Source organism: Pteropus medius, unplaced genomic scaffold (genome assembly GCF_902729225.1).
Source record: "Pteropus medius unplaced genomic scaffold, Ma_sr-lr_union100, whole genome shotgun sequence".
Classification (NCBI taxonomy): domain Eukaryota; kingdom Metazoa; phylum Chordata; class Mammalia; order Chiroptera; family Pteropodidae; genus Pteropus; species Pteropus medius.
Genome location: NW_024349798.1, coordinates 1,090,855 through 1,226,376, shown reverse-complemented (window position 1 = coordinate 1,226,376; position 135,522 = coordinate 1,090,855). Strand labels below are relative to the sequence as shown.

Genomic DNA, 135,522 nt, shown 5'->3' with positions numbered 1-135,522 from the left:
ATTTTCAAAACAAATTCTGTAACCATTAAGCAATAACTCCTCATTCTTTATGAATTTGCCTATTCTAGATATTACACATAAGTGGGAAAATACAATATTTGTCCTTTTGTGACTGGCTTATTTCACTTACTGTAATGTCTTCAAGGTTCATCCATGTTGTCGCATGTGTCAGAATTCCTTCCCTTTTAAAGGCTGAGTAATATTCTGTTGTACATTCTTACCACATTTTGTTTATTAATTCATCTGTCAATGGACACTTAGACTGTTTCCACATTTTGGCTATTGTGAATAATTCTAATACGAACAAGAGTGTACAAGTATCTATTTGAGTCCTTGTTTTCAAATCTTTATGTGCCTAGGAGTGGAATTGCTTAGTCACATGGTAATCATTTAACTCTTTGAGAAACTGTCAAACTGCCTTCCACAGTGGCTGTACCATTTTACATTCCCACCAATAATGTACAAGGGTTCCAACTTCTCTACATTCTCACCAACACTTGTCTATCTTTTTTAATAATAGTGAACCCAATGCTTTGGAAGTGGTATCTCATTGTAGTTTTTATTTGCATTTCTCTACCAATTAATGGTGTTGAGCATTTTTATGTCCTTATTTGTCATTTGTATATCTTCTTTAGAAAAATATCAAGTCCTCTGCCCATTTTTTAATTAGGTTGTTTGTGGTTTTGTTGTTTAATTTGTAGGGGTTCTTTATATACCCTGAAAATAATTTCTTATCAGATATGTGTATTGCAAATATTTTCTCCCATTCTGTGGATTGTCTGTTTATTATCTTTTATTATTGTCCTTTGATGCACAAAAGTTTTTAATTTGGATGAAGTCCAGTTTTTCTATTTTTTTCTTTGTTGCTTGTGCTTTATTTAAGCAAGGGTATAATACTTAAGAAATCATTCCAAGGTCATGAAGATTTGTCCCTATATTTTCTTCTAAGAGTTTTATAGTTTTAGTTTCCACATTTAGGTCTATTATCCATTTCAATTAATTTTTGTATATGGTATAAGTTAAGGGTCCAACTTAATTCTTTTGCATATGGATATCCAGTTTTCCCAACACCATTTATTGAAGAGACTATTTTTTCCTCATTGAATAGTGTTGATACCATTGTCAAAAATTAATTGACCATACAGAAGTGTGGCTAGTGGTCAATGTTTCAAGACTTGCAAAATATAGATCTAATCATTTTGGACAAACTTTTTGGTTTTTACTCCAAGAAAGTTCTTCCTCATCTATCTTGTTTCCCACTGGCTTCATTTAATTTACATAGAAATATTTATCTCTATTCATTAGCAATGTAAAAACAAGCAGCACTGAATTCCTCCTTGAAAGCAACTTGTCAAAAACACCCAAATCTTTTTGATTATACAATTCTATCAGGAAGAACTTTTGAGCTTATTCATTTGATACATACATATTCATTTACTTGTAAAGTTTCTATAATACTGCTCTACTCATGCATTATTTATTGTATAAATCATACAAAAAATTGAAAAGTGTGAAAAAAATCAATTGATCATAGATGCAAGGGTTTATTTCTGAGTTCTTAGTTCTATTATTTTGGCCTATATGTCCATCCTTATGCAAAATCACACTGTCTTGATTATTGTGGTTTTGTAGGAAGTTTTAAAATCAGGAAATATGAGACATCTAGATGGCCTTTGGACTCAAGACTGCAACATTGACTCTTGTTGACATTATAAACTTACCAGTTTCCATAATCATATGGGCCAATTTCATAAAATAAATGTTTCTCTCTGTAAAAAATAAATAAAATAAAATAAAATAAAATAAAATAAAATAAAATAAAATAAAATAAAATAAAATAAAATAAAATAAAATAAAACAAAACAAAACAAAATAAAATAAAATAAAATCAGGGAGTATGAATCCTCCAACTTTGTTCTTTTTCAAGATTGTTTTGGCCATTTGGGGTCCTTTACAACTCTATATGAATCTGAGGATTGGGATTTGATAGACATTGCAGGAATATGGAGATCTCTTTGATTAGTTTTGTCATGTTAACAATGTTAGGTCTTCTGATCCATGCACACAAGGAGTCTTTCTATTTATTTAGGTTTTCTTTAATTTCTTTCACCAATGTTTTGCAGTTTTCAGTGTAAATGTTGTACACTTCATTGGTTAAAGTTACTCCTAAGCATTTTATTCTTTTTGATGTTATTGTAAATGGCATTGTTTTCCTAATTTCCTTTCTGGATTGTTCATTCTGAGTAGTCAACTTTTAATGAAAGCTCACCATGTACCAAACATGGTGCTATGTGCTTTATAGGGATTATTTTGTTTAAATCTTGAATAAAATCTTCACTAGAAATGTACCATTTATTATGACTGCTCCACTTTATAGATGAAGAAAGTGAGAGTAGTTTGAAAAAGTTACACAGCTAATTAGTGGTGGAGCAAGTATTTAAACTAAAGTAGTCTAAATCTAAAGTCTGTGCTTTTAACTTCTATAGTATATTGTGTTCAGGATAATATCTTGAGTATTTTAAAGACTATATATATTTTTACTGATATAGAAAGATTTCCACTATATATATGTTCATATATAATATATATATATATATACATACACACATATAAAGCTATCTGCAAATATATATATGTATGTTTGCATATATAATTTTTATTGGATACATGTGTAATAAAAATAGATAGTAAATGGTCTGAAGGACACACAGGACTAGTCATTAACTTGAGGGAGGCAGGTGGCGGTAGTAATTTTGCTTAGTCTTAAAAAGGATTTTATTTATTACTCATGTAATTTGAAAACAAGTTCTTTTTCATCAATGGCTTCATTTATCATCTATACACTGATGATTCAAAAATCCTTATATCTAGGCCATACACTGAAGTCAAGTTTAAGATTCATATTTTCAAATGTCTACTAAAGAGTTCCATTCATTCAACAAATATTTGTTGGGTACCTCCTGTGTGCCATGGGATCCAACATAATAGATAGGTCTCTGGCCTCAAAGAGTTCATAACTTTGCCTACACTTCATGTCCAACAGGCATCTTACTTAGTATGTTCCAAACTGAGCTCGTGGAGTGACATCAGTGAAAAGGGCAGAGTGGAGACTTTTAGCAGCCCATGTGTCCCCAGAACTACCAAAAAACCTGGTAAAAACTGTCAAAATAAACATGTCAGAACTCTAGAAGATAGTTAAAAGTTTACAGCAACCCAGAGAAAGGTCACAGAAACAGGACGGGAGAGTTTTGTAGTGATTTAATGTTAGCCTTGAGCCATCCCCCTCCTGGTACAGTGGCAGTCTTGAAGACAGCAGTTTGTGTTCTTGGTGTGGGTACATGGTCCCAGAAGGAACAGAGTAGCCTTTGTTCCAAGAAAATATTAAAAGCTTAATGAACAAGCAAGTGCCACGTGGGTCAAAAGATAATAGGTGAGGCAAACAATAGACATACCAAAAGCCAGGGAGAAAAAATGGGAAAAGAGAATTTTTGGAAAATAGGGCTTTGAAAAGCTCCCATATCCAAGCAGGATGCATACTCAGAAAATACCTGAGAAGGCTATAGTTTTTACCTCTGGCTGGTCTTTAGGTTCAGCACAAGCAGGAAATGGATGCTAAGGCAGAATTATAAATGGCATGGCTAAGTATTGTGCCCCAACACAGAGATACTCTGCGAAGACCTGGAAAGTATTTTTTCTTTTCCTCTCCTCTCTTCTCCCTCCCCTTTGTTCTTCTCCCTCCCCTTTGTTCTTCTTCTCTCTTTCCTCTCTCCACACCATAGTCTCAAAATATTCAATTTTTGGCAAAAAATTACAAAGCATGGAAAAAAAGTAAAATACGGCCAATTCACTGGAAAAGGAAACTAAAAGAAACTGAAGAAGCACAGATTTTGGACTGACTAGACAAAGACTTTAAATCACATCTCAAATAATATGCTCAACAAGCTAAAGAAAACTGTGGATGAAGAACTAAAGGAAACCAGGAGCACATTTTTTTTCAACAAATAGAGACTATCAAAAAAAAAAAATAGAGAGAGAAAGAAATTATTAAAAAGGACAAAATAGAAATTTAGAAACTGAAAAATACAATATTTTTAAAAGTATAATAATGTTTTAATATGTACACAAGATTTGTTTTAATCAAGTATGATAAGACACAGACACAGAAATTAACATCATGAAGGAAGGCATTTTATACTCAGATACCTAGAAGCAGGAGGTGCAGCACAGCACACAGAGCAAATGCGGAAGCACCAGGGTCAGTCAAGAGGTAGAGGGAGTGGGAGGAAAGTGTGGGCAACAGCCTTTATTGTGGTTTTCATGGAAAGGAATGGGTAAGACAGGGTAAACACGCTTGGGATTGTCTAGTTTGAATAATTTCAGTGGGCTCTTGGTTGTTGGAGCTGTTCTTAATTGTTTGATATCTCATCCTGGGGTGATTAAGGCAGGGAGATTGTTGCCTAGAGTGTAAGAGGTTCATAAAGGAGGTAGGTAGTTGGGCATATGGGCTTTGGATTGGTTGATTTGTATATGAAAGGCACACTTCAAGATGAGTCTTTTGCTCTCTCTAGGAATTGGCTCGCCTTGGGAGAAGCAGTCTCTCCCAGGTCAGCAAGGCTTCAAATGTCAAATCATCCAGGAAAAAAAATTTAAATAACGTGATTAATACAATTAAAATAAAATAAAAAAAAATCAGTAGAGGAGTTTAATAATAGATTTGAGAAGACAGAAGAAAGAATCAATGAACTTGGAGATAGGTCAAATGAAATTATCCAATCTGAGGAGCAGAAAGAAAAAAGAATGAAGGAAAATAAACAAAGCCTGAAAAACTTGTACCAGCATAGAAATAATGGGAGTCATAGAAGAAAAGGAGAGAAAGGGCAGAAAGAATATTTGAAGAAATAACAGTTGAAAACATTCCCCAATTTTTTTCCTTTTGTCAGTGTTTTATTAGCATTTTGTTTTATTTTATTAGTTTCAAGTACACAGTACATTGGTTATATATTTATATAGATTATGAAACAATCCCTCTGATTATTACTCCTCTGGCTCTACACATAGCCATTACATTACTGCGACATTCCCTATTCTGTGTTCCCCATCTCCATGATCATCTATCAACTATGAATTTGTACTTCTTTAACACTTCACCCCTTTCTCCCAAGCCCCAACCCCCTTCCCCTCTGGCTGTCACCAGATTGTCCTCTATATTTGCAAGTCTATTTTTTATTAGTTTGCTCTTTTTGTTCCTTAGATTCTGCATATAAGTGAAATCATATGGCATTTATCTTTCTCTGTCTGACTTATTTCACTCAGCATAATAACCTCTAGGTCTAACCATGTTTTTGCAAATGGTAGGATTTTATTTTTTATGGCTAGTATTCCATTATACATATAAACCACATCTTTATCCAATTGTCTGTTGATGGGCATTTAGGTTGCTTCCATATCTTGGCTGTTGTGAATAATGCTGCCATGAACATAGGGATGCATAGGTCTTTACGAATTATTGTTTTGGTTTTCTATGGATAAATATCCAGAAATGCAATTACTGGGTCAAAAAGTATATCGGTTTTTAATTTTTTGAGGAACCTCCAGGTGTTTTGCATAGTGGCTGTACCAATTTGCAATCCTATCAACAGTGTATGAGGGTTCCCTTTTCTCCAGATCCTTACCAACATTTGTTTTTTGATTTATTGATAATAGCCATTCTGACAGGTGTGAGGTGATATCTCATTATGGTTTTAATTTGCATTTCTCTGATGATTAGTGACCTTGAGCATCTTTTCAAATTAGATTTTTTAAAAAAGATATGAATCTACATATCCAATAAGCTCAACAAACTCCAAATAGTATGAACTCAAAGTAAGATAAAGTGAAAGATATCCAAACTGACACATTATAAACAAACTCAAATAACAAAGCTAAAGAGAAAATCTGGAAAGCGGCAAAAAAAGAAGCAACTTGTAATGTACAAGGGAATCTTCAGTAAGATTAACAGCCAATTTCTCATCAGAAAACATGATGCTTAGACGTTAGTGGGAATACATACTTAAAGTGCAGAAAGAAAAATCTGTCAACTAAGAATTTTATATTTCACAAAACTGTCCATGGATGAGGGAGCAATTGAGACTCCTTCCTTTTCAAAATGAAGCTGAGAGAGTTCATTACTCAAATGATTACCCTACAAGAAATGCTAAAGTGAGTCCTTCTGGTTGAAGTGAAAGAGTACTAAACAATAACTTGAAGCTATATGAAGAAATAAAGAATATTGGTAAAGGTAACTACATAGGTAAATATGAAAGTCAGTTTTATTGTATTTTAGATTTTGTAACTCCTCTTTTTTCCTATATGACTTAAAAGACAAACATATAAAACAATAATTATAAATCAATGATAATCAACAAACAATACATAAAGATATAATCTGTAACAATAACAATATAAAAGGGAGGGACAGAGCTGTATAGGAGCAGAGTTTTGTATATTTGAAGCCAAGTTAGTATTAATTCAAACTAGTTTGTTATTAGTTTAAGATGTTAATTGTAATTCTGAAGGTAACCCCTCAGAAAAGAATTTAAAAGTATACAGAGAAATGAGAAGGGAATCAAAATGGTACATTACTAAAAAGATCAAATGAGCATAAAAGACGCTTGTAATGGAAGAATTGAGGAACAAAAAGATATGACATGCAAAAGACAAATAACAAAATGGCAGAAGTTCTTTATCAGTAATTACTTAATATGTAAATGAATTAAACTCTAGTTAAAAGGTAGAAATTGGCAGAATGGATTTAAAATAGAAAATATCTATATGCTGTTTATAAGAGATCCACTTTAGATCCAAAGACACAGAGAGGATAAAAGTAAAGGGATAGAAAAAGATATTCTATGCAAATAGTAATCAAAAGAGAGCAGGAGTGGGTATGCTAATATCAGACAAAAAACTTTAAATCAAAAATTGTTTCGAGAGACAAAGAAGGACATTATGTATTGATGAAAGGGTCAAGTCATCAGGTATAAGATAGAACACTTATAAATATACGCAACTAACAACAGAGCCCCAAAATATATGAAGCAAAAATTGACAATTGAAAGGAGGAAAAAAAACCACATTTTTTTGGTCTTATTGAAATATAATAGACAATTAGTTGCTTGTATTTACATTGTTCAATTCAATGAGTTTTTTCAATTATAGCCGGCATACAATAATATACTAGTTTCAGCTATATAGCATGGTGATCAGAGATCCACATAACTCACAAAGTGATCACCCCACTAAATCTAGTAATCCTCTTCCCCTTTACATATTTATTACAACATTATTAACTATCTTCACCATGGTACACTCTACATTTCCATATCTATTCTGCAACTATCCATTTGTGCCTCTTAATCCTTTTGTCTTTTCTTGTCTCCCCAACCCCCCTCCCATCTAGTATCCTCTAAATATTCTCTGTATATTTCCGCTTTTGTTGCTGTTGTTGATTTTGTTCTTTAGATCCCACATGTGTGTGAAATCACGCGATATTTGTCTTTCTCTATCCGACACACTTCATTCAGCACAATATCCTCTAGGTCCATCAAGGCAATATCTTTTTCCATCCCCTTCCTTTTAGTCTGCGTGTGTCTTTTAATCTGAAGTGAGTCTCTTGTAGGCAGCATATGTAGAGGTCTTGTTTTCTTATACTTTCAGCCACTCTATCTTTTGGTTGGAGCACTTAATTCTTTTCCATTTGAGGTACTCATTGATAGGAATGTAGTTATTACCATTCTTTATTCCTGTTTTTGATACATGTTGTTTCTTCTTAAAGAAGTCCCTCCAACATTTCCTGTAATACTGGTTTGGTAATGATAAATTCTTTTAGCTTATTTTTGTCTGGGAAGCTCTTTATCTGTCCTTTAACTCTAAAAGATAGCTTTGCTGGATAAAGTATTCTTGGTTGTAGATCCTGTGTCTTCATCATGTTGAATATTTTGTGCCAAGCCTTTTTGTCCTATAGTTTCTTTTGAGAAATCTGCTGCCAGTCTTACGGGTCTTGGCTTATAGTCTTGGCTTCTTTTTTCTTGCCATTCTGATGAGTGTCCTTGGCTTTTCCATCCTCTATATAGGTAATTTTTTCCTCCTCTTTATTCACTTTGTTTATTCCATTTAATATACTTTTCATCTCAGATAATGTGTTCCTCATTTCTGACTGATTCCCTTTTATAACTGCTGCCAGTCTTATGGGTGCTCCCTTGTAGATAACTAACTGCTTTACTCTTGCTGCCTTTAAGATTCTCTCTCTGTACTTAACCTTTGGCATTTTAATTATGATGTGTCCTGGTGTGGGCCTCTTTGGGTTTTTGGTTTTTGGGATTCTCTGAGCTTCCTGGGGTTTTATATTTATTTCTTTCACCAGGTAAGGGAAGTTTTCCATTATTATTTCTTCAAATATATATTCGACTTATTGTTCTCCCTCTTCAGGCACCCCTATGACACAGATATTTTTACCTTTAATATTGTCCCATAGGCTCCTTAAATTATTATTATAGTCTTCACTTTGTTTTCCTTGCCATTCTGATTGAGTGTCCTTGGCTTTCCCATCCACTATATATGTCATTTGATCCTCTTGTTTATTCATTTTGTTTATTCCATTTAATATACTTCTCATCTCAGATAATGTGTTCTTCATTTCTGACTGGTTCCCTTTTATAATTTTCACTTTCATTTTTGTTTTTTATCTCTTTGTTAAAGTTCTCACTGAATTCATCTACCCTTCCCATAAGTTCATTGAGCATCTTTATAACCAGCATTTTGAACTCTGTATCTGTTAGATTGCTTGATTCCATTATTTTTGGATCTCTGTTCTGTTCTCTCATATGGTTTCTGCTTCTTTGTCTTCCCACTTTGGCTGCCTTTCTGTGTCTGTTTCTATGTACTAAGCAAAGTTCCTAAGTCTCCCAATCTTGTTAGTGCGGCTTTGTGTAGTAGGTGTCCAGTGGCACAGGCCTGAGAGGGGTTCAGCTGTAGGCCAAGTTTAGTCCTAGCTTGTGTCCCTCTGGGGCCACCTATTAAAATTTAGCAAGCAATCCACAGATGCTGTGCTTATAGTTGCCTCAAAAGGCCACACCAGAAACTGAGGCCAGCTGCCACCAGTGTGAGTCTAGGCGCTGCTCAGCAAGGAGCACCTGACTAAGCAAAAACACACTTGGATGTGGCTTGCGTAGGACCACGAATTGGGGAAGGTGGAGTTTCAGGGAATCTTCTGAGTGGAGCGACCTCTGTTATCCGGTTTGATGACATCTCCATTATGGCGGTGCTGAGTCCTGTGCACTGGGAGGGGGAAGGGCTCAACAGAGGAACAATGGATACCACTGGCACTTCTGTATAGAGCAAGTCTCACCTCAGCCCTTGCTCCAACAACTCAGTGCCCCCCTATAAGTCCCTGGTGGCCCCTGTGCAGCCGAACCAGTACTGATGCTCAGAGAGGGCAGGTCCATCACCGCAAAAGTCTGCTAGCGGTCACAGCCCCTTTAAGAGGCATCTGCCGCTGCTGCAGCCTCCATCTCACTCAGCCACTGGATACCAGGCAGCTCCATGTCCTTGCCCCAACCAACCTTCTGCCGTTGCAGGGTGATTTCCTGGACTCCTCCCTAGTTGTATAACTTGTTCATCTAGATCCCAGGTGATTTTTCCTTGCTGCTTGCTCCTTATTACTGTCACAACTTTGATTTGGTCGCCAGAGGGATGAACAGAACCTCTATCATCTACGCCATTTTTTTTCTGCCCCCCCCAAACATTTCTTTAGTAATAGTTGGAAATTAGGTATGTAAATGTTTAATCACTATGTTGTAGACCTGAAACTAATATAATATTGTATGTCAACTGTAATTGAAAAATAAAATTTAAAACTCAGGTGGAAATTTATATATCGCACTTTCAATAATGGATAGAACAAATAGGAGATCAATGAGGAAACAGAATTTGGATAATCCTACAGTTCAGGTAAACCTCAGACATATAGAAAACACTCCATCCAACAACAGCAGAATATCTATATTTCTGAAGTGCACATGGGAGGTTTTTCAGGATAGACCATATATTAGGTCACAAAACAAATCTCAGTAACTTTAAAAGATTAGAATTATACAAAGTATCTTCTCCAACCATAGTGGAATAAAACTAGAAATCAATAACACGAGGAAACTGGAAAATTCATGAATGTTTGGAAATTAAACAACACACCCATAAACAAACAATGAAATGATTCAAAGAAGAAATCACAAGGGAAGTTAGAAAATACTTTGAGTGAGTGAAAATTAAAAAAATATGTACCAAAACATAAGTTTTGCATCCCCCATGAGGGATGCAGAGAAAGCAGTGTTCAGAGGGAGATTTATAGCTATAAACACCTACATTTTAAAAAAAGATCTCAAATCAATATAAATAACCTATTTTAATACCTGAGGAAATTAGAAAAGAAGAGCAAACTGAAAACAAACCTAAAAGAAGGAAGGAATTAATAAATTTCAGGATGGAGATAAAATAGAGAATAGAAAAACAATAGAGAAAACCAATGAAACAATAAGTTGGTTCTTTGAAAAGGTTAACAAAATTGACAAATCTTTTAGCTATATCGACTAAGAAGAAAAGAGAAGATTCAAGTTGCTAAAATAAAAAATAAAAATGGAGACATTACTGCCGACCTTAGAGAAAGAAAAAGGATTATAAGAGAAACATGAAGGATTGTAGAGTAAAAAATTAGAAAACCTAGATGAAATAGACAAATTATTGGAAACACACAAATTACCAAAATCGATTTAAAAAGAAATAGAAAATCTCGAATAGAAAAAGAGATCGAATCAGTAATTAAAAGACAAAAAACAAACAAACAAAAAAACCTCCCCACAAAGAAAAGCCTAGTACCAGATGGCTTTACTGGTCAATTCTACCAAACATTTAAAAAAGAATTAACAATGATTCTTCCTAAATCCTTCAGAAAAACAGAAGAGAGAACACTTCCTAACTCATTCTATGAAGGCAGCATAACTCTGACACCAAAGCCAGGCAAAGACGTTACAAGAAAAGAAAATTGCAGACTAATATCCCTTATGAATACAGATGCAAATATTCTCAACAAAACACTAGCAAATAAAATTCAGTAGCATATTAAAAAGATAATATACACTATTAGCAACCGGGATGCATCCCAGGAATGCAAGGACAGTTCAACATACAAAAATTGATTAGTGTAATACACCACATTAATAGACAAAGGGAAAAAAACTACAGTTATCCAAATTTATCCAGAAAAAAACATTTCATAAAATCAATATGCTTTCATCATGAAAACACTCAATAAACTAGGAGTAGAAAGGAACTTCCTCAGAATGATAAAGGCCATAGAGGAATAACCCATTGCTGACAATATACTCAATTGGTAAAAGATCTTCCTTAAGACTGAGAACAATACAAGAACGCTTACTTTGGTCATTTTATTCAACATATAGTGGAAGTTTCAGCCAGAGCAATTAGGCGAGAAGAAGAAATGAAAGACTCCAAATTGGAAAGAAAGACGCAAATTTATCTCTTTTCACAGATGACATTAACACACAAAAACCAGTTGTTATTTCTATACATTTACAACAAACAATCTGAAAATGAGTTTATTAAGTGGCAGAATGGGAAGTCGATGGAGATTTATAAGGAGAATAATGACATGCTGATGTATGTATTTTAAAGCATTTGCTCTGACTACTAGTTGGAGAAGAGACTGAAAGGGGACAAAAATGGGACAGGGGAAATTATTTAGAAACAATTCTCAAAGTTCAGGGTAGATAAGATGGGCTGGGACCAGAGTCATCATATGGGGTTGGAGAAAAGTGGATGAATTGAAGATACCAGAGCCAACAGGACATGGTGATGGAAGGAAAGGGAGAAATCAAGAACTCTTCTCTACTGGTTCCCTTCTCTCATCCAAAACACACTTATACCCATGGTTTTAACTATCCTCTGATGACTAATGCTAATAGATTCAAAATCTCAGGAGCAAACCTTTTGGCTAATGTATCCAACATCCAACTGCCTGTTGGACAGCTCCACAGTCACCTCCAACTCAGCATATCCAAACAGGACTCATAATGACCTCATGTTCTATCTGCAACTGCTCCTCCTCCACTTCTCTGTCTTGGTTGATACCACCATCTATATTCTCACCCAAGCCCAAACCTCATAACCATCTTTACCTCTTCATGATTCCCGATCCCTCATATCCAACCAGTCAGTGAAATTTTACTGCCTTATAGATATTTCACAAATCCACTCTTTCCTCTCCTCATCCACTGCCATCGCCTTTGTGCAGACCCTCGACATCTCTCTGGCCTGAACTGTCAAAACCATCTCAAAACTGTTCCCTAGAATTCCTTTTCTCAGATGCAAAATGATCATTCAAAATTTCAGTTTGGTCATTCAGCTCCCACTGTTTTCGGTGTAAAGTTTAAAGTTTCTTAGTTTGGCCTGTAAGGCCCTTGGCAGTCATATTCCTGTTGATCTCTACAGGGTCATCCACCGCTGCCTCTCACCCTCTTTGACTTTAAACTCTAATGAAAGCTGAACATTTATAGTTCCCCGAACATAAATTGTTCTTCCAAATAGTTGTGCCTGTTTTCAAGCTGTCTCTTTCACCTGGATTTCTCCCCACCCTTCATCTGCCTAACAAACTCCTATTCATCCTTTAAATGCTGAATTCATGTTTCTAGTCTTGAAACCTCTCTCTCAAGCTCCAGATGCATATATTTCACTGCCTACTTGACATCTCCACTTGGATGTTTAATAGGTCTCAGAAACTTGACATATCCCAAACTGAACTCTTGACCTTTACCCCTGAAACTTCCTTTATGTTTAGGTTTCTTATCTCGACTCCATTTTTTTTCAGTAGCTCAGGCCAAAAACCTTGAGGTCATTTTAACTCCCTTCTTCCCCTTTCATGCCACTTCCAATTCTATGGCTCTACTTTAAAAACATATCCAGAATCCAACCACTTCTTAACCACCTCCACTACTACCATATTGGTTCAAGTCGCCATCATTCCGCACCTGACTTACTGGTCTCTCTGCTTCCACCCTTACCCCCATTATAGTCTGTTCTAAATATAGCAGCCAGAGTGACTTTTATGAGAAAAATAAGATCATGTTACACTTCTGCTTACAACTGTACAATAACTCCTCATTTTACCTAGAGTAAAAGCCAACGCTGTCTTTTTTTTTTTTAGTATTTCTAACTTTTTTAAAAAATAAACTTTATTTATTTATTTGTTTATTTATTTTTACACCTATAGCACCCCGTTCTTCCTAAGTGGTTTCCCATCCAAGTACTAACCAGGCCCAATCCTGCTTTGCTTCCAAGATCAGATGAGATCAAGCATGTTCAGGGTGGCATGGCTGTAGACAAAGCCAAAGCTGTCTTAATGACCTGTAAGACCCTCTAAGCTCTGGCTGCCTAATTATATATAGTATAAACATAATATAACAGGCCTATATATATATATATATATATATATATATATAATTATATATAGTATAAACATAATATAGTATAAACATAATAAAACAGAATACTATGTGGCTGCTAAATAGGATGAGACATATTTACATGTACAAACATGCAAGAAGCTGCAAGATATATCAAATGGAAACACTATAATATAGGAAAACATATATAGTATGCTACTGTTTTACAAAAGAGTAAAGATTAGATGATCAATCTGACCCCATCTCCTACCACCCTCAGTCTCTCTGCTGCTCTTCAAATATGTTGGGCTCTCTCTCACCCTAGAGCCTTTGTGTTGACTGGTCTCACTACCTGGAAAGCTTTTTCTTAGATATCTGCTTGACTAACTTGCTTGCTTTCTTCAAGTCTTTGCTCAAAAGTCACCTTCTCGATGAGGCCGACCTGACTACCCTACTTAAAATTACTATTCACATCCCCCTCCTGATTCCCCTTGCCCTACTCTGCTTTTTATTTTTCCATAGTGCCCATCACCCTGTAATATACTAAATAATTTACTTATTTATATATCTACTGTTTATTGGCTGCCCCCTCACTAGACTATTAGCTTCACGAAGCCAGGAATCTTTCTTTTGTCACAATGTATCCTAAGACATATCTACATGTACAAACATGCAATAAACTGTAAGATATATCAAGTGGAAACACTATAATATAGGAAAACACATATAGTATGCTACTATTTTACAAAAGGGTGGAGATTAACTACAAACATGCTAATATATGCACAGAATATTTTGGAAAGATAAACAAGAAACTGAACAAGAAACCATCTCTAGAGAGAAGTGGAATTCTAGAAGCCAAGGTGGGGAAAAACTTATTTTACACTATATACTCTGTTACTTTTGAATTTTTAAATCATGTATATTAACTTTTCAATAATTTAATTTTTTAAATAATAAAAGAAGCCCCCAAAGTGCATATTGGACAGGAAGGGGAAGAGATTTATCCCTCCTTTATAACTTAGATGATTGATTGATAGAAAAATGTCAACTTTTTTAGGAACCTCTGTCCTTAATCTCTCTCTCTGTCTCTGTTTCTCCCTCTGTGTGCCTCTCTTTGTCTCTGTCTTTGTCTCTGTTTCCATCTCTGTCTCTGTTTCCATCTCTCTCTGTGCCTCTCTCTCTCTGTCTGTCCCTCTCACCTATCTTTTTTGGCCACCTCTTTCAAAATGAGTAGCCTGGCCAGAGAGGCATCTTGAGCTCTCAGGAGTATGGTCTGGTGAAAAGGGGGACAAGACTGGGACTGGAGACCTGGAATGGGAACCTGATCTTGCCATAGAGCAAGGTAGCTGTCATAGAATTGGGGCTGTTTCTCCTATGATTTCAGATCTAGAAGGGTCCTGAAGGATATTCTAGCCAATGCCCTAGGTGATGCTAGAATCCTTTTGTACTCTAGGCTCAATTTACATACTCTCAGAACTGGTAAACCTCTCATTAACCATGGGAACTGGTATGGAAGGCCCTTCTACTTTCTCCTCAGGAGAAGCAGGCCTGAAGAATTTTCCCCATAGCCTTTTTCTGCTTCATCCAAGTTCTGGGTCCAAGTAAGAAGCCCATACCTGAGGTAGATCCACTTTCTCCTTCTCCAGAGCCAGCTTAACATCAGGAGGCAGCACAATGCTGAGAAGCTGAGAAAGCCCCCCAGATTCCTGTGTAGTCAGGCCAGCTTCATTAAAATGAACTTTGTTCCCTGAGGATTTGTTCATGAAGGTGTTATTGTATATTTGATCACAGTTCCTATGACTACAGGCTCACTGTGAGAAGGAAACAGGTATATATATCAGCATCTTCCTGTAAAATAAGAATTTGACCTCATTTATAGACAAATATGCAGCAGGCTAACTTGCAAATGGCACAGCATGTTTAGAGAGTTCTGAATGACTTACGTAGCAAAGAACATTAAATAAAACAGTACAGGTGAGAGTATATGTTCTAATCCCTGGTTCAGTTTAGGTACTTAATAGCTGTTAACCATTCGTAACAGTATTAACCTTTATATCTAATAGAGAAATCATCCAACCAAAAGGTTGCAAACTGGTCACCCTTAGGCCAAATCAAACTCATAGACCTGTTTTATATTATTTCAGAGTTTTTAAACTTGTTTTGAGTCAACTTTTAAAAAATCAGTATCTTTCAGTGGAAAAAAAAAGACCAATTTCCAGTGTCAATGTCCTCCCATCAAAATCTATTAAGAACAAAGTTGTAATTGAACAAAGTTGGGCTTACTGACTCACTACAATGAAGGTGACCACACGATATGGGAAAGTGTGGAGCATCTCAGTAAGAGGATGTCGTAAATGACTTCTTATAGGACTTGAGCTTATATTAGGTTTCTGGGGAGGATTCAAGGGGAAAAACTTATTTTACACTATATACTCTGTTACTGTTTGAATTTTTAAATCATGTATATTAACTTTTCAATAATTTAATTTTTTAAGGGCTTTACTCTGGTGTTGATGCCGTGAGGAAGTAGGGATAATTCTATGCTTTAGTAACTTAAAAATATTTATCTAAAAGTGGGAAGAAAGGAGCAAGACTAAAGCTATAATTGATAAAGAAGCAGAAGACATTATATTAGCCAGGATGGGGATAGTTGATCATTTCTGTTGTTTGGATAATGTTCTTGTTTTTGTCTGTGTTCAGACGCGATGAGAGTGGTTTTATTTTTGTTTTGATCCATCACAGTCACAGAGTAGCCTTGTCTCTGTGATGTTGGTGTTTATTAAAATGTTTGTGTTTGAGAGAAAACAACAGTCTAGCTGCAAGTATCATACCAGTTCCTGTCAACGCCCAGGCCTCAATTGTAGCACCAGGCCAGCTTCAGGCTGTCAGAGGCTGCTTTCTCTTTCTCAGTCACCCTTCTTGACTAAGGACAGATGGGGTCTCACCTCAGGACTTTAGTGTACTACCTAGCTCTTCGCCATTGCCAAGATTTTGCTCATCGGGAGCTAGTCAAAAGAATGTCTATAGTTAGACTAAGGTTAGTCTCTCCTCCTTTTGTTGCAGGATGAATTATCAAATCCTCTGACATGACGATGGTTGTACAGTCGTATTTAAGACTCCGAACAGAGCGCATCAGCCAGTTGCATCACAGGAAATTACCTGAAACAAAATGGTTATTAATCTTTGTAATAGGCCCTGAAAACCAAGGGCCTATTGGGCCTAGATTACCAAACCCAGGCAATGAAACCAAACTCCAGCTCGTCTTTTTTTAGAGGTCCAAGTGACATTTTCATTTAGCATAGTCACAGACTGTTCTACATGATCTACAGAATTTATATAAGTGCAAGAAGTTTTTGCTAAAGAATAAATTTAATAAATTATTTATTAAAATAAATTAATTTGTTGTTGGGCTTCTGAGTAGAAGTTGTGTCACTTATGACATTTGCTGGGCAATATCAAGAAACATTCTTGCTAAACTCCATTTTGACTATGGCTACTTCTATATTGCTGAATAGCCTAATAGAAGATGATGAGGCAACTCACAAATGAACAATAGCAGAAAACTGTTATCGGTCCTAGGACTGGAAGAAAAAAGGGTTAGTGTTACCAGATACAGGGAGAAAGGTCACCTGTAGAAGATGGAATTGTGCCTGGCTCCTCCCGTGTGAGCTGGACCCATGTGAGAGCTACAGCCATCACAGGGGATGCTACCTAAACTAAGGTAGGGATGGGAATGGGAATAGAGAAGGGTGCTGGTCGAGAAATACCCTGGCTTCTTCCTTCTTCCCTCTTTCCATTCTCCCACCATTGCCTTCCACTGGCTGAATCCAACTGGAAGCCAGCTGACATAACTTTCTGAGATGGGTAGCCTGCAGCAGTCACCCTGCCACAAAACTGAGTACATCAGGGGACAATAAGGAGTGGATCTGAGGGCAAACAGGTGCAGGACCTACACAGAAGCATATGTGAGTGTTCAATTTTATGAGATAACAACACACTGTTTTACTAAGTGGCAATTGTTTCCAATGCATTTCAAACTCATGGACTAACCTAAAACCATAAACCTACAATTGGTATAAATATTTATTATCTTTTGTGAGCTTGCAGGTCTGGATGAAGGTAATTAATTTACCTTCTGAGTTGATTTAATTTCTAGGACAAGCTTATAAGGATAAATCCAAGATTGTGATAAAATTGTCCGCTTGGAAATTTTTTATTTTTCTTTTTAAATTTTTAAATTGTGGTAAAATGGGCATAAGATAAAACTTACCATCTCAGCCATTTTTAAGTGTACAGTTCAGTAGTGTTAAGTACATTTACCTTGTTGTGCAACCCATCTCCAGAGCCCTTTTCATCTTGCAAAACTGAAGCTCTATACTCATTAAACAATTCCCCATTCCCCCTCCTCCAAGCCCCTAACAACCACCATTCTAGGTTTTGTCCCTATGAATTTCACTACTCCAGGTACCTTATATAAGTGAAATCACACAGTATTTGTTTTTGTGACTGACTTACTTCACTTAGCACAATGTTCTCAAGGTTCATCCATGTTGTAGGATGTGTCAGGATGTCTCTCTTTTTTAAAGATGAATAATATTCCACTATATGTGTATACCATCCATTCATCTTGACACTTGGGTCGCTTCTATCTTTTGGCTCTTGTGAATACGCTGCTGTGAACATAGGTGTACAAATATCTCTTCGAGACTCTGCTTCAATTATTTTGGGTATGTATCCAGACGTGAAATTAATGGATCATATAGTAATTCGATTTTTAACTTTTTGGGGAACCACCATACTGTTTTCCATGGTGGCTACATCATTTTACATTCCCATTAACAGTGTACAAGTGTTCCAATTTCTCTTCATTTCAACCAGTGCTTGTCATCCCTCCCCCAACCCTTTCTATAGAACTCATCCTAATGGGTGTGAAGTGATACTCGTTGTGATTTTAATTTGCATTTTCTTAGTGATTTGTTGCACATCTTTTCATGTTGTTGGTCATTTGTATATCTTCTTTGAAGAAATGTCTAAGTCTTTTGCCCACTTAAAAAATCAGGTTGTTTGTTGTTGAGTTGTAGGAGTTCTTTATATATTATAGATATTAACCTTTTATCAGATATATGATTTGCAAATATTTCCTCTCATTTCATAAGTCACTGTTTCACTCTGTTGTGTCCTTTGATACACAGAATTTAAAATTGTTTATTCAAAGGCAGTTTTATAACTTTGACAATCAGCAGTTCTCATCCACATTAACTGTTTGCAAATTTTTGAAAGTGGTGACAGCATGCAGGTTACCAACGTATAGAGCTTTTTTGGTGAATCTTCCCCCTCATTATGTTTTCTGGACAACCGCACCTGGATATGGTATGGGACATTCCTTATTCCTTTGGCCCAGACACCTTTGTTGAGTCTAGTGTCAATGCACATATCTGGAGTTCCCATCTCCTTCATGGCAAATTTCCAGATCTCTTTGAGAGCTCAAGGGGCACACTTCTTGAAACCCATGCCATTGATGCAATTGTAAATGTTGGTGTATTTTCCGGTCACTACCTTGTTCATGGTGGAATGGCCCTTCTTCTTCTTGCCAGTCTTCTTTGCGGGCAACATTCTGCCAGGCCCAAGTTGGAAAGCCAGAAGTTTTAAATTTCGATGCAGTCCAACATATACATTTTTTTCTTTTGTTGCCCGTGTCTTTGGTATCATATCCAAATCACTGCCAAATCCAAGTTCATGAAGTTTCCCTTATGTTTTCCTTTAAGAAACAGTTTCAGCTCTTACATTTAGGTCTTTGATCCATTCTGAGTTAATTTTGTATATGATAAGGTAGGGGTTCAACTACATTCTTCTGCACGTGGATATCCAGTTTTCACAATGCTATTTGTTGAAAAGACTGTCCTTTCTCCATTGAATGGTTTTAGTGCCCTTCTTGAAAATCATTTGCCCTTATGTGTGAGGGTTTATTTCTGAACTCTGTCCTATTCTCTTGTTTTATATGTCCATCCTTATGCCGGTACCATACTGGTTTGATTACTATAACTTAGTTCTAAGTTTTGAAATCAGAAAGTGTGAAATCTCCAACTTTTTCTTTTTCAAAATAGTTTTGGCCATTCAGGGTCTATCGAGATTCCATACGAATTTAAGATGAATTTTTCTATTTCTGTAAAAACACTGTTGGGCTTTGATAAGGATCTATAGATGAATTTATATATATCTATAGATGAATTCGTGTGGTATTGACATCTTAATATTAGTCTTCAAATTAATGAACATGAGATAGCTTTCCATTACTTCAGGTCTTCTTTAATTTCTTTCGGCAATGTTTTATAGTTTTCAGTGTGCAAGTATTTCATCTCCTAAGTATTTTATTGTTTTTTTGCTATCGTAAATGGAATTGTTTTCTTAATATCATTTTCACATTGTTCATCACTATTGTATAGAAATGCAATTGATTTTTGTGTGTTGATTTTATATTCTACAACTTTGCTTTATTTATTATTTATTATGAGGCCTTTTTTATATGTGAAACTAGGATTTTCTACATATAAGATCATGTCACCTGTGAATGAAGATAATTTTACCTCTTCCTTTCCAATATGTAGGCCTTTTAATCCTTTTTCTTGCCTAACTGCTCTAGTTAGGACTTCTAGTACCATGTTAAATGGTTAAATGGAAGTGGCAAAAATGGGCATTCTTGTCTTGTTCCTGATCTTAAAGGAAAAGCTTTCACTCTTTCACCACTGAGTATAATGTTAGCTATTTTTCTTTTCTTTTTCAAGTAAGAATCATCAACAAACACAATTAAATCAGGGATGTACAAGGATATATCTAAAAGGCCCATGCAGGATTCGATAGTTCCCTAACAGAGGACCATGGGCTTCTCCTTCTTCATATAAGAAAAGGAGAATGGCTGAATTTACAAGACTGCAGTGATGGACAGTGATGTGTAAAAGGAAAACAATAATATTTCATAGGCCACCAGTCGAGGAGTATTTTAGAATAGAAAAATAGAATAGAATAGTCTTTAGAATGGGGAACCATTACATTAGTAGAGACCCACAAAGTTATTGTTGCTACAGCTCTTTGATGAGATAGATATACGTTGGGGAAGGGGGCTTGTGAATCTAAAATTCTGGAAACAGACCTTTTTGTAGATAGTTATCATACCAGTTTTTGGCTTAAATATAAATTTTTTAACTTGAAAAATATCTAATAATTGACAGATATTTATATTAACATACTTTACTCATATGTAAATAACTTGGGAAGATAAACTCTCCTTTTATTTGTTTTTTTTTAAATATGAGTGTAGTAGACAAATGAACTCTCATAATGATTTTGAATTAATTAATATTTAGAGAATTCCAGATAAGTATAATTATTCCTTTTGTTTTTTTCTGCTATAAAGTAAAGGAGTAGGTCTTTGTGTTACCCAATGGTCATTTTAAGAAACTCAAAGATAATTTAGGCATTAAAAAATACCTTAATGGTTTTATTAGTCTGAATTTAGGAAAAGTAAAATCAAGAATAGTTGTAGAAGAGGAAACAATATATAAGTAATTATTATCTAAGAAAATAAATATTTGTAGGCAATGTTGTAACAATACATAACAATGAACAACAGTCATTAAGAACTTAACTTTTTTCAAAAATATCCTTATTTTTTCAAAATGATTTAAGAGTATGCCAAAGAGCATCAGCATTAACAGGATATTTTGGTGACAAAAATGAACCTATACTAACCTGGACATAAAATAACTTAATCACTTTACAGGAAAAAAAGATGCCCAGACTCCCATTTTCCTCCTTTTATATATTATTCATGTAACAATCTTCAGTAAATTATTTATTAATATGCCTTTATATATATGTACTTAGGCATACACAGATACATAAATATACAAATAGGTAATATATTGAAAGCTTTAAAACATAATTAACTTATCAGTATATTAAACAATGTACATGTCATATTAAATTTACTATCTTGATAAATTATAACTCTTTTAATAAACAAATAGAAATTATAATGATTATTTTGTATACATATTCTTATTTTGTATCAGATCTCTATGATTATTATACTTAGTATAGTCAAACATTTATATTAATTATCATCTTTAAACAAAGTAATTGACTTTCTTTTTCCAGAAACAAGGGAAAACTAGGGGACAGAAAACCAAGAATTGTTTAGCTATTTTTCCTATGAGCATTCATTTAATACCACTCTAACAAATTTATGGTGGCAAAATAAACATATTTATAATATAATTAATCCAAAGGCATTTGTATATTGTTTTAATCTATTGCCATTCTAAGAAATAAGGGTAAAAGTTATGTGTTCATGACCAATGTTTTGCATTTGTTTCTTATGTAGAAACTGACCAGCATTTAAAGATTATTTATTAATTAACTTAATTAACTGTTACTTAATCATACATTAATTAACTTAATTAACTTAATACCAGTCCTTTTTAATCTCTTCCAAAAAATAAAAGAGGAGGGAACACTTTCAAACTCATTTTACAAAGTCAGCATTACTCTAATACCAAAACTGGACAAGTGCACTACAAGAAAAGAAAATATAGGCCAATATCCCAGGTAAATATAGATGCAAAATCCTCAACAAAATATTAGCAAACCAAATTCAATAATACATTGAAAGCATGAGATACCATGATCAAGTGGGATTTATTCCAGGAATGCAAAAACAGTTCAACGTTCATAAATCAATCAATATGTCTGACATACCACATTAACAAAATGAAGGCTAAAAATTTCAATAGATGCAGATAAGCATTTGACAAAATTCAACATTCATTCATGATAAAAAGTCTCAACAAACTGGGTATAGAGGGAATGTACCTCAATGTAATAAAAGCTATACAAGGCAAGCCCACAGCTAACATCATACTCAATGGCAAAAAGTTGAAAGCTTTTCCTCTAAGATCAGGAACAAGACAAGGATGCCCATTGTTGCCATTTTTATTCAACAGATTACTGGAAGTCCTAACCAGAGCTTTTAGGCAACAAAAAGAAATAAAAGTCATCCAAATTAGAAAGGAAGAAAGTAAAACTGTCTCTATATGCAGGTGACATGATATTATACATAGAAAACCCTAAAGACTCCACCAAAAAAAAACTGTTAGAAGTAATCAATGAAATTCAGTAAAGTCGCAGGATACAAACTCGAAATACAAAAATTAGTTGCATTTCTAGATACTAACAATGACATCTTTAGAATGATAAATCAAGAAAACAATCTCATTTATAATTGCATCCAAAAGAATAAAATGGGCCTCACTACCTGGCTTGTTAGGGCCTGCAGCCATGCTGAAGTGAGGGATGAGCAGCAGTCAGGTTAAAGATGCATGGGCCTTTCTTCCCTCCCCGTGGAGAAAGGGGAAAGCCTAAGTATTTGGGAAAGCAATCCAAGCTCTATCATGAGTTAGTGAGGAGCTATGGCTAGACCCATCCTAAAAAGCTCTTGCTTTAAGATCTGTGAATTCTTGTGGGTCAGTATATGGATATGTCCTCTTCTCTCCAGTGTTTTTCCAGCATTATCAATCATCAGCCTCAGTGAAAATGAATGATAATGACAGTATCAAATTTAAATTGTAAATTGGGAATGAAGATGTTAAAAGGACTCACAATATATGTTTCCAAGAAAGTCAGCTTTTGCAAGTTATTTTTAAAAAGAATATGTGCACTTATACACTAATGATCCAACCAAGAATACTTGCTGAGGCAGTTGTTCTTTTTACATCAAGAGGAAGTTATTCTTGCTGTGACTCCACTGAATGTTTGCATTAAGAGTTCTAATGAGGAATCAATGGATTTGACCAATTCTGCATATAGTGAGATGTTTGTGGGCCCAGATGAGTTTGACATCTTTCAAATTGGAGTTGACAGTGAAATAACATTTTGCTTCAAAGAATTAAAGGAAATGCTGACATTTTTGGAAGGTACACATTCTCCTATATCCATTCATTTTGATATTCCTGGGAAACATATGTCATTAAGTATCGATGATATGTTATTGGAAGCTAACTTTTTTTTGGCTACATTAGCTGATGAGCCAAGTAGAGGATCTTCTCCACAATCACTGTGCCTTTCACAAAACCAAAAAAGGTCAGATCTGGTATGTTCAAATTCAAAGGCTGGTAAAAAAAAGAGAGCAAGGCCACACAGTATATCTCAATAAAAGCAACATCCAAAAGACTTGATCCTAATGAGACTCTCACAAACATCTCTGCATTGGAAAACTGTGGCAGCCCTATAGGGAAAAGAGTGAATGGAAATATTACTGAAGTTCCAGAAGCAGTGTCAGCAACACAGAGGAAGTGCCAGGGACTCCATGTCTCAGGAAGTTTTCTTGCATGTTCTTTGGAGCAATTTCTTCTGACCAGCGAGAACATTTCAACAACCCTTTTGACAGTCTGGCAATAGCAAGTGACAGTGAAGAGATCATGAATAATGGTAGTTTTTCCACATTCTAACACTTAATGATGGCTGAGTTGCACCCTTGCCTTGTCATGGACTTCCTTGAAATGGAGGATGGGCTTCTACTTTTCTAATCATCATCTTATGTAACAACCATATCTAGAAATAGCTGCTGGTCAAATGTATGTAATTTGCTTTAAATCTGTTATGCTACTTGGAAGGCAGAAGAGTTTTTTATGCAGGTCAAAGTCTCATTAGAATTCTTCAATTCAGTGCACATTTATACTAGAGATTTTACCATTCTCTTTGTCAGTTTTATAAAGCTATTTAAACTGTCTTCAGCAGCCATTGGAATGCATCAGTATTGCTTGTAGTTTTGTGACTAGTAGTCAGGTATCTTTTGTATTCAATTGCAAACATTAGAATTTTGATGCTTGCAAACATAGTAAAAAGTTATGCAATCTTTTCTCATGTAATGCCATAACTACTTTGACCATTGCTTTTGATATTTTCTTAAGATTTTAAGTAAAATTAACCCCTGGAATAAAAATGTCAAGAATAAAATACATGGCTACCTCTCTCTCAAAAATAAATAAATAAATAAATAAATAGATAAATAAATAAATAAATAAATAAAGTACATAGGAATAAATTAAACTAAGGAGGTGAAAGACCTGTACCCCCCAAAATATAAGACATTGATTAAAGAAATGGAAGAAGACACAAATAAATGGAAAGATACTCTTTGCTCATAGATTAGAAGAGCCAGTATTGTTAAAACGTCCATATTACCCAAAGCAATCTCCAGATCCAATGGAATCCCTACCAAAATTCCAATTACATTTTTCATAGAAATAGAAAAAACAATCCTAAAACTAGTATGGAAACACAAAAGACCCCGAACAGCCAAAGCAATCTTGAGAAAACAAGAAAGCTGGAGGTATCATGTTTTCTGACTTCAAACTATACTTTAAAGCTATGGTGAACTGGATAGCCACAAGCAAAAGGATCAGAATGGACCCCTATCTTACACCATACACAAAAATCAACTCAAAAATGGATTAACATCTTGAATGTAAGACCTCAAACCATAAAACTCTTAGAAGGAACCATAGGGAGTAAGCTCCTTAACATCAGTCTTGGCAATGATTTTTTTTTTTGGATTTGATATCAAAAGCAAAGGCAACAAAAGCAAAAATAAACAAGCAGGACTACATCAAACTAAAAAGTTTCTGCACAGCAAAGGAAACCATCAACAATGAAAAAGAACCATCAAAAATGAAAAGGCGACCTATGGAAAGGGAGAAAATATTTGCAAATCATGTATCTGATAAGGGGTTAATATCCAAAATATATAAAGAACTCATACAGCTTAATAGCAGAAAAACAAGCAATCCAATTAAAAAGTGGGCAGAGAAATAAATAGATATATTTTTAAGAGCATACATACAAATGGCCAACAGATACATTAAAAGATGCTCAACATCACTAATCATCAGGTATATACAAATCAAAATCACAAGATATCACCCCACACCAGTTAGAATGGCTGTTATAAAAAAGACAGGAGATAACAAGTGCTGGCAAGGAAGTGGTGAAAGGGAAACGCCTGTGCACTGTTGGTGGGAATGTAAATTGGTGCAGCCACCTTGGAAAACAGTATGGAGGTTCCTCAAAAAATTAAAGATAAAATTAAAGATATGATCTAGCAATTCCACTTCTGGGTATATATCTGAAAGAAATGAAATCACTGTCTCAAAGAAATATCTACACCCCCATGTTCAGCATTATTTACAATAGCCAAACATGGAGATAAACTAAGAGTTATCATTAGATGAATGAATATAAAAATGTAATATATATATATATATAAAATATATATATATATATTTTTCAATATATATATGCCATTAAAAAGGAAGAAATTCTGCCATTTGTGACAACATGGATGGACTTTGAGGGCATTATACTGAGTGAAGTAAGTCAAAACAGAGAAAGACAGATACTATATGCTAACACTTATATGTGTAATCTAAAAAAACTGAACTCAGAAACAAAGAACATATTGGTGGTTGCCAGAGGTAGGGGGTGGGGGTGGACTGTGGGGGAAATATGTGAAGGTGGTCAAAGGTACAAACCTCCAGTTATATATAAACTTATATATATGTAAACTTCCAATTGTAAATAAGTTCTGGAGATGTATGCCCATCATTGTAACTATAGAAAAAATAAAATTTTAAAAAATTATATATGATATCTATGATAACTTATAAAATCAACATAAAAATTAAAAAGGTTTACATTATTTGAAAATTCACTTTGATCTTTTACAAACCAAAATATTGTGCTGGCATTATTTTTCATGGCAAATTTAAAGACATAGATCATGCCAAAAACTCTTTTATCATGAATCTAAACTTTTTTCTTATCTTGTAACTATAATAACAAAGTCTATTACATAAATACACTTTTCAGTGTCCACAAAGGAAACATATATAGTTTAACAATTCTTTAAGACATTTTTAACTGTTTAAGTGGACTGGTTACTCCTGGAGTGCAAACATACAATGGAATAGTTTTTGGTAATTTTTAAAGTTTTCCAAGAGAGGAAAATGGACAGCAAAAAAAGGTGTGAGGGAGCTACTTCAGAGAAATATGAAATTACCACTCTGAGAGGCTAATCAATGTTTCCTCTGCAATGAGAGGAAAGACAGTTTAAACGTAGAAAAACAGATCTTGACATAAATGTACACACACAAAAAGAATGACATTCCAGCTTATTTTAAAATAACTCAGGGATTTGACAATTTAATAGAGCTATAGAATTAAAAAGTCAGCATGTATTAATCAACAAAGTACAGAAGTGAAATATTGCCTATGTTAAAAAAATAATTTTTTGCACTTATTTAATCTTTATTGAAACATAATGGACAATTAGTTGTTTGTATTTACAGTGTACAATTCAAGAGGTTTTTTTTTTTCAATTATAGTTGGCATACAATAATATACCAGTTTCAGTTGTATAGGATAGTGATCAGATCCACATAACTTGCAAAGTGATCACCCCACTAAATCTACTACCTCTCTTCCCTCTTACATATTTATTACATTATTAACCCTCTCGCTCAGGCTACACTCTACAACTCCATATCTATTCTGCAACTATCCATTTGTGCCTCTTAATCCCTTTGCCTTTTGTTGTTGTTGTTGTTCCCCCAACACCCCTTGCACCAAGTATCCCTCTAAATAGTCTCTGTATCTATAAGTTTATTTCTGCTGTTGTTGTTGTTGTTGATTTTGTTCTTTAGATTCCACATGTACGTGAAATCATGCGATATTTGTCTTTCTCTATCCGACCCATTTCATTCAGTGCAATAATCTCTAGGTCCATCAAGGCAATATCTTTTTCCATCCCCTTCCTTTTAGTTTGCGTGTGTCTTTTAATCTGAAGTGAGTCTCTTGTAGGCAGCATATGTAGAGGTCTTGTTTTCTTATACTTTCAGCCACTCTATCTTTTGGTTGGAGCACTTAATTCTTTTCCATTTGAGGTACTCGTTGATAGGAATGTAGTTATTACCATTCTTTATTCCTGTTTTTGATACATGTTGTTTCTTCTTAAAGAAGTCCCTCCAACATTTCCTGTAATACTGGCTTGGTGATGATAAATTCTTTTAGCTTATTTTTGTCTGGGAAGCTCTTTATCTATCCTTTAACTCTAAAAGATAGCTTTGCTGGATAAAGTATTCTTGGTTGTAGATCCTGTGTCTTCATCATGTTGAATATTTTGTGCCAAGCCTTTTTGTCCTATAGTTTCTTTTGAGAAATCTGCTGCCAGTCTTATGGGTCTTGGCTTATAGTCTTGGCTTCTTTTTTCTTGCCATTCTGATGAGTGTCCTTGGCTTTTCCATCCTCTATATAGGTCATTTGATCCTCCTCTTTATTCACTTTGTTTATTCCATTTAATATACTTCTCATCTCAGATAATGTGTTCTTCATTTCTGACTGGTTCCCTTTTATAACTTCCATTTCCATTTTTATGTTTTTTTTATCTCTTTGTTGAAATTCTCACTGAATTCATCCACACTTCCCGTAAGTTCATTGAGCATCTTTATAACCAGTGTTTTGAACTCTGTATCTGTTAGATTGCTTAACTCCATTATTTCCAGATCTCTGTTCTATTCTCTCATATGGTTTCTGCTTCTTTGTCTTCCCATTTTGGCTGCCTTTCTGTGTCTGTTTCTATGTACTAAGCAAAGCTCCTAAGTCTCCCAATCTTGTTAGTGTGGCTTTGTGTAGTAGGTGTCCAGTGGCACAGTCCTGAGAGGGGTTCAGCTGCAGGTCAAATTTAGTCTCAGCCTGCGCCCCTCTGGGGCCACCTATTAAGATTCATCCAGCAATCTACAGATGCTGTGCTTATAGTTGCCTCAAAAGGCCATACCAGAAACTGAGACCAGCTGCCACCAAGTATGAGTCTAGGGGCTGCTCATCCAGAAGCGCCTGACTAAGATAGGACACACCTGAATGTGGCTTGGGTGGGGCCATGAGTTGAGGGAGGTGGAGTTTCAGAGAATCCTCTGCACAGAATGACCTCTGTTATCCACTTTGATGGCATCTCCGCTATGGTGGCACTGAGTCGGCACACTGGGAGTGGGGAGGGCTCAACAGAGGAACAATGGATACCACTGGCACTTCTGTACAGAGCGAGTCTTGCTTAAACCTTCACTCCGACAATATCTTCCTGTAAGTCTCTGGCGCCCCCTGCATGCAGCCGAATTGGCACTGGTGCTCAAAGTGAGCAGGTCCATTACCGCGAAAGTCCGCTCATGGGCGTGGCCCCTTTAAGAGGCGTCTGCCACTGTCGCTGCCTCAATGCCACTCAGCTGCTTGGGACAAGGCAGCCTTGCGTCCTTGCCCCATCTTACCTTCTGCCATTGCAGGGTGATTTTTAGATTTCTCTGTAGTTTTATGGCTTGTTCATCTAGATGCCAGGCGATTTTTTCCTTGCCGTTTGCTCCTTGTTTCTGTCACAGCTTTGCTTTGTTCGCCAGAGGGATAAACAGAGCCTCTATCATCTACACCATTTTTTTTCCATCCACCAAATAACCTTTTTGACAAACAACAATCTCCTTGTGAGGGTTTCTTCTCCTTTTGTTCTGAGGTACCTCTCAAATAAACAATCTTGTTCCTGTCAAAACTTCCCCAAAACGACCACTGCAATTCTAAATTGCCCTTAATGAAATTGTGTCAGTTAGGAAAATAAGAGTACGAGTTAGAGGAACATGATAAAAAATGAAGGAAGCAGGTATTTGGTTCAGTTTTAGTTGGCACGAGTATCCATATGGACGGTGCCATGCAACCTTGTATTTCCAGAAGTTGGTCAAAGGCCAATTGTCATTGATCAGAGGCCGAAAAAATGTCCTCATTCTGGGCAGAAGAAATGAAATAAACTAGTTCTCAAGGATATAGACAAAACTCAGGAAGAAGTCCTTATAAAGGTTTGAAATGGTTACCCAAGGCAACGTTTATCCAAAGGACAAATTTTGGATAAAGTCTGAGATATCTTCTGAATTCCACAGTCTTTGGGGATGGTTGTAGGACAGATTTATTGGAACTTGGTTGATGCAGCAATTTGCCTGGTTAATTCTGATAACAAAAAGTCTCCAACATGCTAACTAGTTACATTACTGCCAAGCACTTGGTATCCTCAACTTTAAATTTAGAGAGACAAATTGTGTTCAGCCAGCAGAGATTGAGCAGTAACAGGTTTGTGATGCCCTTATACATCCAAGGCTGCACACCCATCCTTTCCCTATACTTTTCCTCTTGCAGACAAACAATATTTAAAACACAAGACAAGAGAACAGACCATAAGAGCAGGTATGAAGGCCAGAAAACAATTTAAACAAGGAAAATTAAAAATCTCATTGAGAAAACTCCAGGAGAATCTTATTCCAAAGAAAACAAAGTAATCCCAATGCTTAAGGTTCTCGGCAAAACATCACGACTCTTTAATGAGAACTTTTCTCCCAACTATGGGCAGGATGGCACCTCGGTTAGAGATAAGGGGTCTCAGAGGTGCACATTATTACTAGAGTTGAGAGTCCCAGTCCACGGTAGTGAGGGCTTCGGTTGATCTCCATGGATCCTCCATTTCTGACAATGCCCTTCAGACAAAGACCGCCAAGAACACAACTGTAGTTGAACACGGTAGACCACACTCCATGGGGAACCCATCTTGGGCATCTCAGCAAGCACATGTTAGAAAGGACTTACTGCAGAATTTGGGCTTGTTAGGTGATTTTCTAGGAGGGTTTGAGAAAAGGGAGATTTTCTCTAGGTTGTATGTTGTCAGGAAGTAGAGATAATTCTTTTTAGTCATCTTAATAATTCTTATCTAGAAGTTCAGAGGAATGGATCAAGGCTAAAGCTGTACTTTGTAGACACAGCAGTCATTCATATTGTGGGGAGGGGCTTGTGTTTGGTCATTTTTGTGGTTTAGACAATGTGTTCAGACATGGTTATGAAATGGTCTTTCTATCAATCCATTAGAGTGTCTTTGTGTGATGTTGATGTTCTGTGAAACTGTTTATGCTCAACAGGACAACACTGCAGCCTAGATGATAACACCAGGTGGGCCCCTAGCAACACCAAGGTTTCTGGAGGGAGAGGGCAAAACAACTCCCAGTTGCCATTAGCTGCTTTTCTCTTTTTTACCAACTACACTCGAAAAATCAAAATTGGCAACCCCTTTGATAGAATATGAACTCTCCACAAGTCACCACAGGCCCCGTTATTTCCAATACCTTATAACTGGTCCACCCCATTCATTTACAGTCCTACCTGCCCCCTGCAGGCATTTAAATTTGCACCCCTCACTAAGCAGTAAAAAAGAACCGTGCAAGCCCAGAGAGAAGTAACTTGCCCAGGATCACCCAGTGAACTGGTAGCACTGTTGCCCTGTTGAGCATCTAGTTTCACAGAACACCAACATCACACAAAGTGACTTTCTAAAGAGAAAGCCTATTCCATAATCATATCTGAATACATTGTCCAAACTGCAAAATGAGCAAACACCACCTCTTCCCCACAGTTCTACAATTCTCTGTGTTTAGTTTTCCCTAAAGCAAATCCCCCTGCCAGACATTAAGATCAGCTGTTATATCACACTTTTCACCACACTCTCTTGTCAACAATGTTTCTATCTTATTTATTCTATCTTTCTGGATTGGGCGTCTCACGACATTAGCTGGGATTCTAAGACCTTTACTCAGCTACTCCAGCCACCTCTGACATCCTTTCTGCTCTTTAAATACACGCCTGTTCATATCTTCTTGTCTTTGTATTTGCTCTTCCCTCTGCCTGTAACTCTGCCCTCACACCTCCACGTGGCTGCTGCTTCTCAGATTCAGCTCAGTATTATCTCCTCAGAGAGACCCTCTATAACTATCTTACTTACCCTGCATGCCCTAGCATTATGGCCACTTCCCCTGGGAGGCCACTCCCCTTTGGCGTTGTTAAAAAGAAACAACAGGCCCAAAATGGAGTCACTTGTGCTAAGCCCCACATCAACAAACCAAGACTTAATAACTAACCTGATTGCAGTCTCAACCTCTTGCAGGGGCGTAACCTTTAACCTGTCAACATGGAACGACCTGGTCAGCTCTAGTGAGATAATCTGCCCCACAGATCCCTTTGGGTTCCCTTAGGTGGGTGACCTTGCCTGAGATAACACATTCTTTGCTAATAATGCCCCTTTTTTCCCGTCCCCTTTCTGCCTTTAAAATACCTTTCCTTTTCTCCAGCTTGAGGAGCGCCTATTTGCTAGATAGGAAGCTGCCTGATTCACAAATGGCTGAATAAAGCCAATTCGATGTTTAAATCTACTCAGCTGCATTTTTGTTCAATAGCCTTCTTTAAGAGCTTGCCTTCGTGCTGTTTGCAGCGCTGAGGGTAGGCAGGCGGTAAGCCTTGCCCTATCCCTCCTGCTTCTCCGGGCCTCAGCTTTCCGGGAAGCGCTCTGAGAACGGAAACTCAACCACTGCGCGGGGACGTCGCTTTCCAAATCTCCGGTACTAACGACAGGAGCGCTCCTCGCGCAGCGTCATCACCGCCGCAGTCCGCGCGCGACCTGTCACCCAGCCGAGGCCACTGCGCATGCTCCGCACTCCGGGCCTCGAGAAGTCGGAGGCGGTTCTTCGGCGCGCCTGCGCTCTGCTGGGCCCGGCTTCCGGGAGGTGCCGGCGCGATGGCGCTGTTGGTCGGTGTCGCTGTGTAGCAGCGACGTGTGGGCGAGTGGGTCCCGGGGTCTTTGGGAGCGTCTGGAGGGCGCGGAGAGAACTTAAGGTCGCGGCCGCCGCCTTAACCACCTGGCATGTCGGCAGAGGCCTCGGGCCCGGCGGCGGCCGAGGCCCTGTCCCTGGAAGTCCCTAAGCCTTCGGGACTCGAGCCTGGCTCCGCCGCCTACGGTCTCAGACCACTGACCCCCAACAGCAAGTACGTGAAACTTAACGTAGGTGGCTCGCTGCACTACACTACGCTGCGCACCCTTACGGGACAGGACACCATGCTCAAGGCCATGTTCAGCGGCCGCGCAGAGGTGCTCACGGACGCCGGAGGTACGCGCGCTGCCCTTACTTGGGCTGTCCTCCATCCTTCGGATTGCCGTCTCCCTTATCCCTAGTATCCTCCATCACCCAGAGTCTTCATACCCCTTCTCTCGTTTCACTATCATCCAGTCAGCTCATTCTCACCTTCTCCAGCCCCTACATCCCATCTAATCTCCCCTTTCTCATTCATAATCTCCCTCCTCTCCCAGTCTTTACTCCGAGCAATTAACAAACACTTATGGAACAGCCCCCCTCTCCAACTCTGCCAGGAGCTGTAGCGATTCGCCATTGTCACCTCAGAAGTTTCATTACCGCTTCCATCCAGTTCTCCCACCCTTCACTCCTCACCTCAAAAAACTTAGGAACCAGCCTTGCTGCCAGCAGCACCCTTCCAGGCAGCCTTCCTCAGTTTCTTCCAACTTTCCAGCCCTTTGTTCCTCTCCACCTCAGCGCTGCTAACAACCAGCCTGGAGGGTTGGAGGGTCTTGCCTGTCTCTGTGTTTCCCCTAACACACTCTAGGAATCCATCTGTAAATGCAGATTGTAGAAGGTGAAAGCTGCTTCGGGTTAGCTAGGGACACCAGAGTGGAGAATGGACAATTCTCTTTGGCTGGAGAACCTTACCTTCTTGGAGTGTTCCATTCAGGTTAGGGCCCCACATTCCCAAGTGGAACCTTAAAGTTTGGGGGAGGGGGTTCAGAGTGGGTTAACAAGGGTTATGGGAGGTAGAGCACAGTCTTCAAATATCTAAAGGTGAAGAATTTTTTCAATAAGTATTTGTAAATTACCAGATACTTTAGCACTGGAGATAGTTTGGTAAATCAAAATGATAAGATTAGCCTTATGGAGTTTACTTTTTCGCGAGGCTGGGGAGAATAATAAGCAAGTAAACCTACCAAAAAAAAAAAAGACATGTAATTTCAGATAGTAATAAGTTCTATGAAGAATGTAAAGATAAAATGGTAGTGAACTGGAAGATGAGGTAGACATTTTAATTAAATAGTATGGTTAGAATTAACAAGAGCTTAGAGGTTTATTGATTATCTAATCTGTAGGAACTTCCTCATGGTGGGAACCTTCTCAGTATAGAACAGACTTAGGGAATTGATTCTCATTGGCTGGGTACATTAAAAAGGGGCCTATGGGAATATCCACTGGACATGTTTTAATGGGATTTTCTTGGATAAGGCAAAGGTTTGTGAAAGGTCAGTTCTCAGACTTGTAGCTTTGTAATCCTTTCTTCATAAAAATTTTGTAGCTCCAGGGCCCCCAGCAAAGCTATTCTTTCTCCTTCTTCTCTTCACCCCACCAGGTTGGGTGCTGATTGACCGGAGTGGCCGCCACTTTGGCACAATCCTCAACTACCTGCGGGACGGGTCTGTGCCACTGCCTGAGAGTACCAGAGAACTGGGGGAGCTACTAGGCGAAGCACGCTACTACCTTGTACAGGGCCTGATTGAGGATTGCCAGCTGGCACTGCAGGTGAGGGTCCCTCCCTCACCTCCTGAGTCCTGCCCCTATGCCCATGTCCCTGTGAGAGCTGCCTGAGTAGTTAAATATTAGGATATTAAAAAAAAAAAAAAAAAGGAAATATAGGGTTCTGCTTGGGGAGGCTGCCTCTGGCCTGGCTTTGACTAGCCATTGACTCCAGAGAATTTGGGAGTACTGTCCTCTACATTCCTGCTGCCTCAGGCCGAGCCCTCCTGGCACCTCACGCCAAGACTTTTGTATGGTTAAATGATTGTTCTTTCTGCATCTTGTTGTTACTACCCATCCAATCCAGCTGTTACACTACCACCTCAGTAATTATCCTTAAATACAACCCCAGTCTATTCTCTCCCTTGCTCAGAAATCACAACTCCTTTGATCCACTAGGAAAAAAAAAAACAATTTAAATTTGCATCTATTGTGGAATATAATGACCTCTGTGATCTGGTTCTATCCTGGGAGGCAGCACCCACCTCCTTCTCAACCTTAAAAAATTTTTTTTTGCAATGAAATCTGTTAGAAGCAGAGCTGCTCCAGATGAAACAGGGTTGGGGGTTCCAGAGCCCCACCTGCGGGACTTCTCTTCTGTGCATCTCTTAGGATTCTGAGGAGGAGAGCTTGGAAAGCATAGCCGGGATATGTGGGTAAAGTGTCACTGCCACCATAGCTGACTGAGTGACCTTGAGTGAGTCAATTCCTCCCTCTGGCATTCAGTCCTCATGTTCCAAAAGATAAGGAAATGAGAAAAATACAATGCAGTGAGTTTTACATAAAGCCTTTTATTTTGTCTTATTTTTACAATGTTAAAAATGTCCTTTCTTTTATGATATAATATTAATAGATTATAAGAGTTTCTTTTTTGATGTCCTGTATACATTAAAAAGTGTCAACTATGATCTTGGAAGTGCATGTCTGCTCTATAGTTTTACATTTATCTAATGTTATCTCACACCCACTCCTGAATCTAATGTTTATCTAATGTTATCCACACCCACAGAATCATTGTGTGTGTCAAGTCCGATTCTATCTTCTTGTATGTACATCTTGTACCCCTGTGTGACATTAAAAAAAAAAAATACCATGAGGGAATTTAAGAATTTATCCAAGGTCAGAAAGCAGCAGAGCTCACATTTATTCCCAGGTTATCTGACTCCCAGCTTTCTTCTATGCTCCAGCTGTCTCCTTTTCAGGTTTTCCTGAGACCATTGCCATCCCCACCCCTCATGGCTAGGTTTTACTTGTTTGTTTGGAGGTTTTTGTTTCTTTAAGATTTAGGTACAGAATACTGAGTTCATCATATTCCTCAGCGTGTGGCACTTAATCTTCATTGGTCTATGGAAATCTTTTCTTTTTGTTTTTTTTCTTCATTCCCAATCCCTTGCCTACTTCCAGTTCCCCCACAGATAACCCTCCAAGTATGTATGTATGTTTTCATACATATGCTTGGATTATATTTGTACCCTTGAAAAGCTAAAGCATTGTTTTATATGCGTTTTAAATTTCCATAAATGGCATTGAGCTATGGATTGTGTGTTCTGTTTCTTAATTCAGCACTTTTTTCAAGATCTATTCATGCTGCTCTATGTACATTTAGTTCTTTGCTTCTAACTGCTGCACAGGAATCTATGGTATGCATTCACCATATTTTATTTATGCATTCCCCTGAGATTGGAAACCTAGATTGCCTCCCACTTTCTGCTCCCACAGATGGTGCCACTGTGAGCATCCTCATACATGTGCCCTTGTGGGTCTTGGGCCAGGATTTATCATGATTGTAACTGGAAGTGGAATTGCTAGGTCACAGGACACATACAAATGAATTTCAGCAATCTCATTAGATTACTCTCCTGGATGGCTGTAGTGGCGCTTTATATTCTTGATTATCAGGGATCCCATTTCTGCATATCCTTGACAATACATAGCATCATCCAGTGTTCTAATTTTGCCAGTTGGATTGGTATAGAGTGATCTCATTTTAATTTGCATGCCTCTGATTACTAATGAGATTGAGCATCTTTTCATATAATAGCTTTTTTTGGTTTCCCCTTCTGTGAATTTCCTACTCATATTCTTTACCAAATTTTCTACTGATTTTTTTTTTTTAATCTCTTTCTTGTTGCTTTACAGATCCTTGCATATTTTAGTTTAATTCCTAGGGAGAATTAAGCCCTATTACCCTAAGGCATGTATTGTACATAATAAATTTACTTTTCTCCTATGTATCTGGAACAGTACTATTTACCGATCATACTCAGGAGAGTTGAGAAAATAGTTATTCAAGTTATTTGCTGGGTTTTTGAGATTCAGGAGAACCCCAGTTGAGGAAGCCTGTTCAGATAATAATTTGCAGTCAGTTTTAGATGTTGCCAGTATTTTCTCTTAGAATGCCACCTGTCTGTAGCATCTATTGTAGAATAGAAATCCTTATTTTTTTATTGTAAATAACCATTTATTATATTTAAAGCAGTATATATGTGTAATACATATTATTTTATATATATGTTATTTTTACACATATATAATGTGTGATACATATTATTTTTTATATATATATAAAATAGAAATTTAGAAAACAGATAATTAAAAACATGAAAGCACCAAATGTCCTTCTAGATTTTTTTGTGTGTGTGTTTGTGCGCGCACGCCAAAATATAGTCATGCTGTATATGCTGTTTGTAATCTGCTTTGTTTGTTTGTTAATAATTGCCATCTTTCCATGTCAATAAAATTTTATCTAATGTCCAAGGCATACGCAAATTTCTCCATTTGTTCCAGAAATGTCTTTTGTAGATGGTTCATCTAACCAAGGACTTAATCTAGATCCTTGCATATTATGTTCTTTAAGCCTCTTCCAACACCTTTTATTCTCGTGATGTTGACTTGTTAAATAGACCACCAGTTTTTCTGCACAGTGACCCACTTCCCAAGTTTTCCTAGTTGTTTACTTGTGTCATTTGATTTGTTACCCTACCCTACCCTGAGTTTCCTATAAACTAGATGGTAGATTTAAAGGATTAATATTAAACATTTTGGTTAGAATACATTTTAGGTAATTTTATGTATTTTTCTATTATGTTATATTGTAGAATAATCACAATTCTGTCATTCCCTCAACATTATTACGTAGGCATTTTGTAAGGTCTTACTTCCTATTGTCAACTGGAGAAATTCTTGATTTTCATGCAGTCGAATTCTTCTTTCTTTTTTTTTTCTTTTTTTGCCTAATGGTATATCTTTTTAGGATTTTGTTTAAGAAGCTTCTTTTTCCTAGTTATATTTTCTATTAGCTTTATAGTTTTATCTTTCATATATAGGTCTTTTGATCTAAATGGAATTCACTATTGTAAATGTGAGTTATGAAGGGACTTAACTCTTTTTTTTTGTCCTACATAGAGTGAACTAGTTTTCCCAATGGCATCTATTAATCTATGGTAGCTAGTGTCCAAGATGGCCACCAGCAATTCAGCTTATTCTGGCTCTTGTTTAGTCCTGTCCTATACTGTATAGGGCTGACTTATGTAACCAGTAGGATATTGCAGAAATGATAGTGTGTAACTTAAAGCTAGGTCATAAAAGACATTGCTGTTTCTGCCTCTCTCTTGGATTACTCACTCTGGGGGAAGCCAGCTGCCATATGAGGATACTCAAGCAGCCCTAGGGAGAGGTCCATTTGGTAAGGAACTGAAGCTTCCTGCCAATAGCCACCACAACTCCCAGCCACATGGGTGAACTATTTCAGTAGCAGATCCTTGAGGCCCAATCAGGTCTTCAGATAACTACAGCCCTGGCCAGCATCTGGACTGCAACTTCATGAGAGACCCTGGGCCAGGACCATCTAGCTAAGCCAATCTCAAGTTCCTGACCCCCAGATACTGGGAGATAATAAATGTTTATTGTTTTAAGGTGCTAAATTTGCAGTAATTTGTTACCTAGCAATAGATAACAGAGTTTGGTATCTGGAATGGGGTTCTACCACAACAAAAACTTCAAATGTGGGAGTGGCTTTAGAACTAGGAAGTGGGCAGAAGCTGGAAGGACTGAGGAGAGTGTTCATAAAGGCCTAAAGGGCCTTAAAGAGTCTGTACATAGGAGTCTAATGACCTTCGAGGAGGCTGCAGTGAGGAATATACTGGAAACAGGTGCAGAGGGGATCCTTGTTATGCAGTTGCAGACGTTTAGCAACACTGTCTCTTATAGTAATGTAGAAAGTGGAAAACATACCTAATGAACTGGGTGGCTTAGCTAAAGAGATTTCCAGACAAAATATTGAAGGTGATACCAGGTTTCTTGGTGCTTATAGTAAAATAAAAGAGGAGATGGGAAGCTAAAGGAAAAACAGTGGCACAAAAAGGAGCCAGGAATTATTGGGTTTGAAAATTCCCAGCCTTTCCAGATAACAAATGAGGTTAAAATGAACAAACAGCTTCTAGGCAAAGCTCAAATACAGGGCATTGTTAGTAAAACATGGTCTACAATGAAGCTGTGGGTATGATTATAAAATCCTTCAGACCTCAAAAATATCCAAGAAGATGTCTCAGAGAACCATTCAATCAAATAATAGTGCATCTAAGAATCTTAAGGGTGTTGTCCCTCAGCAGTCTCAGCACAAGCCCAAAGCAAGAGAAAAGCTTTTTGGATGTGGCTTTTGTCTAATGAACTGAACCCCAAGACTCACAAGACACCCATTAAGTTTTTAGGAATTCCATTAGCAGAAACACTGCCAGCTTGGACTGAAAGGGACAGATACAATGCAAGAGGAGAAGAGGCCTTTGGATCCCCAAAGTTCTACAGGGAGGAAGCAGGCTAAGGAAACCATGGAACTGCAAGCATGGACTGTCTTTCATGGAAAAGAAAGGATGACTCAGGGCACCCTGAGCCAAGAGCCATAGAGAGTCATTTTGGGGCAAGAGTAGGCATCTGAGAGCTTCCAACCTTTGTCTAACTGGACTACAGAATTTCTATGAAGCAGTGACTTCTATGTGCCTTCTGTCCCCTACCCCGCCCTTTTGAAAAAGAGTGCCCTAGTGATTATCCTAATGCCTGTTCCACCATTGTATATTGGGTGTATGGAAGAGATAACTTGTCTCTTTAGTTCACAGGTCTTCAGATCAAGAGCAAATGTACTTATGACGCTATAGTTAAGGAACTACTCCCAAGGAGCCTCATCCCCACCTGGACCTGCTGTAGATGACAAGATTCTGTACTTCAAGCTGATGCTGTCATGGGATGAGACTTTGGGAGATCTGGCAGGGGATGAATATATTTTGCGTATGAGAGGAATTTGAATCAATGGGAGCCAGCCTTCAAGGCAGTCCCCAGTAATTGTTATTCCCTAATACTCATTCGCTTGCGTAGTTCCTCCCACACTGAATAGGGCTGACAAAACTAGCTCCATCTTGCTCCCTCTTGAATTATTTGCTTTGGAGAAGCCAGCCGCCATGTTATGAGGACACTCAAGCAACCTATGGAGAGGTCCCAGTAACAGGGATCATGTTTCCTGCCAACAGCCAGCATCAGCTTACCAGCCATATGAATAAGCTTTCTCAGAAGCACATCCTCCAGACTCATTCATGCCTTCAGATTACTGCAGCTCCAGCTGACTTGACCACAAGCTCACGAGAGACCCCGTGCCCGAACCGCCCAGCTAAGCCACTCCTGAATTCCTGACCCACAGAAACAGATATAATAAATATTTATTGTTGATTTAAGCTAAGTTTTGGGATAATTTGTTACACAGCAATAACCAATACATGCTCCATACTTTTCCCACTGATTTGTGATGTCCTTTTTATAAACATCAGTTCTCATGTGTACATTAGTCTGTTTCCAAGTTCTATTATATTCCACTGTTTTTGTTTCTGTACCAAAACCACACTGTTTTCATTATGGCTTTTTGGTTATTTTAATATCTGGCGTGGTCAGTCTTTTTTGGCTTTTTTAAAAAATTGACCTAAGTAATAATAGACTTTTATTCTTCCATATTAATTTTACAAAAGTCCTATTCATTTCTCAAAAAAAAAATCTGGAGTCTGTATTAGAATTGCACATCTAGTTTTTAGACTGGGAGAGGTGAGAGGGGTTCTGACATGACGTTTCTAAAAGAAGAAAAAAGCCCGTGTCTGGTTCTGATTCTGCCTCCAGCTCTCCAGCCAGCCAGGCTGTTCAGTCAGTAGAACTAGTCAACAGCAACTACTGTATACTAGGCACTTAGTTCCCAGGTGGGAAGAGACAGACCATGAGCAAATATACCAAATATAAGAAAATGTGAGGAACTAAGTGCCTCAAAGAAAGTGAACTGATACTGTGAATAGGAAGTAGAGGAGGCTGCTTTAGCCAGGGAGCTGAGGGAGGAGAACCAGCACCCTCTGAGGAGCACTATTTTTGAGATCTGAAGGGGATGAAAGAGCCAGCCATGCAAACAATTGAGTGCAGACTGTTTCCAGCAGTGGAAACAGCAAAGGGCTAGGTGGATATATGCTGGATGTGCCAAGCAACAGGCCATCGGTAGGGTTGAAGCCCAGCAGGCAGGGGAGAGTGGTAGAGATGAGATCAGAGATGTCGAATTCTGCAGAGCCTTATGGACCACTAAGTCTGGATTTTGTCCCAAAGGCAGCAAGCAGCTTTTGAAAACTTTTAAGTGAGGGAGTGAGTGATCTTTGCTTGTACTGTTAACCACCTTCCGCTTCTTCTCCAGCAAAAAAGGGAGAACCTGTCCCCGCTGTGCCTCATCCCCACGGTGACATCTCCCCGGGAGGAGCAGCAGCTCCTGGCCAGCACCTCCAAGGTGAGGCCCCTGAGCCCTGTAGGGTGGAGGTTGGGGGCCTCTCCATGCAGCCTGACCCCCACCATTCTCCATCCTCTCTCCCCCAACAGCCCGTGGTGAAGCTTCTCCACAACCGCAGTAACAACAAGTACTCCTATACCAGGTGACCACCAGGGGAGCAGGGAGGTGCACTGGGTGGAATCCTGGGCTAAAGGTAGCCCTACTCCCGGCCCTGGGAAGGAGGAGGGGTGGGGGGTGGGGCAATGGCCACACAGAGGAACTAAAAGTGTGCCTGACTGAATGCGAACTCCAGTTCCACCGCTTACCCACTGGGTACTTTGGACAGGTCATTTTTCACTTCTGAGGTTCAGTTTTATCAATAAATAATGGGTTAGGCGAGGAATAGATAATGACTAGTGTTTACTAAGTGCTTATTTTACAACAGGTATTGTCTAAGTGCTTTACATTTATTGACTCACATAATCCTCACAATCGTTTGAAGGAGGTACTATTGTGATCTCCATTTTACTGATGAGGAAATTGAAGCATCAAGAGGTGAAGTAACTTGCATAGGTCACCCAGTTAAAAAGTGGTGGAGCTAGGATGCCAGGTGAAGCCAGAGACTGCACAAGTAGCTACTCTGCTGTACTGGGATTTGCTCAGCAAATGCTACTTCCTTTCTGAGGCCTCCTTAGCCTAGCCCCAGGGATTGAGGAAGCTCCCTGCTGGGCGCCAAACCCCTGGGTTGGACCTATGCAGGTGGGGGGAGGAGGGATGGGGGCTGGAACAGAAGGAGGGAAGCCAGTTGTGCTGAGGCCACCTGGCCCCCTGGTCCTCAGCACTTCGGATGACAACCTACTTAAGAACATCGAGCTGTTTGACAAACTGGCGCTGCGCTTCCACGGGCGGCTGCTCTTCCTCAAGGATGTACTGGGGGACGAGATCTGCTGCTGGTCTTTCTACGGGCAGGGCCGCAAAATCGCTGAGGTGTGCTGCACCTCCATTGTCTATGCCACGGAGAAGAAGCAGACCAAGGTCAGAAGGGGTTCAGGGCCTGGTCAGGAAGGGCTGTGGTGGTGGGCAGGACCAGGACCCTCCCTGGACAAAGGCAGCTCAGCAGATCAGGCAGGGGAAAGTCCATCACTGAGAGTCAGGAACCAGAGTTCCAAGTTTTGGGGTCTTAGCTGTGTAAGTCATGATATGTCATCTGGTTCCTGACGATGTTATCAGCCTGGTCTCTTCTGACCTTGATATGAGGAATGTGCCTCAGATACACCAGAGATCTTGCAAGTCTCAAGTACCCAATGCTATTTCACACTTCCCTACCTTTGCACACATTCTTCCTTTTTCTTGGGATTATTTTTCCTCATCCCTGTCTGCCCAGTGAACTTATGCTTAATCTTTAAGACCCAAGTCAGGCATCACTTCTTTTGGGATTTTTGCTTATGAACTTTAAACTGAACAACCCCAGACAAAGATGTCAAACTTCCTTCTTAGCTAAACATGGTATTTATTGTAGTCTGGGGATGGAGATTGGGGAGCGGGGTTACTTCTGCAGCAAGGTGTTAGTTCCTTGGGGGTAGGCTGTATTTTTTCTCCCTCTCTAGCACTCGTGGAGGATAGTAGAAGAGTTTATCACGTAGTGGAAGCTAGGAAACATTTATTGAATGCATGAATGAATGAATGACCCAGCTTCTAAGAAGCTTCCTCTCTAGTTGGGAAGATAGGAAAATAAACCAATAATTACAATGCAGCTTGTTAAGAGTTATGTTAGTTATATTCCTCCAAGCCACACAAGGAAAACGCCCAATCAACTCTTCACTTTATCCTTTCTACTCATCATTCTGTCTCATTGAACTGGCCTCCTTGCTGCTGCTGTCAAATAATATATCACGCGCACACCTGCCCCAAAGCTTTTACACTTGCTATTGCCTCCTCCCAGACTGCTCCTTCTCTAGTTATCCGCCTGGCTCCCTCCCTCCCCTCCTTTGGCTGTTTGTCAAATATCCTCTGCAGTGAAGCCTTCTCTGAACTCCCCCTTTAAAGTTATAACATTCCTGGCCATAGCCATCTCTACCCCTTTTCCTGCTATATTTTTTTTCATAACATTTGTCACCATCTGACAGTTTATATTTAATTAAATGTATGTCTGTGTCCTCCCCCTAGAATGTAAACTTCCTGTAGATAGGAACTTTGTCTGTTTTGTTCACTGCTATATTCCCAATGCCTAGAACAACACTTGGTACAGTGCAGCCACTCAGTAAATATTTGTCTAATGAAAGAACACACTGAGACTTGATAGCAAAGAAGAGAAAACATATAGCTGCCTGACTTCAGAGCTGGACCTCAATGTATTAGTGTGACTTTGCTGAGTAAAGAAGTTGCAAAGAGGACAGTCCAGGCTAAAGAACCTGTGTTTGCAAAGGCTAGGAGGTATGCCAGTGCAGAGCAGCTGGGGGAAGGGGTAGCTCTGTGACTGGACCAGAAGGTGGGAACTGGGGATTGCTGGCCTTTTGCAGGTGGAATTCCCAGAGGCCCGGATCTTTGAGGAAACCCTGAACATCCTGATCTACGAGACTCCCCGGGTCCCAGACCCAGCCCTCCTGGAGGCCACAGGGGGTGCAGCTGGAAGTGGCAGGGCAAGCCGAGGGGAGGATGAGGAAAACCGAGAGCACCGTGTCCGCAGGATTCATGTCCGGCGCCACATCACCCATGACGAGCGTCCTCATGGCCAACAGATTGTCTTCAAGGACTGATCCTTGATCTTGCTCCCTGTTTTCCTCCTGCCACTAGGACTCAGTCCCTCTCTCTTTTCCTCCCCTTCCCAGATCTTTGCCTCGGCTTTGCTGGCTAAGTCGTGGGTCTCCCTTCTGTCCCTTCATTGCATGGTACAGTTCACTTTGGCCCTTTTCCATTCATTCCCAATTCATTGCTAACAACACGGTACATTCCAGCCCTTTCCCTAAGAGCCCGTCAGAAGGCCTACTTTTGTTCCCTCATCTCCATCCTTGCCCTGCTATCTTCCCTCATCAGCTGATTTAAAATTATTTAGAATTCCCTTTCTCTTTTTTTAGTACATTGTACATGCCAAAGTGTTAAGCCAGCCCTTATAACACCCATCACGTTCTGAGCTGCCTCCCAATCATTGTGCATGGTAGTTTGCTTCCCTCTTCCTTCTCCCACCATTCTCCCTACCTCCTTAACTTTGTATTACGTTGGCCTGGGCCTGTACCAGCTCAGCTACTGTTTCGTATTATTTATTATTTTAATTTTCTATTAAATTATTGGAATAAAGTTGAGTTGAGAATCTGGTGCTGACTCCCAGAGAGAGGGCCAGGGAGATGGCTGTGTTAAGGAGATACTTAGGTGGCTGGATGAGAAGACATGCAGCCCTGCCCCAAGCCTTTTTCTGGGGCTGGTAGCCGGGATGAAAGTAGTCAGGAATTAGGAGAAGATTTAAGATCTGTATTTCAATATTCATTAGCCAGTTCCCACCCTCAGCCTTGCCCCACTCTGCAATGGAGAAGAGGTCCTAGCTACCACTCAAGCCATCCTTGAGTGTAGCATCTTTCCAGCCCAGATGTCTTGAAGGGAACATCTTTTAAGATTCTGGTGTGAAGACAAAGTCAAGGGCTTGGCGCTCGGCTCCAGCCACATTGGGATGCCAAAGGTCCACGATGAAGACTACTCGAGGCCCATCTTCAGGGGAGCCTAGGGTACATGAGATGGAGACAGGAGAGTAGCTGACATTAAGTACTTATATGCCAGAGTACTTACCAAATACTCATAAGAGTAAACATTTTGTATATACGTGCCAGGCACTGTTCTAACCACTTATATACATTAACTCTTAATCATCAAAACAAACTATGAGAGGTAGCACCATAATTATTCCTATTTTATACAAAGTAACTGAGGCACAAGGAGGTTAAATAAGTTGCCCAAGGTCACATAGTAAATGCCAGATGTAGGAGAGGAACCCAAGTGGTCTTGGCCCAGGGTCTTTTGCTGTTAACCACGTCGCTATGTACCTACATTAATTTAATCCTTCAGTCATCTGATCAAGAAGGCAGTTGCCCCATTTCACAGGTGATAGGAAAAATTATATGAGTTGTTCAAAGTCATGCAGCCGGAAAATGGTGGGGTAATTGGGCCTGATTCTGTTCCCCTCACTCTTAGTCCCTCATCCATCCTAGAAGAATGGGAACCTCATTACCATTATGAGCCTCTGTATGCAGGAAGGAGTCATCCACCAGTAGACAGTGTCCCTCAGCCCAGCACTGGGGCTCACCCCCAACCACCAGCTCACAGCCAGGGGGGATCTTCAGGCCTGTGGAAAGAAACCCAGGCATCCAACACTAATGCCTCCATCAAAGGGTAAACCGAGCATCTTAAACACCAGGTTCAATGGTGGTCCCTCCTTGCTCTCTGGAAGGTGACCTGAATATAATAATACAGTACTGAATGAAAGAAGTGATAGGAGATAGGGGAAATGCAGTGCAATCTGTTCTGTTTCAGAGAAAAGGGAAAGCTCCCTAGAGGAAGTGGCATCTCTTCCTGGGCTTTGTCCAATTTAACTCAAGAACTTATTATGTGCTGGGCTCTCCCTCCCTACGAGGTATAGAACTAATGACTCCTGGCCCAAGGACCACACAGTCAACTACTGTGAGAAAACTGAGCAGCCACTTCAAATAACAGGAGAATAAGAAAACATCCCACTTCAAACTATGAGTCCTGAAGGCTAAGTAGTTTTCCAGGAGGTGATAATATGATAAAAGGGAAAGACATTTTTTGGTTAAGAGTATAGTGTGAATGTGGTGTCTGCCAGGATTAGCCAGAAGTCCTTCATGATTTAGAGCACCGTGGGAGGGAAGGGTGGAAGGGAAGAGATGGGAGATGAGGAGAGAAAGGATCTGGACTTGATCCTGAGGCCAGTGTGCTTTAAAGTGGAGGACACATACATCTGATAGCATAGGAGATGAATTTAGGCAAAACAAGGTCATGGCATTAAATAACGGAAAAATTTCTTTTCCATTTTCTTGCAATCTTTAAAACATCAAAAAGAAAATCTCAGTTTGGTGCCATCATGACATTAATACTCCCTCTAACATTGCTCCCTTCTAAACAAAAGCGTAGGCTTCAGTCTTAGAGAGACTACTTAGCTAGAATTTTTTAAGCTTTTTTTTTTTAAGTTTAAATTTGTTTTTATGAGTACTTTCTATTTAGGGCAAGTAATATTGATTATCATTCTATAAAGATTCCTTTTAAATAAGTGAAACAAAATGTGGAGGTGTCCATATGAAAAAACAGTACAGGTGGTAAATGACTATGGCAAAGCTTATGAAGCTTATGAAGACGGTTTGCAGATAATAGGAGCTCAGGAAGTTCTGCTGTGGGCAACAGGTTGTGAAAGATTTCTGACGAGAGGCATGATCAGAACCACAGTTTAGAATGCTCTGATGGCAAAGAAGAAGAGAGGCAAGGAGGTTGTCATCTACTTACCCAGATGGCATCTGACCCGAGCATTGGTGGGCCCACAGCAGCCCTCAAGCCGGGCCCCAGGCAGGAGGACAGAAAAGCCAGCATTGCCGAAGGTGTTGGCACTCATGAAGCTCCTAAGCCCCCTCAGTGCCCGATATGCCCCAGGGCACCGGCGGCAGTTGTTGGGTTGGCACCGGCCAGCTTGGTACAGCAGGAGCTGGTAGCACCCAGGGGCCAGTGGTGGGGACCAGCCCTGAGGCAGAGGGGTAGTCCCTGAGAAGTCCCAGCTCACAGCCCCAAAGTCCCGCAGAATAGCAGGGAAGCTGCTCTCCAAGAGCTCCACGTCGTGTCGCTGGGCATCCCGTGGCACAAAAGGGGCTGAGGGCAGGTCTGGCAGGAAAAGCAGGCCTGGGCGCTGAATGCCCAGGACCCCTGGCCCTCCCCCAGAGCCTGGGCCACCCTGAGCTGCCCGCCTCACCCTGCCCATCCCTGCCCAGGAGTAGCGTCTGGCATAGGCCCGGAGGCGACGGCTCACTAGGCCTTCTGTTCTGGGTCTCTTCCCAGGTTCCCCAGAACTCCCTGGGCTTGGCCTGCCAGCCTCATAACAAACCCCAGGCCCACCACTGACACTCCCAGCCTGACTCCCAGCCAGAGCTTGCATATCTTGGGAGCCCAAGCGATAGCAGTACCAGAGGAAAAGGGAAGTGAAGGCTCCGAGGAGCAGAGTTAAGGCTGAGGAGACCAGGGGCAATGGCCATGCTGGCATGATGGGCAGGGAGGCCATTGCCAAGAGGCCTGAGGCATCTTCCAGACCCCAGTTCCTCTGTCCCATCAGTTCTCCACTAGTTTCCTCCATGGCTGCTCCCTGGTTACCCCCTGGGCTGTTTCCCTTCCACATGCTCGCTCCTGGTTCTCTCTCCTTCTGAGGACTTCTTTCCGCCTTGTATCTCCCTCTTTCTCTCTTCCTTCATAAACCTTTAACCCTCATTTCCCTTTCTTTCCTTCTACCTCTCTCTCCTCTCTCCTATCTCTTCTTTCTCCTTCCAACTCTCTCCTCTTCCTCTTTCACCTCTCCCCTTCTTTCTTCTTTCTCCTTCCGGCAGTTTCCTCTCTCACCCTCTGCCTCTTCTTTCTCCACCCTTGTCTCCCCCTTTCTTTCTTCTCTCCTCTCCCCCGCTTTCCTTCTAGCTTCTCCGGACAACAGATCCTACCCCACTTGGACCCGCAGCCCCAAGAACCCGCAATCAGTCGTCCTCCGCAGCAGCTTCTCTTTCTCCTTTCTTCCTCTCTCTCTCCTCCCTGCCCTCGCTTCTCATTCGACTCAACCAGCGGGTTCAATCTCCCTTTCTCTCCCCACCCCCCTCTCTCGCTCTTTCTCGCTCTTTCTCGCTCTTTCTCGCTCTCTCTCCCCCTACTCGCTACTTCCTTGGCTCCCACACACCCTGACGTCACCCCTCCCCATAGCAGTCCTCTCAGCTTAGCTACCCCCGCCCCCGCCCAGTGGCAGCGGCAACTCAGGGTGGGTTGAGGTGGGGGTGGTCTCTGGATTTCCTTCTCCCGGGACCCCAAGGGGCGCCACGTGAAGCGCAAGGGGCAAGGTGCCAACCTCCAGCCTGTCTCCCTGCAATGCGAAAAGAAGGGGCAGGACCTGGGGCGGGGCGAACCAAGGGGCGGGGCGGACGCGCGGACTGCGGACAGGGACGCCGCGGCCTGTCCGTGGGTCTGCAGATCCACGGACCGGCCTGTGACTCCTCCTTCCCCTTCGTTTTCACAGGAGCCGGCCCCAGGCGGGAGCCTGATTGATGGTGAAAGCAGCTTTAGCCAATAGCCCCCGGCGCAGGGGGCGGAGCCCACTCGGGCTGGGCCGTGAAGAGCTGTCCGCGCGCTGGTGGTGCTGAAAAGGGTGCCTCAGAGGCGTTGTGAAAGAGGCCAGGATTAAAAAACAACAACGACAACAACGACAACAAAAAAAAAACAAAAAACAAAAATACGCCAAAGTTGAAATCCCCTGGCAACTGGACGGGCTCATTCTGTATGTCAGAAGAGTGGTCTCCTCTCTATATATCCCAACCCGTCACCACCGTGGCTTCTCATAAACGTAGAAACTTGCCATTATCCTAGAGGAGGTGAAAGCTCATTACACACGAGCTTTTGTAAAAAGGAAGGGGAAGTCCCATGGGACGTATGGATGTGGGCAGGGGCATTTTGGGGGGCCGAGCAGGTGAGAACCCAATTGCGCTTCCTCTCCGCATCTTGGGAAGAGGAGATTCAGATTCCAGATGTTGCTGGAATGGCGAGGAGAGGTGCGCGTAATTATAGCTGGGACCAGAGAGTTTCCTTTGCCTCCCCTAGGGGCCGCGGGAGTGAGGATTACGGTCCTGGCTCACATTGTTCCTCCTTCCTCCATCTGTACTTCCTCCTCCTCCTGCCCGCCACCCCACCTCCCCCGGCCCCCAAATAATTCGCAGGCCCCTCCCTTCGCCCGTCCCCAGGATCTGACGTGGGCTCGACACCTTTCTCAGCTTCTCCCTCTCGCAGCTCCAGTGCCCGAGCTTCGGCTCTCTAGGTTCCGCAACTCCTTCCCCTCCCCTCCAAGCCCCGCTAGGGCCGAGTAGGGATCTTCCCGATCCTCGACCCCACCCAAGGAAGCTGTCTTGCCTTTCCCTAGCTGGATTCCAGCTTGGGTTCCAGCCAGCCTGGTGGACCCAGGCGCCGGAGCAAGAGGGTAACCCAGGCGACCCGGCCCCTTCGGCCCTCTTGGCTCCACCCCCTGTAGCCAGAGCCGCGCCCCCTCTCCCACAGACCCCGGAGCAGAGAACAGAGGAGACTGGGCAAAGAGGGGTGGGCTCCAGGCGAACCCCAGCCCAGTTCTGCTCCTCCATCCCAAGGGGTGGAGAAATTGTCTTTCTTGCTAACTGCTAGCAGGAAAAAATAAATAAATAAAGGTAAAGATAGAAGGAGACCGAGGAAAGGTGACAGCTAGATTATTTAAGAGAGACACAGAGAAGAGAAATCGGTGTGAGTCGCCATGGGGACTCCCAAGGCCCAGCACCCGCCGCCTCCCCAGCTGCTGTTCCTAATTCTGCTGAGCTGCCCCTGGATTCAGGGTAAGGACATGGGAGCGTGGGGGTGGGCCCTGCAAAGGCCCCCAGCGGGGTCATTTACCCTCTTTTCTCTGAATATCCTGTGCCTTCCGAACTCCTTCGGGAGCAGAGGGGCATGGCTGATGGAGAAGAGGCAAGCCAGGGCTTTCTAGCTTGTACCTGGAGCCCCTGACCAATATAGTGGAAGCGGGGAAATTAGTGAGGGGAGTTTTTAGCAGGGTCTTGGGGGTTAAATCCAGGAAGGAGGGCTGGGGAAGTTGGGGGGATGTCTGTGGAGGCGGCAGAAACATGCAGAGTACCTGGGTAAGAGATGGAGTGCTGGGAGAGACGCCAGGCACTGTACACACAAATGTTCTTAGAGGTATGGACAAAGACAGATGAACAGAGACACTGCTCAGAGACCAGATATTCAGTCCTCCACTCTGACCCCCAGCCAGACTCCAGAGAGAGACTGGAGAGAGAGAGAGAGAGAGAGAAGAGAGAGAGAGAGAGAGAGAGAGAGGAGGGAGGGAGAGTGTGGAGAGAGAGAGAGGACACCACACTGCAGAGACAAATCCAGAGAGAAAGCTGAGCACTGCGGAAGCAAGAGCTAGGATTGCTGTCAGACCCTCCGCAGAGTTGTGGGGAAAGCATCACCGAGGCTAAAAATGAAGGCAGCACCATTGCCCCCTTTTCCACCCTGCTGGTGCTGTCCAAGGTTCATTAGAGCCAAAGGGCTCACTGAAGGCCCACACAGCCTGGGGGAAAAGGGAGAGAGAAAGGTGGGGGATCATGAGGGGCAGCCGGGAGTCCCTTTTCTGATTTTGGCTCTCTGGCTTTGGCTCTCTGGGACTCTCTGAGCTTCTGCAGGCCCAGCTGACTGAGGAGGGAGAAAGGGCTCTGGCAAAGATCTTTCTGGAGAAGCTAGGAGTATGGGGCAGTGGGAGGGCTCATACGACTTCATCTCTTAGGTCTACCCCTGAAGGAGGAGGAGGCACTGGCAGAACCTGGAAGTGAGACCCCCAGGGTAACCTCGGAGGCCTTGGCTGAGCTGCTCCATGGGGCCCTGCTGAGGAGGGGCCCAGAGATGGGCTACCTGCCGGGTGAGGCTCCCAGAGTGGCAGGAGTGACACAGAGGCATATGGAGAGACATTAACTCAGGAAGATGCAGAGCCAGTGAAATTCAGAGGGAGACAGAGAGAGATGATTAGAGTCAAAACTGAGCATAGACAGAAAAATAGAGACAGGATTACCAAGAGACAGAGTCAAACAGAAAAACACAATCAAAGAGAAAGACCGTTGGAAACTCAGAGAACCAGAATCAGAAAAATAGTGGGAGAGAGAAACAAAAAGAGAGAGAAAGAGAGAGAAATACAGAGACTAGTAGATCTAGAATCATAAAATCAGAGAGTGATAAGAATACTAATCAGAGAAATAAAGAGTTCCAGAGAGAGCAAAAGAGAGCAAGACGGAGGAGAAGGAAAGGAAACCAGGAGAGGAGCCATAACTGAATGGAGAGGCAGAGAGAGAGGCTCAAGGAGATTGTCAGAGTGGAAAGGGCCTGGCCCAGCGGTGGAGAAGGGAAGAGAAGTAGGGGGAAGGTGTCAGGTTGTGGAAGCCTTGGGAGGAGATCGGGAGTTTGGGTGGGGAAGGTTAAGGTGGGGGGCCTGCATCTTGTGGGGGAGGCCTTTGGGTTCAGTGGGGAACCCCCAGTTTCCCTCAGTCCTGCTCCCTACCCAAGGCCCACCAATTTGCTCCTTCTGTGCCCTGACTTCCCTTGCACTGTCCCAGGATCTGATCCAGACCCCACACTAGCCACCCCTCCAGCCGGCCAGACTCTTGCAGCGCCCTCCCTGCCACGGGCCACTGAGCCAGGGACAGGTCCTTTGACAACAGCGGTAACCGCTAAGGCGGGTAGCGGGGCAGGCCCCACCGCGCCAGAGCTGCTGACCCCGCCCCCAGGAACTACGGCCCCGCCCCTTCCCGGCCCTGCCTCCCCAGGCCTGCCCCTAGGGCCTGAGGGAGAAGAGGAGACCACGACCACCATCATCACCACGACAACTGTCACCACCACGGTGACCAACCCAGGTAAGGCGATTGAAAGGGGATAGTGTTGTGTCCAAGAGCACGGATGTGGGAGAGGAGGAGGTTATGGGTGGGGGAGAGGCTTCAGGGAAGGTGTGAAAGATGGGGTCTGGGTACAGATGCAAGAGGGGCTTCTGCTAATAGTAAAGGCTAGCATTTATATACCCTTACTATGTACCTTTCTATGTGTTTTATCCATGTTACAGTTCTGGGCACGCATGGGAGAGGGAGATTGGATACAGATGGTGAGGGGTGCTGAGGAGAAGATAGATAAGGAACCCCCCCTCCCCCGCCAGGGATGCTTGGCTGGGAGGGCAAGAGCACAGGGATTCACTCAAGCCCAGCTACTTCTATCTCTTTAGTTCTATGTAATAACAACATCTCCGAGGGTGAAGGGCATGTGGAGTCTCCAGATTTAGGGAGCAGCGCTAGCCGTACCTTGGGACTCCTGGACTGCACATATAGCATCCATGTCTACCCTGGCTATGGCATTGAAATCCAGGTGAGTGGACTTAAGCATATTATTGTGAAACCTTCAACCCTTTTCTCTGGGTCCTGGGGCATGCATAGGTTTGACCTGGGAGCCAGAGAACCTGTTTCCTAACTCGAATGGGACTGTTTTCTGATGATCACAAAGACTGGAGTTCTATAACTTGGCCAATGTCACCATGGTGTTTGGACTGCCACATACAGGGGAAAGGAAGGCAAGGGGTGGGGGACTTAGGGGATCACCCACCCTAGTTGACTTGCCCTGGTGGGTCTGGGTCTGATTTCTTTAGGTGCAGACACTGAACCTGTCTCGGGAGGAAGAACTCCTGGTGCTGGCTGGTGGGGGATCCCCAGGCCTGGCCCCACAACTACTGGCCAACTCTTCCATGCTGGGAGAAGGACAGGTCCTTCGGAGTCCAACCAATCGGCTGCTTCTGCACTTCCAGAGCCCACGATTCCCAAGGGGCAGTGGCTTCAGGATCCACTATCAGGGTGAGGAGTCCGGTGTGCTGGTGGAAGGGCAGGGGACATTTCCAGGAACCTTCCAAGCACAGGGCAATGGCAGAGGCTTTTCCTCCTCATTAGTGCCCTGGGGGAAGAACCTCGGGGGAGAACTGTACACACTTATCTCAGACCTGTGCACATATCCAAGTGGCAATTCATTCATTCACTCAACAAATGTTTATCAAATGCTCATTTCATACTGGCCTTGTGTTAGCCTTGGGGAAAGGAATGAACAAGCCACATGTAAATCTGACTTCAAGGAACTCAGAATCTAGGTAGGGGGTTGGACAAGTAATTATGGTGATTATAATTCAATGAGATAAGGACCCATATCCCTATGATGGAGGAAATACAGGCAGAAGGAGCAAACGTCAAAGGGACCTAAATTTCTCCTAAGGAATATAGGGACAACTTCTTGGAGGAGGTGATGACTAAGCTGAGATCTAGAAGATGAGTTAGCTAGGGGAAAGGTGGGAGGGAGAGAAAGAGGAAGAGAGATGTCTAGATGGATGAAAAAGCACATTCCAAGACCAAGAGAGGAGAAAAAATGTGACCCCCTTAAGGAGCTGAAGTAACTCAGCATGGAAGGTAGAATTGTCCTAGCTATGTATCCTGGGACAAGTTACTTAACCTGTCTGTGCCTCACTGCCTCATCTGAAAAATGAGAATTGTAATACTTACCTCATAGTATTATTAGGATGATCAAATGACTTAATACATGTCAAGTGCTTAAAATAGCATCTGGTACATAGTGAGAGCTCAAAAATATCAGTCATTGCTATTACAGTAAAAGCCCAGAAAGGAAGGTGGGAGAAGTAGGCTAAGAGACCACATCAGAAGGTAGGTTGGATTTGGATCATGAAAGGCCTTTTCAGCTTCCATGAAGCGTTCAGATTCCCTTTTCCTGCAAGAAAGGTGGAAGGACATTTTGAAATTTTTTAAGCAGGGTAGTGATAGCCTCAGATTTGTGACCTAGAAAGATCCTGTTGACTTCTCAGGGCAGGAAAGGGTGGTGTATCTGTGTATGGCTGCATTCAGGAGCATCCACCCACAAACAACCTACACACATGTGTATATTCACTCTCCTGTGCATACAGGGAACCTTCCCACAGTGCACATATATGTTCTAGCACACATGTGTGCATAAGGCAAGGGGCCCAACACTGTGTCCCGTTCCAGACACTGCTGCCTCTCCAAAGTGCCTCCCTATGCTCCTCAGAAACAAAGAGGGAACTGTGTTGAGCCAATGTCCTCTTCACATCACCTAATGGCCCCGCCTGCTTCCTTATAACTGTGCTGACCCCAGATCCCTTACCCAGGACACATACAACTTAAATCCCTTCCTTATACCCTCTCCAGCCTTTCCTGAAGCTTCTGCTCAGGAACCACTCCAGGGATTCATATATACAAGGTGGAGGTACCTAGTACTAGGACTATTTGTAGAAAGACCAGGACTTGGTTGTTGGGGAGCAAGGGCATGCCTTGAGGGCTCAGGGCAGAGGGCTGGACTTCAGATATTACAGAATGGCTCCTTCTTCCTTCTTTAAACAGCCATTTCCCTAGGGCATTGAAAATAGGACTCTCCAGGCTAAGTAGAACATTGGGGAAGTGGGGCTATTGCATAAATTGGCCTTTATTACCTGCCTCAGTCTTTCCTGCTTTGTGGCTTCTCCAGGCACCTTTGGGACTGAAGCACTGTTTTAGCCCTTCCCAATCTACCCTACTGGGGCCTCTAGTCCAGAGTGGCCTCATTAGCTTCTCTGAAAGGCCAAAGGTTCCACCACACCTCACTCCAAGTCCAGCAACTATTGTTTCATTTGCTTCTCATAGCAACTCTGGGTGTCCACTGTCAAATCCATCTCTGAGAGGAAGAAAAAGACTCAAAGATTATGTGGATTGCTGAGCTAACTTCATTGTAGTCAGAAGTCAGATCCCGGAGTCCCTGAATCCCATTCATTTATTAATTGAGGCTGGGGGCGGTGATTAATATTTTCCGAGCACTCTCTGTATGCTAGGTGCTTTGTGTGTTTGTTTGTTTAACTTTAAGGCCAATCCTCGATGATAGGGATTATTATTGCCATTTACAGGGGAGAGGCCCTAGAGGTGAAGTCACCTGCTCAAGGTCATACAGCTAATAAGTCACAGAGTTAGAGCTGTAACTCAGATCTGCCTGTTTCCAAACCCAGTGCTCTTTGCACTGTTCCACACTGCCTCTTGGCTGCATTGTTTGATCAGTTAAGCCAGGCTTTTAGGAGACAAAATAAATAAGGCCTAGTTCAGTCTCATATGGCAATAGACAGTGGTTAATATGATGATAAAATTATGTGTGCAGGATTGTGTATAGGCAAGAGAGCAGCTAACTCTGTTAGAGAGGGGAACGGTTAGGAAGACTTCCTGGAAGAGATGGCACTTTATTTACTCCTTGAAATAAGAGAAAGAGCAGGAGAGGGCCTTGCAGGTAACAGTAATGTGAAAAAACATGGACGTGAGATCATAAAGAGTCACAAAACTATATTACGTAGGATATATGGGTCATAGGTGCCGAGAACTGGAGCTGGATGTGCTGGGCAGGACCCAGCTTGAATGTCAATCTAAAACATTCAGACTTGATTCTATTGGTCATGGAGAGCCATCACAGAGGCTAACATTTATTCATATCACTATGTTCTAGAAGGTTGTTTTTATGTCCATCTATCTCAGTAGACTGTGGACCCAAAGAGCCTGGGTCTTTTCATCTCTGTGTCCCCAGGATCCTGCCAAGGAATTGCTTGTTGAATTTTGAATATAGACAGAGACCAGTCTCTTACAGACTCACTTAAAGTTAGATAGTCAGAAAAAGCAAAAGCCCAGGCAAGCAGGTATCTCCCAAGCCCTCTGCTAACTGTAGCCTGCCCCTCCTACAACACCCAGCTTTGGTGTACTTCCTGCAGGAAGCCCTTCTTGACGAATCCTGCCCAGTCTGAAATAGACATACAGAGCTCTGTCAGGATCAAGTTCAGAGTCCATCATTTACTACCAAGTCACTTTTTATTTATTTGTTTTATCCCATAGGATTCCACAAGAAATTCAGGTGTTTTCAAAAAAGAATTCGAACAATAAAATTAAATAGAATAAGTAATAAAAAAAAACGGGTACCAAGTAATGCTTATTAAAGTTGAAAAAATAGAATGTGAATGCGCAAGCCTCTATTACTAGAGATAAGCCTCAGTCTGGTTCTGAGCTTCCTAGTAGCCAGTGCAGAAACAGAGATTACACAGTTCTCACAGCATGAAAGAAGACAAAACAGTTTCTAAAGGAAAGCAAAGCTTTACTGAGCTCTTGACTTTCATTTGGGGAGCACTGAATACTAGGTCTTTAATGCCAAAATAGTCGAAGTTCCTAAAGGAGTTTCATTTGGTTCCTCCGGATGAAAACCGAGGGTGTAGTGCCACAGCGCATCTCAGTGAAGGATAGTCCACTGTGTGTGTAGGGGGAGAAAATGCTCTGAGGCACTTAATAACTCGGAGCCTCATTTTTTGCGTATGAAAAATAGGTCACAGTCTTTCTCTGACTACCTCAAAAGCACTGTGTGTACTCACTTTGGAAGCCGAACAACCTCTGCAAATACTATTTGTTATTATTAGAGCTGGATGGGGTTCAAAGTGGTCAATTGATTTGCCGGAGGTCATACAGCAAATGAGTGCTAGGGTCCAGAAGTTCTTTTAGTCTCAGGTATCTATAAAATGAGGACCCAAGTGGGTAGATTACAAAGATTAAGGGAGATAAGAGATGCTGAAATTACTTCTTCATGAGACAATAGGCCCATGTAAGGACTCCAGTATAGAGCCAGTTTGCACCCCTAGAGGGTCCTGGAAAGAGGAGAGAAAGTGCTGGGGGGACTGGTGAGAGAGGGTGGCATGGGAAAATGAGTCTTCCTTCTCCCCGCTTTTCCTGCTCCAGCCTACCTCCTGAGCTGTGGCTTCCCACCCCGGCCAGCCCATGGGGATGTGAGTGTGACGGACTTGCACCCTGGGGGCACTGCTACCTTCCACTGTGATTCAGGCTATCAGCTGCAGGGTGAAGAGACCGTCGTCTGCCTCAATGGCACCCGGCCAGCCTGGAGCGGTGAACCCCCCAGCTGCATCGGTGAGTACCCTGCCATAATAGGTGGGAGCTTCTGTCCTGGGATATCCCATTTTGAGGGTGTCCACCTTTGCGGAACACCCATGTGGAAAGGGTTTCTACCCTGAAGAGTTGCTATCCTGGGGTCTCCATCTGGAGCTCCTTACACCAAGGGTCTCTATCCTTGGAGTCTCCATCATTGGGGGTGTCTCCATCTGGAGACGTCCCACCTAGGTTTCCACTTGGGGAGTCACCATTCTGGAAGTTTCTTCTTTTGGAGACTCCTCGTCTTAGAGGAAACCATTCTTGGGGTCCATATCTGGAGGGTCTCTATCCTGGAGAGTCTTCATCCTGGGGATCCCAACTTGAAGATTTTCCACCTGAGGGCTTCAATTTGGGAGATCCCCCATAAAGCCCCATCCCAGCATGTCCACATCTGGGGAGTCTTTATTTTGGCAGAAAGTGCACCCTGGGGTTTTTCTATTCCAGGGCAGAGTTCCTACCTGTGTGGTGGCCTATAAAAGGTCCTGTCCTCTTAGGTGAGCCTGTAGGGCAGAGGCCATCCTGAGACCAGGTCTCAGTCAAAGATATAAATACAACAGCTCTGAAAATGGGAGGACAAATTACCCTAACCTGCTCTTCCTCTGCACACAGCATCCTGTGGTGGCACCATCCACAATGCTACTCTGGGCCGCATTGTGTCCCCTGAGCCTGGGGGAGCTGCAGGGCCCAACCTCACGTGCCGCTGGGTCATTGAAGCAGCTGAAGGACGCCGGCTGCACCTGCACTTCGAAAGGGTCTCGCTGGATGAGGACAATGACCGGTGAGAGTCCAAGCCTTGGGTCAGAGGTCCCCTCCTCAGGGAAATTGGGAGGCTGCGGTGAGGAATCAGACAGACCTGGGGTGGATCCCAGTTGGGATCTGTGTCAAACACAGGTTAGTCCTTCTCCTTTTTAAGGGAGTATAGCTGTGTAAACTTGAACAAATCACTTAACTTCTCTGCACTTCAGTTTCCTCATCTGCAGAATGGAGATAATAGTACCTCCCTTTCAAGGTTTCTGTGAGGATAAATGCATTAGGATATGTAAAGTGCTTAGAATGGTGCCTAGCACACAGTAAGCAATATAAATGTGTTTGCAAGGGTCATCTTCATTATTATCATTCTTTACCTAACAAACTGGTATCTCAGCTCTGCCAGTAGCTGCTATGTGATTTTAGGCAGGTTACTTAATCTTTCTGTGCCTCAATTTCTTCTTCTATAAAATGAGAGATAATAATAGTATCTGACTCAAGGGTTCTTGTGAGAATTAAACAAGATAAAATGTGTAAAGGCTAGAAAACTACATGACATATAGTTAATGTTTGAAAATAATACCTATGAAAATAAGTCAGAAGAGCAGGCAAAAGGTGAGGCAGCTTCTGAGGGGGAAACTGAGCTCATGGCCACCCTTCTGTCCATCCCAGGCTGATGGTGCGCTCAGGGGGCAGTCCCCTGTCCCCAGTGATCTATGACTCTGACATGGATGATGTCCCAGAGCGGGGTCTCATCAGTGATGCCCAGTCCCTCTATGTGGAACTGCTTTCAGAGACACCTGCCAACCCGCTACTGCTAAGCCTCCGATTTGAAGGTAACTGCCTACCCCCTCCCCCTGGACCCCAACTCCTGCACCTTCCCCTCTTCCTGATGCCCAGACATGGTCAAAAGCACATACTCTATCCCTGCTCATCTCCATATTTGGATCCCTGAAATCTGACTTGCCTCCACCCCAAATCTACAGGGACCCCTTCATAAGGAACCCTTCTAATTCACTGAGGTGGCCTTTTCTATTTAAGCTTCATATATGTCTGGATCCAGGTACAAAGCCAAGAGACCAGTTACCTTAATCTCTCAGTTCTTTCCTCTGTGTTGGCTTAATTCACAGGCACTCTCTGTGCTGGACTTAGCAGTTCCAGACTGACATGCCATCAATTTAGTGACTCCATCAGAAAGAGAGAAAGCATACCGCTTTCCTAAGAGCTTCAGCAAAAATGCCAGGAAATGCTCTCATTGCCCTAGCTTAGGTCATGTGTCTTTTCCTGAGCCAATCACTATAGCTAAGGGAAGTTGGCCCCACCTGAACCTCATGGAGTAAAGTGGGGGGCGGAGGTGTGTGTGCCAAAATTAAAATAGGGATGCTTTTACCTACCAGAAGAAGGGGGATTGGACGCAGGACAGGTAGAAACAAGGTGGTCAGTGATCATGGGAGAGCAAGATTTGAGCTGGGCCTTACAGGATGGAGAGAGTTTTAGAAGAGGGAGATTGGGAATTCGCATTTCAGGTGAAAGGAACAGTGTGAGCAATGGTGAAGAGGTGGAGAAAGGCCTGGTATATTTGGGAAACAATTTCAGTGTGGCTGGAGCAGAGGATTTGTGCAAACAGTAGCAGGAGAGAGACAAAGAAAGTGAAACGCTCACAGATGGGAGGGGTTAATTCCTAATATAAATCAAGAGAGAAACGGAATTGGCACTGGGCCCTGATAGAATTTGAACATGACACCTTATCAGCTTAAGTAACAATAAAATAGACAGTGAATCTAAAAAATAAATTGCATATTAGATTCTGAGAGTGCGAAGAGAATTCTGATGTTTGAGGCCTGCGGCTTCGTGAGCTTCAGATTCCTCTACTGTACCATAGACACCTAAGTCTTATCTTACAGATAGTTTTACAGCTAAGGTATGATCAGATGGGCAAAAACAAAAATGTTTTACAAATGTTCATTTTTGCTGACTTAGTCCAAAGTAAAAACTCAGTAGCTTTTGCAGCACTTTTGGATTCTAGCCTCAGTATGGATAATCAGGGATTATCAGAATCCAACTGGTTTTTTTTTTTTCAACTGCCGTTTTTGAGGAGAGAACACACCTACATGGACCACTTCTCCAAAGGCAGCCTTTCCTTCCTAGTCTTTTGCAGTTTCCAGTGCCATGAGTTTCCACCTGGGAATCAAGCAGGCTGGTTCTGCCACTGCCCTACTGTGTGACATTGGGCAAGTGGCTTTTTGTCTGTGGACCTCAATTTTCTCATCTGTAGAAAGGTGGGTAGCCTAGAGGTTTCCTTCCAGAAGCTGGGGAGGTAACAGAGATGTATGAATGAAGAGTGTTAGGGTTTTGAAAGAATTGGAAAACAAAAGCTAATCCAAGGGCATTCAATTTTAAACAGTCCACTGAGTAGCCAAACATTTGAATTCAGCCCAAGTCCCCCAGTTTGAGACCCCTTGAGGCCTGTCCTAATGCTTAATTTCTGTGACTGACTCCTTTCTAGCCTTTGAGGAAGATCGCTGCTTCGCCCCCTTCCTGGCACATGGCAATGTTACCACCACGGACCCTGAGTACCGCCCAGGGGCGCTGGCTACCTTCTCGTGCCTGCCAGGATATGCCTTGGAGCCCCCTGGCCCTCCCAATGCCATTGAATGTGTGGATCCCACAGAACCCCACTGGAATGACACCGAGCCAGCCTGCAAGGGTGAGCCTTCCATATCCCCAGCAAGTCTTCCAGTCTCCGGACTACCCCCTGAGCTGGGGATCCTAGGAAGGCCATTCAAGAAGGAGATCCACATATCTAAACCTAATAAATCCAGGCCTTGGGTAAATCCCTGTCCCTTTCAGAGACTCAGTTTTCTTAGCTAAACAAATTTTTATTACAGAATCCAGAGGTCACAACCCAAATGTCTCCAAGAGCTAGAAGTAGAGTTGGGCTAAGTCATGGGTTGGGTGGAGCATGAGAGGGGTTAATTACGGGCAGTGTTGAGGATTGGGCACGGCAGGACTTGCACAGCAAGACACTGGTGGGTAATAGATAATAGGAAACCTGTGAGGCTGTCTGGTGTAGACGGTTGGGAGTGGTGAAGACTGTGCTGAAATGGAGACTGCTTATCCACCTGGGTCCTGAATCTGACACCCCCTCTACCCTAGCCATGTGTGGAGGGGAACTGTCAGAGCCAGCTGGTGTGGTCCTCTCTCCGGACTGGCCCCAGAGCTATAGCCCCGGCCAGGACTGCGTGTGGGGCCTACATGTCCAGGAAGAGAAGCGCATCTTGCTCCAAGTTGAGATGTACGTTTGGGAGCCACAGAGGGTGCAATGGGTATGGGTTCAGCAAAGAGTGGTATAACACACCAGCCTGCATTTCGAGCCCGGCTGGCTCCCACATTTACACAAGTTTCCATAAATATATGGTCTGATGAAAGAAGTGGCTCCCCCACGCCCAAGGTTCAGGATGGGGGTGTGGGTTGTTGGGGAGAGCTAGGTACAAATCACTTATTAGCCAGGCGGCCTTGCCCAAGTAAATGGGGTAATGCAGCCTTCCTCGGGGGCTATTGTGAAAAAGCGGCTCTAGCCTGGTGTCTCTCCCTCTTGGGCTGTTTCTGAGGCCGTCTCTGGAACCATTTCCAAACAGCCAGACCCAGACTGTTGCATCATCACCAGCACTTAAAATGGGTATGGGTGTGGATGTGGGGAAAATCCAGTGAGCTGATTTGTTATGAGATGGTCATGTAACTGGACAGAACGAGGGGCGGGCGTGGCCCAAAAGCAGGTCCATAGGCGGGGCGTAGAGTTGGGCAGGGTGGAGAGACCCGCATCGAGGAGAAGCCCATAATTGGTCAAAACTGAGGCGGGGCCAGAACTTGGGGTAAGGGACTGTGCGGTGGGACTGGAGAATAGGCAGTGTTACTAATAAACTGAGCTAGGGATTGAGCAGAACCGGATCATAGCCCAGCCCCCATGTCTGGTCCTACTCCTTGCAGCTTGAACGTGCGCGAAGGAGACATGCTGACACTATTTGACGGGGACGGTCCCAGCACCCGAGTCCTGGCCCAGCTGCGGGGACCTCAACCGCGCCGCCGCCTCCTCTCCTCTGGGCCCGACCTCACGCTGCAGTTCCAGGCTCCGCCGGGACCCCCAAACCCAGGCCTTGGCCAGGGCTTCGTTTTGCATTTCAAAGGTACCGAGGTATAGGGTCCCGAGATGGGCAGGGGTCCGGCAGGCCAGAGTTCCCAGGAGCGAGACCCCCGAGGCTGGAAGGGCGCCGTGAGTCGCAGGACATCCTCCAAACTCCTGTCTCTCCCCTGCAGAGGTCCCGAGGAACGACACGTGCCCCGAACTGCCACCTCCTGAGTGGGGCTGGAGGACAGCTTCCCACGGCGACCTGATCCGGGGCACGGTGCTTACTTACCAGTGCGAGCCTGGCTACGAGCTGCTCGGCTCCGACATTCTCACCTGCCAGTGGGACCTGTCCTGGAGCGCTGCGCCGCCCGCCTGCCAAAAGAGTGAGCCTGGGCCCAACTCTAATCCTTTCGTGGTTCCGCCCCTGCCCTCAGGGTGTCGCCGCTTCGCTTAGCCCCCGCCCATTCCCCTCTGCGCCCCGCCTCCGTCCCTTTTTGTCCTGTCGGGGTTCCATCCCTTCGCTCTGGGTCAGCCCAGATCTTCCTCAGGCCCCGCCCCTATCCCCTTGGGGTTCCACTCCTTTGCTCCTTTGTGCCCCCAAACTGTCCTCTCTGGGCCTCACTCTCATTTCCTCCGGGCCGCATCCCTCTCTCTTGCACTGTTCTGGGCTCTTCCTCAGCATTTCGTGGCCCCACCTCTGCCCAGTCTGAGCTCCATCTCTCCTCTACCCGGCCCCATCAAGTCTGGGCTGCGCTTTCTGTTCTAGGTCCGCGCCAGGCCCTTGGTTGCTAAACCGTGACATTACAGGGAGTCATTTTGCTAGGGCCTAGGCAGTCACTGAAGCCCCCCCATCCTGGATTGGGGTTGGGGTTATGTGGAGGGAATGGGGCCTCTCCCTATCCTGATGGAGGGAAGGGGACAGATAGTTAAACAACTCGGTATATTAGAGCGGTGACCACAAGGTACGTAATGTCTCTGAGCCTTGGCTTCCTCATCGGTGAAGTAGGAATAGGGGGTTGTGAAGAGCAAATGAAAAGTTTTCCACACAGTACCTGGTGCGCTTTAACAGCGAGTAAGTAGTAGCTGCTATAAGTATGAAGGACTGTGGGAAGAGGGGCGAGCAGGAGATTTCACAGAGGAGGTAGCATTTAAAGGAGCTGGGAGTTTTTATCTCTTAGAACAGCAGAAAGAGGTGGCAGCTTGTCACTTTCTCCCAATTTGGGGAAGCATGCTACAAGGATATGAGATTGTAGGTCTTGCACCTGGCCCCTGGAGGCAGTGGTGGGGCCAGTGAGCCTGAGTTTCAGGAAGCAAAATTTGGGTTGAACACAGGAAAACTTTCAGGTTGACACAACTCCCTATCTCTGAGAGGATTCATAGGCTGTTCAGTCTGGAGCCCAGAGAGGACAGGGACAGACACAGGAAGGGATGGAGGCAGGGCCCAGAAAGGCTAGGGTCTGGCCCAGCTGCCCCAGACTCAGGAAGGAACCTGCCCAAAGCAGCACAGTCAGCCTGAAACTGAGTTGAGACCCAAACCTCTGAATCTCAGCCCAGTACTCTGCAGCTGAGACCCTGAGTGGTTCTAGCTCTGCCACTCCCTGTCTGAGTGACTGTGGGCCAGTCATTTACTGCCCTGAGCTCTGGGCCCCGAAGCAGATGACAGAGACATCGACACCTCTTGGGACCATCAGGGTATATGATATTGTGTTTGTAAAACGTGTAGCAAGAGGCCTTGCACAGGTCTATATATGGCTATGATTGTGACTCATCCACAACAAAGCCGTAAACTCAAACGCCCGCAGGGGCTGGGCAGGCACTATTGGTGAACCAAATGGGCTGAGAATGATGGGAATGAGCGGGGCAACTGCTATTCTGCTAGCAATCTGCCATGCAGCTCTCACACTGCTGGGATGTGGCTACCATGCTCTGGTACAGTGGTTAAATATTTAAAATTTCGCCCTGGTGGGGGCCTGGGTTGCCCCAATCACTCTGTTTTCCTGAAGAAGCCTGAAATGTAAAACGGATTGAATTTTAAGTTTTTCTAACTTCTGCTCTGTTCATTCTGAGGAAATAGTGGGAAGTAATGGGTTCAGGCCTCTCCCAGCCCTAAGCTTCTGGGAGATCTTTTACAGCCCTAGCTCCCCCTGACCTTACCTGCCTGCCAACAGTCATGACTTGTGCTGACCCTGGTGAGATCACCAATGGGCATCGTACCACCTCAGACGCTGGCTTCCCTGTTGGCTCCCATGTCCAGTACCGCTGTCTGCCAGGGTACAGCCTGGAGGGGGCGTCTGTACTCACCTGCTACAGCCGGGACACAGGCACGCCCAAGTGGAGTGACCGGGTCCCCAAGTGCGCCTGTGAGTCTGGGGACACCTGGGAAGGGTAGCTGGGTGGCCTGCTAGCAGTGCAGCTGGCACATGACTGACATGTTCCCCGCAGTGAAGTACGAGCCGTGCCTGAACCCCGGGGTGCCAGAGAATGGCTATCAGACGTTGTATAAGCATCACTACCAGGCGGGCGAGTCTCTGCGCTTCTTCTGCTATGAAGGCTTTGAGCTCATTGGCGAGGTCACCATCACCTGTGTGCCTGGTCACCCCTCACAGTGGACCAGCCAACCCCCACTCTGCAAAGGTGCCTGGGCAGACAGGGCAGGAGGGGGTGCACAGCAGTGTCTGTGGAGTGACAGGGCCAAGAAATTCAGGTAGCATATTTGAGACCAATGGTAACCTTGCCAAGCTCCCCAATCACCTCCCATGGGTTCTCATCCTCATGGGTATATCCAGAAGTCCTGGAGAAGTTCAAGGTCATGGAATTATCCTAAGGGATGTAGTAGAAGGGGCTTTGGTTTGAAAGTCCCTTGCCCTCTGGATAAGTCTGTTTCTCTATTTTTGACAAATTCTACAGACCTAATTGATTTAGACTGCCTAGAGTTAGGAATCCTGAACTTTTAGGGATCTGCAGAAGGAGAAAGAAGGCCCTGCCCTGACTCTTCCTCCCCTGACCTCACCAAGGGAAGGATAAAGTTTAGGTTATGCAGAGGGCAGAGAGAACCAGGCTATCCAGCCCAGCCCCACTGGGCTCCCAGCCCTCTACCCAGCCTCCTTCCCTCCCTGGCTCAGACCCCGTCCCCTCCCCCTCCTCTCCCTGCAGTGGCCTATGAGGAGCTCCAGGACAACCGAAAACTGGAAGGTCAGTGAGGGCACAGGTGGAGACCCAGGCATGGCCGAATCGGGAGGGCAAGGCAGAGGCTGGGGGCAGGAGGCCTGGCCCTAGAGGGGTGAGGCCCAGGGTTCAGGGCCCAGCCCCAGCTCACTGGCCTCTCCTCCTCCCCCCAGTGACCCAGACCACAGACCCATCACGGCAGCTGGAGGGTGGGAACCTCGCCTTGGCTATTCTGCTGCCCCTAGGCTTGGTAATTGTCCTCGGCAGTGGTGTTTACATATACTACACCAAGTAAGTACCATACTCAGGGAGCTGCTGGCCAGGGCAGACATCCTGCCTGCCTGGTACAGCCTGGGTGAGGCGGGGTTGGGAGCTCACTTCTTGATAAGCCTCTCTATCTCCTCCCTTTCCAGGCTGCAGGGAAAATCTCTCTTTGGCTTCTCAGGCTCTCATTCCTACAGTCCCATCACTGTGGAATCAGACTTCAGCAATCCACTCTATGAAGCTGGGGTGAGTCTTTCCCCTACCCCTGGAGCGCCACATCTCTAAGCTTCCCCAGGACTCCATAACCTTCTCTCAAGGTCTCTGTAATATCTGTCTTGAGAATTTCAGAGGCCACATCAATGAACAAAGCAAGTCAGGTGTAAATAACAGGGAGTGGTGAGGACTATGGCTAATTGAATTTTTGCCCCATCCAGTTTATAGTAGAAATAGGCCCAAGCGACATTGTTCAAGACAATCCAGAAATTCAGATTTTTATCTGATTTTAAGATACTGTAGAATGAACCAAACATATCCGTTGGCCAGATTCAGCCCCATTCTCACTTCCTGGCTCCGAAACCACTAGTGATATCACTTTAAAAACCTAGTCTTTCTCCTTCCTTGTGGACTCTCCCATGTGGCTGCCTCCTCCATCCCCACCCCACTCCAGCAACTGATTCCATCTCTCTGTCTCCAGGATACACGGGAGTATGAAGTCTCCATCTGAACCCCAAGACTAAGGCTGCAGGACCCAAGACGCCCCTCCCCTCCTCATTCTGGGCAGGGGGGAGTACAGGACCTAGTCCCTGGCTCCTTTCCTCCCTACTGTGTAAATAGTCTCCTGGTCCCATGAGGGGGCTTTGATGGCCCTGGGGACCCTAGAGTAAATAAACCAGCATCCTGCCGCCCAAAGCCTCTTCTTCTCAGTTGCCAAACAAAGGGCCTACCCCCCCACCCCCTTACTGGCTTTTGGACCCTGGCAGAACTCAGCTTCCCTTCAACTCCTGGACCCCTCCAGCCCAGGGTACCCCACAAGGACTGCCCCTGAGAGGTCTGCTGTTCCCTTGGCCATGAAGGCTCTGGCCCCAGGCCTTAACCCCTGGGCCTTGGAGGGTCAGAAGAAGACGGATGAAATGGAGAGCGGAGACAAAGCCCTTACCCCCTTCCTGCCGTCTCCTCAACCCACAATCTCTCCACTTTTGCTTCTGGATTTTTGTTTTTGAGCAATAAACAGAAAATCACCATTTGCAACTGGGCTGGTGGGGGATGGGAAGGTAGGTCACCAAGTGTTGGAGATGTGGTGGCGGCCTCTCTGGAGGGCTTGGGAAAGGGAAACAATTTGGAAAAATGATGGCAATATCAAGGGATCAAAAAGCCTCTGTGGAGGACTGCCTGGGACAAGATCCCTCTGAGCCTCAGCTGTCTCTCCAGCATGACATTTCTAGCCACCTCTCCTCTGGCCTCGTTATTTGGCAGGAAGCAAATAGCTCTCAATTTGTTTCATGACCAGATTACCTAAAATTCAACCCCCTTTAGAGAATTTTTGTATCTATCCAGGTGTACCATCTTTTTATCCCCCCAACCTTTTTGGCATTAAAGTATATCTGCCGTTGCAGGTCTACCAAGTATTGGTCACATTTGCAGTGTTTCAAAAACAATGAGCTTGTTTTATATCCTATAAGTGTCCTTTTCTACTTTATATACTTTTGAACATTACAAAGAATTTATAGCCTGTTTGTCTAAAGAGTTTTTTCTCCGAATTGAACTTTACTTAGTTAAAAATTTATATTTAAATACAATTAAACATTCAGGATACTCAAAAGGATACTGAAATACTCAAAAGGGGGTTAGATTTTAGGAGAACATGAGGCAAATTGGTCTTGATAAGTCTGTTTAGAGGCATTCTGTGCCAGGCATTGTGCTAAGCACTTTGTATGCATTATGTTTTTAACTCTCACAAGGATCCTGTGAGGCAGAGACAATATTCCCATTTTCGGATAAGGAAACAGGCTCAGAAATGTGAACTGACTTCCTTAGGAAGCTACAAATAAGTAGCCAGACTGGGATGTAAATGCAAACTCCACAAAACCTACCTATGGCACTGCCTTCTGGCTAGTAATGGACATGATATAGTTCCATAGGCATGAGACCCCAAAGCAGAGGGGAGACCTCGGCACTGATGTTGGTGGCAGAAATGGCACCTCAGAAGCAAGGGTGGACACTCTCAGATACCAAAGGCCTAGACCCAGGAGGCTGGGTTGGGGTCCATGAGGTCACCTCTGCCAGCAGGTTGATTCATAACTGCGGGGGGAAGGACACTTCTCCTGCCTTTCCATGCCAGAGAAATCACACCAGAGCACTGCTTGAGTTGGGAGGAGGGAAGGATCTGTCTCTTTATTAAAGCCTTGGATTTCTGGTGGTATCTTTGCCAGCTGAGGGTAAAAAGGTGTGTGATGGTTTCAGAACACTTTGGAGGCTTCAGAGGTGATGCTGCTCATGACCAGGAGTCCTCGCCCAAACTGAAGTGATTAGTAAATTGTCAAAGAGGAGCTCTGAAGCATGTTCTAAAGATATAGGATTGGGGAGTGCATGAGAGGGCAAGAGCAGCACCAAAGAGGGTTGGGATCATCCTCCAGATGTCAAGCTGCTAGGCAGAGCTCCCTAGAAGAGAAAAAGAGCCTTTGACTCTTTAGACCCAAGGCTTATATCCTTTTATCCTTCCACCCTTCATCTATCCAACCAACCCCTATCCCCAACCCATCTATTTATCAATTTACCGTTTTCCATCTATCCATCTATCTATCCATCCACACATCTACCCACCATTCCCCGTCCATCTATTCCTCATTCATCCACCACTCACTCATCTACCATCTAATCATTCACACACACCACTCTCCCCATTTAAACTTCTTGAAGGCAGGGACTCTATTTTGTTCACTTCTATACTCCAGCCACTAGAGCAGTGCTGGTATATAGTAAGTGCTTATTAAATATTTATCTATCTATTCATTTGCCCATTTATCTACCCCCCCCCAATCCAGTCACACATTCCCCATCCAATATTTTTGACCGCCTACAATGCCCTACAATTCAAGGGGCAATTCAAAGAGCTGTAAGTTTCCATGTTCTTTCTTGAGAAGAGGAAGGAAAAGTTTCTGGGGTCTAGAGGGGCTGGCAGGTGGATGAGGGGTTGTTTAGTTAGCTCAGAATGAAGTCCTCAGTCAAGTATCATTTGGAAAGGAGAGAGAAACCAGTATGGGCAGGTAGGGCCCTCACAGAGTGTTTGCTCAAGGCTCCCATTTGACATATGGGGAAAGGGAAGCATCTTACACAAGACTATCAAGTGAATTAGCTATTCAGGCCTGGGGCTTTTGTGCTACTTCAAGCTGCTTCCAACACCAAAGCCCAATTGGGAGAGATCAAATGTCCCAAAGCTACTAGAAGGGTCAGTTCCATGAGGACAAGAACAGTGGCTTGTCATCTGTATTTGCCTCTGGTCTTGGTTACCAATATTTGAAGTAGCAGTCTCTTGACTATCCCCATGGCCTGCTGGACCTGACACATAATAGACACTCAACAAACGTTTTGACTATCAGTTCCTTCTCTACCTTCTTCATGAACCCCATTCTCCTCCTCTGCAAACCCCTTACAAGGAGAGGTTCTCCAGGGCTCCAACTTCAGAGCACTCTTCTTTCTTACTCTGCACCAATCCCCCCCAACCACACACCCTTCAACTGCTAACTCTCTCCTAGATCAGATCTCTATCACCAGCCCAGACCACTCCAGTGAGTTTGAAGCTGTATTTCCAACTGTCTACAGAGTATTTCCACCTGGAGTTCAAATGGGTGCCTCAACCCCAATCTGTCTAAAGGTGGGTGGATATCTGCCATGCTCCAGAAAGAATTAGAAAGCTGGCATGACTGAGAGCGGGGGAAACCAGGAGTGGGGTGGGGGAGGAGAGAGATCAAGTAAGGCCTTGTAATTGTTGAAGGACTTTGACTTTTACTCTGAAATGTGTAACTATTATAGAGTTTTGAGCAGAAACATGGCATCATCAGACTCAGGTTACACAAGTTGGAAAGCCAGGAGTCATCTGATTCTTGCTTTTATTCCCCCCTACCATTTCTAATCAATTACCAAACTCAATCTTCCTGGTCTTTATTTCTTATATCTACCCCTGCTGTCATCTCTACCATTACGGTGACAATTCAGGACCTAATCATCTCTAGCTTAATCTCTTGGAATAATTCCTAACTGGCCTCCCTGCCTCTCCCCTTTCCAGTTCATTCTCCCCATTGACCACCAGAGTGACTGATCTAAAATTCCAACCTCCCTTGCTCAAAACTCTTCAATGACTCCTCAGCTAGGATCTCAATAAGGCACACATGAGGTTTTTTGATTAGTCCCTGGCTATCGCCCCTACATAGTCCACCAGTTAAACTGCTTCTGGTCCCACCTCTCTCTCCTGCCCTAAGAACACACACACATATACTCACACTCACTCTACTGAGACTAACCTCTCTGAGCCTTTGCTCAAACAAGACCTGCCACTTGGAATACCCCTACCAACCTGTTTTTTTCCCGGAAAATTCTCTCTGTAGGTACTCCATGGTTCCTTTCCTTTCTGTCCCAACTGAGGCTGGGATAAGTGCTCTTCCCGCTGTTTCCATTTCTGTTAGGGGCACTCATCCATTTTATATTGTAATTGGCCATTAACTTGACTGGTGCCATACTAAATTGTGAACTCTTCAAGGACAGAGACTGTATCATTTCTTTCTGTGTCCTAAGTTCCTAAATCGAGGACTGGCATATCATGCAAACTCTTAATGTTTGGTTAATACTGAATGGTCTTGTCATCCAGGGACTCAGTACATACCTTGTCACGAGGGGATGGCAGGAGGTGTGCTTTGGTGTGGGTACGGTTTCTGTCAGAGCTAGAGATGGCGGAAGGGATAGGGGAGGGCTGAGAACTCTGAATTTGAGGGTCAGAACAGAATACAATAGGACTAACATGGTTTAAAAATCTCCCCGCCCTGCTGGCTCCTCATCTTTTTCCCAGGACAAAGGGCATCTCCCTTGAAGCCTCACTTACCGGGTGTCGGTGCCTCGAGTCTTGGTGAAGAATACTGAAAGTAGAGGCCCCAAGAAATTACTATCCCCATAGCCAGAAAGAGATGTGGCTATGGAGGAAGGGACTGATTCCTGGCCAGCAGTGAGGAGTGGGCACTGGGTTAGTGGGTGGGGGGCACTCACAGTCCAGTTGTGAGATGGGGGAGATGGGCACAGACAGCTGGAAAGGTCAGCCGTGGTTGGGAGGGAGTCAGGGACTGGAACTAGAGAGATGGAAGGGTCTCTGAACACGGCAGCCCTGGAGTGGCGGGTTACCATGTTTGGATATCTGAGTCCCTCGGTCTTGTGTCTGTTTTTCCTTAGTGGGCACAGGGTTCATGTGGTAGCCAGCGATAAACAAGGCCTCATTAGTGAGTTCTGTGCTGATCCGGGTCAAGAATTCCTCAGAACGGGATAATGAAGCCTTCTGGGAAAGGAAAAGTCAGAGGAGTTCAGCCCGGGAGTACCTACATGGGAGTCCTGGGTCTGGGGGCTCCCAGGCCAGGGGCTCTGGATCTAAGGAGTCTGGTATTGATGGGCTGGACCTTGAGATTTGGCCTAGAAGGCCCTGTAAGGGGAGGGGAGGCTCAGGGTTGAGTCTAGAATCTCAACGCAGGAGGTCTCAGAGTCCTCGGCCTAGGAGCTCTCACACCCCCAGAACCTCTCTGCAGTTCTGCAGTCTCAGAACCCCTCCGATGCTCACCGAACCTCCACCGAAGGATGTTGCGGCTTGGGACAGCCGGCTGCTCTTTTTCTCATCATTCCTTGTAGTAGGGCATTCCATCTCCCTAGGGACAGTTGAAGCCTTCGTTAGGTTGAAAACCAGCCTATTTCCCTCAAACCCATCCCAACACCATTCTGGGGACCCAGATTTAAACGGGGCCTTTAGATAAACCATCCTGCTGTCTCACAAAAATCATTGCCTTAAGTCTTCCTGGGGGAAGCAGTGGGGTGGGACGTCCCACAACAGTCCCTACCCCCGCTTCGCTCAGGGGGCCTCTCTTTTCTTCTTCCCACCCAAGGCCCTTCCCAAGACAAGGCAGCCAATTAGCCGCCCCCGACCTGGCAGATGGGTTGAAATCTTGGGCTACTCGGCAGGAGAGGAAACGGGGAGGTCTAAGGAGTCCCTATTATAGGTCGCAGGACACGGGGAGTTGGAGTTGGGGAGGAAGGGAGGAAAGAGGGGGACCAGGGGCTGCGCCGCTACCCGTTGCTATAAACCTTTGGTGACAGTAGAGGTTCCACAGCCCCGTTTCCAGGACATTAGGGATTCTAGAACCAAAGGCTTGAAGTGGGGGAGGGAAGCATTTTCTCAACAAGTCTCACTCGTTCCTCCGTCCTCGTCCTCCACTCACCTCCAGGTCCCTGGTTGGGGGCGGTGACTCCAAAGACGGAGGCTGCAGAAACTTGGGAGGACCCCGTAGGGTGGAGCCTGGGATCTAATTCTCCTACCACTAGGGGCACGCAAGGAGCAACTACACCCTAGGCCGCCCTTCAGCCTCTCTAGCCGTCAGTTCGTAGCCTGGAGCCTGCGAGAGCCAATTAGGCCCGAGAGAGAGGGGGCGGGGAAGGAAAAATGTGGACTGTACTAAATAACCTTGCCTCGCCGGGAGGGAGGAATCTTTTCTTATCTTTGTTTCCAGGAAGTCACACCTTCCGCAAAAAGGAAAGTAGAGATATTCATCTAGGCTTCCTTCTCCTTTGACCTCTCCTCTTCTGCTCCTTCCTTTGCTTGGCGTTGATTCTTCTTTGCCTCTTTTCTCCCTCTGTGCTTTGGTACGGGCCAATGGAAGGGGGCGGAGGGAGGAAAAGGAAAAGGAAGCGGGCAGGTTTTAAAGGGGCCGCAGCCATTTTTTTTAAGCCTCTTTTTCCTTCCTCAAATTTCGCAAGCGCGAGCGCAGAAGAGTAGGTTCCCGGAAGCCCAGCACAGCTGCAGCAGCAGGGGCCGCAGCTGGAGGCTGCAGTGCCTGAGGGGCGGGCAAAGGCGAGGATCTGCCCATAGGAAGGACGGGGCGTCTTCGCCCCCCGCGCCCCGCGCACATCTGGGGCGGCCCATGCTCCGGCCTTCAGCGAGCTTTAACATCTGGGGCCAGAAAGGAGCAGCCGGGTCCTGCGCGCAGTTGGCGCGGCAGATGCGCCGGGCCGGAAGGTGAGGCCGTGCGGCGGGGCTGGGACAGAGCTGGCACCTCCGGATCGGGCCCTGGGTGGCAAGGGGGCCGCCGCGATGCCAAGCGAAAATATCTTCCTGTTTGTGCCTAACCTCATCGGTGAGTGCTGCCTGCGGCTCCGGGCCAAACGGGAGGGCAAGGGGCCTTGGGCAGGCTCCCTGATCCCGCCTTGTGTCCCCCGTCTCATCCCAAGGTTATGCCCGGATTGTCTTCGCCATCATTTCTTTCTACTTCATGCCCTGCTGCCCCCTCACGGCCTCCTCCTTCTACCTGCTCAGCGGACTTCTGGACGCTTTCGATGGACACGCCGCTAGAGTGCTTAATCAAGGTGACAGACATCTTCCTACCAGTCTTGAGACACAAAACCCGCTGCCCCCTTTTCCTGCCTCCTCAGGACTTCAGGGCAGGTGTACTCGGGAATTACAGGGCTCCGTCATTACCATCTCTACAAAGTAGAAAGAGTGGCCTGGTTTTGTAATAGAAGGGAATTAAGCTAGCTGTTAAGAAGAACCCCACTGATAGGAGTGTGTAATAGCAAGACTGGACATGGCAGTGCTGGAGGTCTCTCTGAATTAATATCCATTCATCTCGTGTTTACTGGATGTCTACTGTGTGCCAAGCACAGCAATCTTGATTCTAGAAGGCATGTGTAGTGGAGGTTGGAGAGAGAAAAGAGTTGGCTTCTGGAGGTTTGAATCTGTATTCTAGACACACTCCAAGACTTCCTGTAAGATTTCAGGTCTCCTTGTTTTGAGACCTAGACCCTTGGTTCTGGGGTTGATGAGTTGTAAACTAGCTTTCTGACCCGTCTTCCACTATCTCTCCAGTCTTGCTATTACACACTCCTATCAGTGGGGTTCTTCTTAACAGCTAGCTTAATTCCCTTCTATTACAAAACCAGGCCACTCTTTCTACTTTGTAGAGATGGTAATGACGGAGCCCTGTAACTCCCATGCCTTCTCATTTCATGACACAGTGACCTTTGCCCATTGACCTCACACTCCATGCAGAGCAGCCTGTTTTCTGTCCCAGGCAGCAGATGGTGGACATTTTCCATCTTGTAGACTCTGCATCAGAGTGGTACACCAAATATGGCCCCTGTCCTAGGTCCGCTGCCCCCTAACAGCCCCTTCCCAACTAATAGTCCCCATTTTTCAGGGACCCGATTTGGGGCCATGCTGGACATGCTGACAGACCGCTGCTCCACCATGTGTCTGCTGGTCAACCTGGCCCTGCTGTACCCTCGCGCCACCCTTCTATTCCAACTCAGCATGAGCTTGGATGTGGCCAGCCACTGGCTGCACCTCCACAGGTCTGTGATTCTGGGGGTGTTAATCAGCTGAAGAAGACACTACAGTGGGGTGGGGCGAGACTATATGGAAGGGTACCTGGGATAGCTCCGGCTTTTTGGGAGGTCTCCTTTTTGGCTCTGCTTTGTTGAAGGACCCTAGGCAAATCCTCTTTGAATCAGCCTCAGTCCTGTTTACAGTTGGATTAAGCAATACGTAAAACTCTTGTGACTGGATCTTCGGGGATTCCAAATAAATAACAGCTCTCAGGAAGGGGCATGGGGGCTTTTGAATGTGGCATTTGAGTCCTGACTAGGTAATTGTGTGGCTTTGGGCAAGAGTGTAGTTCTCAGCCGGACCCCTGTTTTTCATCTGTGCAATAGAGGCAACCCCAGTACCTACCTAGTGGGGGTTGCTATAAGGATTAGATAGTGTCAGTGGTAAAGAACATTCATGGAGTCCCCTGCTTTCTCCCCAAGTTCTGTGGTCCGAGGCAGTGAAAGTCACAAGATGATTGACCTGTCTGGAAATCCAGTGCTTCGCATCTACTACACCTCCAGGGTGAGCATTTCCTGCCCCTCCCTTATTTACTCAGCTTGTGCCAAGTCCTGGGCTGTGCCCTTTTCTGGGGTTGGGAGAGGGCGCAAGCACAATGGAAGGGCAGCCATCTTGGGAGGAGAGGCCTATGAGCTGAGATATGAAGGAGGGTTGGATTAGTTGGGAGGGCCCGTGTGAATTGCTCTAGGCAGCAAAGTGGGCAGGAGCCCAGGTATACTTAGGGAGGAGGGGAGAGAAGCCAGGTATACCCATGAGGAATATGGACTTTATTCTGAGAGGAGAGGCAGCCTCTGAAAGGATTTTTAAAGAGACAACTAATATGCTGAGATCGCTCTTTCCCACCACCACGTCGCCCTTATTTCCCCAGCATCTTTCCTCCCAGCTACTCATCCTGTCCCTTAGTGGTAGGGGGGAATCACACTTCCCCTCCCCCTTGTTTAAGCAGCCTTATTGTTGTTTGTGCAGGCTGCCTTGTTTACCCTGTGTGCTGGAAACGAGCTCTTCTACTGCCTCCTCTACCTATTCAGTTTCTCCGAGGGACCTTTAGGTAGGAGATGAGGGGCGGGGCTGGAGGATGGGAGGGGGTACTGGCCTGCCCAGGGAGATGAAGGCTGTGGACGCATGGGCCCCCTCCCCCACTTGCACCCCATTTTCTCAGTATCACCCTTGCTCTCTTCCTACAGTTGGCTCTGTGGGTCTTTTCCGAATGGGCCTCTGGATCACAGCTCCTATCTCCTTGCTCAAGTCCCTCATCAGTGTCATCCACCTGATCACAGCTGCCCGAAATATGGCTGCCCTGGATGCAGCAGACCGTGCCAAGAAGAAGTGACTCTAGAACCTCCAGCCCCTGGCTACCCACCTGCCCTGGGAGTCTCACTGTGCTATGTGGCTCCCCTCTCCCTCCTAGGAGGTCCAGGCTCACATCTGGGTCACTGGGAAGGGGGTCAGTCTCTGATGATGTCGTATTCTTCATAATCCTGAAGGCCAGTCCCTCCCCTGTGATCCCCAAGGACCTGGACTCCCAAGTCAGGAAGGCTGCTCAGGAGGCCCCACCCACATGGGCGGTGCTTCCGGGGCACCAAGAGGCCTGTCTGAAGACTGGCCATTGTCATACCTGCTGGCCCGGCCCTGGGGTCTGGCTTGGCCTGAGACTTTACGGACACTTGAGTGAGGGGGATGGGGTAGGGGCCAGGTTTCCCAAAAAGCAGGGTCAGACTTCTGCCCCCAGCCAGAGGAAGGCTGCAGGTACTGTGGCCAGGAGAGAAGGAGCCATCTAGATCTCTCCCTGTTGTGGTGTCCTCTATCTGATCTATCCTAGCTCTGAAAGCCTCAATAATAAAGATGGGGGCTTCACTGTCCTGGACTTCATTTTCTTCGAAATACTCTTGGACTGGGGCCTGGGTTGAGGGGAACTTGGGGAAGAACGAAGATCCATCTGGCTGTTTTTTCTTTAGTGTTTACTGGCTGACTCCTTCCTGTCATTCCACAGTGACCTCAGAGGCCCTCGCTGCCATCCAAGCTCATACCATGTCTCTTGTCCACCTGCTTTCTTTTACGACAGTCACTAGCTGTCTACATTTATTTGTATACCTAGTATTATCTATCCCCACTAGAATATAAACTCCACAAGGGCACTGACTTCTTGTTCCTTCTCTATCCCTTCCTACAATGAAGATTATCCTTAACCTGGCATATCATAGCTGCTTAATATTCACAAATAGATCAGTTGGTTTCTCAGGGTGCAGTCCTTAGACCACCCGTGGGATATTTCTTAAAAATTCAGTTTCTTGGATCCTGCCCCAGACTTTCATAGTTGGAATCTGTAGGAGTGGGGCTAGAAGTCTGCAATTTTAATAAACTCCAGGTGATATAGTCTTCCTGAGAATGTCGAGAATCAGTTTCTTAAATATTTGGGGGGTGCCTACCATATAGTAGACATTGTCTTGGGCATCTGTCCCTAACAGCTACCCCTACCATCTGAGCTTTCTTTGCTGGCTGGCACTGGCTTTTTAAGAACTATATTGAACCTACCATATGCCAGATCCTGTGCTGGGGCTTCTTTGCAGATGTGACTAGTTTTATCCTTATAATAGCTTAGCCAAGAGGCCCTCATGACCATGAGAGCTGAAATTCAGCAGATGTGTGTTAAGCCTCAACTCCCTAGCTAGGTCTAGGATTGGTGGGAACAGGCCAGCTAGGGAGAAATAATGCAGTTAGGGAGGTGCTTGTTGGGGGATGGGAGTAAGAAGTGCTGTAGTACTTAGGTGCTGGTGAAGCGGGTGGGCATCTAACAGGAAGTTGATAGGGGTTGGGTGGGAAGGATTAATGCAGAGGCGAGGGCTGATTTTCAGCTGAGGGAAGGGAGGCAAGAGAGCACCCTGGACAGTTGGGGAAATGGAAACATGAGATTCATGGGGCTGAAACAAGCGCTAGGGTTTGGGGGTGGCGAGCTGGTGAGAGATTGGGGGAAGCCATCGGGCAGCCTGAGGAGCCCAGTAGGACATTTGGACTTTATCTTGAGGGCCACATGGAGCCATTGAAGGAAACTTTTGAAATAATAGGTAAAATATTCGCATGATAAAAAATTAAACTGTACACATTACAAAAGACTGATGAAGTCTCCTGCCACCTCAGGCTCTCACTTCTTCCCAGAGGTGACCACTGCTACTCATTCCTTACATAAATTGTCTAAATTCTTCACGTCTACATGTATATACGTATATCTTCTCATGTTTTAAAATTCATATATATGTGCTGTTCTGCTATCATGCTACCACTGTTCCGAGCTCTTTTTGTGTATGTTACCTCATTTTGCCGGACACGCTATACTGTGTACGAAATGCAACAAGCCTGTGACTGCCCATTTTCCAGAAAGGAAACAGGTCCTGAGGGGAAGGAGGCCAATCTGGCTGGCTTGGCTCCAGAGCCCGCACCCTTAACATTTACCATACGAGGCGGTCCACATAAGTTGTCTTCTTAATGGTGACATAGAATTCCATTATTTATTTGTTTAACCAGGTCCTGCCATCATGAACAATGCTGCAGTAAATCACCTGGACTCTCCTGGGGGACACTTGTAGGATGAACACTGAAGAGCAGGATGGTGACAGGAACAGATTTGTACTTGCGGAAGATAGTCACAAGCTGAGCTGTCGCTCCAGCTCTGCAGGTGTCCCCTTACCTGGCCTGCCCCCAGTCAAGGTGGGAGAGGACCTTCACCTTTCCAGAGTCAGCTCTCCCCTCCAGCCAGAGGAGACCTCTGAGCACTTGCTCAAGCCCTAGAACCTGAATGGCTCCAGGCTCTAACCATTTACAGTGACATCAAGAGTTTCTAACTTATGTAAATCAAGCTATCTGATCTGAAAAAGAGGAGGGAGAATTGGGCCTGAGGTGGAGCTTCTTCCATTAAAGTAGAATATGCACCTGAGGCCTGAGGAAGCCAGCAATGAAGACCGAGTCCCCTTCTCTGGTGGGGCCTGGGGGTTAGCCTGGTGCCTTTTGGTCCCATGTCTAGTGGCTGGACAGAGCCTAGGAGGAACTTGTAGAGCACAAGCCTGTGTTGACAGCCTAGGATCAGGTGCCTTGTGACCTCCTGGAGGAGCGGGTAAGGAAAGTCTAGGCTGAAATGGAATCACTATATTTGATCTGGGGAAACACAGCAGTCACATTATATGTGGCTATGGTCTGAATGTGTGCCTGCAAAATTCATATGTTGAAACCTAATGCCTGATGTGATGGTATTTGGAGGTGAGACTTTAGGAGGTGATTAGGTCATGAGCCCTCATGAATGGGATCAGTGCCCCTTATAAAAGAGGCCTGAGAGCTCTCTCACCCCTTTCACACTGTGAGGACATGGTGAGAAGGTACTGGCTACAAACAAGAAGTGAGACTTTCCCAGAACTCAACCATACTGATGCCTTGACCTTAGACTTCCAGCCTCCAGAACTGGGAGAAATACATTTCTGTTGTTTATTACCCACCCAGTCTGTGGTATTTTATTATAGCAGCTCAAACAGACTAAAATATGTGCAGTAATAACTTCTGGAATTTAACTATATGCTTTTGGGCTGAATGAATAACCACCATGCAAAACATTCCGATGGCTCACTCCACTCAGAGGGCGGGGATGGGCACCGGGAATCTGCTAGTCCCTCAGGTGGTCTCTTACTGTGATTAGTTAAAAGTACCCTAACTGTTGTAACAAACCACAAGATGTATAGTGACTCAAACATGATAGGTTATTTCTAACTTAAGTCCTAATCCAGTGCCTCTGACTGTGAAGTAGCTCTCTTGATGCAGAGATTTGGAGACTTGGGGCCTCCCATCTTACGGTTCCACTATTTCCAACGTATGCCTTCCAAGAGCACTCTGTAGGTAGGGGAAGTGCACCTAGAAAATTGCACAAGGCTCATTTGTTTGAGAAGGCAAGGAATGGGCAAATACCACTTCTACTCACATTCCATGAGCTACAACTCAGTGAATATGCCCACATCTATGTGAGCGTAGTAGAGGGGAGAAATAGAGGTGGGTTGTAGGCCTAGGAGAAGACAAAATAGATTCGGTAAACAACATCTTACTATGCTAAATGTGACTTTGCTGTTTAAAGACACAGATTTTTCTTTTACAAAGGGTCTAAATCAATCACTCTATCTGGTATTCAACCAAGAAGTCATTTGCTCCAATGCTGGAGAAAAACAGCCTGTGTTGAACTTCATCAGAGATCACACTGTTCTGTATTTTACGAGCAATTTAAGGGAACATCAAGGATAAATTTGGTACTTAGAAACTGGCTCCGGTGCAGCTGTATTTCCATCAAGGCCTGTTTTCCTATCACTGTGGTGGATTTTTATCTCCCTCATCATACGATAGGTGCTGAGCCTATCTTCATGCATACAAATTAAAGAGCAGCTTCCTCTATTACCTTATAGAATCACACAACTTTGTGAGGTACAGGTAGCAGTCAGGGTAGGCCAAATCATGCTGTGGCAACACCGACCCCAAATCTTTTAATACAGCAAATATTTCTTGCTCCTGCTGTATATCTATTGTAGGTGAGCTGTGTCTTGTCTTCATGCCATTTTCTCCCTGGGACCCAGGCTGATAGAGCAGCCTCTATATGGAATATTGCTGGTCACCTTGGAAAAGGGAGGTGATGTCACTCTGCCTTGTATTTCATTGGCAGAGTAAGTCACATGGCCAAGCCTGATGGCCATTAGCGATCCATGTGGAGACATCAAGTAATCAATAGAAATGAGCCCACAGCTCAAGTGAGATCAGAAATGGAGAGATTTTGAAGTCAGTAGCATAGAGAGGTTCTAAAGCCATGAGACTGGTGAAGAATGTAGCTGAATAAGGGAACAGGGTCCAGTATGACTCATAATTTAGACTGAGCAGAGGAAACAGAGCTGGCCAAGGAAACTGAGGAATGGCTAGTGAGGTGGAAAGAAGTGAGTAGGCCATGTCACAGGAGCCCAGTGTGAAATGGGGGTGGACACTGTGCCACATGATGAGAGAGGCCGAACCAGAACCTAACTACTAGGTCTAGTGACAGGGACATCATTGGTGATGCCAATTTGGGCAGTTTCCGTGAAGCAAGGGATGGAGACAGAAGCTAATTGGAGTGGCTTAAGGAGATAATGAGAGATGAGGAATGGAAACTGAGAAATTTGGCTGTGAAGGAAAAAGAAGAGAGGTGGCAGCTGGAAGGAATGTGGGGCCAAGGGCAAGTTTATATGTTGGTTCTATGTAGGAGAAAGTAGAATATGTTTGTATGTCGGTGACAGTGGGAGGAATTGGTGGTGCAGGAGAGAAAGGTGATTGATGCAGAAGGGGACTCAAGGACTTGGGAGCCCAGGAGAGGAGCTGGGCTTCATGGGTACAGGAAGGAGGACAGAGTCCAAATGCCATAGTTAGGAGAAGGGAAGGGGCGGGTCCTCCTGCCTGATTTACTTTTATTTTCTCAAAGAGGTGAGATAAAGTGGGCAGAGCTGTGGAGGTTGACAGGAGAGGTGTGAAGAGTTGTTCCTAAGGAGATCTAGCGCAAGATAGTGTAGTCAGAGGTCATTAGGCCTTGAAATTTGTTTACATGAGTTGAAAATGCGTTGACATGTAAGGTGATCCTTCTCCGGCAACACAGAGCTGGGTAGGGTGGTATGGGGCCTTTCCCGCTAAGCATCATGGGGCAGAGGGAGAAGTGATGGAGTTAAGGGAGGTCTCAAGGGAGTAAATTACTTGGACAGGCTTGTCACTGAAGCCTGGAGTTGGAGGGATGGTTGTTGGTAAAGCAGCTGGAATCACAGGATGGCCATGGGAGGGATAATCTCTACCATGGATGACCTTGCCTGCTGTCGCTCACCCCAAGAGGCCCTTGGCAATAAACATTGCTAACTTTACAGGTGCCAGGTACGTGAAGAGCTTTATATTAACTACTTCTCAAGGGAAGATGGCAGAGCGTTTGGAAGAAACAGAGGTGGAGGGGGTGACTCACCTGCCTGTTCCAGAACACTGAGCCAGCACCACCAAATGCTGTGGGCTAAACAGATAGCCCCTACCTCAACAAGCTCAAACTTGAGTAGAACCACCAGCCACACAAATGCAGCCCAACTTGGAAAGGGACAAGGCTCAGGGACAAATGGGGAGAAAACAAAGAAGACTAAAAATAGCTTCAACCTTGCTCAATAGGAAAACTGCCGTCCTGTTTCACAGGAAGAGATCAGAGATGCTGAGTTGCCCCCTCCAGCCACACAGCAAGTAAACCCAAGCTTCTTTCTCCACCCCTGGGGGATTTTGCCTCCTCAGCAGAGATGGGCAGGCCTGGCAGCCACAGCTCTACTTGGGCCAAAGGGCTGGTTAACCTTGCAGCCTCCATTTGTGTTCCCAGACGGATGGCACTCAGATCCTTCCCCCAGGAAAGGGCTCCTCACTACTCTTGGCAGAGGGTGGGGAGGGGCCACCCCGCCCTTGATGCTCTTGAACCCATACCAGAAGCCTAAGGCAGCAATCCAGTTCCTACTGCCCTTGGGCAGGATCCTCCCAGTCATCTGACGTCCCCATCTGAGAGGGACAAGTGCACAGATGCCTTGTACAGGCCTGCCAAGTGTGCAGTGTGACCAGCCAGTGGCAGCAAAGGAAGCCCCGCAAGTGCGGGGGGCGGGTAGGGAGGCAGGATGGACGCACCTGCAGCCAGAGCGTTAGACTCCAGAACTCCCTGGCCAAGCTGGGCCCCTGGAGGAACTGGCAGTAAGATGTTCCTAGTGCAGGAGCCCTCCCCGAGGGGCTGGCCCCACCCTCTAGACCGTGGCATCATCTCCCCCACCTGGAGTCTAGGAAAGTTGACTAAAAGGACAGTCTGGCTGATGAGTAAGACTTTAGGGCCACATTCCTATCAGCGTGACTTCGGGTTAGTCTTCTCCTTGCCCCAGTTTCCTCTCCCTTTTACAAATGTGAGTCTCTAGTAACTATCTCAAGCTTTCAGGGGTGTTCTCTTCCCATCGCCTACATTAAACCCTCCAGTGACATGCACTTGAGGCAACAGAAGAGGGTTTAAATGCCCAGGAGTGTTACGGTTTATTTGTCGATGCAACATGAAGCTAAGGCACAGTACGGCTGCTTCCAAAAACTTGAGGAACAGTGGAGGACTGGAGAAGCAAGCCTTTTTCAGGGCCATGGCCCCCGGTCGCATTTTTGGCTGTGGACTGGGCCTCAGACCCTAGCCCCAGTAGACCCAAGGCTGTGTGGAAGAGGTTGACAGGAGTGGAGCCGTCAGTGATGAGGGTTGATTTCAGACCCAGGCTCTGGAGCAGTTTTACCTGGAGGGAGAAAGAAGTTTGACCATGGTCCCTTCCCTCATCTCCTTGGCCACTTCTCTAGGGCAGGGGCCATCCGTTTTGGTCTGACACTGTAGCTGCCACCCAAATCATCCTCGTAGGATTAGTCAGAGAGCATAAGGGGAGCCTGAGGGTTTCATTCTCGAGGCCTAGAAGGCCTGAAAGATCTGGCCCCACCTGCAGCTGCCTCTAGCAGCTCACTATTCGACCCTTCGCTTGCCAGTTCTTTATGTTCCTTAAATGCACCAAGGTTCATTCGCTTTGCGTCTTTGCACTTGGACCCTCTCCTGGAAAGCTCCTGTCAACTCTACATAGAGCTCAAGTAAACCCTCTTCAGAGTGACCCTCTTTAGACCAACTAATTTGAAATGTCACTTCCTCTCACCGTATCACCCCACTTGTCTTTCTTCAAAGCACTTCTCACACTGATGTCCCATCTGTTTGTTTTGTCCTCAGAAGCTCTAGCTCACCGTCGAGTCTAGTACAGTGCCCTATGTGACACCATGCTCAAATGATACAGGTCAGGACACAGGATACAGGATAGTTCTGTCACCCCTCTGTCTCCAGCGTCTCTAGATGTATTTGCCTCCCCAGCTCTGCCTTCTTGGTTCCAAGTATGGTCCCAACACACACACACATACCCCTGTACGCTCACCTGCATCTCTGGCCCTGCCACGGCAAGGTCCCTGATGGTGCTGGGGCCCAGCGCCTCCGTCATCAGCTTGAACTTCTTCACCTCCACCTCAGCCAGCTGCTGGGCCTTACTCACCTCCAGCTCCAGCTGGGCCCGAGCATAGACCAGTTCTAGCTCTCGCACTTTCTGGACCCGCTGAAGCTCAGCCTCCTGTAAGCGGAAACCCAGCATTCTGTCAATAGTGTTGCCCCTGGGGACTATCCAGCAAACTTCCTAGCCAGCAAGCTGGAGAGAACTGAGGTGGAAGGGCTGGAATTTAAACTTATAGTCAGTTAGGTGAGAATCTTGGCTGTGCCACCTTTCAAATAGCAACCCATGGGAGCCCCTTAAACCAAACCTCAATTCCCTCATCTGTAAAATGGAATGATATCTACCTTAATGGGGTTTCAAGCATTAAATAAGATCATGCATGTAAAACAAGCAATACCTGGCACAAAGCTGGCCAGTGTTTGAGCATGTATTACATGTAAGATGTGTGTAATAATCATCTTTACCTTTCAGGCAGGTATTAGGTGAATTGATAGAGGGAAATGACCTTATAAACCACAAAATATTTGAATAGGGTTGTTTGTTAGGGTACTTGGCATCCTACTCAGCTTCAGGGACTGCAGGGATTGAGCCTCTTGCAGACCCCAAGGCCACATCCTTCCATGGGCACCTCCCCTACTCACCGTCTCAATGGCCAAGGCCTCTGCCTTCAACTTAGCCTGCAACACAGAGCCTTGTCCCTCAATGCGTGCTGCCTCTGCGCGGGACTCGGCCTCCGCCTTGGCGGTCCCGGTGCTCTCCACGGCAGTGCTGCAGGGATTGGCAGGGTCAGGAGAAACCCAGGAGAGAGCCCCGCCCTGCCTTTCTCTGGCCTTAACTTATGCTGTAGCAGCTTTCACACGCACACGCCCCTGTCTCCAGTCAGCTGTTTTGCCAAGACCCTCAGCAGGTGACGGGCCAACTTTTCCTCTAGTTCTTGACCCACCTCAGAGCCTCCAGCTCCAAGAGTTCTCTGCGAGCTTTCTCAGCTTCTGATTGGTCCAAGATCTTCTGCCTCTCAAGGCGGCCACGGGCTTCTTGTTCTAGTCTCTGAGCCTCATGCCTGGATGGGAAAGGGGACAGGGAAGATGCTGGTGTGGCGCCAGAGCTGGGGTGCCCAGGACAGAGGTGCCCCGGCCCATGGGAGGCACTTATTATGCAAACAGAACAATGGTGTGTGTGCTGCAAGCCTGGAACGATTCTAGGCTCAGGGGAACCTGGTCATGACTGAGGCCCCTGCTTTCACAAAACGTACTTTCCAGTGGGGAAAAACAAGTCAATGAAGATGATTTCAAACCATATCAAGTTCCCTGAAAAGGGGAGACCCGATAATGACTTGGCAAAGAGGGTGCTGCTTCAGTTGGGGTAGAAAGAAAAGGGATCTCCAAGGAGGTGACCTTTGGGCTGAGGCCAGAGAAGCCTGCCCTAAAGCATCCAGGGGCACAATACCCTGGGTAGAGGGAGCAGACAGTGCAGAAAGGTTTAAGGTGGGAACCCAACTGTGAATTTGAGAAGCAGAAAGCAGCTGGTGGACCTGGAGCATGTGAGCCTGAGGAGGAGGCTGGAAGGTGAGATGTAGGAGGCAGGGCTGGACCCCAGAGTGCCTAGAAGACCACGGTAATGAGTTAGGTTCTAGCAAGAGCAAGGTGAGAAGCCACAGGAGCAGGATGGCATCTAGTCACATAGTCCCACTTCGAGTAGGCTATCTGCTGGGTAAGAATAACAGCAGACTGACCGTCAGGGGATGCCACGTTACCCAGGGCCCAGCAGTGGGCTGGAGATGGGGAACCTGGAGATGTCTAGCCCTCAGTGAGCACTGTGGGCAGCTGCCCTCACTCACCTGGCAGCTGCCTCTTGGGAGTTGGTGGTGATCTCAATGGCCAGCTGGACGCTGCGCTGCAGGGCGTCCCGGGTCCTCTGGTCCACAGGCTCTACTGACTGCACATCTACGCTGCTAACCACCAGTCCGTTTTGGGGGAAGATGGCCCGGTCCCGGGCCTGGGGCAGGGCCTCACCACTGGGCCCCTTGGCTTCCAGGGTCTCAAAGCCAAAGACGGCAGTGCGAATGATGCGGGCTGAGTTCTTATGGAAGTCATCGAAGGTGACGGAGGCCACGGCCCCCCGTACCCGGGATGCAATGGCCTTGCAGGCATCACCCACGAAGTCGGGCACCGAAAAGAGCTTAGCCGCCTCTTGGGGGTCCTTCCGGTCGCGCAGCTCAAAATGCCTGTGAGCAAAGAGGCCCAGAACAGGGAAGCGTTTTCCTCCAGGAAACGACTCATCTTCAAACAGGACTCCCACAGCCACACTCCGTGGCGCAGCAGGGTCTCTCATGATAGAAAATACGGATTAGTGTCCCCATGTGCCAGGCGAGGTCCTAAGAAACTTACACGTGCTCTCATCTCATTCTCTCAGCCACCCTACGAGGTAGGGAGCAGCACTGTCCCTGTTTTACAGATGAGGAAACAGATGTCCAGAGAGGTTAAGTGAGTCATACAGTAAGTGGCAAGCCAGAAAATTGAGACCAGGAACTACGGCAACAGGGTCTATGCTCTTAGTTGTCATGCTGTAGTGCCCCAAAGATGTCAGTGCCCCATCTGCCTCTGTCATGGTCCTAGCCACTCAGCCAAGAGGTGAGGAAGTTGGAAATTGTCGAGTACTGCTTGTGGATGTGACTTATCTTCCCTAATTCTAGTTGCTGGCGTTCGAGCTCTAGCTATGTACAGGGCCTTGTTCTGATTTTCACTGCATTCTTTAGATGGCCTATAAAATTGATGGCCATGGTCATCATCATTTACAGATGGGGAAAGTGCCAAGTCACCTGCCACAGGTAGCAAACAGCAGGGCTGGGTGCAGACTCAGGGAGGTGGCCCCAGAGCTTGTGCTCTTGCCCACTTCCAGCCCTCGCACCAGGTGTGTCTCATCAAGCTTTTTATAACCTTGCAGTTATATGTTTGGCTGAACACACGCTGGGTGTTTAGCTGGGGAGTATCTTATTGTGTCCCCCAAATCCTGCTCCCAGGAGATGAGCCTACATCTTCCCTGGGGCATCAGACTGGATTTGCAGGAACCCCTGGGTGTCCTTCTTGACCACGGCACAGAGTCAGGCATCCCACCCGCATTCTGAGCCCAGCACTCCAAGGAGGCCTCTTGCATTCTCAGGGTCCTCCAGGGGTTGCCCCAGCAGCAGCCTCACCACCTCCTCCCCACCCCTTACCAATTGTAGGCAAGCTGTAGCTGCAGCCTGGCATGATCTGCGGTTTCGATGGTGATGACGTCTGTGAAGAAGTCAGGACCGAGCAGCAGGCAGAGTGCCCGGCGGGCATGGGGACGCTTGGGCCGCCCGGCCGAGAGGGACAACACCGTGAACTGTTCTTCAGGACCCAGCGACACCAGCTCGGGCCCAAACACCACGCTGCAGAGGGAGCCAGGAGTCAGACACCTGGAGAGCCTCTCTCGCTGCCAGCCCCTCCTCCGGGGGAAGCTCCTCACCGAGCTCTCTTCTCTCTGTAGTCATACACCTGCACGGCAGCGTTGTGAGGGACGCGGTAGCTGACTACACGGGTCTTGTTCCGGGGAAGAGAGGGCTGAAGGGTCTTGCTCACCGCCTTCTCACCCCTGTCCGCCAGAGGGTCTTGCCCCTTGTTCAGTAGCTCCTCTACCCCAGGAGGCAGCTCTTTCTCCCACAGGACCTCATCCTGCGTCAGCATGTAGGTGTTTCCAATCACAGCACGCACCTGAAGAGAGACGAGTAAGGAGAAATGTTACCAGGATGGTAAAACTCACCCAGCAGTCCTGAAGCAGAACTGGTCGGGGGTAGCGGAGCATCCTGGTTAAACAAGGTCTCTAGAATGAGGATGCATTAAAGTTCTCCATCTGCTGGCTCTGTCATCTTGGGCAAGCCACTTTGTCTCTGTGCTTCAGTTCCTCATCTGCAAAATGGACCCAGTACAGGATACCTCATAGGGTTGAGGAATGAATGACATCTCACACGTCTAGTGCTGAGAATTTGGCATATAGTAAGTGCTTGATATTTCTTCTGGAATTTTCCTTCATGGGACACCTCAGAGGGTGTCCAAGGGACAGATGCAACCCTAGGAAATAGGCAGTATACACTAACACTGCCTGGATTCTGAGCTATACTTCTAGGTTGTATTCTTAGAGAAAGAGGTCAGAGATGTGGTCATAAGTCAAACCAAGGTCAAGGTTTCAGGTGAGGGGGCAAAGAGGAAGGATTCCACCAGGATAAGGGCATGGGGGAGGAGGTCAGTCCTTACTGTTCCTATGCCATACCCCAGTCAGACCTTTATGCCAGGGGCCAGATCTGCAGTGGAAATGGAGTCCCCATCCTAAAACCTGGCTCACCGTCTCCCTTGGGGGGTTTTCTAGAATTTGAAGTTAGATATTAAGACAAAGGGAAGGCAAATACTCCACAGAATGCCTTCATACCTACCAGCCGGCTGCCTTGGCTGCTACTGTCAATGCTGAAGTCCCCTCCCTGCCTCCACCACGTTCCTTTCTCCATCTCACCCAGAGCAAGCCACTACCATGGCCACATGGCAGTGACGGTGCCTATCCCTCAGCTGTTACCTTTCCGGTCTTGACATCCTGCACGTAGATGCCCTCATTCTCGTTCAGGGGGATGGCCTGACGCTCTTCTACCACCTCCACCTTGGCAGACGGCACATACTCCAGGGGTCCACGGATGAGCCAGTGATCACCGGCCTGGTGTGAGACTCTCTCCTCGTCTTCCCCCTCCTCCAAGGGCTGCAGGGCCCTTAGCAAAAGCCCTTGCTGCTCTGACAGCACATATACGTCCTGGATGCCTCGTTCCAGCCTCTCTCCTGGCTGCAGGAAAAAAGACTTCTCTCCCTAGTGGGGAGACATGTGGTTAGGAGCAGTTCCCACTCAGGGTTGCAGTGCCTCTGACCGCACCTCCCCTAGCTCCATGTGGCCATGGGCTTGTATCGAGGACAGGAACCCAAAAAGCACCCTTCCTATCCCCACATTGTAATACAGTGAAGTGCTGTCTGGACCATGGGGCTCTCTACAAATGCCTACAGATCTCATCTGGTCAAACCTACTCTTAAAAGATCCTGTGAACTGTTAGCACCTGGATCCTCACAAGCTCAATAGTTAAGAACTAACCTATTGTTACTCTTAATTTCTCCCATGTTTTGTTTTCTTGTGATAGTTTAGTCTGGGCATCGGCAAATCCTGGTCTTTGGGCCAAATCTGGCTTGCTGCCTTTTAAAAAATGTGTGTGTGTGTGTGTATTATACATATAACATATATATTTGAGATATAATCCGCATGCCATAAAACTTATCCATTTAAAGTATATAATTCAGTTGTTTTAGTATACCCATAGAGTTATCCCACCGTGACCACTATTGAATCCCAGAACATTTTCATCACTCTGAAAAGAAACCCTGTACTGTCCACCCCTACCCCCCACAAACCACTAATCTATTTTCTGTTTCTATGGATTTATCTATTCAGGACATATCACATAAACAGAATCATACAACATGGGGCATTTCATGTCTGGCTTCTTTTGCTTGGCATGATTAAATTTATCCATGTTGTAGCATGTATTGGTACATGCCAATTGTCAGTACATGAACTTTGGTTCACGTTCAATTTTTTAAAGCTGAATGATATTCCATTGTATGGATTCACCACAATTTTTATTCATTCATCAACTGATTGATATTTGGGTGTTCCGGTTTTTCATGCCTGTTTCTACAAATAAAACATTACAGGAACACAGTGGCACTCGTTCGGTCACCAGCTGCCTAAGCTGCTCTCACAGCGTGACAGCATACGCTCACAAAGCCCAAAACATTGACGGTCTGGCCCTTTATAGTAAAAGTTTGCAGACCCCTCCTAGTCCCATGGATAGTTCAGAGAGGGGATGAGGTAGGGATGGGGAGAAGGGTAAATCAAGAGATTTACTTTATGCATAATGAAAAATAAGCAGAAATATGAGAGTGTCTCCAGGCCTGCAACACAGGGCAGGGCCAGAGAGGAGGAGCTCCCAGAAGAGGCCTCAAGCGAGTGACCTGAGGTCAGGGGCTGCCCGGGAGATTGATGGGTCAGCGTCTCAGAGCCAGCACCTAGTGTGCGAAGGCGCAGGGGAAGCTGTGCCAAGGTCGGCATTTCCAGAACACATACCTGGGGTGGCAGGAGAGAAGGGAGAGAGGTCCGAGGGCCTCATGCCATTCAAGGGCACTCACCCTCCAGGGGAGGTGGAGGCACTTACCTTGACCACACGCTTTTGTCCCAGTTGGTTCTTGCCATCCGGTCCAACTGGGTCGAGGATAACACAGTAGTTACGGGGGCCCAAGGTGGTGATGGGCACGACCCCCAGCACCTCCTCATAGACATCTGGCACATGGGCCTCCGTGTCCTGCACCGTCACCAGCCACTCCTCCCCAGTACGGTGCACCACTCCCCTCAGGTCTTGGAAGTTCTGCCGAGCCCGGAGGTGCAGGGCTGTCTGCAGAGCAAGACATTGGCGTGTTTGAGTAAACCCACCTCCAACATCCTCAGGGGACCTGGGAACCCCACTGGCCACCAAATGCTCAGCTCTCAGTGACAGTTTCCATTAACCCAGGACGACTTTTTAACCCTGATGACTCAGGATACTCTTCAGGTTATCTGACCTCCAACTTTTTCTTTTAGTGGCCCTAGAAATAGTGCTTCTCTTTTACGCTCATGTATCTGCCACCACCTCCGCCACTCTTAGCATTCTTTTCCCCATGGTCTCTTAACCCACATCCTCCACAACACAAACCTTTTCTGTAAGGATCACAGCATCCACCAAATCCAGAACCTCTTCAAACACCGCCGGGAGATATGCACCCACAGAGCGGACCAGCCATTCTTCTCCTGGGCCAAGGGCAGAGAGGTAGGAGTCAAAGGTCACCCAAGCCTGCTCCCCAGCTGCTCCTTCCCGAAGCCTAGACAAGAGGACACCTGCAGGACTTTTGTAGGTGAGGAGGTGTCACTACCCCAAGCTCAAGGGCCTGACAGGAGTCCTTGTAGTTATTCCTATCTTTGAGGCTAGATCAAAACTAACCCCGCTGAGGAGAATACAAAAACTCTTCTAAGTGTTCAAGTTGTTGCTATGCCAATACCTGCTATGACTTCTCTATGCTCCGAAGACCAACTTTTTTCCTTCTCATAAAATGCAGACTGCCATTATTAGAGTCATAGATGTCTTTTAGATTATTAGAGAAGCAAGAATGCTTGGGTACTAGTTCCAGCCTTGCCCTTTCTGGCCGTAAACTCAGACAAATAACCTAATTTCTGTGCTTCAGCTTTGTTACACTGAAAATGGGAATAGTAGTGACTCTGGCTTGTTTGAGGACTAAATAAGTTATTCGTAAAGCATTCTGAACCACACTTGGCACACAGTAAACACTTCACAGTAAACACTGTTTAATACGTCACATTTGTTAAATATAATTGCCAACTGCATGTGAACACCTGCTTTGCTGATTTAGAAACAGACATGGTCTCTGCCCCCAGCTCACGGTAAAGGGTAGGAAGAGGGAAAAGACATGTCAACATGATCATGATCACAGGATTAGGCCCAGAAAAGCACCACGTGAAGGTGGGTGGGGGAGTAGCTTATGAGATTCTCGGGAAGCACTTCCTCCCAGGCTGCAGCCACTTGTAAGGGCTTTCCCTGACCTTCCCCCCAACAACTCCTCCCCTACTCTCCCCAACTCCCCGGGGAAGCATGGCCTTCCCACTGCCCTCAGGGCCCCTCTGAAACCCCACCTGTCACCCTCTCCTTGTTGTCCCGGTCCTGGCACTCCTTACGAGCCCTCAGGCGCAGAGCCTGGTTCTGCCTGATGATCGTGGCCTGAATGATCTCTACAACTTCCACCTCCTTCTGGGGGATATACGTGCCTTGGAAGGGAAAATAATGTGAACGTCAGAAAATATCAGGGCTATGATGGGAAGGCAGGAAACCTCTGACCCTGATGCCGGCCCAGTGGAAAGAACTTACCTGGTCCTTCAAATAGCCACTCATCTCCTGCGACTACCTTGTCTCCACTGTCATTCTCAAAATCCAGCAATGCCTTAAGATGAAGAGCAGTGTTGGGCAGAACGACTTGAAGTGGGGTGATGTCCTAATAGGGAAGAAGGGACATTGAGTGCTCTCTCTCCAAGAGTCAAACTTGATGCCTTGGAGGTCAGAGCCCACGGCATCAATTTTTACATATGTCCCAAAATAAGACCCAGAGTGGAATGTATAGGTTAGGGGTAGTCCCAAAGCCATCTTGTCTGAAGACAGGGCTGACAGAGCAAGAGGATGAGCCGAGAGGACACACATTCCTCTGCATGAAGTGCTCAGAAGTTTACGCAGAAAACTGGGTAGAGGGCTTGATGACAGATGTGGGAGAAATATTTGGGAAGCTGAATGAATATCTCAAGTCCTAGTGTACACTGGGGCCCTCTAGGAAGCAAAAAGAGGTGGGAAGGCGCAAACTGCTAGAACAGGCACATTTTAAGAAGATGACTTTTTTTCAAGGTTTCCTCGTGGTCACAATACAGCCATTATATTCCAGTCATCTCATCTCCTGCCATCAGGAAGGGGGACCTGGCAACAGGTAGCCAAACCTTTTAGAAGTCTGTAGAGGTGTTTCTATAAATAGGACTTCACTTGATCTTTGATGTGAGGGAGGCAGGAAAGCAAGGAAAGAGAGGCTCATAGAGGCTGAGGGACACAACCAAGGTCATACAACTAGTAAGGAACAGAATCAGGCTTGAGCTTTAGTCTTTAGTGTAGCCTACCTATTGCTCCTTACTCCAAGGCCCTGAGGCAGAGAAGGTCAAATAACTGTTCTACTCACTGATCACACACTGGATTGGAGAGAGGCAGGGCTGGAGGTTTACTGCCCACGCAAGCCCTTCTCTGTACACACTACATGTGCATGGCACTCGGCTGGTTGTGAAGTGCCATGGAGTTTAAGTTCTAGCAGGTTTATGATAAAACAGACTATTCTCTCCAAGCAGACTGTGGACAGTGTCAGGGGAGGGAGGATGCAGAAGTTCAGATGAAGGAAAAGTTAGGGAAGGCCCTCAGAAAGTGGTGTTTGAATTGGGAATCAAAGAGTGAGCTGCCTTTTGATATAAGGGTGTGAGAGGAGGAGGAGAAGGTAAGCATTATGGAAAGAGCATGTAATCCAGTGTGTTTTTTCACCTCCCACATCTACTCTATCACTACTTCCTACCTGTTCCATCACAATTCCAATCTACCTTTACCTATCCCTGCCATTGCCCTCACCTAAGCCGCCAACATCTCTCGTCTAGATGACGGCAATATCTTCCCAACTGGTCTCCTGGCCACCACCTTTGTTTTGTTCCAGTTTACCCATCAAGTCTTTTCAGGCAGACTTCCAGCTTGGGTGTCTGGGTCCCCAGTAGTGTCATCAAGTAAGATTGGAAATATGGGAGAATAGATCTGGGGGTCAGAGGAAGTGTTAGTTTGGATGTCCAGTATGAGGTGGCTGTAGGACATCCAGGAGAAGGCTTCCTAAAGGCAGTTAGGGGCCTCCCAGCTAAGGTACAGGGGTGGGTGTCTTCGTCAAAGTAGTCAAAGTAGTCAAGGCCACAAGAGCATGAGAGGGCACAGAGGTGGTTCGGGACAGAAACTGAAGGGTGAGAGGGCAGGGAGGAGGGGAGACAACTAAGAAAATGGAAAAATGATATCAACAGTCGAAAACATAAAGACATGTTTTAATAAGAGAGATCAACAATGGATGAGGTTGAGAGGAACTGCGAGACACAGAACAATGTCCAGTGGGCCTGCAGTTTGTATGTCTTGGGTCTTTGTCAAAGTGAGGTGGGGTCAGGGGCCAGATGAAGGGGTTTGTGAGGGTATAGAGCAGAGAACATCAAGCGTAAGTTGTCATCAAAGAATAAGCAGGAAATATAAAGCTGTAAATAGCTAGGAATTAGATTCAAGGGGCATAAAAGCACAAATTTAGCATGCATATCCTGGGACCTAGCTAGCAATTCTTATGTTTCTACTGTTAAAAAAAAAAAAAAAAAAGCTAGCATGCATAAGGTCACACGGATAAGGATATTTATTGCAGCACTGTTTTTCTTTATAAATTGAAAACATCCTAAATGATACCCAGTAGGGAAATGGCTAAACTTCTATCCATCATATAGAATTACATACAATTAAACAAGATATGACTTATGTACCAAGATGCAGATGTTCACTCAAAAGACACTGGCAAATGACAATGTGATAGCTCTTATGCAAATAGGTTATAATCAGTACTTTTTTTTTTGATACAAACTAATGTGAATGCATAGACATATCTGGACGTGTATACCTTGAATGGACGGTAGTAGATAACTCTGGGGAACAGAGAGCAGATATTGGTGGTGGAAGTCAGGGAGGACTTTACAGCCTCACGAATTCATTCTTTAGAATGAAAAGCTTACACAAGTAAGCCTTTAAGGCCAGAATAGGATGGAAGAGGCAGAGCATGTTGATTGGCCAAGAGAAAGATATTAGCAGTGGAGAAATAAAAGACATGAGAAGCTCTAGGTGAGGAACAAGATCTCAAGAGACAGAAGATGAGTCTTTCTGGGTCCATCTGATGGAGGGGAACCTCCTGGAGGCTCCAACAGGTAGAAAGGAGATCAGAGTAGGCACAAAGGGAAGGGGACACAGATCCGGATTCTGCCAGATGGCCTCAACTTCTAAGTAGGTGACCGAGTTGTTTAAAAGAGGGTGGAAAATAGGAAGAGAGTGGAGAATGATAAATATTTAAAAGCATACAGAGAGAAAGCTGTTTGGGAAGGAGAGAATTGATGAGCAGGGCCTGGATTGGAATGAACCACTTGACTTATTACCTATTTACAATACTGTTGTGGTGGTGGAGCTGTACACTGAACTAGGAAACGCCTCCTGGGTATGAACACAGAAAGGGCAGGTGCACGTAATGCCAACCCAGGATTATGCCATACGTCCAGCACAAGAAATGTTAAATGAGGTTCAGCTGGGACAGGAAAGTGAGGCCAGGAAAAGAATCTGGGGTCAAAGGCCTGAGGGGACATGGCTAGGAGGAGGAAGGCTAGGAAAGGGAGACTGGAGTAATTTTAGAGGTGGAATAGTTGGGAGAATGACCATGGCCAGACTGGACATGGCGCTGAGCAGGTCTGAAGTGGAACAGAGGGGCAATATCAGAGTGGAGGTCACGAAGGCCAAGCTGTTACAGGGTCATTGCAAGGATATTAAATGAGGCTCCTAGGAGGACAGGAAGGTGGGGGAAGGGAGGTCCAAGCCAGGTGCCACCCTCTTTATAGACAGGAAAGGAAGTGGTACAGACAGAGGCAAATGCTGACTCTCTGGTGAGAAAGTGGCATTGGGATCTGAGGATGGAGAAGCCAGCCCTCCTGGCTTGGAGCACGTGGGGTTTGAGTGAATGAGCTGCTGTGGGCTGGCAAGCAGAGGTTACAGAGGCAGGAATGAGGAAAACTTTCTCTTCACCCTAGGAAGTTTTTAAATACTAGTACCCAACAACCCCCCACCGCTCCCCACCTAGAGGGGGATTTAGTTGGTCTGAGGTAGGCCCTGGATATGGGTGACTTTTAACTTTTGACAGTTCCAGACTTAAATAAAAGTTATTCTAATGCAAAGAACACCCCTACACAGTTCACTCAGATTCCTCAAGGGGTAACATTCTAATCATTCTTCATCACTTTCTATCTCTACACACACACTTCTGCAAAGTGGCTGCATCTACTGGACAGGAATTCTCAAGGTTCCTGGGTCACGCTGTTATGCCTCCAGGATCAAGCACTGCTTAGCAGAGAACCCAGAGTGACACAGTATAGAAGTGCAAGGAGGTGAAGACAAAAGAACAGTTACGGAAACAAAGCTGGAATGCTCACTTGCACAGGCCTAGGACCTGAGTGTGACAAGAACAAGGACATGGCTGCAAGTGCAGGTCTCCAGTGCCTTCCCATGGAAAAATCACAGGCATCTGAGCCCAGGTCTCATCTTGCCCACCATTGCTGTCACTGCCCAGCAGAATCTGGCACTGTTTGAGTTAATAAAATGCTTACTCTTGGCACAAGTCATTCAGTGCCAGACTGGCCAGGAGCTTCCAACAGGTTGTAGAGCCTGGCTGATTACATGGTGAGATGGGCAGACAGCTTGCAAAGGAGGGGCCAGTCTGTTATGAGCATGTGAGGAGGAAGAGGGAATTTGGGGAATGTGAGTGGAGGGGCAATGAGTCAATTCTGTCTCTGGCAAAAACCAGGAAATGTTGCCCCACCCCCTCCCATGGCCCCATTTTTTTCCCCCCAGAAGGTAGTGTGGAGCCCTAGGACAAGGTGGCACAACAGGTAGAGTGTGGTATAGGGGAGGCAAGACAGATACCTTTTCCAGTACCTCCCCTGGGTACAGGGGGAAGGGGTCCTGGGCCAGCCGGATCTCTAGGTCAGCGTGGCGGAGCCGTACTTGCCCTGTGACATCGAGCAGCACTGAGCCCTGGGCATCCCGAGACACTGGGTTGGCCACAGTGCAGTAGTGGCGTGGGGGGACAGTCACCATGTGCACAGGGGCAAACAGGACCCTGTTGGAGGGTGAGAAATGGTGTGAGAACCCACGGGATCCCCACTTCCACTCTCAAAGGAGACAGTGAAAGGGAGAGAAAGGTCCCTGTCACCCAAGTGAGGGCCAATCCAAGGGAGAAATAGACAATTGTGCCAGCCAGATTAACAGGCCCTCCCGAGCCCCAGGTCCCCCATAGCCCAGCCCCGACACCAACCTCTCATTGTCCTGCCGGATGTAGGTATTTGGCCCAACCTCCACACGGGACACATTGCTGTTCTGGTCTAGCACATGGATGTAGTGGTATGGAGGGATTCGGATGATGGACTCTTCGGTTGCCATAGTAACTTCTGAGCCCAGGGCAGCATATAGTGACAGGTGGGGAGAAGGTAAAGATGAACACAGGGGGTCTGGGATCAGGCAGGCATGAGCCAGAAAAGTGGCTGGGAATGGTGGAATGAATCCTTCCCCCTCCAATTCAGATTGTTTCACCTTTCACCATTCTCACGCCCACCTCTTCCTTTCTTCTTCCCATCCAGGCAGCACAGCCCATCCAGGCCTATCTCCGCCAAGAACTGCCCGACAGTTAACCATAGAAGCCCAGGTCTCTGGGCTGTTCCTTTCTCTCATTTCCATCAGTTTTTACCTCCTGGAGCTGCCTGCAGCACTGGAAGGAGCTTTAGATCAACACTTTCCCAATCTCCAACCCCCATGGTGTAGAAGCTGAGAGGACAGATCAATCTGGAGGTGCTATGGCCTTCTCCAGTACAGTGGGGAGCAATGGCTCCTCCTGGAGCAGGCAGCCTGAAGTATTCAAACATTAGCTCATAGCCCAAGAATATCTGCATGATCTTTGTCTGTGGCCCCCCGACCCCTGTGCTTTAAGTAGTCCTGGGATGAACTGTTCAGACGTGAGCACCTCTCAAGGAAGGGATCCCTGACAGAACTGTTGCTCCTGTAGAATCAGCTGAATTAGAAACAGCACAAATTATTCTATTTCTTTCCTCTCCTCTGTTGCCACTCTTGGCTCCATGCTGTCAAGGGTGGGGGTGGATAAAAGGGGGTAAATGAGCCCTGTATTGCACCCACCCCATCCTATCTGCTTTTGAATCTAGGACTTGGCCTGTTCAGGAATGTTACACCTACCTAAACCCCATCTGTGTCTCCCGTGTGCCTTGGACTTTGGAAAGCATGTGCCTGAGCCACACAAAGGGCATCAAGTTTACTAAGCCACTCGAAGCCTTGTCCTCAGACCTTGGTGAAACATTTCTGAAGTTACCAGAAAGGGGTGGCACCTCACCTACTCCATCATTCATCCAACTTCCAACCTGAGTTAAAAATGGGAAGGAGGAAGGAGAATTGGCACTGGAAAAACAGGCAGGAGACGTGACATTACAGAATCAAGGAGAGGCCCAACAGTTTTACTTGATCTACATAAACTATAAAACTTCAATTTGGGGGTTTAGAAACAGGAAATTTTCACCAACTCCAAGTTCCTGCTTTTCTTAAAGATTCAGGAAGTGGGCCCTACATTCTCACATAGCAAAACTGGCTAGAACCAAGCAGGAGCTGTGCCCTCCAGATGGGACCCGAGCCTTCCTGCTCACCAGTCTCCACCGCTCCCTGTTGTCTAACACTGGGCTGCTGTTTAGGACCCGCTACCTCAGTAGCACTCAATAGGACTTTCTATGATGATGGAAATGTTCCAAGTCTGTGCTGTCTTTGGACAGGCCACATGTGGCTAGTGAATACTTGAAAATATGGCTTAGTGTAACTGAGGAACTTAATTTAAAATTTTAATAGCCAAGTGTGGCTGGTTGATCCCATATTAAAAAGTGTAGCTCTAAGCAGCCGAGTCTCAGAAAGGGATGAGTCATTCAAAGCCACACAGCAAGTTAGGAGAGTCCCGATAGGATGCTTAGTCCAGTCCCTCCGGTGGCAGCGCCCTGCAGTGGTTAGGGGCACAGATTCGGACACTATCTGGGCTTCCTTACAATTCAGATCTGCTGCTTTTTTGCTCTTAATGTCTTGTTTCCTTAATGTCTTACCTCATTTTGGAAGAGGTTACAATTTTGATGTTTTCGTGGTACACTTTCCACAGCAGAAGGATGTTATTCTGCTCATTCTTTTATATTGCAACTTTGTATGGAATTTGACCTCGATACTTTTCTGTTGTTCCTTATATGAATTTCCCTTAACTTGTAGGAGTGGCTTTTGTAAAACCAGGGCTCCCTCCTCTGTTGATTTTAGGTAGTACTTGAAAATGACTGGCTTTCTGCTTCTGTTCCTCTTCTCACTCTTATCTGGACTGTCTCTTTTCTTCCTCTTTACTGCCATATCCTGACCAGCTGTGCTTGTACTCCCCAAAGCTGCTCCCTGACGTAGGACTGCCTGGATCCTGGTTCCAACCCTTACTGGATGGGTGATCTTAGCAAGTCCCTTGCCCTCCCTATACCTGTTTCCTAACCAATAAACAGGATAGAGCATCTACCCAAGTTATGAGGACTAAGTTAATCATAAGGAACTTAGAACAGAGCCTGGTTCCTCAGAAGCACTGTGTCTTACTGCCAGGGCAAGGAATGGCCCGAGACTCAGCTCCCCTGTCCATTTAGGGCATGTGACCTAGCACCAGAGGCTCCATATCCCACCTGGAATCTCAGCCTCAACCTTCATTTGTTTACTGGTCAGGAAGGTGGCAAGCCTTGTGTCTCCCCAGCTGTGGGGCTAGAAGCATAGCAGAGAAGGGGTATATGGTAGCCAGATGAAGTCTTTTTCAGCTGTTCCTTTGCCAGATTCTCTGCAGGGTGGAAGCCTGGCCAGAAAGCCAGATGGGAGAAGAGGAAGAGCTAGGGTTGTAGGCGGAGGTGTGAACAGGGCTCTGTGAGGCCCCACAGGGAAGATTTGATCTCTAGAAGGCCACACAAGGCTGGGAAGCAGGCTCTAAGAGCCTCCAATGGCTCCTTGTTGGATGATCCCCACCCCTTATGGCCGAGGCCTCTCCACCATCTGTCATCCCAGCTGGGCCCAGGCTGAGAGCCTCGCCCAGCTCAGTGACTCAGCTGAGAGTCACACTTATAGCTGATCAAGCTGGGCTCCTGCCTTGTTCTAAGGCCAAGCCCTTGCCAACTACCCTTGTTTCAGGACTAGGATCCTGTCTTATAAACCTGACCTCCCATCCACCATGCTCTAAAGCTGTATTTTCCACCTGGACCACCTGCCAAAAACAGGCTTTACATTTTCACTCTCACCAACTAGAAAAGTGAGTTTCAATATAGGGCCTCTCAGGAGATCTGGGGAAACCATCTAAGGCAGTATGTTTGTGGCAAGTTTCAGATTTAGATTTTTGTAGTTTACCAGATGACATGTACAGTTAGAGCATTTTATTTCCAATGTATCAAGGCCCTCAAAAGTCAATGGTTCAGGATTGTGCTGACCTTGAGAAGGTCTTGCTCAGACTTGGGTTTGGCCCCAGCTCCCCAGATCCACCAGACCTCTTTTCAGTGCCTGCTTCTGAGATCTGCTCCATAGTCTGCTCTTGGGGCACATACCCAGACATGCCTGATCACATGTCCCTCAAGTGTCATGAGGCTCCTGTAAGAACCAGTCCATTTTCACCCCAAGTCTCAGAGACCAGCAGCTCCCTGGTACACAGCACTCTCCCCCCACCAACACAAAATGGAGGGGATAATAGGTACATGAGCAGAGAACAAAATATCCTGTAAGAAGCTGGGTTCATTATCTAGTTACAAGGCAGCTCTTCACCTGTATGTTGGCTCGAAAGTAAACTTATGCTACAGCAAAATTTAATGAGTCACAAGTCACTACGTGTATCTTCAGAGTTAAGTGACTAACACAGTGAATTTTAAACAGCATGTGCCCAAGTGACCAGCCACACTGTATTGGTCTGCAGTGAGCAGGAGTATAGGCCTCACTGGGAAGCTGTGCATAACACAGAATCTTGGGCCCCACTCGAGCTGCTGAAATCAGTTGGTATCTTAACTAAACCCCAGTGATTTGGGTACACATTAAAGTATGAAGAGCTCTGGTCTAAAGCAGCCAGTCTCAACCATTACTGTACATTAGAATCACCTGCAAATCTTTCAAAACTACCCATCTCTGGGGATTCTAATTTAAATGGCCTGGGATGGGATCTAAGCATTGCTATATTTAAAAGCTCTCCCGCTGACTCAAATATATAGCGAGATGAGTTCTGTCACTGCTGGCATGATTTTAGGCCACTTGCTAGTCTCTGAGCTATACTCTCCCAGATTGTGTAGTGAGAATGAAAGTGACTATTTCCTGGGTTTAGAGACTAGACATTAGAGAATTTTAGAGGGTTTAGAGAACGGAGTATGTCTAGGAGGAGGAACAAAGATGAGCTCAGATTACAAACTGCTGCTCAAGGGCAAGGAATTTTATTCTCCCTCAGCCTGTTCACTACCAGGGCCAAGTCGTCCCCTAGCCAACACAAGCCCCCTTGTCTCAAGTCCTGGGCTATTGGTCCAGGCAGGCCTGAAGCTGGAGTTGAGGTCAGTGACTCAGCCTTGCCACAATCAGCTCTATCAAACTTAGGTTAAGAAACTGGATGTCGAGTTCAGCATAAACAGGCAACAGGCACTCATCTGCATAGTTTTCTTTCACTGATTTCAAACATTCTAGTCTTTGGAGAACACAAGGGTCACATTACTCAGGCATTGTAGAGAGGCTGTTTTCTCTAGACAGCTTCCCTGTTTAGGAAAATTATTTCCTGCTTTAGGGGACTACAGTAGAAATTCCTGAGGATTTGTCTAACGTAAATCACTTTTTAGCAGCAAAATTTTAGGAACTTTTCTTCCTAAGAAAATCTCATCTGAGCTCCAGCCCAAATGAGATACTTCGTAGGAGGAGGAGCAGCTCTGCCAGCTCAGGATGCTTCTTATCCTACCTCCATCTGACCTCCCGGATGCTGCCAATTAATGTCAATCATTGAAGATGAGGGCTGCCTAGATTAGAAGTGACCCAGGAACTGGGCTTTAGAACCCCTGATCCAGATCAATGTTTTCTAAACTCATCTAGTTATAGGATTCAGCTGGGAGTGCTCCGAGGCCTCACCCCAGACCCACTGGGCCCAGGTTTCCAGGAGACTCTGGAACTCGTATCTTCCGCAAGTGCCCCAATAACAGCTCCCACTTATGCAGAACTTAATCTGTGCCAGGCATTGTGTTAAGTACCATTAATTAACTCATTTAAGCCTCCTAAGAACCTAGAAATTAACGAACTTGTTCAGGATCACATGATCAAAGGCCGAAGCCAGAATTCCGCCCCAGGTACCTAGACTGAAGAGCTCCCAAACCAGGAGGCAGCTGGCTTCTCAGGCACAAATGTCCGTGAGATTCTAAACCTAGGATTTGGGTGGGGCTGGTTACTTTCCAGGAGATAGAACCAATGGTAGTTCAAAGGTGAGCATTTTCTGCAACTTGAGAGAATAGCAGTCAACAAGAAGGCATGAGTTACCAGGAAGCCCTTAGGCTGTCCTTGAGCCACCCAATCAAGGTGGGTGCCCCACCTGCTCAGGGCTTTGGAGAGCTGCTCTGCCCAGAAAGCACTACCTGAAGGCAGGCTGGGTAACCTGTGTGTCAAGGGCAGAGACAGGCAGGAGTTTCCAGGGAGTCAACTGGCATCCCTGACAGCCGGCCTTTCCCCCATAACCCAGGGGTTCACCCAGGCAGGGATTAGGAGAACCCCAGGGACATCTGCTTCAACTACCATCCCCCACCCCTCCATGCTTCACCCCCAAGATCAGAGATCCAGAATTTCAGACTAGTGGACCCACATGAACTTCCTGTTTTCCACTTCCCCCTTAAAGAGAGAGAAAAAACCCTTGCTCATCAAACTCCACACCTTCTGGAAATCAAGCCTGCCTTAAGATCACTGTGCATGACTTCTCAAATGATCTGCAAGGCCCACAGTTGGCACAGCACTGAGTGGGGCAGTATAAAACTCTCAATGTTTGACAGAGTTGTTAAATCTCAGTGGGGTCAAATCATATTCTAAGAGCTCAAGGGGGACAGGCCAGAGCTCAAGGCCTCAAGGAAGGGGATGAGTACAGTAGGACCCAACCTAAGTCTAGGAAGGAGTCTGAATGGATCCCTTAAGTTTCCTGTTCTTACATCTGATGTGGGAGGTTGAAGTTGGAGAGGCCTGAGGGGTATTGGCAAGGTGACAGATTGAGTTACCCTTCAAAAGACAGAGAAACTCCAACAAGGAAAGCAAAACCTCCCAAGGCCAAGCCTCCATCCACCTTCTCCCCTCTTTGCTTCAGAGAGGTCTTGCCTGCCTCAGAAGGCCCTAGAAGGCAGGACAGGGTTAGAAAGAACCTTGAGGAAAACAAAGTCCCACCACTTACTCGGGGCTTTGGGGCCAGTAAGAAGTACTCACATCCAGAAGTGTGGCTGACTGCAAGACTCCTCAGATGGGGGAAACTCCCGCACCCAGCCCAAGGCATCACTTCCCGGCAGGGAGGGCAGGCTTGGGGGGTGGAGCTTGAGCATTTAAAGGGCCCCGTGCAGCTGGATCTCGTTTTCTCCTCTGGGCGGCTTTCACTGCAGCTGAAGGAACTGCAGCTCATTTAGCGCTCAAGAATTCCTGCCTCAGACAGAGCCAGTTGGCCTCACTGGAAAAAGACTGGGAAAGGTCAGAGGGCCTAAGGCAGGTGCTGATTGAGTTCACCTCTGCTCTATGAGGCTTTAATTTCCCAGTCTGGGTGAAGACAATTCTTCCTTTCCACAACTGTTTGGGCTCCAGCTGCACTGCAGCCCCTTCATTAAGAGAAGATAACTTCGTATATTTTATTTTAGATTCAGAAAATTCAGCCCAGGTCTCCAAATAGATGTTCAACAGAAAACACACACACACACATATGCCCGCTTTCTGGCAAGGTGCTGTGTTGGGAGCTTGGAGTTTCTCTACTCTTCCCAAGTTTCTCAGTGCCCTGGGTTAAGGAAGGAGGGCCAAGGCCCAGGCAGGTACACATCCTGCACCCTAAGGCAGCAGCAGTCAGTATTTCCGCTGCCGGGGGAAGAGACTATTCCCTGAGGACCGGAGTGGGGGGCTGGTGGGGCTAGGGTCCTCTGAGTCCAGGCTGAAGAGGTCCCTGCCAGTACGAAGGATCTGCTCCTCCAGCTTCTTGTGTCGCTTCATGTCCGAGAGGACCTTGTCCAGGCGGGCCTCCCGTTTCTGGCTCCGGGCTGAGCTTCCTGGAGAAGAGGAAAGTGAGCAATGTGGAATGGAATGAGGTAGTGTACACTTGCCTGGATGTTACCAATTACTTGGGGAGCTTACTAAACATTCAGATTTCAAGGCCTCTCTCATGGAGGTTCTGAGGTTGGACTTCAGATGGGGTGGGAAGTAAAGGTCTGAATTATGAGAAGGCACCAGTGATGTGAAGACCAGGAAAGAACATCTCAGGCAGTGGAAAAGCAATTGCAAAGGCCCCAGAGTAGGAATAGGGAGGTCTGTTTAAAGAGGAGTGTAGAGAGCTGGGAAGATGTGAAAGCCAAAGCCAAAGAAATAACATGCAGGCCATGACAAACGGTTTGGATTTCTTATTTTAAATAGAAATACTTTTGGAAATCTGGGTAGGGGGTTGGAGTCTCTGTCAACATGCTCTCTTCCCTCACCCCAGCAATGGAATGCTTTGGAGGATTTTAAACAGAAGTAAAATGACAGGATTTATGTTTTAAAAGGATCATTCCAGTTGCTAAGACTTGGAAGCAGGAAGACCAGTTAGGAGCTACTGTAACTATCCAGGCAAGAGAGTTGGTGGCTTGGATGAGGGAATGGTGTTGAAGGTGGAGAGTAGCAGATGAACTTGGAAATGTTGTAGAGGCAGAATGAACAGGACTTGCTGCTACTCGATTGAAGGTTGGAGTGAGAGAAAATGAAATCAAGAATGGCTCCAAGGGTAAATTATAGGAAGGCATATGGGGTGCAAAGTGGGTCAGATTAGGAGATGTACATAGTAGTAGAGGAATGTAGTCTAGATAATGAATGACCAGGAAAACTTGGACTTCTGGGGAGATGGAGATAAAAGGAATGGGAAGCATGTTAAAATTATGTGATATTCTTTTAAAGACAGGGTATCAGTTCAAGCTGAAAGGATGGCATCACTGTGTGATTACTCTTTCCTGCATCTACAAATTGTGTAGCAACCAAGGTACCAAGCAAAGGCCTCTTTTAGGGAGTCACTTTTTGGGTAAGTGGGAGCAGAGGCTCTTTTACCTCCCCCCCAACTTTTCCCTGTTGTCTGTACCTGGGGTGCGTCTCCGGTCAATCAGGGAGTCCTTTGGTGTCATTGGCTCATCATCAAAGTCAAATTCTGTGGGCATGCGGGGTCTGGAACAGGTGGACAGAAATTGAAGGGTGAGGGTGGTCTCCCCAAACACCCAAACAAGTGCTTCTCCTCAGCTGCCAGCTTTTTCTCTCCTGCTCTCTTCCCTCCCTCCACTTTCCATGCTCCTGGGTCCCACCTTCCCTCCCTATTTCCTCTTGGCATCTGCGTAGCAGCCCCAGGGACAAGGTGTAAAGGTGTGCCCTCACTTTTCCTCTTCCTCCTCTTTGGTCTCTGGCTCCTCATCGGATCTCTCCTCTTCACTCTGGGCCTCAGGCGTGGGTGGCCGGCGGGGCAGGATCTCGGCCTGAAGTTCCAAGGTACCGTGGGCAGCCAGCAGCTCATAGAGCCGCTGGATTTCGGAGGGGGGCGGCATCCAGGCCTGCCCATCCACGGGCAGCTCCACCTCCTCATCGCTGCAGGGCACGTACCAGTCCTCGGATTCTCCCTTGGCATGTTCTTCCCCCTCAGTGCTGGGGGCTTCTCCTTGTACCTCCTCAGCCCCAGACCCCTCAAGCTCGGCCTCCTCCCGGCCTCCTTCCCCCTCTTCCTCGGCTTTATTGACCGAAGCCGAGGGGCCTCCGGTATCCCCTACGGCCAGAGCTTGGAGGCCGGAGGTCACTTCCCCTTCTTCAGACAGAGGCGCCGTCGTGGTGGCCGCAATGTCTCCATGACCCCGGACAAGGGACATAAGCCACTAGGGAAGGAGCCTTGCGATTATGGGAGAGGTAGGAGTACTATATTGGGGATTCCTTGGGCCCCCAAGGGATTGGGCTTCCCAGGGGTTTAGGGATGTTGCTCCAACCAATCAGGCTCCAGCACTGGTACCTGCGACCAAACCGCCCGTTCCTCGGAGCGGGCGCTCGGTCCCCTCCAAGGACCCCGCCCCACAGATCGAGATCCAGTACTCCAATGTTCCCAGCGACCGGCAGAAACCACTTTCCGAGCCGGATCGTCTTTTCTCGCCTTCACACCGCCCCTCTCCACACCCCGCGATTCCGCCACCTCGGCCGCCGTACGCACCTGGAGCCAAGACCCGCCTCCCAGACGGCACAGGGTCACGGTACGCAGGCGCATAGCGATTGCGCGGAAGGCTCCGCTCTAGTAACAGAGACTTGGAAGAGGAAAGCAAGGGATGACTCGCACATGCGCAAATAGACGCTCAGGTATTACAGGCTGAGACCCACAGTAAAGATGGCCGCCAGAACGGCGCAGGCGCGTATACCCAGTAGGTTCTGCCCCGAAGAGGCGGTACCACGGGACCCGCAGCGAACTGACGTGAGAACCAACTGAGGCGGGACGCCAGGCTCATGCAGTCTCCGTTTATTGGTGTTTCAGACTCATGCAGCATCCGGCATACAAAAAGGGAGAATCTGTTTGATGTTTTTTTTTTTTTTTTTTTAGGACTTTAGTTTAAACTCCCCCACGCGATTTTTTTTTTTTTTTTTTTTTTTAGAAACAAAAAACCCGCCAACTCTGAACTGCGTCGTAGCTCGGTCCCCGCCTCCCTAGCGGACTGTCGCGTGCAACAAACCTTCCGTCTCCTCTTAGAAAACAATTATGTAGTTCCCGCCCCTCTTTCGCTCCCTGCGGCTGGGAGCTTTGGTCCTATTTTGGGAGTTCTTTCGTTATAAAACACGTGAATTACCCCAGCCCCGAGGCCTTTAAGAAACTCGCCGATCGAGTTAAAAAGCCCAGGAGAGGCAGGTCAACTTAGGCTGACCAGAGAGGGTCAATAGCTGCGCCCCTTCCTTCCAGGTGCGTGTTCGGAACAGTGCTTGTCACCCACGCACCAGTCCGCAAACAGCAGAGACTGGGCTTGCTAGGTCTGCGACCCCGAGGCGCCCGGTGGGCGTCTGGACCTGGGTGGACTCAGCAGAGAACAGTCGGAGCCCGGGCTAGAGAGTACTCTCCTGACATCGCGCCCTCCCCCAGCCTATTACGTGCGGGAGTTTTTGCAGAATAAACGGTGGCAGGAGGGTGGAGAGGATGCTGAGGGGAGATGAGGCAGGAAGAGAAGGGGGTGCAGGGTGTGGAGAGGGGAGGAGAGATGATAAAGTAGAGAAGGAAGAAAGGAATGGGGGAAGATACTAAGACAAAGTTAAGGCTGGGGGAGACCAGGGTTGAGGTGCAAGGAATTCAGGAAGTTGGATTGGAAGAAGTGCAGGAAGGATGGGAGAGATGCAGGGAGGCTGCTGAGAGCAAAGAGAGTTGGGGAAATGTTCAGGGAGGTTTCCAGAAGTGCAGGGAAAGGGAGGCCAAGAGGCAGGACAGGCTGCAGGCAGAAGTCCAGAGAGGTTAAAACAGTGCAGGGAGAAGGGAGGCCTATGGTTGGCAGAGGAGCCTGGCAGGATGCAGGAGCAGGAGAGAAGCTGTAAACAAGGCTGCTCAGGCTCCCTTGGTCCCTATGGGTGCAGGCCTGGGCCATCGATTGGGCTCCCTGCAGGGGAGGATGGGCCCAAGGAAGCTCCCAACAGGAAGAAAAGTCTTGGAATGCAGGGCAGAGCCCCTCACTTATACACTGTGGGAGAGGAGAGGGGAGGGACAGAGACGGAGACAGAGGTGGGGGACAAGGAAAGACAAACAAGAAGTAGGGAGGACAGACAGGAGAGAGCAGGGGCAGGGATTAGTAAAGCTGCCCTTGCCAACCCTTCCATTCCTCCCAACCTGTCCCAGACCCCTACTCACCGCCTAAGTTGATGACGCAGGAAGCGATGATGATGAGGACCCCCCCCACCAGCGCCACGATGCTTAAGAGCTTGGCCACGCGACCCAGACGCTGGGCCCCATCCACGTCCCCCTGCTGCAGACTGTTCCGGGACTGGGGTTAGGGTGAGTGGTGGGGGCACCATGGCCCAGGTCAGGAGAAGCCAGCCCAGCAGAGTTCAGGTGAAAGGGTTGTCCAGAGGAGATGGGCCAGGCCGTGGACAGTGGTTAAGGGAGGGAGGAGAGTTTGAGAGGCAGGGGGAGGAAAGCATAGGTCAGCAAAGCTGTGTGAAACATGTCTGGACATCCCTCCCACCTGAAGGGGTGGGGCAGTGGTGGCTCAGGGTGAAGTCCTAGGGAAAGGCAAGCAAAGGCCCTGTGATTTGGAAGTGAGAGCCATGCGGAGAGGGAAGGCAAGGCCACTCCTGGGACTTGGTTCCATTGCAGGAAGCTGGGAGCCATAGCAGACTTGGGCCAGGGTCCCGTGGGGCTCACCATGACGGCATAAGCGAAGGCCACGATGTTGACAGGCCACATGGGGCAGAAGCAGGACAGGATGGCAAGGATGATGTAGTCTCGAGGTTTCTGGGTGCTTTCACCTCCCTCTACCCCAGACCCTGCTAGCTGGGAGCTGGGGTGACGGCTCAGGCTACCCCGGGGAGATCCTGGATGCCCACTGTGAGCCCTTATTAGTCGGTCCTCCTCAACCAGCTGCTGCAGCACACGGGGGGGAGCCCCATTGGCTGGGGGAGGTGTTGTTGAGAGTGGTGAATGAGGCTGTGGGGCTGGGCCCTCTATCCCATCACCAGCCTGCAGGGGAACCACTGCTCCATTCTCCTGCTTTTCCTCCATGCTCTCAGTCAAGACCTCAGGGGTGGGGTCTTCCTGGGTAGGGAGCTCTGGCTGAAAGGCTGGTTTGGAGCTGGGCTGGGAACCTGGCTGGGGGTCTAGCTGAAGGTCTGATTGGGGGTCCACCTGGGGAACAGGCTCTGAAGCTGGCTCAAACAGGCCTGCAGACTCCAGGTCGGACCCCTGGTCTGCAATGGCCTTTTTGCTCACTTCTGGCTTGGATGCTGGCTCTTGGCATGATTCTTTGGGGCTGGAGTTGGCCTTTGGTTCCCCTCCTGGGCTTGAGCTGAGGTCTCTGGCTGTTTCTGGGGCCCCTGTTGGGGTCTCTGTGGTTTCTAGAGTTCCAGTGATGTCTGGGCCTGGTTCCAAGGCCTCTGGCTCATCTGGGAACCTAGCTGGGACCTGGAGAGGGCCAGTTCCAGCTTCAGAATGGCCAGGCCCTTCTCCCTGGGTCTGGGGACTCTCCTCTATCCCCTTCATCTCAGAGACCTGAGAGCTGCTGGCTGCCATCTTGAGATGGGAGAGGGCTGAGGGCCTCTGTGGGGAGGATGGAGCAGTAAAGACAGCAGCAAATCCTGGAAGAGGAAGAGACAGGCTTGGTGAGAGAAGGAAAGAGGCGGCTCTCAGCACTGCAGCCCAAAAGGTATACGCTTCCGTCTCAGAGCCAGCCTTGGGTTGCCTCTAGGGAGAGAAAGAAAAGTTGGGGTTTCCTTTGCCTTGGGGTGGGACATCTCTGGGGAGTAGTGCTCTGCTTAAAGTCTTCTGCTTGGAATGCCCTAGGAAGATTAACCCTTTTGTAAACAGGCCCCTCACCATGATCTCTTCCTGCCCCAATTGGATCCAGTCTCGCAGATCCTAACAGATGCCCCAGCACTTCAAAATCAAGCTGTGCAGACACCTGCATACTCTGGCAGACTGAGCAGAGGCCCTATACTCATATTCCACTCCTTCTGCATCCACCCTTCCTCCCCAGGCGCCAGCGGGTGCGGTTTTCTTGCTGCGCGTTTGGAGTGCAGACACCCCTGCCCCTCCCTGGGTGTCCTGGGCATCTCCTTGGAGCCCCTTCTCAGCCCCTCTCCCAGGGATTCCCTCACCCCCGGGGTGCCCCTGGTGCTTCCTCTTCTCATTGGCGTGGGGCGCCCAGCACCACCAGCCAGTCAGCCAGGTGCCCACATTCCCGTGCAGCCCTCCGGCGTCTGCCGTCTGTCCATCCACTCCTACCCGCAGCCTCAGTCCATCCCCGACTTACCTCGACGTCGGCCTCCAGACTGCTCCCGCTGCTGCTGCTGCCACCACCGCCGCCGTTGCAGCAGCCGCAGCCCTGGAGGGAGCGAGTCGGCGCGCGAGGGAGGGAGGGAGGCGGCGGGTCTCCCCTCCGCTCTGCTCGTCCCCTCCTCTCCCTCTTCTCAGGTCCCCTCCCCTACGCTCTGCAGCCGCGCACACTGCCCCCGCCCCGCGCACGCCTCCAGCCCCTCCCGGCCAGCCCAAGGGAGCCACGCGTGCCAGGCCCCGCGTTACCCAGGCAACCGGCGGGGGGACCACTCGCGCCAGCTCCCTACCCCTACCCACGCGCATCTCCTGGGGGTGCCCCCTTCCCAAGCCCTGGGCCCCTCCCACCAACGGTCACCGGGGGTCCTGGCAGAGGCAGGGGGTTGGGTGAAACGGAGAGGGGTCTGCGAGGAGAGACAGGACCAGGGAGAGGAGACAGGACCGGGTGTAGGAACCCCTACAAGCAGAAAGAGGAAGGGAGATGAAGCAAAACTTCTGGCGGCTGCAGGGTGGGGTTTCAAGAGAAAGGAGCCTGCAGAACTAACTCCTACCAAGGAGCAGCAGAAATGGGTACTGGAAGGCTCAAGGAAAGGGTGCCTGGAAAGAACAAGGACTGGGGAAGGAATTCCAAAGGGCAGAGCAGGGGCTGCAGGGGCAGTCTGGAACAGCTGGAGGGGGCTAGGGCAGAGGAACCTGAGGAGGCAGGGTGCGCCATGCGAAGAATGAGACAAATGCAGTTTTTATTCTCAACCTGCTGCTCCCAGTCCTAGGGCTCAGACTTCCCCAGCCTTTCTGTAGCTACGTCATCCACCCTCACCTCTCAGGTCCTTAAGGGTGTACAGGTATTTGGCTGGGATCCAGCAACTGTTTGCTTTTCTAACCCAGGTCTCTTTAAACCTCCACTGGCTATTTTAGGTCTGTCCAGATTGGGTATTCCCTAGAGACCTGGGAGTCCTGGAATTTGCTCTCCACAGCCACTGGAGCCTTGGCCTCACACTGGTGCTGCGTCTGGGGAGGGAGGAGCCAGAGCCACAGGGCAGAGCAAGGCCAGGACTGATACCAGGCCCAAGAAGAAACTCCTTGAAGATGAGACTAGGAGTCTTGGTGACAGCAATTCAATTCAGAGCCAGAGCCAGGTTTTTATTTAAAATTTATTGTTATGGGATCTGCACAAAAGGAGGGGGTGAAGGGTGGGGAACATGCAAGGGACACAGGAACACGATGACATGGCCAGGGCCACAGCTTCTGTCTTGGGGGAGAGGGATGAAAAGAAAAGGCCAGGCTGGAGCTGGGGTGGAAGAGGGAAGGGGAGACACTGCAGCTGCATTCCCCACCCCAGGAAGCACCTCTACCCCTGGATCCTCCCATTTACCCTGGCCCCCTAAGGTTCCATCTCTTGTCCTGCCTCTGGCCCTAGTGGCTCCTTCTTTTGCTCCCCTTGACTTGTTTCCCCCTGACAGATTCTCAAGTAGGGTGCTTAGGGCCTGACCCCAAATGACCCCACCTTATAAAAGTATAACCTTTAACTTCCCTGCTTCTGCCCCTTCTCCAATCTCACCTTTTCCTGCTTCTCTGAGACAGAATCTTTGATTCCCCTCCTTCCTCTCCTCCCCTCCCCTGAAAAAAAAAAAAGCACCAATTCCCCAGGGAGGGGCAGCAGACAGTAGGGCAGGACTGGAAGGAGGAGAGCAAGAAGGACCATCAAGGGAGAAGGCTCACAAATCCCTGGAAGGGTAGGGCAGTGGTTTACAAAGAGAAGAGGGGATGAGGGCAGTGGCCACTCTTGTCCTCTGCCACCCCTATCCACTGTCCAGGGGGCTTTAACACAACCAAGGGGACAGGTGTGTGCAGGGTCAGGTCTGATAGGGAGAAGAGAGGAGCAGGAGAAACAAATCGTTAAAACCTAGTGAATTCCCCTAAGAAAACATTTCTTCCTCCTTTCCTTCAGGAGGCTTTGGGTGGTGAGGGAAGCAGTGAGAAGTTGGTGGGAAGAGAGAGGGGGAAAAGGAGATGGTACCAAGGGACTTTCCTCCATTCTCCCCTCTCCCCTCACCAACCTGGAGCTCACCAGGGCTGGGAGGGAAGTGGCTGAGAGCTCACAGGCACCCCCTCAGCCCCCGAGAGGGAACCCACAGCTGTGGGAGGGGCTGCCACTGATGCAGCAGCTGCTGCCGCTGCCGCCGCCGCCGCCGCTGCTGCTGCCGCCGCTGCCGCCGCCATTGGACAGACCTCACCGGTACCTGCATGGTGAGAAACATCAGGAGATCACAGCGCTATCTGAATGGCAAGAGCCTTACCCCTTGCCCCACTCTTTCCCAGATTCCCTTCCCTGGGACACAGCCGTTGCTCACTTCCTGTTTGGTCCCCAGAGGCTTCGGCCTGCATCCCTACCCAGTTCTCCTGAAGGGCCCTCCCTGTCCCAGAAGTCTCCCTAACTTGAATGATAAATGGACATCCCTGGCCTTCCTGAGATCCCCTATTGGGCCCTTTGAGCCCCCTTATCCCACACACACCATCCCACCACCCCCAGCCATGCCCCACGCCTTGCCTGGTGGGTGCGGGGTCCCCCTCAGCAGGTGGGCTGTGGCTGGGGGGCATCTCCCGGGACAGGGGGGGCGGCCCCCCCCAGATGGGTCTGCATGTGGCCGGCCAGCTGGGCAGGGGTCTTGCAGTGCACGCTGCACAGCTTGCACAGGATGCGGTCAGCCCGCGGGGCCTGGAGCCCATGGTCCTTCACCGCGTGGATGCGCAGGTATGCTGCCGTGGTGAAGCCTATTGGGGGGTGGGGTGGATTGGGATGGGGGTATGGGGTCAGCCAGATGGAGACCCCAGAGACGGGGCTGTTCTCCTAGGCTGGGGACACCCTCCTCAGATGGCTCTGTCCTCCTCCCACCACATCCTTGGTAACCTGGGGCCAACTACTCTACTGGGGCTGATAGAATACAGCCCCTCCCTAAGCTTGGGACCTGGTTGAGTAGTGTCCATTTCTTGGTCTTTGCACTCAAAAAAACCCATTCTCCGTGGCTGGGGGATCTTTAATGGGGTGACAGGACACTGATTCCTAGCCACTTGAAGGGTTGACCCTTGGCAGAGACGGCTGTGTCCCCTCCCTCCAGTGCCCCATACAGTCTCAGCCCAGTTACACAGTGAATAAGCAAATGTTTTAAAAGCAGCTTTCTCTGCTACTGGGGCAGGGTGTGTGCTTGTGAAAGCCCTGCGAATATACTCCACTTGCCGGAAAAGCCGAAGATGTAAACTTTTGGCTGCACAGATGAAACCTTGTATTCCAACCCCTGGGCTCTGGCTCTCTTGACCACTCCTTCCCCAAAGCAGCCATATCCCATTCCCATTCTCCCCCCACACACCCAGAAGTTGACTCTTTCTGGTAGATCATCTCTTCCAACCATGACCTCTTAAAATTTAATGACGTTCAACGGTCCTAATGTTGCTTCATTTGCTTCCTAGAGGGCTCTGGGTGCCATGAGCTCTCAACTAAAGCACTTTAAACTCACATCTGTGGAAGGGACTCTGGCTTCGTCCCCACCCTTTTTGTCCCTGGCCCTCCCAGCATCCCTCAGCATGTACCTTTGTTGCAGAGCTCACAGACATGGTGAGGGCCCTGGCTGTGCACCTTCATGTGGTCCGAAATATAAGCCGAGCTCAACATCTTGCCACATACGTGACATGGCACCTTCTCCTCATGTCGTACTGTGTGCGCCCGCAGTCGATCCTTCGTAGCAAAAGCTGCCTCACATTTCTGGGGAAGGGGGAGGGGTGTGGGGGGTGTCAGGAGAGTTAAAGCTTCAGGGAGTAGGGAGAGGGGAACAAGAGGTTAAAGGAATCAGAGCCTTGGGGATCTTTGATCTGTAGGAAATGGGAGTGAAATGAAGAGGCCTTGAAGAAGGGATGAGAAAATGGAGTGAAAAAGCAAAAAGGAGAGAGAGAAAAAGGGGGTCTGAGAGGCTGAACTCAGACAACTACAATGAGGATCAAAATCATGAAAAGCAAGACAGGAGGAGGTGGGCTTCCTACCTCACATTTGAAGGGCCGTTCTGTTGAGTGCACTTGTCTGACGTGACTGTTGAGGTGATCCGGCCTGGGGATACGTTGGGGTTGGAGTTAGGGCCAGGGCCCTGGGATGTGGAGATGACCCCAAATCTGCCTTAGTACAACAGGTCTTTCCAAAGGTCCCTGCGTTTTCTCCCAAGCCTGGGGCTTTAGGATCCTAGTTAAGCAAGAGATCCCTCCCCTGGAGCAGGGCTGCCTAATCCTTGCCAAGCTTTCCTACAATCCAAGAACCCACCTCCTTTGCTAAGTACCACCCCCTGCTCCTTGGTAACCAGGAGAGGCTTTCCTCCCTCCTCCCTGGGAGTGGCTCCCAGTCCCAGTCCTCAGAAACCTCCTCCCTCCCTCCCCACCAGCCAAGGCCAGGCCACCTCCATCGCTGTCCCTCCCTCCCTACCCGCCCAGTGGGCGGCAGAGGCCCCGTGCACACCGGGAGAAGCTCTTGCCACAGTGGGAGCAGTTGTACGGCTTGTGCACAGCGCCGTCATGTGAGCGCACGTGGTAGCTCATGCGGTCCTTGCGCTTGAAGCGCTGCTGGCACACCGGGCACTGGTAGGGCTTCTCGTCAGAGTGCGACAGCTTGTGTCGGTTTAGGTGGTAGACGTCGCGGAAGGCCTTGCCGCACATCTCACAGGCGTGGTTCTTCCGGATGCGCTTTCCCGAGGCGGTTGTGGTCACCACGCCACCAGCAGCCACTGCGGCCGCTCCGCCGCCGGCACCCGCTTCTCCCCCTCCTCCGCCGGCTCCGCTCAGTTGGGGCACGCTCAGGAGGCTCAGGGGCACCATGGTGGGCATCTTCATAGCACCCGAGGGGACCCGGCCAGCCTTGGCTCCCGTGTGGATGGCCTCGTGCCTCCGGAGATTGTAGCCGTTCTTGAACTCCTTGGCGCACAGGGCGCAGATATAGGGCCCCTTACTCTTTGTCTTCTTCTCCAAAGCTGATGCGACGGGGGCCACCGCGACCGTCGAGGTTGGGGCTACGACGGCGGTGGCTGCGGCTGCAGCGATGGTGGCGGCAGAGACAGGGGGCGCGGCCTCGGGAGCGGGGGCCGACACCGGCGGGGGCGGCGGAGGGGGCGCGGGCGGCTGCTTCAGAGCCGCTGTGTCCACTGTGGAGGCAGTAGCTGGGGCCGGGGGCGCAGCAGCAACGGCGGCGGCGGCGGCGGCAGCAGCTGCGGCGGCGGCGGCCGCGGCCGACTCCTGGGCGGCGGCGAGAACCGGGAGCAAGTCCACCTGGAGGGGCTCGGCCGCCGGGGCCTGGGGCGTGGGTGGGGGTGCCGGCGCGGCCTGCGAAGACAAGGCGCCGTGTGGGCCGCGGCCGCAGGTCGGCGCCCTCCCGGCCGGGCCCACCACGGCCGGCCCCTACTCACCTGGAATGGACTCTGGGCGCAGCCCTGGGAGGCAAAGAAGCGGGACTGGAGCTCAGCCCCGACCTGCAGGGGGTTCTGGGCGTGACCCTGAGGTGGCGGGAAGGAGTTCATGAGGCCGCCCACCCCCCGGGAGTCCAGGCCCAGCACGGGGAAGGGGGGGGCCAGCAGCGTGCAAGGGAACACGGGGAACATGGCCTCGGCCACGACGGGGCCCCCGGGGCTCAGCAGGGGCCGGGGGCGCGGACCGCGCGGGGCCCGGGCTCGGGGCGCCGCCCCCGGCCGGCCGGGCTGGGCCGCGCCGAACGCATGGCCCGAGGGCCTCCCCACCGCCCACCTGCCCGGGCGCTAATCCCGGCCTATGGGAGGGAGGAGGGCTGGCGTTCTGGCAGGTGGTGAAGGCAGAAGACAGGAGCATGACGCCCCTGGTGGGGCGGGATACACCTGCGGGGCCTGAGTGATCCCGGGGCGGGGCCCGGGCTGGCTATGGCGGCGGCGGCGGCGGCGGCTGGATGCCTGGCGGGCGGGTGGGGAGCTGAATGGTCTCAAAGCCAAGGCGTTCACGGCGCCCCGGGGAGGGCGGGGAGGGCGCGAGGGAGGAGGGGGTCAGGCAGCACCGGGGCGCGCGAGGGGTGGGATCGGAGGAGGGGGGGGTGAAAAAGGGGGTGGGGCGGGGGAGGGGTTGTTACCTGAAGATGAAGCCGTTCCAGAAATGCTGGGATCCATGGTGAGGAGGGAGGAGGTGGTGGTCTCATGTACCACCCCTGGGCGGAGGAGGAGGAGGAGGAGGCAGCAGTGAGGGGAACCCAGGAGGAGGCAAGCGCGGGCGGGGCGCGGGAGGGGGGATGAGTGAGGAGGGTGGGGGGGAGCGACACTGCGCGCGGGGATGGCGGGCGGGGGGGCGCGAGGACACAGAGGCTGGCGGGCGCGCGCCTGTGATATGCGCGCGCGAGGCCAGCGGGAGTGGGGGGGGAGGTACGAGGGATTCTAGCGGGAGGAGGTGCGGAGGAGCCACCCAGCAGCCCGAGTCGTCCCAAGTACGAGACCCCTGAGACGGCCGCTGATTGGCTAACGATGGCGCAGGTGGTGGGCGCGAGGGAGACAAGGCGGCTTCTCTCCCCCCACTTCAAAGATTCCACCCCCCTCCTCCCTCCGCCAGTGGCCGTTATTTCGCGCGCACGCGCACAAAACCGCTGTCGTTGAGCGGGAGAAGAGGTGCGCGCGCCGGGGGTACGGATGGGGCGGGGCTAAACTCAAAGCGCGCTCCCGCATAACGGTCGTTGTCCTCGGGCTTTCGTGTTAGGTTTTTGTTTCCTATCGGCCACCGTCCTTTCCCCTTCGGGCGGTTTATTTACAATCCTGCGCTGCTTCATATTTTCCCAAAGATGGCGCCCAAAGGAGTTAGCCCACGGAGCTTGTGGCCCGTCCCAAGGGCAATTATACCCCTGGCCCCGCCCCAAGTCCCAAGAATCAGGCTGAAGCAACGGAGTTGAAACGCATTTATACTAAATATAGGACACACACACACGAAATAGAGAAGCGGTAGTCAGGAAGGGCCACAATGCTGACCCGCGGCGGCGAGACCCAGGATGTTCGCCTGCAACAGGAAAGAAGGGGAGAGCAGCGTTAGACTCGGGTCAGGGTTCAAGCTGGGAAGAGGAGGGGGCCAAGCCATAAGCTCACCTTCAGGAATGACTCCAGCTGTTTCCCTGACATTACTTTCACTCGTTCCAGGTCTTCCACCTGGCAGGACAACAACGATGGGCGTGGGGGGAGTCTATGGGCCACCAGACTATTCCCCACAAATCCAACTCCATTCCAGGGCTGCCCTTCATGGGCCATTACCTGACTGAAGGGGCCATGGAGCTTCCTCCAGCCCACGATGAGCTGGGCCTTTTTTTGGCCAATGCGCTGCAGGCTACGCAGATCCCGGGCTGAGCCTTCGTTAAGCAGATTTAATATTTTTTGACGCCCATTGACCAGTAGCTCTGGGCTGATCTGGAGCTCCCAGCAGTCCTCAGCCTTCTCCAACGGCTCTGAGCCATTCAGGCACTCCAGCTATGAGGCAGGGGGAAGTGAATGACAAAAACGGTAGTTTGATGTTCAGCTCACAGCAGCTAACTGCTCTAGGTTCTTCTGCCAAGGATGGAAACCTAACAGCAGATACCTTCCGCGCTCTCTCCAGCCTCTTTCCCTACTGTCCTTCCTGTCAAGTGTCTGTCCAAAAACTCTTACCTCTGGTCACTGGACTGATTCTCACTTTATCCAAATTGTGAAAGAATGGTAATAGAGTTGCTGTGAGGGTCAAATGAGTTAATGTAAAGCACATAGTTCTTTAGAAATGGTCCCTCATTTCTAAAAAAGAAAATGCTGCCTTTCACCGCTAGAAAAGCACATAGAAGGCACTCGAATAGTACCTCCCTCATCCATACCATCTCAGTGTTTAAGGCAATTCTTCCAGTGTTGTTTCATTTCTTGAGTGTTTAGTCATGTTTTCCTATGTGTAGAGGGCAGGACCCAGGCTACACACCTTACTAGTAAGTAGTTACTGAGAGTGAGAGCCATCAGGAAGGAAAGTTACAGTAGACAACCACTCTATGTACATTCATATCACTATTTTTCATCCTAAATGCCATGTGAGATATCTTTGTATTTAGAGGGAAAGCAACTTGGAGAAGTTGTAAATAGCTGATAAATGTTCTGACAAGTTGTGCAACTCCATGGCTAGTGGTCTCCCACTAGAGCTCACTACTTCCAAGCTCACCTTTCTCTTGCGGCTTTTCTTCAGGATATGTATGTCAACATTTGGAGATGCTGCCTGCTCCTGTACTGAAAGCAAGAATTGTGAACTGGAGTCATTATGGAAGCTACTTTTCACTCTCCCTGGTAGCCACTTGGTTCTCCCATTTCTGATTCCCCAATTCTTCTCCACCCCAAGTTAACCTCTTGCTGTGTTTCAACATGACCTTTCTTATACCAGTATTTGAAAGTAACCTCAGTTCGTCCTGCATGATAATCATGCACTTGTCCGTCTACCTCATTGTACTAGTACTAAACACCTGAGAACAGAGCATTAGCTCTATTTCAGATATTCCTCATGCTTCTCTTGAGCTGGCATATGGTGGGAGGGCATGAGGATTGCTGTGGCTAACATCTCCTCCCTCCTGAGAAGTTATCTGGTCCCTCCTGGCTCTCATAGCCAAACTTACTTAGTTGTAGGGGCATCACCACAGCCTTCTTAAGGGGCTTAGCTACTGTGACTGTGCGGCAGGCAAGGGGTTGGTGCATTGTGGGAGATCGTTTCTCTTTCTCTTTTGGGTCCACAGCTTCCTGGGCCAGTACCTTGGCTTCCAGTTCTTTTTGCTTCATCTTAAGCCTCTGTTGGAAAGGATCAGGGAGAGATGTGACCCAGAACCAACTTTAGGATAGCTTGAAGGACAGCGGATTAGGAAAGTGAGTGTGCAGGGTTCCAAGGCCCTAAAGGGCAAAGTGAGGACCAATGGGAGGGACAACTGGAGCCCACTATAATTCAGGGCTTTCTAATGATCGGGGCTGCCCAGAGGTGGGACAAGCCTCTTTTTGAAACACTGAAGGGAAGGACTGTTCAAGCAGAGTCCTAACTTGAGAGCTGGGAATTTTTTTCCGCTCACCTCCTCACATCTGATCTCAATTATTTTTCAAAGCTCAGGCACATTAAAGACATTCAAGCAGAAGCTGAAAAACTGAGAGATTCCAGTGTTAGATGAAAACTGGATGCTGGTCCAACCTTTCAGTGTCCTTCCCTTTCAGAAGATCCTTGGATTACTTCTCAAGGCCAGTAGGAATCCCAGCTCCCACCTCTCCAACACTTACTTCAATCTCCAAATCCTTTTCCTCCACTGTCTTCATGAGCACCATCCGCTCTCGCCTCGGGGTGCTCAGTAGAGGGGTCCCCTGGGTCCCCTGGGAGCCCAGCAAACGGTCCAAGCTCAGGAGGTGCTTTAGCATGGCCGGGTCCATGTTACTTAGCTTCTGTAGGGGGCTGAGCAGACAGAGGTTATTCTCCACCTACCTCTTCCCTCATCACCCTCTTCAGCAGCAGGATTCCCCTCATCATGCCTTCCTTAATTTAGTGTATCATGTAGTTCTAGAACCCTGGTATTAATTTGTTAGACGACTCTGAGCAAGTAATCCAGACTCTCTGGGTACAGTGTGGGAATCGATGATACTCGCCCAAGTAACCTCTCAGGGATGCCAAGAGATCAGATGAGAACAAGCATTTAACGAACACCTGAGTTCTAGGTATTTGGAGCCTGTATGGTTGTCCATTTGGAGGAGCAGTTAAGGAAGCTTCACAGAGGTCATTTCAGCAGGGCTTTGAAAGCCACTGAAGACCTCAATGCCAAACCTTTCCTCTCTGTAGGCAGCAAGAAAGGCCTATTCAAGCAGAGTCCTGACTTAATCTGAGCATAATAATGCCTAACATTTGTTCCTTCTGTCTGGAAATTTCCCCCTTACATCTGATCTCAATTATCATTCCGAGTCAGTTTGATGCCACCTTTCCCATGATGCCCAGCTTGATTGTGAATCTTCTTTCCTACGCTCTGAACTAGCTTTTCAGAAACAGCCTGCCCTGTTCTTTGTGTGCAAGTGCCTAGGAGGGACAGGATCAGAAAATATGGGTTAAGATTAGAAGTCACTTCTCCTTTCCTGGCTCTCACAGAACAAGTAGCTCCTCCTCATTGCTCTGTGTACCACCTACCTTGCATCATATACCGAGGTTCTTGTCTTATTTCTCTTACTGAAACGTGAGGCCCCTGAAGGGAAAGGCTGACTAGATCTGCTGTGTCCCATCTCTGAGCTTACCCTTGAGTACCGATCTGTAATACAGATGTGCAAGTGTGTACGTATTTCTGAGTTCGTGCACATAGGAGAGGGGACCGCTGACAAATGCTTTGAGGATAACATTGAAAGTGTGTTTCTGAGTGAACGAGCACCTTTTTATGTAATGTACGTCATTCTTCCTCAATAGCTCCCTGGACCAAAGTGTACACTAATCCTGGGCCTCCTCACTTCACCTGTGTTCAGCAGTCTTGGGACTTACAGAGTTTAGAGAGGCTTTATTTGGGACTGAGTAGAAACAGGAGAAGGTTAAAACTGCAACTGGTTCCTTGGAGTTAGGGAGTGCCAGGTGGCGAGACACAGAAAGCAAGACCGCCAAACAGAGGTGACCTGAGGGTTAGTATGTACTGGGCCATGAGGTGGGGCTATCAGAACTAGGGAGAGAGGGCACACACAGAAGAGACTCAGTTTAGAGAGGCTTTGTTTGCAGCGAGAGTAGAAGCAGAGCAATTTCAGGACAGAAACTTGCTCCTTGGAGTCATGGAGGGGTTGGACTCTAATACATAGACTGAGAGGTCTCAGTAAAGATGTCTCCATCTGTCTCCTTTGCTTTGTTCTTATCCTCTGGACTTGAAAGACCTGATCTAGATTATTCTTTGAGCCAGAAACAAAAATGCTTTCCTTGAAACAACTACACCAAAATGTAAGATTTTGTTGACTGCTTAAAGGGCCTGGAAAATGGAAAGCGAGGGGGCAAGATGCCCTAGGCTTCTCTAGGGCCCCAGCAGCATCCAGGAGACGAACAGGTTTGCAGCTCAAGGGTCTGACAGGCTAAACCTACTACTGCTCTGCACCGAACCCAGAAATAACAGGAAAGGGAATATGCCCAAGGCCCCTTTCCCTCTGCTCACCTGAATTTCTGGGAGGCAGAAGCTAGAAGTGCTGGGGGCTCAGGATTCCCAATCTCCTCTTCCTCGGGGCCTCGGGTTTTCTTTGCCTCTGAAGGGCCTAGCTGTTCTTTCTGAGATAGTTTAACAGGTGCCAAGACTACAGAAAGATGGGGCAGGGGTTGTCAACCTCTGTGCTACTGCTTGATAGATTCAGCATACTCCCCAGTTGTCCAGACCTGGCCTTTCCACTCCTGCCAACCCCAGTCCTCACCATGAAGCTGTAGGCTCTCATTGGTAAAAGGTCGATTAATCACCTCCTTTGACCTGGCAGCAAAGTTGAGTGCAGAGACTGTGTCTAGGTAGAAGCATCTCTCGGGGGCAATGTTGGCAATGAGGATGCTGTGTGCTGAGCCACCCAGAGAGTCCTGAGGGATGGGGATTGGGCAGATGGGCTAGTCAGAAACCCCATACTTCCATTCCTTGACTGCTGTTCCTCATCCACCCCCAGCAGACCTGAGAACTCCCTTCTCTAGCCCCTTTTGCCGAGATGGGTAGCCTGACCTGCAACAAGCGAGTGAGCTTGCTGTCCCGGTAAGGCACACGAGGGAGGCCCTGGTTCAGCGCATCCACCACCTTGCCCAGCACAAAGAGGGAGGTGTTGATGGCTCCGCTCTCCTTCAGCCGCAGGCCCTTGTTGCCTGTGCGCCGGTTGTCCTCTGAGCCGGCCAAATCAATCAGGTAGAGTTTCCCCTCCCGCTGGCGAAATGGGGCCAAACGTTCCCGCTGATCCACCTGAAGGGTAAGGGCAAGGGCCCCAGGCTTAGCTCAGGCCCAACGGGCTTCCCAGGTCCTTACCCGTCTGTGGGCCTCACCTTAACCAAAAGCACCGCATGACTGCGAGAGGAACGCTGGTTGAGCCGGGTAGCTCCTACAGTCCGATTTCGACTAGCTGGCAGGAAATGCCGCTCAAAATCAGCAAAGCTAGTGATTGGCTTCTGTGTGAGGCCCGGAATCAGGATGTTTCCTCGACAGTCTTCTCGGATCACCAGGTCTCCTGATGCAGGGTCCAAGAGGTCTAATACCTGTTGGAGCAGTCAGAGATAGGGCCAATTTTCCAGTACAGGCTGTTTATTTCCTGGGGATCAGTCTCCTTTTCTCTGCTGGATTCTCAGTTGTACCATCTGCAACTTCAACCTCGGTCTTTCCAGGTCTTAGCTCCTTGTTAGAGCACAGCTGGGTCTTATTTTGACCCTTCATCTATTCCCTCCCCAACCAGAGCAGGGCCTCACCTTTTCCTGGTAGATCTCTAAGTAAGACATAGTGACAGAGAGGGTCCATGGCCGGCCCTCAGCGCCCTCCTCCCTTGTGAGCTGTAGGAGGTCCATGAGAGCCCGGGGAATCACTCCAGGTTGCTCTGGGCTGCCCAGCATTGTGTGTGTCTTCCCTGGGGAAAGAGTGGAGAGAGCTGTGAGATTTTTCCTCCCCACTCACTAGCCCTTTCTGACCCATAGCTATTCCCTGTCTGACTCTCTTACCTGCCCCTGTGGGCCCATAGGCAAGCACACTGGCATTCTGCCCTTCCAGCAAGTGCCTTAGGATGGGCTGTACTGATCCTGCATAGATGTCCTGCTGAGAGCTTCTCTCCCCATAGAAGGCATCAAACCTGCAGACAGGAAAAAAGCAGAGAATTAGTGAATGGTTCCCTTCTCACCCAGACCTAGAGGATAATACTGGCCTCAGATTTAAAAGTCTCTATCCCTTTTCTTATACAGACCTTAGAAAGCACCCACCAAACACCTATTCCATCCCAGTCCCTGCATAGGCGTTAGAAATACAGAGACGACTCTGATGTCCCTGCTCATGGGAGTTCTGTAGTCTGATGAAATGGATAGATACCCATATTTTGCTGTGATTCAGAAAACAAAGATGAGAATGCACTAGAAGGAATAACTGATTCTGCTCAAAGAAGGAAGATTTTGCCACAGAAAGATATTCTAAGTATAAAAAATAGCACACAGACAAGACATAGTATGAAAGGGCAGGGCTTCCCAATCTTTTTCACATCACAGTACATACAGAATGTAATATTTGTACACCATGATGGAGTAAATAGAGGATGCTGCTTATGACTAGATGAAACTCAACACACCCATAGGCCATTCACAGCACTCTGGTGGAGAAGCTGTGACTAAGGCCACAGCGATGATTAGTGTAAGTGGAGTACAGCACGTATTGGGCGGATGAGGCTGAAAAGAAAGTGAAGCCAAACTATCAAGGACCTAGAACAAGGCTAGTAATCTTTTTCTGTAAAAAGCCAGATAGTAAATATTGTAGGCTTTCTGGACCACGTTTCCTTTCAAAACTACTCAATTCTACCATTGTAGTCAGAAAGCAGTCATAGACAATATGTAAATAAATGAGCATGGTTAAGTTCCAATAAAGTTTTATTTGTAAAGACGTCTGGTCAGATCTGACCTGCAGACTGTAGTTTGCCACCTTCTGGCCTAAAATAACAGAGCAAGAAGTCTGAATTTTAAATCTCCAATGGAATTTTAAAGTAGCTGCCCTTGTGAGTTCTGTCCTCAAATCTGGGTGGTCTTCTCTGACACCACCCAGCTGCAGCCTGGGTCAGTTGGTTGGTTTATGTTCCCCCCACCCTTCCCACAACTTCCCTAGATCCTATTTGGGCTCCCCTTCTCACCTTTGCTGCTCCCTCCTACTTTGTGCCTATTTCCCCCACAAGACTGGAAATGTGTAACGTATGTTTGATTCAACCTCCAGTTTTTCCCCACAGTATCCTACAGAGGACCTGTCACAATGTGTATCTGTGAACATTTCCTGAGTGAACAAATGAAGGCATGGGGAACAAAGCATGCAAAGGAAGGAGCAAGGATCCTGAGGAAGCAGGTCTGAGAAATTATGTGGGCAAGTGATACTGTGAGCAGGCCTAGGAGAAAGATAGGAAGGTAGAGTGGCCTGAACCTTACTGATATTTGAGAGTCTCCTGATGGTTCCTCCAGTTGGCGATCTCTAGAGAACAGCTGTCCAGGCCCCGTACACAGAAGGTACCATTTGCTCCAGCTGTTTCATCCACAAATGGCCGCAGTCGCACAGCCACCCTTACTCGAGCTGGAGGTGGACGCCGGCCAGCTCCCATCTTGCTTAGCCGACAACGACCAGCTCCTAGAGGAGAGAAGATAAGCTTTAGCATGATATGTGGTGTAGCACAGAGAAAGTAGGGACCAGCTCTGCTGAGAAGTAGGAGTGTTGGATGTGGAGGTATTTGGTATAGCTGAGCTCTGAAAGATAAATAGGCAGAAGGAATGGCATGTGCAAAAGCATGGAGGTGTGAAAGTGTGGTCCCACTGGAGAACTGGTGAGGCAGGTGTGTGTTCTATTAGTGAAGACGAGGAGAGAAAGGCAGGAAGGAAAAAAAGATGAATCAAATACATAGTCTCAAGCAGAGTATGGTGGAGGGTTTAGAGGAGAGAAATTATATACAGGTCAGGGACTGTAAACCATATTGTGTACTCAGCAAACATTAACATTTATTAAGCACTGACTATATGCCAGACATACTGTAATCTTCATGGTATCCCTGAGAGATAGGTCCTATTAGTTCCATTTTCTCACTGAAGAAGTTCATACAGGTGCAGCAGGTCTTATGAGCACCTTGGTATTTGTACCTGGGGCCATGTAACGATTACTTTATCTTGTATCATAGCCTACATTTTGTTCTTTTGCTCTTCAAAGGAATAGAGCAAAAACAATACAAAACCCCAGCATCTTAGTAGACTAGAGACAGACACCTCCACCCCAACCATAACCAGGGGCAGAGAAGGCTGGAGGCTGGGGCCCTGAGGATACCATCGGGAGGGCCAGTGGCCACAGCTCATATCAGGGAAGCTCTTTCGACAATGGCTATGCTGTGGGTGTCCCCAAGCTTAGCCTCATTTCCTTTCCAGCTCTACAAGTAGGTCCAGGGGGGTGTAGAGTGTAAGGTATACATGAATAACCTAGAAGATCTAAGTGATGCTGATGCTGCTGGTGGGACACACTTTGAATTGCCAAGATGTCATAGATCAGCACTTCACAGGATTGCTGTAAGGGTTAAGAGTTGATATTTGCCCCTACTAAAACGAGTCAATGAACTGCCAGACTTTTCTGTGTCTATTTCTTACCTGTGGTTTATAATACATACTTACATGTATGTATACATACACATACACGCAAAACTGTTAATGATGGCTTTTTCCTGATGGGAGATTATGCAGATTAATTTTCTGTTACCCAGTTCTGTAATGCGATGTTTGCTTTTTTTTAAGAATGACACTGTGGATATCTTGGTTCAGAAGGGATACATTCTCAGGCCCTTCTGTTTCAGCTCAGTTTGCAAAAGGCACTGACATGCAATCCTCTATTATAAGCTTTCTTTAGTTTGCTTTTGATAATTAAATCTAAGTCATTTGAAAAAAAAATTGAGTTTTATTTTTATCAGAAAACACATGAAGATAAAACTAAAAAAAGCCTCTTATTTTTTTACAGTGAAAAATTTTTATATTTAGAATTAGCCAGCTGGACTCGGTTTAGATGGTCCCAATTTTGTTGGCAACATCCAAAGTATCATAGTCAGGAGCCAGTTAAGTTGAACATATGCCTTCTCTCCATCAGGCCTGATCAGGGTGTTGACTTTGGCCACATCAATGTCATAGAGCTTCTCCACCGCCTGTGTGATCTGATGCTTTTTGGCCTTGACATCCACAATGAACACAAATTTATGGTGTCTTCTAGCTTCTTCACGGCTGACTCAGTAGTCAGGGGGAACTTGATGATGACATAGTGGTCAAGCTTGGTTCTCCCAGGGGCAATCTCTGAAGATGTTTGGGTGGCCTTGGGAGCACAGTGTCTTGGGCCATCAGAAGATGGGTGACGTGCGTGTCTTCTTTTTTTTTTTTGTGGCTGTGGATGCCTTTCAGCTCTGCTTTCTTTGCCTTCAAAGCCTTTGCTTTGGCTTCAACTTTGGGAGGGGCAGGGGCTTTCTTCTTTGCTTTTAGTGCTATCTCAAGCCTCTTTATTTTTGTGAGGACTGAATGAACTGGAAAAAAATCTTACGAGAGTATTTCTCTATTTTATGTTAGAGGATACTATACTGTAGCTTATAGCTAACAGCAAAATTCAAACCTTTATCTCTTCACCTCCAAAAAGTTGCTCTTAATGAGGATGTCATATTGCCTCCCTATTATGTAGCAACTAGAAAAGTGCTTGGCAGCTCTGACTCTCTCCTTTTTGCTGGTGTTAGCAACTGGTCATTGGGCACCATAGGCCTCATATAAGGCAAGACACTGTGTTGGCCAACACAGAAACAGCAAGACAAAAAGGTGGATAGATGACCCCTGGAAAGAATCTTACACATAAACAAGACATACCCATAAGCAGATTATTTGTTACATATTGTCTATTTCAAAAAAAACAAAAAAAACTGGGCCTCTATTCTTTCATCTGGCAAATGAAGCTAATTATACCGTTTCTCACTTAATTGTTTACAAAGTACTTTGGCATCTAATTTTCATTTGAACCTCATGCCAATCCTGATAGTGAGTAGCAAGAAAGTAGAAACCTTCAGGTGTACCTGTGCAGATGAGAAAACTAAGGTGCAGAGAGGTTCACTGACTTGTCAAAAATGTGTGTAGGAGACCCTTCTTGCCTGCCTTTTCCCAGGTTTTGTGTGCTTTTGAAAGTGTGTGTGTGTGTGTGTGTGTGTGTGTGTGTGTGTGAGAGAGAGAGAGAGAGAGAGAGAGAGAGAGAGAGAGAGAGAGAGAGAGAGAGAGAGAGAGAACACATAAAGATATAGAAGCACTTAAGAAAGCTTAGTGATCCATACAAGGGTAAGTCTGTGGTGATATAGAAAGAGTGTAGGCTCTGGTCAGAGGGAGGTGAATTTAAATTCCAGTTCTAACACTTATTAGCTTGTGACTTTGGGCAAATGACTTAACATCCATGTGCCCCTGTTTCTTTGTCTATAAGAGGTTGGGTGGGCCTTGGAAGGGCTTAATGAGTATTAAAAGAAGTAACATATAAAATTCCAATGCAATAACTAGCATATAGTAGGTAGGTTCATTATTCAAGGTAAGATAGCCTAGGTTCAAATCCCAACTCTGCTGCTTACAACTAACTAAATAACCTAGGAAATGATTGTCTACTCCTGTGCCTCAATTTCCATACCTATAAAATGGGAATAAAAATACTTACTTGTTGGGTTGTTAAGGCAGTAAATATGGTAATTCATATAAAAGTGCTTAGAATAGCATTGGTACTTAGTAAAAGCTCAGTAAGTGTTTTATTTTATATTCAACCATTATACAAATAAGGAAACCTCAGTGTAGACAGGTTAGCTAACTTGACAGCTAGTTAGTGACAGAGCTTCCAATAAAGGTCTATCTTCAAAGTTCATTATGTGAATCCACAGGCTGTCTCAGGCCCTTCATCTTTGTATCCTCATAGGCCTTGGAGTCTGAGGCAAATTCTACTACCGGCTGTGTGACCTTGGCAAGGCTTCTCAAGCCTCAGTTTCTCTTTATAAAAATAACAGTATCTCACCTTGTATATAAAAATAACTATGGCACCCTCATAAGATTGTGAAGAGTCAACGAAATAACATACATACAATGTTTAGCAGTGCTGGCAGCAAGAGCTCAGTCAATGTTAGCTACTATTACTACGCTCCTTTCTGCTACTCACTCCTCAAGGCAGCAACTAGCTTCTGCCCTCACGGTTCGGCAGTCGCCAATGTCCTCCTTACTGTTAAATCCAGTAGACATGCTCGGTCCCCACTGTATTTGACTTCCCAGCAGTACTTAACACCCTTGATTTGTTTTCCTTTGGGAAGTGTACTTATCCCTTAGTTTCATGTTGACTCCTCAGTTTCTGCCATTCTTAAATGTTTTTCCTAGGTTCCTTCTATCCTCTGTCTAGACCAGGGTTGCTCAATTTTGGCATTATTGACATTTTAGGCTGGAAAATTCTTGTGGTGAGGTTGTCCTGTGCACTGTAGGATGTTTAGGATCTTTAGCATATGCTAAACGCATATGCCAGTAGCATTACACACCACTCCATCCCTCAATTTTAACAACCAAAAATGTCTCCAGACAAATGTCCCCGTGGGGAACAAAATTGCCCCCAGCTGAGAACCATTACTTTGATTCATTTCATGGGCATAGTTGGCTTTAATTACCATCTAAAAGCAGATGACTCCTAATTGACACCTCCACACCAGAGCTTTCTCCTGAGCTTCAGAGCCACTTTCCCTGCTGCTGCCCTGACATCTCTTCAATGGTTTTCAAGTACTTCAAACTCCACCTGTCCTAAACTGATCTCTTCCCCATCTCTCTGCAACCTCATCTTCCTAACATAAATAAAAGGAACCAACGCAAAAGATGAGAATCTTTCTTAACTCCACCTTCTCTCTCACCTCCCATATCAGTATTCATTAACATCTATCAATTCTACCTTTTTAAATGAGTCCACTTCTCTCTATACCTACTGCACAACCTTTGCCAAGGTCATCATCATCTCAACGGTCTTCCAACTGGTCTCCCTGCCTCCAGTCTCATTCCCCTCCAATCATTCTCTCTCCACTTCCTTCCTTACACTGTAAGCTCTTAGCCAAAATGAATTTCCTTCAGTCGCTACAACACACCGACTTCACTCACACCTTTGGGACTTTACATATGCTATTCTATCTCTCTGGAATATCTTCTTTACCCCATCCCCTCGCCACCAAGTTATTGAGGTAAACACACCCTACTTCCTCTAAAAATCTTCCCTTGTAAAATAACTGCTGCACTAAGGCTCTGTTAGGTGTACCCATCACTCTTTTTAGCTCCTCTAACCAAGAACTGATCACACTCCACTGTAATTGCTTATTTGTCTGTCCATCTAGCTGTGAACTCAGTGAAACCTTTATATCCTCAATGCCTGGCACAGAGTAGGTTCTTAGTATTTGCTGAACAAGTTAAAATTTGGTGAACAAACAAACTAACATAAAACAATGACTTGTTCGTTTCCTGTTTAAATCATAAAAGTGGTGGTCATTCTTGCCCCAAAGCTCATGGTCCAGGAGAATAGGGAAGGAGAGGCACATGTAAACAACTGCTTACAGGACAAGAGTCTCTCCCTTTCATTATAAAAGCAACTTTGAGATTGGGCAAGGCTAGCACTTATTTCTTCTAATTTTCCTCTCTCCCACAATTCCCAAGTTTCATTCAACTTAACTCTTCTTTTACGATGAGGAAATTGAGCCAGAGAGCATCTTTGGCCTTTCTTCACATTATAAATAAGAAATCACTTGGTAGTCTTTTTGTCCCACGAAGGTCTGGCAAACTCCTATCCAAACTTTGAAATGCACCTCAAATATCACTTCCTTAATAAAGTCCTCCAAGAATACCTAAGGGTTTACTTCAGATTCTATATTCTCTATATCAGTATATACATATTTCTCATTGCTTTTCCAGTTATATATGTTTACTACCTACGGAAGTAGACTATAATCTCCTCTAGGGAAGGGACCATATTCATTCAAGCGTTTTTACGATACCTACTATGTCCTAGACGCATTGGTCTTGGCAGGGTAAAAGCAGTCGTGCTGACAGCAGGAATATCATGTGTTTGGACGTAATGGTTAAGAGCAGAGGCCTTAGAGTCTGACTGCCTGAGTGTAAATTCAGACCCCAATATTAATTAGTTGTGTTAACTTTGAGCAAGCTATTTAACCCACCTATGCCTGGTCTGTAAAATAGTAAACCACCTCATAGCTTTATGTGGAGATGAAATGATTCATCACCGTAAAGTGCTTACAACTGTGCCTGGCAAGGGCTCAACAGTGTGTTTGATATTCTACTAAATAGCTTTGTTCCTCCACAGGGCCTGAGAAACAGTAAGGGCCTCAAATAAATTACTATGGTGCCCACCATAACCACTGACCAGAATTCAGTCTACAGGATGAGAGCAGAGACAAATGTAAACAAATACTCACATACAAGATTCTGAAATGTCCTAATAGCCTTTCTAACCCTAAAATAGCACTGACTTCCATGGCTAGAGTGAAAACAAACAGTTCCTTATTTCCCTTTTCTGTGGTCTCAGCACATCTTTTGCTGTCGACTCACACCCAGCTGCAGTCCATCTGAACCTCGGCCTGCCCTCCTACATCTCTCAGGTTATCTCCCCGCACCTGAACACGTCATACACAGAATCCTTCCCCCCGAACACGCGTCCAGCACCCTTATTTTGTCCTTATGGTTAGAGTTGTAGCCACTTTAGTTCGCTTATTCACGTAATCTCCTGAGATGGAGTCACTGCCCCCATTTTACAAAGAAATTGAAGCTCACAGAGGAAAAGTGTGCTGGACTCAAAAGCACTTTTGCCAGAACCGGGTCTCGGTCCGCGTGTACTGATCAGCAAAGTGAGCTGACCAGCTTGCGACTCCCACCTTTCCCCTCCTGCTCCTACTCCCCTCCAGCCTCTCCAGGACAACCTGCGGAGCTGGGACCAGACTCCGACGCGATACCACAACAGGCTTCAGACCTCAGCGCCCCGCTCAAGCCAGGCTCACGTACCTGAGGTAGCAGCCGCCATCTCGCGTCGCCTCAGCTGCACCAAGCCCCCAGCGCCATTCCACTCCCTCCTTTGACCTGTCTTTCTAATTCGAATTTCCCGGTGTTCCGCCCCCTCTCCTAGGCTCCACCAATCACGGCGGCTCACCGCCGGAAGTCCCTGCTGCGGATTGCAACTATCCGCCCTCTAGGGCTCGCTCCCGAGTCCTGATAGAAAAAGGTTCCGCTGGCGGAGGACACTTACGCGCACGCTGGACGCCGCTGCCGTTGACGTCGGAGACCGAGCTGCGGCGCAAACTCCGAAGCCCGACGCAAACTCCGAAGCCCGACGCGTTGGCGACAGTGGCCGTTGAGGGGAGCTGCTGAGCGCCGTTTAGTTTGAGTTTACTGCAGCATTTTCGCCTCATTGTTTTCCCCTCAAATAACTACGAATTTTGGTACGAATCAAGCAGACAGTCAACTAAGGCACTTGATCAATTTAACTAAAAATTTCCCTGAACTCGGTACAGCTTTCACTGTTTAAGTGGCAGAAATGGTGATTATATGAATAAGGAAGACGTTGCGTGGAAACGAGATAATAATAAAAAGACTGGTAGCGATCTTCACTTTCCACAATTTCTTGCCTCAGAAGTTTCGCGCGCCTGGGGGCGGAGTCGTTTTGTAGATTGAGGGACTTGACTTCTGCCGGTCAATGGTGCTTTAACGTCTGGTAAATTCTGTAGGTCTGGAGCACGCTGGATGCATTGTGGGCGGCCACGTTGCACTCACCTCTTGCCGAGACAGAAGCCAGATGACATATGTGCCCCCTTATGTTGCATGTCCGAGCCAAGAAGACCAGCTCGGGTTTTCTGTAGTTAGTAACTCAGCACCTAACATGTCAGAAGCGGTAAAGGTATGTTTGGTCTGTTAGTTTCACCCAAGGTCCCATGTCCTGTAGGTTCAACTCTGTTAAGTACCCTGTCCTTTCTGAAAGCTTAACTGGGGTTCTGGTAGGACCCTGGTTTAGATAGTATTCCAACCTATTAGAAAACAAAACAAAACACAAATAGTGATTCTCAATTTTTTGGCTTTGTGATCCCTTTACATTCTTAAAAATGGAAGCCCAAAGATCTTTATATAGGTTTTATCTATCCATATTTACTGTATTAGAAATTAAAACAAATTTAAAATATTAATGCACTTAAAAATTACAATAATACATCCATAAAGAAAGTGGATTAGCAGTTGCCAGAGAATGGTGAGGTGTTGGTGAATTGAGACTATTGCTAATAGGTATGGTGATGGAAATGTTTTTTAATTAGACAGTGGTCATAACTGCATAACATAATGAATATACTAAAAACTACTTAAGTGTACACTTAAAAACAATAAATTTAATGTTATGTGAATTATAACTCCATTTAAAAATTTGCCCCCAAAATGCAATAACAAACCCATTAAATATAAGTAACATTTTAATTAAAAAAATAAACGTTTCCAAAGCAAAAAAAAAAAAAAAAGCATGGCATTGTTTTACATTTTTATAAATCCAATGTCTGGCTTAAGAGAAAATAGGTGGATTCTCATATCTGCTTCTGTATTCAGTCTGTTGTGATAGCACGCATCATATAGCCTCTTGAAAACTCCACCGTATACTCAAAAAAAAGATGCAAGGGAAATAATAAAATGTCATCTTTTTTTTTAATTATGGAAATAGTTTGGACCTTGCAGACCACACTTTGAGAACCACTGACTTAAAGGATTGGCAGTTCCGTATTAACCTGCACTTCAGAAAGGGCTATTCAGATTTTCACATTTGTTGCTAGTCCCCAGATATTTGGTAAGATATCTGCCAGAAATAGTGGAAAGAGCATAGGTCTGGGAGTCAGGACTTATATGGATGAATAAATAGCTTAGGTACAGGACTTTGATGCCAGGTCACCTAGGGTAGAGATTTAGCCTTTTTGCACCTCCACTTCCTCAGATGTTAAAAGAGAATAGTGGTTGAATCCACTCCTAGGGTTGTTTTAAGGATCCGCACCAGCCTTGTAGAGATTAGGATTGTTAAACATGTAACATTCAAAGAGAATAAGATATTTCAGTTCACAATGTATTGTTTACTTGTAGGTGCTAACCACTGTCCTGGGTGGTGGGGCTACCATGGTGAACAAGAAGACAGACATGGTCCCTGTTTTCCTGGAGTTTATCTTTTGTGGGATTTGGGGTGAGGGAGTGGGTGATGATGACAGACAATAAACAGAATTTTAAGGGCAGGGTATCAAGATCTGCATCTACCTGGTGGAAATTAGGGTTGTTAAACACCTGATATTCAAAGAGAAACAGTAATTGTTTTTTAACTTCCAATCTAGGCTATTAAGCAAAGAAGAGCAGAAGAAAGTAGAACAGAGTTTATGCCATAAAAATTAGAAAGAGGCTAGTGGGTGAGGCAGACGATGCTGTCCTTCAAGCCTGAGAAGATTAAATAAGGGCTATCTGGGGTGAAAGACATAATGGCAGTGATGAAGAAGAGAATGGAGGCTGGAAAAGAGAGGACCAGACCTAGAGGGCCAGGTGGAGAAGGAGTCCTCAGATAATAGAGCACCACCGGTGGCCAGGAAGCCAGTGCTAGTCTGCCCTCTTCTTTCACATAAAATTGTACAACAACTATGGTGAGCGGCACTACCCAAAGTGGCTCAGCAGGATTCCTGCTGCTTAGTCCCACAGTCCCTTTCCTGAGGGCACTGAGGACTGAAGTTAGCTTTGGCGACTGCTGCACGTGGGCAAGTTTGATGTGCTCACTGGAATGATGAGGCTTGCTCTGCAGAAGTTGCCTTGAGAAGACAAAAAAGGGTAGTATATTAATGTTTACAAGAAAACGAAATATTGAGCAAGAATTCTCAAAATGCGATCTGGGCGTCCCTGGCCTCTGCAAAATTAACACTCTTTTCATAATAATACTAAGATGTTATTTACCTTTTCATTCTTACTCTCTCTCAAGTGTACAGTGTTTTCCACAGTCTATGTGATATGTAATTTCACAACAGATGCAATGCAGAATGGGCTAAACTAGTCTATGGTGAAAAAGTCAGAAGAGTGGTTGCCTCTTGGGAGTTGGAGCAAGGGAGTGACTAGGGAGGGCCTAGAGGGAATTTTCTGGGGTGATGGTAATGTCCTATATCTTGATAGGAGTTTGGTTACCCAGGCATATGAATTTGTCAAAACTCACGTGCAGAAGCATGAAATGGTTTTCCAACTATGTGATCCTCACATCGAAATTCCTTGTAAGATTTTGTTTCTAAGATGTTTGAAAATCATGGATGTGTGACAAATGCTGAGGTTTTGACATCAGAAAGATCTGAATTTAATTCTGATTCTGCTACATACTACGTTTATGACTTTGGACAAGTAACAGCATTCAGCAGAATGCCTGACACATTATAGGCTCCTAATAAATATTTGTAATATGAATGAATGATGTCATATAATTTTTTCTGAGCCTAGTTTTGTACTAAGTCCAACAGATCTCATTTTAATTTGCTCTACCAAGATTTAGAGGGTTTCTGAGTGAGCTTCCTTTTGATGGCAAACTGAAGCAGAGAGTAGAAAAGATGCTTTTAGCTTGGGTTTGCTCAGTTGTTAAATACTTGGGAATAGTCAAGGGTGTAAATTTGGGTGAGGAGGGGGTACAGTGACCTCTGATGTCTGTCCCTGTGACTTTCATACCACCTACAAACATGTCAGCGGCTTTCTGTCTTGGTGAGTTCATCTGAAAAATGAGAATACTACTACTACTTTCCAACAGGATCATTGTCACAATTAAATGAAGTAATTTTGAAGAGAACCTGAACTCATAATGGATGCTCAATAAATATTAGTTGCCTCTTCCATTCTTCTTTTCTCCCTACTGTTTTCCTTGAAATATACCCCCTCAGAACATGTATGACCACTGATACAGTCTTCCTACCTGAAGTGATCCTTAAAGGTTCTCTCACATGCCAGATGTTAATAATAAATCTATATTTGCTGTCCCCAGCACACACAAGTCCAGATTCACGGTAACGCCAAGAATTGCACTTTCATTGGCTGGGCTTGAATTTATTGGATCCATGAGTGTAGTCTATTACTTGCAGAGTTGGGTTCTGTTGGTAATTGTTGTTTAGCAATTTAACCTCAGCTTTCTCCTGGATGACTGCATCAGCTTGTGCAAGTTGAGGCTTTTCTATTCTTGGGGCTACTCATTTGGCCTGGTCCTGTGTTCCCTCGGCGCAGCTCTCTTCTTGCTCCCCTCTGCAATTGAAGCTTGAGGACCCAGTACCAGCCACTGTGGAGTCCATGATGATCCAAACAAGGAATTAGTCATGTCACCCAGTTAATTTGGTGACCTCCTGTAGGCCTCGGGGTTCTTCTTTCTGAGAGATTGCCTTTAAACTTCAATCTGTCATCGGAAGAGCTGTGGGCTGCCTTTGTAGCTAGAGCCTTAGGGCCCTTCATTCCAGTCATGCTCCAGAGCACTCCCTAAGTGAGGAGGCCTCAGACCGCAGCCATTCCAGACATGCCCCAGTTCAGGCTATTTCAGGCGATGTGTCTGGGACCTACTTCCCTATACACACATCTCAGTCATTCCTATATAGCATTCAGCCACTGGACAAGGAGACCCATTATTTTTATGTAGCAATAAATTCCTAGAATTTAGATTTCTAGAATGTGAGAGCTAAATAGGTCTTAGAGAGCATCTGACCCAAATAAACTCATTTACAAATGGGTAATTAAAACCCAGAAAGGTTAAGCATTTTGTCTGGGGTCATATAGCTGAGTGGAGCTAGAATTTATGTTTCCTAAGTCCCTGTGCAGTACTCTGTCAGCTTGCTGTGGCCTTTGATAGCTAGAGTCCCGACATTACTCAGGAATCCTTTTACCTGACTTTGGTCAGCAGACTCCTTCACTCCCTGCTATTCTCCTGATTCCCCACTCCAGCCCTCTTAGGTTTAATGAAGTGCAACAGCTAGTTTATGTGTCAAATTAATGTTATGCGACTATAATAAAGTAGTCAATCAAAACTAATCTAGGTGTTGCTATGAAGATATTTTACGTAGTTAGCATCTGCAATCATTTGACTTTAAGTAAACATTATCCAGGACAATCTGGTGAGCCTCGTTCAGTCAGTTGAAAGGCTTAAGAGCAAATCTGATACTGCCTGATATCACTTTATGTAGAATATAAAATTAAAAAGTCAAACTCTTAGATATGGAGAGTAGAATGGTGGTTTCCAGGAGATGGGAAGTACAGAAAATGGGGAGAGGTTGGTAAAAGGGTACAAACTTTTAGTTATGAGGTAAGTTCTGAGGATCTAATATATAGTGTGGTGACTATAGTTGATAATCCTGTACTGTATAATTAAAATTTGTTGAGAGAGTAAACCTTAGCATTCTCACCAATTTTTTTCTTTTTTTTTTTCATTTGAGATGATGGATATGTTACTTTGATTTGGAAAATCATCACATCGTATACTTTAAATATATTACAATTTTATTTGTTAATTATACTTCAATAAAGCTGGAAAAACTTTTTTTTAACGAAAATGAAGTTACTAAAAGTATAAATTTTGACAACCTAATAAATTAATTTGCAGAGGAGAAAAAGAACAAAACAGATTTCCCTGAGGAAGAAGAAATTCTGCCAGTGGACTGTAGCACAGCCCCTGCTGAGAGGTTTCAGACTGCTGGCCTGCCCTGCAGATTTCAGACTTGCTTAGCCAGCCTCCGCAGTTGCATAAGCCTGTTCTTTGCAATAACTCTCTTTATGTATATAGGTATGCACATCTACTACTGGTTCTCACATAGCATCTGACTTATTTAACTGAACAAGTAAAGGTTAAGTATTAACTCCCTGAAGTTTTACTTCATACCCGTTCCCCCATACAAACTAAACTATATCTTCACTCATCTTTATTTTCTTCCTTTTTTTCTTAAAGTTTCCTACTCCCAAACCTACATAAAATATCCTCCCTACTAACTTCTGAGACCTTATTCTATTATTTATCTCCTCTTTCCTGAATCTTCAGCCTCTTCATCATCATATAAACATGCCCATATCCCTCCTGTTTAAAAGAAAAGAAAATCCCTCCTTCCTTACATCCCTCATAACTATGACTTACTTAGCCTATTTTCTGGCTTGCTAGAGCCAAATTTCTTGAAACATTCAAGTCTTGCTGGCTGTATTTCCTCACTTCCCATTCATTCCGTAAGCAATTGCGACCTGGTACCCCCAATCCACTGAAATTAAATTTCTTTAAAATAATTAATGACTTTCTGATTGCCAAAGCCAAGGAATCTGAAGTTTGTCCTTTTCTTGACTTGGTGACATTAACCACTCCTTGAAATTTCTTTCTTGCCTTCTCGTGCATCACTTCTCACTTTCTTTACCTCCCAGACCACTCCATTCTTTTTTTT

The 135,522-nt window shown here is 46.2% G+C and overlaps 9 protein-coding genes and 3 pseudogenes across 19 annotated transcripts; 4 read left to right on the top strand and 8 right to left on the bottom strand.

Moving 5' to 3' along the window:
- Positions 1–13,306: 13,306 nt before the first annotated feature.
- LOC120620667 (uncharacterized) lies at positions 13,307–13,426 on the bottom strand (annotated as a pseudogene).
- A 3,639-nt stretch (positions 13,427–17,065) lies between these two features.
- On the bottom strand, positions 17,066–19,173 carry LOC120620488 (60S ribosomal protein L31-like; annotated as a pseudogene).
- Positions 19,174–22,352: 3,179 nt separating this feature from the next.
- LOC120620487 (cell cycle checkpoint control protein RAD9B-like) lies at positions 22,353–23,992 on the top strand (annotated as a pseudogene).
- Positions 23,993–32,128: 8,136 nt separating this feature from the next.
- On the top strand, positions 32,129–44,104 carry KCTD13 (potassium channel tetramerization domain containing 13). The gene is made up of 6 exons (XM_039884552.1): positions 32,129–32,551; positions 33,855–34,024; positions 40,725–40,814; positions 40,904–40,956; positions 41,633–41,828; positions 43,313–44,104. Exons 1-6 carry the CDS (start codon positions 32,308–32,310, stop codon positions 43,547–43,549), a joined length of 990 nt encoding a protein of 329 aa, XP_039740486.1. The 5' UTR covers positions 32,129–32,307; the 3' UTR covers positions 43,550–44,104.
- A 133-nt stretch (positions 44,105–44,237) lies between these two features.
- ASPHD1 (aspartate beta-hydroxylase domain containing 1) lies at positions 44,238–47,344 on the bottom strand. Its single transcript, XM_039884551.1, has 3 exons — positions 46,296–47,344; positions 45,010–45,123; positions 44,238–44,504 (listed from the first exon to the last, which is right to left on the bottom strand). The coding sequence occupies exons 1-3, from the start codon at positions 47,170–47,172 to the stop codon at positions 44,395–44,397; spliced, it is 1,101 nt and encodes a 366-aa protein (XP_039740485.1). The 5' UTR covers positions 47,173–47,344; the 3' UTR covers positions 44,238–44,394.
- A 735-nt stretch (positions 47,345–48,079) lies between these two features.
- SEZ6L2 (seizure related 6 homolog like 2) lies at positions 48,080–66,124 on the top strand. 4 transcript variants are annotated; one of them, XM_039884540.1, is made up of 18 exons: positions 48,080–49,381; positions 50,329–50,460; positions 51,149–51,445; positions 51,805–51,944; positions 52,222–52,423; positions 56,375–56,560; positions 57,191–57,359; positions 58,001–58,164; positions 59,835–60,035; positions 60,485–60,623; positions 61,316–61,512; positions 61,643–61,837; positions 63,623–63,814; positions 63,897–64,088; positions 64,608–64,646; positions 64,793–64,910; positions 65,033–65,129; positions 65,578–66,124. In XM_039884540.1, the coding sequence occupies exons 1-18, from the start codon at positions 49,303–49,305 to the stop codon at positions 65,605–65,607; spliced, it is 2,769 nt and encodes a 922-aa protein (XP_039740474.1). In that variant the 5' UTR covers positions 48,080–49,302; the 3' UTR covers positions 65,608–66,124. The 4 variants fall into 4 exon arrangements, with proteins under 4 accessions (XP_039740474.1, XP_039740475.1, XP_039740471.1 ...); XM_039884541.1 differs by lacking the exon at positions 64,608–64,646; XM_039884537.1 differs by having other exon boundaries at positions 50,329–51,445.
- A 1,119-nt stretch (positions 66,125–67,243) lies between these two features.
- LOC120620108 (uncharacterized) lies at positions 67,244–71,422 on the bottom strand. Its single transcript, XM_039884555.1, has 7 exons — positions 71,319–71,422; positions 70,696–70,780; positions 70,269–70,419; positions 69,976–70,009; positions 69,760–69,817; positions 69,454–69,674; positions 67,244–67,541 (listed from the first exon to the last, which is right to left on the bottom strand). Exons 2-7 carry the CDS (start codon positions 70,774–70,776, stop codon positions 67,520–67,522), a joined length of 567 nt encoding a protein of 188 aa, XP_039740489.1. The 5' UTR covers positions 70,777–70,780; positions 71,319–71,422; the 3' UTR covers positions 67,244–67,519.
- A 375-nt stretch (positions 71,423–71,797) lies between these two features.
- CDIPT (CDP-diacylglycerol--inositol 3-phosphatidyltransferase) lies at positions 71,798–75,389 on the top strand. Of its 2 annotated transcripts, none has more exons than XM_039884553.1 (6): positions 71,798–72,259; positions 72,354–72,488; positions 73,319–73,472; positions 73,929–74,010; positions 74,473–74,554; positions 74,691–75,389. In XM_039884553.1, exons 1-6 carry the CDS (start codon positions 72,217–72,219, stop codon positions 74,834–74,836), a joined length of 642 nt encoding a protein of 213 aa, XP_039740487.1. In that variant the 5' UTR covers positions 71,798–72,216; the 3' UTR covers positions 74,837–75,389. The 2 variants fall into 2 exon arrangements, with proteins under 2 accessions (XP_039740487.1, XP_039740488.1); XM_039884554.1 differs by having other exon boundaries at positions 71,805–72,141.
- A 6,155-nt stretch (positions 75,390–81,544) lies between these two features.
- On the bottom strand, positions 81,545–101,709 carry MVP (major vault protein). 2 transcript variants are annotated; one of them, XM_039884543.1, is made up of 15 exons: positions 101,566–101,709; positions 95,366–95,498; positions 94,975–95,170; positions 90,577–90,700; positions 90,345–90,476; positions 89,353–89,447; positions 88,819–89,055; positions 87,144–87,425; positions 86,046–86,290; positions 85,771–85,968; positions 84,394–84,780; positions 83,500–83,616; positions 83,198–83,324; positions 82,488–82,676; positions 81,545–81,815 (listed from the first exon to the last, which is right to left on the bottom strand). In XM_039884543.1, the coding sequence occupies exons 2-15, from the start codon at positions 95,488–95,490 to the stop codon at positions 81,597–81,599; spliced, it is 2,673 nt and encodes an 890-aa protein (XP_039740477.1). In that variant the 5' UTR covers positions 95,491–95,498; positions 101,566–101,709; the 3' UTR covers positions 81,545–81,596. The 2 variants fall into 2 exon arrangements, with proteins under 2 accessions (XP_039740477.1, XP_039740476.1); XM_039884542.1 differs by having other exon boundaries at positions 101,534–101,646.
- Positions 101,710–101,961: 252 nt separating this feature from the next.
- Positions 101,962–108,396, bottom strand: LOC120620104 (PAXIP1-associated glutamate-rich protein 1). Of its 5 annotated transcripts, XR_005657744.1 has the most exons (6): positions 108,321–108,396; positions 106,718–107,646; positions 106,205–106,337; positions 104,540–104,630; positions 103,439–103,521; positions 102,327–102,383 (listed from the first exon to the last, which is right to left on the bottom strand). XR_005657744.1 is itself a non-coding variant. In XM_039884549.1 (4 exons), exons 1-3 carry the CDS (start codon positions 107,579–107,581, stop codon positions 103,478–103,480), a joined length of 1,041 nt encoding a protein of 346 aa, XP_039740483.1. In that variant the 5' UTR covers positions 107,582–107,906; the 3' UTR covers positions 102,203–102,383; positions 103,439–103,477. The 5 variants fall into 5 exon arrangements, 4 of the variants coding, with proteins under 4 accessions (XP_039740484.1, XP_039740483.1, XP_039740482.1 ...); XM_039884549.1 differs by lacking the exons at positions 104,540–104,630; positions 108,321–108,396 and having other exon boundaries at positions 102,203–102,383; positions 106,718–107,906; XM_039884548.1 differs by lacking the exons at positions 102,327–102,383; positions 103,439–103,521; positions 108,321–108,396 and adding an exon at positions 103,726–103,823 and having other exon boundaries at positions 106,718–107,906.
- A 1,077-nt stretch (positions 108,397–109,473) lies between these two features.
- MAZ (MYC associated zinc finger protein) lies at positions 109,474–114,146 on the bottom strand. Of its 2 annotated transcripts, XM_039884544.1 has the most exons (6): positions 113,776–114,146; positions 112,836–113,692; positions 112,373–112,436; positions 111,926–112,097; positions 110,889–111,112; positions 109,474–110,580 (listed from the first exon to the last, which is right to left on the bottom strand). In XM_039884544.1, exons 1-5 carry the CDS (start codon positions 113,965–113,967, stop codon positions 110,910–110,912), a joined length of 1,488 nt encoding a protein of 495 aa, XP_039740478.1. In that variant the 5' UTR covers positions 113,968–114,146; the 3' UTR covers positions 109,474–110,580; positions 110,889–110,909. The 2 variants fall into 2 exon arrangements, with proteins under 2 accessions (XP_039740478.1, XP_039740479.1); XM_039884545.1 differs by lacking the exon at positions 110,889–111,112.
- Positions 114,147–115,261: 1,115 nt separating this feature from the next.
- Positions 115,262–129,254, bottom strand: KIF22 (kinesin family member 22). The gene is made up of 14 exons (XM_039884536.1): positions 129,098–129,254; positions 122,471–122,666; positions 121,019–121,146; positions 120,773–120,927; positions 120,356–120,565; positions 120,045–120,275; positions 119,755–119,908; positions 119,505–119,640; positions 117,625–117,793; positions 116,982–117,150; positions 116,537–116,601; positions 115,618–115,830; positions 115,456–115,515; positions 115,262–115,369 (listed from the first exon to the last, which is right to left on the bottom strand). Exons 1-14 carry the CDS (start codon positions 129,114–129,116, stop codon positions 115,319–115,321), a joined length of 1,956 nt encoding a protein of 651 aa, XP_039740470.1. The 5' UTR covers positions 129,117–129,254; the 3' UTR covers positions 115,262–115,318.
- Between the last annotated feature and the right edge of the window lie 6,268 nt (positions 129,255–135,522).

What these genes read in the sequence shown, in the direction of transcription:
- KCTD13 (XM_039884552.1), top strand. Translation starts at nt 32,308, where the DNA reads ATGTCGGCAGAGGCCTCGGGCCCGGCGGCGGCCGAGGCCCTGTCCCTG. An exon ending in TCCTGGCCAGCACCTCCAAG is followed by an intron (nt 40,815 to 40,903) that starts GTGAGGCCCCTG and finishes CTCCCCCAACAG; the next exon opens with CCCGTGGTGAAGCTTCTCCA. An exon ending in AACAAGTACTCCTATACCAG is followed by an intron (nt 40,957 to 41,632) that starts GTGACCACCAGG and finishes CCTGGTCCTCAG; the next exon opens with CACTTCGGATGACAACCTAC.
- ASPHD1 (XM_039884551.1), bottom strand. Translation starts at nt 47,172, where the DNA reads ATGTGGAAGGGAAACAGCCCAGGGGGTAACCAGGGAGCAGCCATGGAG. An exon ending in TCGGGTCAGATGCCATCTGG is followed by an intron (nt 45,124 to 46,295) that starts GTAAGTAGATGA and finishes TTCTTTCCACAG; the next exon opens with GCCTGAAGATCCCCCCTGGC. An exon ending in GCATACAGAGGCTCATAATG is followed by an intron (nt 44,505 to 45,009) that starts GTAATGAGGTTC and finishes CATGTACCCTAG; the next exon opens with GCTCCCCTGAAGATGGGCCT.
- SEZ6L2 (XM_039884537.1), top strand. Translation starts at nt 50,869, where the DNA reads ATGGAGAGGCAGAGAGAGAGGCTCAAGGAGATTGTCAGAGTGGAAAGG. An exon ending in GCTATGGCATTGAAATCCAG is followed by an intron (nt 51,945 to 52,221) that starts GTGAGTGGACTT and finishes TGATTTCTTTAG; the next exon opens with GTGCAGACACTGAACCTGTC. An exon ending in CTGGATGAGGACAATGACCG is followed by an intron (nt 57,360 to 58,000) that starts GTGAGAGTCCAA and finishes TGTCCATCCCAG; the next exon opens with GCTGATGGTGCGCTCAGGGG.
- LOC120620108 (XM_039884555.1), bottom strand. Translation starts at nt 70,776, where the DNA reads ATGGAATGCCCTACTACAAGGAATGATGAGAAAAAGAGCAGCCGGCTG. An exon ending in GACTCAGATATCCAAACATG is followed by an intron (nt 70,010 to 70,268) that starts GTAACCCGCCAC and finishes CTCTACTTTCAG; the next exon opens with TATTCTTCACCAAGACTCGA. An exon ending in ATTTTCCGGGAAAAAAACAG is followed by an intron (nt 67,542 to 69,453) that starts GTTGGTAGGGGT and finishes TTTCTCTTCTAG; the next exon opens with GGAGCTCTGCCTAGCAGCTT.
- CDIPT (XM_039884553.1), top strand. Translation starts at nt 72,217, where the DNA reads ATGCCAAGCGAAAATATCTTCCTGTTTGTGCCTAACCTCATCG. An exon ending in GCATCTACTACACCTCCAGG is followed by an intron (nt 74,011 to 74,472) that starts GTGAGCATTTCC and finishes TTGTTTGTGCAG; the next exon opens with GCTGCCTTGTTTACCCTGTG. An exon ending in TTTCTCCGAGGGACCTTTAG is followed by an intron (nt 74,555 to 74,690) that starts GTAGGAGATGAG and finishes CTCTTCCTACAG; the next exon opens with TTGGCTCTGTGGGTCTTTTC.
- MVP (XM_039884543.1), bottom strand. Translation starts at nt 95,490, where the DNA reads ATGGCAACCGAAGAGTCCATCATCCGAATCCCTCCATACCACTACATC. An exon ending in CTGTGATCCTTACAGAAAAG is followed by an intron (nt 89,056 to 89,352) that starts GTTTGTGTTGTG and finishes CTTGCTCTGCAG; the next exon opens with ACAGCCCTGCACCTCCGGGC. An exon ending in TACAGAGAGAAGAGAGCTCG is followed by an intron (nt 85,969 to 86,045) that starts GTGAGGAGCTTC and finishes CTCCCTCTGCAG; the next exon opens with CGTGGTGTTTGGGCCCGAGC.
- LOC120620104 (XM_039884546.1), bottom strand. Translation starts at nt 107,581, where the DNA reads ATGGCAGCCAGCAGCTCTCAGGTCTCTGAGATGAAGGGGATAGAGGAG.
- MAZ (XM_039884544.1), bottom strand. Translation starts at nt 113,967, where the DNA reads ATGTTCCCCGTGTTCCCTTGCACGCTGCTGGCCCCCCCCTTCCCCGTG. An exon ending in GCGCCCAGAGTCCATTCCAG is followed by an intron (nt 113,693 to 113,775) that starts GTGAGTAGGGGC and finishes TTGTCTTCGCAG; the next exon opens with GCCGCGCCGGCACCCCCACC. An exon ending in AACGGCCCTTCAAATGTGAG is followed by an intron (nt 112,098 to 112,372) that starts GTAGGAAGCCCA and finishes CCCCTTCCCCAG; the next exon opens with AAATGTGAGGCAGCTTTTGC.
- KIF22 (XM_039884536.1), bottom strand. An exon ending in GGTGATGCCCCTACAACTAA is followed by an intron (nt 116,602 to 116,981) that starts GTAAGTTTGGCT and finishes TCTTGCTTTCAG; the next exon opens with TACAGGAGCAGGCAGCATCT. An exon ending in AGCTGGAGTCATTCCTGAAG is followed by an intron (nt 115,370 to 115,455) that starts GTGAGCTTATGG and finishes TTCCTGTTGCAG; the next exon opens with GCGAACATCCTGGGTCTCGC.